Genomic DNA, 144,179 nt, shown 5'->3' with positions numbered 1-144,179 from the left:
GCTATACAGAGCCTGGTACGGCTCTGGTAAATGTGAGTGGTAGTCCATCTTCATATTATTTACATATTTGTATTACACAGTATACACTATGTGATGTTTCTTATTTATATTTTATAGATAAGACTCTGCCACTCGCCTATGTTCAGGTCGTATCTTATGGTTATTGTTTACCACTACACCTGTTTTGGGGATTTTCCCTCCCTATGTGGTTTTGATACACACTTTTTACTTAAACTCAAGATGCAGAACCTGATGATGACAAAATGTGGAGGAAAGGTAAAAGACTTTGTTTGCCACGAGTATTGTACCCCATGATGGCCCAGATTGCCCATGGACCTACACATCTATCCAAGATGCACATGAACAGCTTAGTAAACACCCATTGGGTAGCACCCGGATTTACTGTTGTAGCAGCTAAACACACCCAAGCTTGCATGATTTGTGCTAGAAACAATCCAGGACAGGCTGTCAAAACACTGAGTAAGCACACACCAAGGCCACTTTACCCGTTTCAAAGACTGCAGATAGACTATATTCAACTACCTAAGGTAGGAGTGTATGAATATGTGTTGGTGTGCATTGATCTCTTTTCAGGTTGGCCAGAGGCCTACCCAGTGTCGAAAGCCACAACAAAGATAACAGCGAGTAAGCTTCTGAAGGAACTGGTATGTAGATATGGAGTACCTGAAGTGATTGAAAGTGACAGAGGTAGTGACAGAGGTAGCCATTTCACTGGGGAAATAATGCAAGAAATTATGAAAGCCTTAGGGATCAGTCAGGCCTTCCACACCCCTTATCACCCCCAGAGCAGTGGGAAAGTAGAAAGGGCAAATGGCACCTTAAAGAACAAGATTGCAAAAGCCATGCAAGACACAGGGAAGCCCTGGACTGAATGCCTTCCCCTAGCACTCTTTTCTATGAGATTCACCCCCAATTCCAGACATGGCCTATCCCCTTTTGAGATCCTGTTTGGATGTTCCCCAAAGACAGGCCTCTATTTTCCCCAAACCCTCCAGATGCAGCATGGTAGTATGACTGCCTATGTTCAGGCCCTACACCAAAGATTAGACAAGGTGCATAAACAAGTCTTTGATTCTATTCCAAATTGCAGCCTGGTGATTGGGTGGTGATAAAGAGGCATGTGAGGAAAGGACTTGAACCACGCTTTGACGGTCCATTCCAAGTGCTCTTGACTACGGCTACCTCGGTAAAACTAGAAGGAAAAGACACGTGGATACACGCCAGTCACTGTAAACAAGTCACTCTGACTGATCCACCAACATGAAGCTGTTCATATCCTTTACCATATTATGCTCTGTTCAGATATGCTACTCTGACTTGAGACCAGAAAATAATAATGCATGGCAGGAAAATATATGGTTGCAGATAGCAAAGGCTTTCAATTTAACCTCCTTTTGCCTCAACCCTCTCCTTAGTACTGAAAACGCCATAGAATCTTGTCTTATAGCTGTCCCCACACCAATCTCACTGTTGAGGAAGTACCTACATACCCATAGACCCCATAAATCTCTACAACTATATTCTTATGCCTTCAAACCACTGGTAGGCATGACCCCCTATCCCTGAAGACAATTAATGTGACAGGCGCTGAACTATGTTGGTCTTTTTCATGTAATTGTTCAAGAGACCCTAATACTGAATCCCTGTTTTGCCCCACATGGTGGAAAAATACCACGAATTGTAGAGCCCTGAGCACCACTATGAATTGTACCAAAACTCACCAAGTTATGAGTTACCACTACAATGTCTATCTTCCTAAAGGATGGACGTTCTCCTGTGGAAATATTACTTATGCTTATGTCCCAGGTAACATTACAGGAGGTCCCTGTGCAATTTCTCGACTAACCATGACCATGTTTTCCAAATCTGACCTGATCACTAAAACCACCCAACTACACAAACTGCTGAGAGACAGGAGAGATGTTAAAAACACCCTTACTTCTGACTGTAACTCTGAAATCACTCTCTTATCCAAAGCCGAATACTCTGCCCTAGCGTACACCTTGGTAGGAGTCCCAGGCTTAGCACTGTATAATACCCGAGTAGTTAATGCTGTAGCCTGTTCCGTTGCAAAAGGTTTAAATGCCACTTCACAGGCCCTAGAAGAGCTACTTATGGACAACCAGGCAAATAAGAAGGCAATCCTTGAGAATAGAGCAGCCATTGACTACTTACTAATGAAACATGACTTAGGATGTGAAGCTATTGAAGGTATGTGCTGTTTTAACCTATCTGACCATGGCACTATGATCCATAAACATATAAAAGATTTACACGACTTAGTACAGGATATCAAACAAGATAACGGCTTCTTTGAGGATTGGGATTGGACATTTTGGGCTGTTGCGTACGGCACTTTCCTTTTGCATCCGCCGGTGGCATTATGGTCTTAGTCGCCATCTTTGAATGTCCACACATCGGGCAACACTAAGTTTTGTTCACTCATTCATATTGCAAAAAAAGTCCCGAAATATGAGAATACTTAATCAATAGTCATTATTGCACCACATTTACAGTGACATGATAAATTCATCCTGTATATCCCAATACTATAACATATATATCCCATCAAAAAAAAAATATATATAATTCACTATATACAAATATTGTTATTAAAACATATATCTCAAATATATATAAAATATATGTAAAATGGGGGGGCGGGGCCGGGCGGCCATGCTAGAAGGCTGCAAGTTTCTTCGGCTCCAGGGGAACTCAACTAAAAATGGGAGAATACCCACCATATCCAGCTTGGAACCCCCTGGAGGTGCGTGACACATAGCCCTGGAGTGTCCCGGTGCAGCTGGGACACCTGATATCGGGTGGACCGGGTCCTGGAGAGATGCTCCGGGGCTAGGGAGACTGAGGCCTACCCTGGAGGGGAGTGGGGCGGACGGCCGCTGCCTCGCTTTCCGTCCCAGCAAACACTGGAAAACCACAAGAATCCGGAGTCCCCGGCCCCGTTTACCCCCCCCCCCCTATGGGCCGGCGGGGGTTATCCCGGCCCCCACCGGGCAAGCGACTTCATTTGGCAGTGTTTCTGGATGAACCACCGCAGACAGCTTCCATGCGGCCCCCAGACAATGGCCGACAGCGACGCACCAAACTCAGAAACCGCTGGAGAAGGCGTGATGCGGCAGAGCTCTCACAACACTCGGCCAGAGCTATGACCACCCATGGAATATATTCAACCTGCTGCAGGTCCCCAGGACTCAACGGACTCTGGAGTGCCCTGCAAGGACTAACTTTAAGCCAGAAAATAGGAGGCTGGCCATCATCATTCCGGATGCCAAAGCTGACAGGTACCCCAGCTCCTTATGTCAGATGGCACCTAAAGCACAGACCGCTGGACCTATCACCGACAGCCTCAACAGCAGACACCCTAGCTGAGGTCACCAAATGGACATGTCTGCTACTGGGACCACAAATGAGGTTACAGCATGAGAAGGTCATGGTGCCCTGCTTAGTCCAGATAATAACCCAGCATGCCACAACCCAGCCCGGTGGCACATCACTTACCTACTTGAGTAATCACTTTGAGATAAGCTGTTGTTTCATAAAAGCATGAGTCTTTGCATAATCTTAATATTGATTGCATGTACCCATCTATTAGCCCTTCTTAAACATATTTCCAATCTACTCTTGAATCCGAATGCTTAAGCCAGATCAAAACATAAAATTGTGCTTGTTAATCTTGTGCCCCGCATGTTACGCGTGGGAAAAGCTAGAGGACTGCCTTTGGGGCACCTCTTGCCTGCTTGTGTTATATCTCTGCACTGCAAAAATAAAAAATTAAAAAAAAAAAAAAATATATATATGTAAAATATATATTCTCATTTCAATCAGAAAAGAAGGGGGGGAGGGAAAAAGGAGAAAAGAAGAGGAAAATGTTATTATCATAATCATATTTTTTTGCAATATGAATGAGTGAACAAAACTTAGTGTTGCCCGATGTGTGGACATTCAAAGATGGCGACTAAGACCATAATGCCATAATGCCATAATGCCACCGGCGGATGCAAAAGGAAAGCGCCGTACGCAACAGGAAACGGAAAGACGTCATCACTGAGAGCCGGAAATGAAGGCGACATAGAGAAGTGAATGTGAAACGATTGGCGGGAAAATCGATTTGGCGCCAAAGGTGATGATCTGGACAGGATATTTAAAGGACGTCCGGACAGTTGGACAATACACTTTGAAAAAGACCATCGGGTCGAAACGCGTTAGTGTTTTTGCTGTATACAATATATATTTTTTATTGTGTATTTTAAAATACCTTTGATTAAATAGCTATTTTTAGCATTTTGAATACTCCGGACCTACCGACTATTTTTCTTTGCTGACTCCTGGGATCAGTCGAGTTCTGGGCATTGAGAGCGGAGGTGTATTTCCTGAGATATCAGAGCATGCGATTATAGTCAGAGCCTACTATACGTGGCTCTGCAGATTGTGAGTTGGCAATTGATACACTGTTTTAATCAGTTTTCCACCATGCAGTATTATGCTATGTGCTATTATCTTTGATATTTAGGTGGTGTACATATGAACTGAAGAACCAGTCTGTATAAGTATTTTTTGCCTTGATTCACTATTTGGAGCGCCCCCTATCTGTTTTTGTTTTACATAGACTAGAATACTACATCCTACTCTACTCCCCAAGCTCCATCCCAAAACCAGACCGATACCTGATTTTTCACATAATCATAGTAGCTCTTAATATGATAGCACAAAATTGGGCCTCACAAAAGATACCTACTGCAGCGATGTGCATTCAGAAGGTGAATCAATCACACCACTATGAATCCACCATCAGAAAGTATAATACCCCTCCCAATAAAAAGCACCCGCAGTATCGACAATATTGGGAAATAGCATGGGACAAATGGGCAACGTTCTGTAATAGCGCCCCCATTAACAATGTAATGACCCAATGAAGAATATTACTTAACTGCACCCGATAGTACACATTAGTCTAAAACTGCGATAGACAACAAGAAACGGATAAACCAGACACAGAAAACTTATATCTACCTAGACTAAAAATCCCAAATTAGACCTGAGGGAAACTGGATCGCCCGCCATAAATACTGCCCGCTTATATATTTCAAAAAAGTATACACTAGGTATGATCCAGCAACCTCAGGTACAACTTAAATTAGGACACAGAAGCGACCCAAGGTATCGCATAGCAACCCTAATATAATAACTGTGACTAAAACCAGAATCTCGCACCACAGCACGACGCTGTACAAAGCCCATAAAAATGTATAAAAAGCAACGCGACATGAATATTATAACAAACTGTGAAATGTCCAATGGAATACTGCAAATGTATGCCTGTACTATGCGAAAATGTACGTGTAACATGTGTGTATTATTTTAAGTCTGAACTGGCAATTACAAGCTGCCCCCCCCCCTTCCCTTCTGTACCCCCCCTTTTATCTCTTTGTTTTACATAATGACAAAATAAAAATTGTCAAATTCAAAACATACATTTATAAAAACATTAGCAGGTGTACAAAAGGCCCTGTCTCTGACATCACTTGCTGCTGCAGCCTGGCACAGGTCAGAGTATTTTGGCGGTTGCCATCTTCAAACAGTCGTATTTTAAAAACTATACATCCTACCATGAAGAGCTTTATATTGTGAGAATCACAAGACCCAGACCTACATGCATAGTATGTCTCTGAAGTATTAAAAATAAAGGCACAGTCACAGTTTAGAAATTGCCCTTCAAGTTTGAGCTGGCTAGAGTGAAGTTTCAATGAATGTCAATGTACGGCGCGAGTTGCAAACAAATGGTAATATTGTGAAAACTATCAGGACTGTGGCTTAGCCATAGACAATTCTAGCGGCAGCAGGGATAGCTAAACATTTTGATATAAGATTTGTGTAGGTGGGCTTGAAAATGAGGGAGTGGTGGCAGTTTAGAAATCATGTCAGCTTTTGCCAGCTCCCACTCTAGCTTTGAACATTTTGCCGTTCATTCCTAAGGGACCAATTTCGCCACAAGAACGACGATATTTCGAGAACCATTAGGCGAAACGTTCCACAAACGAATAGCACACCAATCGGGAACAATCTGCATGTGTTGGTATAATTTTGTCTATGTAGTGTAAAAACTGTGGGAGGAGTTAGGGTGGTAAATTTGGCTATAATAATAATAATAATATATATGTGAGATAACAGTAAGTGGTCTTGCTATGCAAGAACACTTAAATATATATGTGAGATAACATTAAGCGGTCTTGCTATGCAAGAACACTTAATAAGGGTATCACTATAACTAGTCATGTAAATTACTCAGTTTTCACCATTGCCCCAAAAGATTTTGGTGTGAAACTTTTTAGATGGTCAACATCATAAAATAAATGTAATTTCTAGTTTTTTAAATCATCAGTGCAAAGATAACAGATCCAATTAGTTTAGTATTTATTTTTTACCATGTCTAAAACTGTTGAATTTCTCAGCATACAACCTATTTATAATTACTATTTTATTTATACACCATTAGAGATGTCCCGAATAGTTCACCGGCAAATAGTTCCTGGCGAACATAGCTTGTTCGCGTTCGCCACGGTGGGCGAACATATGCGATGTTCGGTCCGCCCCCTATTCGTCATCATTGAGTAAACTTTGACCCTGTACCTCACAGTCAGCAGACACATTCCAGCCAATCAACAGCAGACCCTCCCTCCCAGACCCTACCACCTCCTGGACAGCATCCATTTTAGATTAATTCGGAAACTGCGTTCTATTTTTTTGTGTTATATTTGAGCATGCTAGGCTGAGCGTGCGTATATCATGGCTAGTTGCACTGAGGGTATGAGTATATAGCAGTACATTGTTGTGAAAGATGTCTGTCATGTTTAGGGTGTAGCTTGCACGTTATCAACTGTGTATTTATATCAGCAGCTCCACCACTAGTTATAAATCAAGTGTGAGTCACCCCATGAGATGAGACTAGTGAATAACATAATACATGAACGGTTTAGGTAAAGGCATGTAAGGAACTACGACAATAAACTCTTTAGGAGGTGAAATAATAACATGTTTAAATGCTTGCTACTTTACGATTAGTTAATGTGCAGAGAGCAGTTCATGTGATCAAAGGCATGGTGTGGAGGATCGGCTATAGTGGAACATGCTTGGCAGGCTGCTGTTTACTGCTTGTGCTCATCCGATCCCTTCTGGGCACCAGGTGCAGACCCTGGGAGTCCCTGATACCTGGAACAACAAAGGCAAGTCTCTGGCTGAGTGCCGGGTTCGAGGTGGTGGAAGCTTGTTTTCTCGGGTGGTCGGATCTGTCCCGGTGGTGCTTCACGTCCGGTGCAGGATTGTGGTGGCTTAAGGTGGAGGCGAGTGCTTGACGTGGGGCAGGCTCTGCATTTCTTTGCCTCCGTTCCCGTCTTCAACGCCTTTTACGTTGGTGGATTTTAATGGGGACTGCTTCACTTAGCTGTGGTGGAGCTTGTTGGGGCGGTGGTGGAGCTTGTTGGGGCTTCCTGCTTGTTATTTGCTTCCAAAATTGATTAAAGTCTGTCCAGCTTAGACTCAATATCCTGCCATGCTTTGCTGGTACCAGGAGGACACGCGGCTGCCGCCATATTGGGAGAGTTGCAGATGAGTATGTCAGCCTGGGTGGCTGTGCTCTGTGCGTCCATTAGCTCCAGACAGCCTCTCAGGGGTGGACCGGGATAACCCCCACCGGTCCGAGGGGGGGTAACGGAGCTCCTGCCGGGAAGTAGCTGCTCCTGGGAGGCTGCCTCTCCCGCCCGGTGAGCACCAGGCCACACGGAGGTAAGTAAGACTCTGTCGAGTTGCTGACCGCTATTAAGCATGTCGGGTCGGTCAGGTAGGAGCAACATTGCTGGGTCATCCCCTTCTGGGGTGAAATTCGCTTGTTGATAGCTGCTTAAAGTGAGATATTGAGGGAGCTCACATGAAGTGCGTCTTTCCTCCATGACAGCAAAGCCCCGCCCCCCAAAAGCTGCATTCTTAGTGAGATGAGAGATAGTGTAGCTGCTGCTGATTTAATAGGGAAATAGATAGCTAGGCTAGTGTATTCAGTGTCCTGAAGGACTCATCTGATCTCTGCTGTAAGGACAGCACCCCAAAAAGCCCCTTTTAGGGCTAGAACATAAGTCTGCTTTTTTTTTTTTGACTGTGAAATTATAGCAGTCAGTTTCCTTCACACGTGTGCGTTTCAGGGCCTGCCAGGGACAGTGTCACACCAGTGCAACTCATATCTGGTGTAACAGTAGTGTACATTTAAAAAATAAAATACAATTTTGACTGTAATAGATTGAATAGCAGTTAGTTGTCTGCAAGCGTGTGTGTCAGGCCTACAGCGTCTACTCTGCCAACTTCTGCCAGTGCACAGTGCCACTCATATCTGTTGTCACAGTAGCTTGCACGCATAGTACCACTAAATCGAAAAAAAAATGACAGGCAAAGGCAGGCCACCCTGCAGGGGCCGTCGTGGTAGTGGTGCTGTGATTCCCTTTGGCCCTAGAATAATGCCCAGTGTTCAGAGGCCACGTACCCTGAACTCGAAAAGTTCTGAGGACATAGTTGACTGGCTAACACAGGACACCCAATCTTCTACAGCTTCCGCTCAGAACCTTGACGCACCATCCTCCTCCAGCTTAGCTTCGGGCACCTCTCAAGTTACCACTCGCCCGCCTGCCGCCACCACCAACACTAGCACCACAGCCGCTTCACTTGATCTGTCAGAGGAGTTATTTACACATCAGTTGGAAGAAATGAGTGATGCACAACCATTATTGCCAGAGGATGTAGATAACAGGGATATGTCTCAGTCAGGCAGCATTACACACATGGACGTACGGTGTGATGATGATGATGTTGTACCCGCTGCTGCTTCCTTTGCTGAGTTGTGAAATACAAGTGAAGCAGTTGATGATGACGATGTGTCCGTGGATGTCACGTGGGTGCCCGCTAGAAGAGAAGAAGAACAGGGGGAAAGTTCAGATGGGGAGACAGAGAGGAGGAGGAGACGAGTTGGAAGCAGGGGGAGGTCGTCGCAAGGAGCTAGTGGCACAGTCAGACAGCATGCATTGGCACCCGGGGTCAACCAGACAGCACGCCAATCAATGCATGCTGTTTCCACCACCAGAATGCCGTCATTGCAGAGCTCAGCAGTGTGGCATTTTTTTTGTGTGTCTGCCTCTGACAACAGCGATGCCATTTGCAACCTGTGCCAAAAGAAACTGAGTCGTGGGAAGTCCAACACCCACCTAGGTACAACTGCTTTGCGAAGGCACATGATCGCACATCACAAACACCTATGGGATCAACACACGAGTACAAGCAGCACACAAACTCGAAGCTAAGGGAGGGGGGGGGGGGGGTTAAGGACCACTAAGGGAGAGGGGGGGGGTTTAAGGACCACTAAAGGGGGGGGGGGGTGGTGGTGGTATAAGGACCACTAAGGGAGGGAGGGGGTATAAGGACCACTAAGGGAGGGAGGGGTATAAGGACCACTAAGGGAGGGGGGGTATAAGGACCACTAAGGGAGGGGGGGTATAAGGACCACTAAGGGAGGGGGGTATAAGGACCACTAAGGGAGGGGGGTATAAGGACCACTAAGGGAGGGGGGGGTATAAGGACCACTAAGGGAGGGGGGTATAAGGACCACTAAGGGAGGGGGGTATAATGACCACTAAGGGAGGGGGGGGTATAAGGACCACTAAGGGAGGGGGGGGTATAAGGACCACTAAGGGAGGGAGGGTATAAGGACGACTAAGGGAGGGGGGGGTATAAGGACCACTAAGGGAGGGGGGTATAAGGACCACTAAGGGAGGGGGGTATAAGGACCACTAAGGGAGGGGGGGTATAAGGACCACTAGGGGGGGGGGTATAAGGACCACTAAGGGAGGGGGGGTATAAGGACCACTAAGGGAGGGGGGGCTATAAGGACCACTAAGGGAGGGGGGGGTATAAGGACCACTAAGGATGGGGGGGTATAAGGACCACTAAGGGAGGGGAGGTTATAAGGACCACTAAGGGGGGGTATAAGGACCACTAAGGGAGGGGGGGTATAAGGACCACTATGGGAGGGAGGGGGGGGATAAGGACCACTATGGGAGGGAGGGGGGGATAAGGACCACTATGGGAGGGAGGGGGGGATAAGGACCACTATTGGAGGGAGGGGGGATAAGGACCACTATGGGAGGGAGGGGGGATAAGGAGCACTATGGGAGGGGGATAAGGAGCACTATGGGAGGGAGGGGGGGGATAAGGACCACTATGGGAGGGAGGGGGGGTAAGGACCACTAGGGGAGGGGGGATAAGGACCACTAGGGGAGGGGGGATAAGGACCACTAGGGGAGGGGGGATAAGGACCACTAGGGGAGGGGGGATAAGGACCACTAGGGGAGGGGGATAAGGACCACTAGGGGAGGGGGGATAAGAACCACTATGGGAGGTTGGGGGGGATAAGGACCACTAGGGGAGGGGGGATAAGGACCACTAAGGGGGGAAGGACCACCAAAGGGGGGTAAGGAGGGAGGACTACTAAGGAGAGGGGAGGAGGGTGATTACCACTAAGGGGGTGGGGGGAGTAGGGGAATGTCTACTAAGGGGTTTGGGAGAGGGAGGACCACTAAGGGGTTTGGGAGAGGGAGGACCACTAAGGGGGGAGGGGGAGTGAGAAGACCACCAAGGGGGACTGCAGAGGAACAGGGGGCCAAGGGAGAGCACTAAGTGACAGAAGGAGAGAACACGGAGGGACAGAAGGGAAGGGGAAATCAATAATTGAGGGGAGAGCACTATGAATTTTTAAAAAAAAAAAGAAAGCTGTTCCCATCTCAGTCCCTATCCTACCCCACAAACCCTCTCTTTTACACTACACACATACACAATGCATCCCCCCCACACACACACAGAAACATACAATGCATTCCTACTCACACACAGACACACCCGAAACACACAATTCATCCCTTACGTTCTCTTACATAATTAATGCACCCCTTACAGACACACACTGCATTCAATTACATACACAGAAACAAACCTTGTACCCCTTACACACACACACACACACACACACAGAAACATACAATGCATTCCTTACACGCAAACACACACTACATCCCCTATAAACACACTACATCCCTTACACAAATTGCACACATAAAACATCCCCAACTCATGGATGGGCCATGTAGGTGGATTTATGGGTGGGCATTGTAGGCGTATGCCCCCTGGGGGCCCAGACCTTGAGCTGTGTAAGGGGCCTTAAAAAATGGAGCTGCTTCCTGTCCGTTAATTGTTGTGAGCACTGTTAAAAACAGTCTCCAGAGAGCCTCTTCTACACCAGACTTGTGGAGCCAGACTGAGCCCATCATCAGCCTCTTGTCCTCATCTGGTGGTAAGTAGGAAATCCAATATATTATTAGTGGCACTAATCTCTAATTTACCTCACATTAAATGGATACTATAGTCACCAGAAGCACTACAGCATAATGTAGTGGTTCTGGCAGAGGCGGCTCTAGACTTTATGAGGCCTTAGGCGAAACGCAAACATGAGGCCCCACTTACAAAAAGTGTCACATATACACATTGACGCACTGTCTACCTGTGTATGTGCCTGAGAGTGTGTCTGACAGAGAGTATCCTTGTGTGTGCGAATGTATGTCTCTGTGAGCATGTTTGTGTTTTTGTCTGAGACCCTATGTGTATGGGGTAGCTGATGGTAAGAGGGAGCGGGGGGTGTGATGGTGAGAGGGAGTGGAGGGTGATGGTGAAAGGGAGCGGGGGGTTGATGGTAATGTGAGAGGGAGCAGGGGGTGATTGTAATGTGAGAGTGAGAGGGGGTAATGTGAGAGTGAGGGGGTTAATGTGAGAGTGAGGGGGTTAATGTGAGAGTGAGGGGGGTAATGTGAGAGTGAGGGGGGTAATGTGAGAGTGAGGGGGTAATGTGAGAGTGAGGGGGGTAATGTGAGAGTGAGGGGGGTTAATGTGAGAGTGAGAGGGGGTAATGTGAGAGTGAGAGGGGGGTAATGTGAGAGTGAGGGGGTAATGTGAGAGTGAGGGGGGTTAATGTGAGAGTGAGAGGGGGTAATGTGAGAGTGAGAGGGGGTAATGTGAGAGTGAGGGGGGGTAATGTGGGAGTGAGGGGGGTAATGTGGGAGTGAGGGGGGTTAATGTGAGAGTGAGAGGGGGGTAATGTGAGAGTGAGGGGGGTAATGTGAGAGTGAGGGGGGTAATGTGAGAGTGAGGGGGGTTAATGTGAGAGGGGGTAATGTGAGAGTGAGAGGGGGGTAATGTGAGAGTGAGGGGGGGGTAATGTGAGAGTGGGTAATGTGAGAGTGAGAGGGGGTAATGTGAGAGTGAGAGGGGGTAATGTGAGAGTGGGGGGGTAATGTGAGAGTGGGGGGGTAATGTGAGAGTGGGGGGGCGTAATGTGAGAGTGGGGGGGTAATGTGAGAGTGGGGGGGTAATGTGAGAGTGGGGGGGTAATGTGAGAGTGAGAGGGGGTAATGTGAGAGTGGGGGGGTAATGTGAGAGTGGGGGGCGTAATGTGAGAGTGGGGGGCGTAATGTGAGAGTGGGGGGTAATGTGAGAGTGGGGGGGTAATGTGAGAGTGAGAGGGGGTAATGTGAGAGTGAGAGGGGGTAATGTGAGAGTGAGAAGGGGGTGATGTGAGAAGGAGGGGGTGATGGTGAGTGGGGGGAAGCTGAGGGTGGTGACGGAGGGTTATGCTGAGGGTGGTGATGCTGAGGGTGGTGGGGGGTAATGCTGAGGGTGGTGATGCTGAGGGTGGTGATGCTGAGGGGGGTGAAGGGGGTGAGGCTGAAGGTGGTGGGGGAGTGATGCTGAGGGGTGGTGAAGCTGAGGGTGGGGTGAGGCTGAGGGTGGTGGGGGGTTATGGGGGATAGTGAGGCTGAGGGTGGTGGGGGGTGAGGCTGAGGGTGAAGGGGTAATGGTGAGGGTGGTGGGGGTGAGGCTGAGGGTGGTGGGGGGTGAAGCTGAGGGTGGTGGGGGGTGGTGGTGGGGGGTGATGGTGACGGTGGTGGTGGTGGTGGGTGTAGCTGAAGGTGGTGGGGGTGAGGCTGAGGGTGGTGGGGGTGATGGTGGTGAGGGGTGATGGTGAGGGTGGTGAGGGGTGATGGTGGTGGGGGGTGATGGTGGTGGGGGTGAAGCTGATGGTGGTGGGGGGTGATGGTGGTGGGGGTGAAGCTGAGGGTGGTGGGGGGTGAGGCTGAGGGTGGTGATGGTGGGTGATGGTGGTGGGGAATGAGGCTGAGGTTGGTGGGGGGTGATGGTGACGGTGGTGGGGGGTGAAGCTGATGGTGGTGGTGGGTGTAGCTGAGGGTGGTGGGGGTGATGGTGGGGAGGAGTGATGGTGAGGGTGGTGGGGGGTGGATGGTGAGGCTGAGGGTGGTGAGATGGTGGTGGGGGTGAGGCTGAGGGTGGTGGGGGTGATGGTGGTGGGGGGTGAAGCTAAGGGTGGTGCGGGGTGATGGTGGTGGGGAGGGGTGAGGCTGAGGGTGGTGGGGGTGATGGTGGTGGGGTGTGAGGCTGAGGGTGGTGGGGGGTGATGGTGAGGGTGGGGGTGAGGCTGAGGGTGGTGGGGCTGAGGGTGGTGGGGTTGATGGTGGTGGGGGGTGAAGCTGAGGGTGGTGGGGGTGAGGCTGAGGGCTGACATTGCCCAAGTGCCAGCCCTGCATTGTGCCTGCAGACCGGGGAGGGAGATCAGTGATCAGTGATCTCCCTCCCCGGTCTGCAGGCACATTACTTACAGCCGACCGGCAGGGGAGGGAGAGAGGACCCGGGAGCTGTTACCAGCAGCTCCTCCGGGTCCTCCTCTCGCGAGATTTGGAGCGTTGCCGCGGTTACCACGGCAACGCTCCAAATATCGCGAGAGTGAACTCTAGCCCTGGAGCGCGGGCTAGAGTTCAGTCCTACCACTGGGACCACCAGGGAATCCCCACTGGGACCACCAGGGAACGAAATATGTCCCCCCTCCTCCCAGTAAAGGTAAGAAGGGAGGGGGGACATAAATTATATATTCATTTTAATTAAATGTTTAAAAAAAAAACACACACACATTAAAAAAAAAAGCCCCCCCCCTATCCTTCTTCTACACACACATTGCCCCTGCCCCCCATACACACACACACACACACATACACACACATTGCCCCTGCCCCCCATACACACACACACACATTGCCCCTGCCCCCCATACACACACACACACATTGCCCCTGCCCCCCATACACACACACACACATTGCCCCTGCCCCCCATACACACACACACACATTGCCCCTGCCCCCATACACACACACACACACATTGCCCCTGCCCCCCATACACACACACACATTGCCCCTGCCCCCATACACACACACATTGCCCCTGCCCCCCACACACACATTACCCCTGCCCCCCATACACACACACACACATTGCCCCTGCCCCCCATACACACACACATTGTCCCTGCCCCCCATACACACACACATTGCCCCTGCCCCCGATATACACACACATTGCCCCTGCCCCCCATACACACACATTGCCCCTGCCCCCATACACACACAGTGCCCCTGCCCCCATACACACACAGTGCCCCTGCCCCCCATACACACACACACACACATTGCCCCTGCCCCCCATATACACACACATTGCCCCTGCCCCCCATACACACACATACACACACATTGCCCCTGCCCCCCATACACACACATACACACACATACACACATTGCCCCTGCCCCCCATACACACACACACACACACACACATTGCCCCTGCCCCCCATAAACACACACACACACATTGCCTCTGCCCCCCATACACACACACACACATTGCCCCTGCCCCCATACACACACACACATTGCCCCTGCCCCCATACACACACACATTGCCCCAGCCCCCATACACACACATTGCCCCTGCCCCCATACACACACACACATTGCCCCTGCCCCCCATAAACACACACACACACATTGCCTCTGCCCCCCATACACACACACACACATTGCCCCTGCCCCCATACACACACACACATTGCCCCTGCCCCCATACACACACACATTGCCCCAGCCCCCATACACACACATTGCCCCTGCCCCCATACACACACACACATTGCCCCTGCCCCCCCATACACACACACATTACCCCTGCCCCCCATACACACACAAACATAGCCCCTGCCCCCCATACACACACACACATTGCCCCTGCCCCCCATACACACACACATTGCCCCTGCCCCCCATACACACACACATTGCCCCTGCCCCCCATATACACACATTGCCCCTGCCCCCCCACACACACACACATTGCCCCTGCCCCCGATATACACACACATTGCCCCTGCCCCCCATACACACACATTGCCCCTGCCCCCATACACACACAGTGCCCCTGCCCCCATACACACACAGTGCCCCTGCCCCCCATACACACACACACACACATTGCCCCTGCCCCCCATATACACACACATTGCCCCTGCCCCCCATACACACACATACACACACATTGCCCCTGCCCCCCATACACACACATACACACACATACACACATTGCCCCTGCCCCCCATACACACACACACACACACACACATTGCCCCTGCCCCCCATAAACACACACACACACATTGCCTCTGCCCCCCATACACACACACACACATTGCCCCTGCCCCCATACACACACACACATTGCCCCTGCCCCCATACACACACACATTGCCCCAGCCCCCATACACACACATTGCCCCTGCCCCCATACACACACACACATTGCCCCTGCCCCCCCATACACACACACATTACCCCTGCCCCCCATACACACACAAACATAGCCCCTGCCCCCCATACACACACACACATTGCCCCTGCCCCCCATACACACACACATTGCCCCTGCCCCCCATACACACACACATTGCCCCTGCCCCCCATATACACACATTGCCCCTGCCCCCCCACACACACACACATTGCCCCTGCCCCCCATATACACACACATTGCCCCTGCCCCCATACACACACACATTGCCCCTGCCCCATACACACACACACATTGCCCCTGCCCCATACACACACACACACACATTGCCCCTGCCCCCATACACACACACACACATTGCCCCTGCCCCCCATACACACACACACATTGCCCCTGCCCCCCATACACACACACACATTGCCTCTGCCCCCCATACACACACACACACATTGCCCCTGCCCCCATACACACACACACATTGCCCCTGCCCCCATACACACACACATTGCCCCAGCCCCCATACACACACATTGCCCCTGCCCCCATACACACACACACATTGCCCCTGCCCCCCCATACACACACACATTACCCCTGCCCCCCATACACACACAAACATAGCCCCTGCCCCCCATACACACACACACATTGCCCCTGCCCCCCATACACACACACATTGCCCCTGCCCCCCATACACACACACATTGCCCCTGCCCCCCATATACACACATTGCCCCTGCCCCCCCACACACACACACATTGCCCCTGCCCCCCATATACACACACATTGCCCCTGCCCCCATACACACACACATTGCCCCTGCCCCATACACACACACACATTGCCCCTGCCCCATACACACACACACACACATTGCCCCTGCCCCCATACACACACACACACATTGCCCCTGCCCCCCATACACACACACACATTGCCCCTGCCCCCCATACACACACACACATTGCCCCTGCCCCTCATACACACACATACATTGCCCCTGCCCCCCATATACACACACATTGCCCCTGCCCCCCATATACACACATTGCCCCTGCCCCCCATACACACACATTGCCCCTGCCCCCATACACACACATTGCCCCTGCCCCCCATAAACACATTGCCCCCACATACACACACTGCCCCACATACACACACTGCCCCCACACACATACATTGCCCCACACACACACTGTAACTGTCACACACACATACTGACCCACACACACACTGCACCCCTGACATATACTGCCGCCCTCACGTACACACTGCAACCTTCACACAGACACACACTGCTAATACACTGTCCCCCTCACACACACACACACACTGCACCCCTCACACATTGCACCACTCACACATACCACTGCTCCTCTGCCCTACTACAGCCCCATTCCCCAGAGGACCTCAGGTAAGTTGTCAAACAGTTCTTAAACAGTTTGACTACTTACTCTGGGAGGGAGTCTTGGCATTATTGGCACTATAACCACTACACTGAGCTGTAGTGGTTATTGTGTCTGGATTATTTATTTAAATAATCTACAAGTGCCCCTCCCGAGATCAGGCTCTGGATCCGCCACTGCATGGCACATGTGTGTAATCTGATCGTACAACGCTTTGTGCATAAGTACCCAGGCTTACAGGACATCCTGAAGCAGGCCAGGAAGGTGTGTGGCCATTTCAGGCATTCCTACATGGCCATGGCGCACTTTTCAGATATCCAGCGGCGAAACAACATGCCAGTGAGGCGCTTTATTTGCGACAGCCCGACACGTTGGAATTCAACACTCCTAATGTTCGACCGCCTGCTCCAACAATAAAAAGCCGTTAACGAGTATTTGTATGACCGGGGTGCTAGGACAGCCTCTGCGGAGCTGGGAATTTTTCTGCCACGTTACTGGACGCTCATGCGCAATGCCTGTAGGCTCATGCGTCCTTTTGAGGAGGTGACAAACCTAGTCAGTCGCACCGAAGGCACCATCAGCGACATCATACCATTTGTTTTCTTCTTGGAGCGTGCCCTGCGAAGAGTGCTGGATCACGCCGTAGATGAGCGTGAAGAGGAAGAGTTGTGGTCACCATCACCACCATAAACAGCCTTATCAACATGTCTTGCTGGACCTGCGGCAATGCTGGAAGAGGATTGTGAGGAAGAGGAGTCAGAGGAGGAATGTGGCTTTGAGGAGGAGGAGGAAGACCAACGACAACAGGCATCCCAGGGTGCTCGTTGTCACCTATCTGGTACCCGTTGTGTTGTATGTGGCTGGGGGGAAGAACATACCTTCAGTGAGATCACTGAGGATGAGAAACAGGACATGAGTAGCTCGGCATCCAACCTTGTGCAAATGGGGTCTTTCATGCTGTCGTGCCTGTTGAGGGACCCTCGTATAAACCCCCCCCCCCCCCGGTATAAGCAGAAAGTGCCTGAAATGTTACCGAATTACCGCAAGTCAGAAAGGATGCAGCAGTTCCAAAATAAATTCAAAAGTATGCTTTACACAGCGTATAAGGGTGATGTCACAGCACAACGGGAATCTAACAGTGGAAGAGGTGAAAGTAATCCTCCTCCTCCAACGATCACGCCGGCAAGGACAGGACGCTTTACAGACGTGTTGTTGATGGAGGACATGCAGAGATTTTTAAGTCCTACGTATCGCCACAGCCCTTCGGGGTCCACCCTCAGAGAACGACTCAACCAACAGGTAGCAGACTACCTCGCCTTAACTGCAGATATCGACACTCTGAGGAGCGATGAACCCCTTGACTACTGGGTGTGCAGGCTTGACCTGTGGCCTGAGCTATCCCAATTTGTGATAGAACTTCTGGCCTGCCCCGCTTCAAGTGTCCTGTCAGAAAGGACCTTCAGTGCAGCAGTAGGTATTGTCAGTGAGAAGAGAAGTCGCCTAGGTCAAAAAAGTCTAGGTTACCTTACCTTTATTAAGATGAATGAGGGATGGATCCCAAAGGGACTGACAGTGGGTGATACATTCGACTAAAAAAGGCCTGATAGGGGACGTAACAGGGATTAAACTGATAGGAATAGTACTACTTAACACACCTGATAATAACGCAGAGAGAGGCAATGCAGAGAGAGGAGTCTGAAGAAGAGGAGTCAGAGGAGGTGGCTTTGAGGAGATGGAAGACCAAACACAGCAGGCGTCCCAGGGGGCTTGTTGTCACCTTTCGGGGACCCTTGGTGTTGTACGTGGCTGGGTGGAGGAAGAGACCTTCAATGACATCAGTGAGGACAAGGAACGGGACATGGCTAGCTTGGTATCCAACCTTGTGCAAATGGGGAGTTTGCAGTTGTGCAAATAGACTGTTTGCGGTTGTTTGCGGTGCGTTAAATGGGGATTTTGGTCTGTCACTGTGAAGCGGGCATAACCCTTACACTACCTGATCGATACAACATCATACCTGATGTTTTAAAGCACGTTATTCCCAACAATTTAGGAATGTTAGGTGATTTATGTCCTTTATGGATTAAAACCAGACTCTGCATCAACTATGTAATTTCCCATGGGAGTTTTGCCATGGATCCCCCTCCGGCATGCCACAGTCCAGGTGTTAGTCCCCTTGAAACAACTTTTCCATCACTATTGTGGCCAGAAAGAGTCCCTGCGGGTTTTAAAATTTGCCTGCCTATTGAAGTCTATGATGGTTCGCCCGGTTCGTCCGTTCGCGAACATTTGCGGAAATTCGCATTCGCCATTCGCGAACAGAACATTTTATGTTCGCGACATCTCTATACACCATTAACACACTCAACCACAAGGCAATATGGGTAAACAAAATGTATAAGCAAATGATGACAAACAAATTTGGCATGTAGGAACAAGAACTGGCGACTTCCTCCAAAATCCTCCAAATTGCCATGTTAGATTTCATTCAAGTATAATTTTAAGTTCTTTAGCATTCACAATTGCATGGTTGTGTGACTCAAAGAAGTGAACATAATGCATTACTGATTATTAACTTTAACTGGAACAAACATCTAACATGAAACACATTACATGTGGTGAACACTTTATTATAACATAGCCATACACACATTTATCTACTCTTCAAATAGAAATAAGCAATTTATATGTCTGAATGAGACTAATGCTTTATTCATTATGATTTATTTTGTACAATTTCTATAAAAGCGTTACTGAGGCATTTAGTGCTTAATTTAATACATTAAAAACCTATTATATTGTGGCACAGTAAAAGGGTAATAATTGCTGTGTTATTAGGGTAGACTTTTGTGTGTCGACGGCACTTACTGTCTTTTGTAAAATCACAAAGACACAGAAACAGACAGAAGGAAAAGGAAAGTTTATATCAAAAACCTTAATACCTTATAATGTATTTTAGTACTTTATGACTTTTTTTTCCAATTGCAAATTTATGAATATTTTAAAGGCTTACATATGATATGGTGAACACAGACTTTAACATAAACGTAGGCAAAGATAAAAAGGAAAACAAAGCAAATATTTCCAAAAGTTTGTTTTCAGGACTCAACATCATCCAGGACCTATTGGTGGTGATTTTACACAAGTAACAATTTCATATACAGAGACATTGTACACATTATACAGATAAATTGTACACAAATGTCTTAGAACAATAGAACATAGTATGTGTTATTATCAGGGTTATTCACTAAAGTAGTGGATACACAGCCGATGGCAGAATGCATACCAATAATACTGCAGTCATTATGAGATAGTTTTGGAACTACAAAAGAGGGTCGACTGTATATTCCATCTTGCAAGCCAATCATTAGACAAATTCCACATAAAGCAAGGGGCCTAAGGTAGCATTCCACAAGCATCATATTTGTGAAATAAATGTGAAAGTGAATTGCAGAGATGACAAAACAGGGAGATATTTTTTTACTGTTATTATTTCTCATAAAGTCTTCATGATTCAGACTCACAAGACGATAAATAATATAATTTGTCCTTAAGAGGTTAAATGTTACAACTATATATAAGTCCCCAGGTGCTTATAATCACTCATCGTGCAATGTAAGTCATTTGCATAAATTTCAATTATTTTCTAAACATATAGACATGTTCTGGACCACTTTTTGAGATAAATAAAGGCTTATCTTCCTCTGTCAATGAAGCTTTAATGGTTATGCAACTTTAAGAAATAAGGTGCCCTATGACTAAAATGAACACATACCTTTAGCCTTTCTCCTCCATGCCACACTGATTATAATGCTGAGTGTATATAATAGACCAGAATTTACAGGATTATGATACTGAGCTGTAACCCCATCCCTTGCAACAACATGCACACATGAGCTAATATTTGTTTTGCAAACTTAAATTTAGCGTTTAAATGTCCCTTCATTCCTCTTTGTTCTAGTGTTGGTTTTAAAACTGCTTGATCTGCCAGAAAAAAAATAAGTAATTGTTCAATTACTCATTTAAGCACTTTAAAATTTTGACCACACATTATTTGCAGTTGAAATTATGCCAAAAAATGCAATCACAAACAGCACAAAAAAATAAACATTTTAAATAATTTCATTCCCTGTAACAAGGCTTTGTTATGTATCATAAAATGTAATGAGTGAAACAGCTGACTGACTGACTTATTATTTATATGTAGTTGTTAATTCTCTTGATTGACCTGATAGTTTTGAGAACATTTACTTGAAGAGCCTGCAAAGCCCCATAAGCAAGTGATTGTGTTTTTTTTTTTTGTTCTTTTGCTGGCTGTGAAGTTGATGGATTCCATTGTTAAAACAGAAGCTTAATGGGGATCCCATCTCTGCCATAAAACAAGCATCTGTCCTTGATCCAGGTTCTTAAAATATAGCTCATTAGTCTCCTGCAAAAACCAGCATAAAATATTATGATTTTGTTTATGTTCAAGCAGAGCTCGACAACACTTTCTATGAATTGTAATTCAATGTCTGAATATCTGCAAATCCTCCATCTGGTCTTCAGAATTATGATATGCCTATATGAACAGAATATTTTAAGAGCAAACTCTCTATTTCATACTGTAACTCTTTGTTATATCTAAAGTAACATATTTATGTTAGCATTAATTACGTTCTGGGATTATAGTTAGAGAGGGGTACATCACAGTTTAGCATTAGAGGTTTAATGTTGTTTGTAGCCAATAAAATGACTTTTACAGTGTTATTGTTCTATATTTTAAATATGAAACATATAGTGAGTTAGATTTACATCTACTCGGCAGTTATCTTAGAAATGGTAAACTTAGAATGTGTTTTAGTGTCTTTAAACCCTAAGGTTTTTAACAAAGAAATTGTGCAGTTTCTCATGATGAATTCTGCTGAAATTAATTTGTATACAACTTGTATTTTATTTGAAATACATAGGATAAATACAGCAACTTACCTAATCTTACTAATAACACATGCCCCCAAACTGCCTTGTTTCATTTAAATGCATACTTAATGAGCATTCCATGGAAGATTTAACCATTCCATTTGTGTATAGTAATAATGCATAAAATTCCTCAATCTAATAAAAAAAGTAATTGTGCAAAAATTTATCTCATTTAGGTACTTTCTGGATTCCGATCCTTCTCCAATAAATCCTGCAGGTTTCAGCAAGTTGTTGGAACATCTCAGCCAATTCTATTCAAATTCATTTCTAGAATTGTATGCAGGTGACACATGAGAGGGCCACTCATGTCTGTCATTGTTGGGGCTTAGAAAAACTTAAGAGGTTTTACATCTGGTATATGTATAAGGGAAATTGTAACTAAGTATTCCCTTATTTTCTGAACAACACTCTTGCCCTGGTATAAAAACAAGCATTTACCAATGCTGATTAATGGCATGGAGTTGATATCTTTAAAAAAAAAAAAAATCCTAGTTTTCCCAGTCTTCAAAGATAAATCTGACAGAAAGATTATACACCAACATCATCACTGAAATAGCCAAGGTGAATAACAAACATGTGTGTGTGTCTATATATATATATATATATATATATATATATATATATATATATATATATATATATATATATATATATATATATATATATATACACATATACACTATATATGTAAATAGTACATTGAATGGAACATTATTGAAAGGGTAATCAATCAGCTTTGTGTGAGTCTACCATTACGCATTTTATCCCTCAACTTATCAAATAATCCTGATAGCACTATTGATGCGGTTTATTTGCTCCTTAGCTGCGACAGCCAATCAGAATCTAGGTAGATATTATAGTTCATCCATTAGTCAGTTTGAAAGTCATGTATTATTTTATGAATCATTTGCAGATGTTGGAACATCTGTCTTGTCATGTCCATCACCAGAACTACCTACCATGGCCTTATAGTTCTATCCAGACCATGTGACACCCTTCAAGTACTTGAGACCATACAAAAGAGAAATTTAAGAAAATGCCCAATGTTTATTAAACAAAACAAAGGTCTTAATGCAAAGCATTATTGGGTAGTCTCGGGACAGTTTTATTAATTAGCAATAAAGTATTGACAACTTTTAACTAACAGGATAGACAGATCATGCATACAGCATGGTGAAAGCATATAACAAAGCATTTCTCTAAAACTTATCTATGGGGCATTACTAGCTGAGGGTTTCTTAGAATAGGAGGGTATATGGATAGGTTCTTCTTAGAAGAGGGGAGAACATAGATGGCCATGTGTCAAGACTACATATGTGACGTCCTTGCATGGTCATGTGCTAAACTATGTATTATTATTATTATTATTATTATTAATAATAATAATAATGGTATTTATATAGTGCCCGCTTATTCCGCAGTGCTTTACAATAAAAGGTGAATTTACCAAATGAGACAATAACAAAATGTAAAAGAAACGTAGAAACATAGAATGTGGTGGCAGATAAGAGCCATTCGGCCCATCTAGTCTGCCCAGTTCTCTAAATACTTCCATTAGTCCCTGGCCTTATCTTATAGCTAGGATAGCTTTATTCCTATTCCATGCATGTTTAAACTCCTTTACTGTGTTAACCTCTACCACTTCAGCTGGAAGGCTATTCCATGCATCCACTACCCTCTCAGTAAAGTAATACTTCCTGATATTGTTTTTAAACCTTTGCCCCTCTTATTTAAGACTATGTCCTCTTGTGGTAGTTTTTCTTCTTTTTCTCCATTTGAAAGTTTACAAGGTTTTACAAAATAAGATAATTGGGGAAGGGGGGTTTAGAAGAAAGAAGAAGAGGAGAGAAGGAGGGGGGGGCACAATTCAGTTTTGTACATGAATATCGTTCACATCACAATGCAGTATCAGATAGTGATTATGCGTACAATCATTTATGAGTTAACGTACTGTATTCATTAACATTTAACTGCAAGCAGGGAAATCCAGCTTTTTGGTGCCTGTACAGAGACCTTTCAAGCATAGGTCGAGTTTCATTTGGTTTATACACAGTGGGGTCATTTACTCAATCTCCATGTGTCCCATAGTTGCCATGAATCAAGGTGAATAAAGGGCTAAGGCTCTGTTCAAACAAGCGTTGTGTATTAACTTTGGACACTACCTCTTTAACAGAGGGAGTGGCATTTGATTTCCAGGTTCTTGCTATTATTCATTGTGCTGTCAGCGCTATATGCATGATCAATTTCATCGTGCACTTTGGTATGGTGGCCGGCAAATCCAGGAGGAGGTATGTTTGAGGTGAAAAAGGGAGTGTGCACTTCACTAACTGTGCGATTTTGGTGGGTATGGCATTCCAAAAGGGTAGGAGGACTCTACACTCCAGTAAAAGTGGGGAGTGAGCATCTCCAGTAAAGTGGGGAGGAATTGGGGTATAATTTGTGTATGTGGCAATGGGCAATGAGTTTCTCCCTGGTTTCTCTTTAAATACCATGTTCAATTAGGTAGGTAACCGAGCCCCCAAAATGTTCTTGTTCGAACACCTTGGCGGGCCGTGGTCATGACGTCGGCCCTCTTTAGACGCGTCATAAAAGGAGGCGGGGTTAACGCGGCTGGCGTGAGAATCGCTAGGGACAAGCTGAGTGTTGGTAGGAGTGTGCCCAATACCCTGCAATGTGACTGAACACAAGGTAACCTGACATAAGAGCGGGGAGAGGGGGCAACCATGCCTTGTACCGTTTGTGATTTGAAAAGGGGGTGAGAGGAACCCTGCTTGCAGTACTTGTGCCCTAGGCTTAGCAAATAGTGCAAATATTTGTTTAACCCCTTAAAGACCAAACATCTGGAATAAAAGGGAATCATGACATGTCACACATGTCATGTGTCCTTAAGGGGTTAATAAGTGGTATGGGAAAACCATAAGCTTCAAGAGCGTGTCTCAAAAAAGGCCAGCCGAGGTGGTCAAACGCTTTTCAGCATCAAATGCCAGCAACAGACCACCCCAAATGGCACTCCTAAGCTTGCCAAGCACTACTACAAGCTTCCTAGTATTATCTAATCCCTGCAATCTTGTCACAAACCCCGTCTGGTCGTCACATATAAGATAAGGGAAGAGGGGCATCAATCTGTTGGCAAGCATCTTAGTGTAAATTTTGGCATCAGTATTAAGGAAATAAATAGGTCTTAAATTCTTGCAGGAGTCTGTGGGTTTGTCTGGTTTTGGTATGGTGACTACCGTGGCCATCAGCATATCCTTGGGAAGGGTGCCAGCCTCTGTTCCTAGATTTTAAGGAGTTTCGGGGCCAGAGCGTCAACAAAGGTTTTATAGTATAAATTAGTTGGGCTATCTTTGCTTGGGCATTTGCCAGATGGTAAATGTTTTATGGTTTCTTTAATTTCTTCTAATGAGACTGGTCTAAGTAAGGATGGGGATTGGTTGGGCGTGAGTCGGGTCAGTGGAATACCGTCCAAGTAGGATTGTATTTCTTGAGGGGGGTAGGGTGTGGGTATTGTGGTCTGTTTGCAAGTTATACAGTTTGGCATAGAATTGTGCAAACTCTTTGCTGATGGTCTGGGGACCCAGTTGTTTGTTGCCATTTTCGTCTATCAAATCTGATATTCTGGAGGCCGCTAGCTTATCTCTAAGCCAGTTTGCTAAATATTTGTTTGCTTTCCCACTCATGTGGTATGACGTGGCTTTCAACCTTTGCAGGAAATAGGTTGTCTTGAGAGCATTTAAGGCGTTGGTATAGGAGTAGTAATTGTTCAGCTAAATCCGGGGAAGGACAGGTCTTGTTTTGCTGGTTAAGTGTTGCTAATTGTTTATGGCAGTCACATGGCTGTTTGTATCAACGTCCTTCCAGATTTAGAGATGTGTCTAAACTAGGGGATTAAATGAAATTAAAGTCTCTGCATACTATCAGCCCCCCTGTCTGTTAAGGAGATATTGAAGAAAATTTCTAGAGTCAGCATTAGGAAAAAAAGGCTGTGACCAGAGTATATTAGATCTCATTGAACAGCCCTAGTAAAATTATATATCACCATGTGGGTCAATATATGGCTTTTGTAATGTGAAGGTGACATCTTTATGCATAAGGATCGAGACACCTGTAGTTTTGTTCGTGGATAGTGCATGGAATTGTGTGGGGTAGGATTTGGAGTACAACCCTGGTGGCTGAGGTTTTTTAAAATGTGTTTCCTGGATACATGCAATGTCCACCCTCTGTTTCTTAAGGTCTTGGTATAACAATCTCCGTTTACCAGGAAAGTTTAGCCCTTTCACATTAAAAGTGACTATTTTCATGGTGGGTTAGAGATGTGATTTGCAATGATACAATAGCAATACACCCTTGAGCCCTGCTGTACTAAGAGAGCAAAATCTCTGAATGAGGCGTTCGGATACAGGTTTCAGGGTAAATTCCAAACGTGTGATGAGCTGTACGAAAAATGCGTGTAGCAACCCAAGTATGGGATATGGAAAAAATAGATGGGAGGGGGAAAGTATATGCCCTGCTAGGGTGGCACGGGTGGTGGGGTTAGTGGCCGAGACTCTCTCAGGCAAAAAGTCTCTCTAGTGGAGGGACAACGGGCAATGTCAAGGTGTCAAACATCTTGTTCTCGAGCAGCATGGGAATAAGTGTCTCCATGTAAGGGCGTTATCGATAAGTCATGTGCAGTTACAGTAAACCAAAAACAAAACAGGTTTTTTTTTTTAATTTTTTTTTTTGCTGTTTGTGTGTGTGTTTGGCTGTGAGACAATATGTAACATACTCGTGGTGGGAAGAGTCAGGCATAGAGCTAAAACAGGAGCTTTTTGGCAGAGTTGGAATCTAGCCTCAGGCTCTAAATGTGTGATATTCAGTAAATTAATTTTACACTCTTGGTGTCCTGACAGTACTTCTTAACATGACAGGTAGCAAATATATATACATAACAAGGTTGGCAATTATACGATACCCATGCCTCTGTGACATGGTGCTTGCAGGCTGCCACACGTCGTCGGTTTTGCCGTCGGGTAAGTGGCTTTTATTGTGCCCCTCGTGACTCACACCGCCGGAGCTCTAGCAAGATGTGTCCATGCGGTTTCCCTGCATAGCCATGCCCCCAGTTTTTCTTCTTTTAAATATAGTCTCCTCTTTTACTGTGTTGATTCACTGTTTTTAAATGTTTCTATCATATCCCCCCGTCTTGTCTTTCCTCCAACTTATACATGTTAAGTTCCTTTAACCTTTCCTTATAAGTTTTATCCTGCAATCCATGAACCAGTTTAGTAGCCCTTCTCTGAACTTTCTCTACAGTATTAATATCCTTCTGGTGATACGGTCTCCAGTACTGCGTACAATACTCCAAGTGAGGTCTCACCAGTGTTCTGTACAATGGCATGAACACTTCCCCCTGCTAATACCTCTCCCTATACAACCAAGCAATCTGCTAGCATTTACTGCTGCTCTATTACATTGTCTGCCTACCTTTATGTCATCTAAAATTATTACCCCTATATCCCTTTCCTCAGATGTTGAAGTTAGGACTCTATCAAATATGCTGTACTCTGCCCTTGGGTTTTTACATTCAAGATGCATTATCTTGCACTTATCCACATTAGATGTCAGTTGCCATTTGGCTTATCCCTCCTGGAACATCAACCACATTACATATCTTACATCAACCACATTACATTACCATCAAGACCTTCTGCAATATCACTAATAAAAATATTAAAGAGGATGGGTCCAAGTACAGATCCCTGAGGTACCCCACTGGTGAAAAGACCATGCTTAGAATATACTCCATTGACTACAACCCTCTGTTGCTTGTCACTCAGCCACTACCTTACCCATTCAACAATATTGGAATCCAAACTTAAAGATAACAGTTTATTGATAAGCCTTCTATGTGCAACAGTGTCAAAAGCCTTACTGAAATCTAGGTAAGCAATGTCTACTGCACCACCCTGATCTATTATTTTAGTTACTCAATCAAAAAAATCAGTAAGATTAGTTTGACATGATATCCCTGAAGTAAACCCATGTGGTCTCTGATCTTGAAATCCATGTGATTTTAGATGTTCAACAATCCTATCCTTTAACATGGTTTCCATGACTTTCCCCACTACTGAAGTAAGGCTTACTGGCCTATAGTTTCCCGACTCCTCCCTACTACCTATCTTGTGACTGGGTACTACATTCACTAACTTTCAATCTCATGGGACTACTCCTGTTAACAATGATTGGTTAAATAAATCTTTTAATGATTTTGCAAGTACACCACTAAGCTCTTTTAATAACTTTAGGTGTATTCCACCAGGCCCCATTGACTTATTTGTCTTTTATTTGTATTTGTCTTTTGACTGTTGAAAAATAACCTCTTCCTCTGTATCTCACATGTAGCAATTGGCTCATTTGTTGTTTTTCCTAACTAAGGCTTTTCTTTAATTTTCATCTGTAAATACTGAACAGTCAGCTAGACCTTTATCCTCTTTTACATACCTTACTTATTTTTTTTGATCTAACTAATCCTTGTTTTACTTTCCTTTTCTCATTTATGTATCTAAAAAATGTTTTGTCCTTTTTTCTTACTGACTGTGCTATTTTCTCTTCTGTGTGTGATTTGGAAGTTTTTATAACTTCCTTAGCCTCTTTCTGCCTAATCTTATAGATCTGTCTATCTTCCTCACTCTCGTTTTTTTTATAATTACTAAATGCTAACTTTTTTTTTTTACTATTTTGGCCACATCTGTGGAGTACCACGGTGGTTTCTTATTTTTTTTTACTTTTACTGACAAGCCTAATGCAATTTTCTGTTGACTTTAGCAGTGCAACTTTTAAATAATCCCATTTATCTTGGACTCCATTTAAACTGCTCTAGTCTGATAATGAATCCTTTACACATATTCTAATTTTAGAAAACTCTGTTTTTCCAAAGTCTAAAACTTTTGTTTTTGTGTGGTGTGACTCTTATATTAAACCACACTGACTGATGATCACTGGATCCTAAACTTTCACCTACAGTTATATCTGATACCAAATCTCCATTTGTTAACACTCAATCTATGGCCTCTTTATGAGTTGGCTTCTCAACGACTTGTTTTAGAGACAATCCAAGTAGTTTAGAGTTTAGAATATGTGTGTTCCTGACACAAGTAGCTATTTTGGTTTTCCAGTTCACATCAGGAAGATCAAAGTCACCCTTGATGATAACTTCCCCCTTCAATGTCATTTTAGTTATTTCGTCAACAAGTAGGTTATCTAACTCTTCTATTTGTCCTGGGGGTAGGTGTGAATTTGCATTAAGGGTGTGAGCAGCAGAAACCAGTAGAGCGGAGAGACTAAGAGGGGGCATACCTATGAATCAGCAAAGAAATGTAAGAGGGGCTAGAGTTGGTTAGAGCTTTATAGAACGTATGTAACGTCCTTGCAATGTACAAGGCTGTGAGTCTTATAATTCAGCCAAGCAGAAATTAACCCTTTTAATATGGAATACTACATTTCTTTAAAGATAAATTTAATCCAGTGGAATTGTCACCAGTTGGAAACTTCTGTTAAAACAAAACAGTTGACTCAAGGAGTCCAAAATATGCAGGTTAGAAAACAAATATCCAGCTTAGCTGGTTCAGTTGTGAATTTACAATCACTGTACACTAACAAGCTGAAAGTAATGGCTGCTAGGCCGAAATGTTTTACTCTTCATTTTTTGAATAAACTTTGTTTAGATTTCATATTGTGCAGCCTGTACATTTCTCCTTTTAATCCCTTTCCAGCTTCAGTAACTGGCAATTATATTTGGCAATTGTTATCTATCTATCGATCAATCGATCTATCCATCTCAGCTGAAGACACTAGAACCATTTGAAATTACCTGTAAAGTAATAATAACATCTATAACTCATATTTTAAACCATTGTTGTTGTCTGCTGAAGATTTACAACCTTAATAGTGGCAGAAAGTATATCTTATTTTATTTGTGCTTTTATTTAATTTTTTTTTACTGCAAAGCTGCACAGTAGGCCTTATCATTCCAAATAAGCAGATAAAATACCAGAGTGTTGTTAAATGTAAAGTATTGGATAAGGTAAATGGAGACTGTTGTCTTTTGATAAACAGCAAGAACAGATGTTGTAGTAAACAGTTATTACGTCCTGTTTGTGTTCGAGCAGCGCAAATACACTAACACCTGCTGAGGAATTGCATTGTAATGATATTTACCGAAGTCATTTTTAGACTTGGTAGTGCAGAAATAAAATAAAATATAAGCAATTTCAGCTGATATACAGTCTGGATGTTGGTACAAACTGTGAGCCGATTAGCGAGCTGTAAACCGTTCAAATACTATGGTAAAATTACAATTTCCACCACTCTAAGTACACCTTCAGGACAGAAACTATATGTTTTTATAAACTCTAATATGTTCAGTTATCAGAACAATTACTTTGCTTAAGGGTAAGCAGAAGCCTCAGACAGATGATCTGAGGGAAAAGTTTTGAATTTAAGAATTTCAGTGCTGCAAGGCTTTGTAATACATTACAAAGTAATGTACTAAGTCCCAGTTTAATATCATCCAAAATATGCACTTTATTTTTCCATGCAGAAAGCTAACATAAAATCATTGCATTTCCTATTTGCTTTCATGAGCATTCCAGCCAAAGCAATACTGCTGAGATTAAAGAGGTAACTGAATTTATGCTGACAAATGTAAGTCTGTGCCTCTTTGGCAACTAATATTTGTATTGTAAATAACAAATTAGGTTTCAATTTCCGGTCAGACCCATCTACTCTAATTCTAATTGTATTTACCTCCCCTCTTTAAAGAAAATAATTATATATTGGCAGGGTATACAGTGTCTCAATATGACCCATTCAATAGACAAAATATAAAACAAAGAAAAAATGACAATAAAAAAAGAGCTAGCAAAAATGCCTTGCTCTTCGACTGGTTTCTGCTTATGTCTTAAGCAAGTTAGAGTGACGTTATACATATAGTTATACATATAGTAATGCATATAAAATGGATCCCACCAAAAAAGGAAGTCCGGGATCAAGGTGCAAGCAAGTCCCTTAAATATAGTTTCTGTATTCTTTGGACATTGGGTAGAACATTGGCTTAAGGATAGAGTACAACGAGTTATCATTAATGGTAAATTTTCAGGCTGGACAAAAGAAGTAAGTGGTGTCCCTCAGGGTTCTGTTTTGGGACTACTTCTATTTAACATATTTATAAATGATCTTGAAATAGGCATTGAAAGCCATGTATCAGTGTTTGCAGATGACACAAAACTTTGTAAAGTAATAAAATGTGAGCAGGATATTGCTTTGCTGCAGAGGGATTTGGATAGATTGGGGAACTGGGCACTAAAATGGCAGATGAAATTTAACGTAGACAAATGCAAAGTTATGTTATAGACAACAAATTAGGCAACAATATGCAATGTCAATCTGCAGTTGCTAAGGCCGGTAAGGTTTTGTCATGTATAAATAGGGGCATAAATTCTCGGGATGAAAATATAATTGCCTCTTTATAAATAGCTGGTAAGACCACACCTTGAATATGCTGTGCAAATGTGGGTGCCTGTTCTAAAGAAATATATCATGGCACTAGAAAAAGTGCAGAGACGAGCTACGAAATTGATAAAAGGAATGGAGCATTTTAGTTACGAAGAAAGGTAAAAAAAATTACATCTGTTTAGTTTGGAAAAACGGCCACTGAGAGGGGATATGATAACATCAAACAAATATATACGGGGTCAGTACAAACCTTTATCTGGAAATCTATTCATAAACAGGGCTATACATAGGACACGAGGTCACACATTTAGGCTGGAAGAAAGGAGATTTCATCTAAGGCAAATAAAAGGTTTTTTTTTACAGTAAGAGCAATAAGGATATGGAATTCTCTGTCTGAAGAAGTGGTTTTGTCAGAGTCATTACAGATGTTTAAACTGCAATTGGATAAATACTTGCAAAAACATAACATACAGGGATTTAATTTCTAATTAGTGGGGTAATAGCTGCTTGATCCAAGGAGACATCTGACTGCTATTTTGGGGTCAAGAATGAATTTTTTTCCTAGTTTGTTGCAAAATTGGAAGCGCTTCAGACTAGGTTTTTTGCCTTCTTTTGGATCAACAGCAAAAACATATCTGAGGAAGGCTGAACTTCATGGACGCAAGTCTCTTTTCATCTATGTAACTATGTAACTATGACATTATCAGTGAACGGTAGCTGATATCATTCTATATTCAGTAAGCAAGGTGATTACCTTTTTGACCTAAGGTTCCACAAGAAAATAAAAACAGAGAGGAATTCTGCACTTGTAAAATACAGATACAGTTTTAAAAAGGCAGCTTAATCACCAGATCAGGGGTCTCACTTGTCCAGTAGAAAATGTGGAAAAACTGAAGGGTTGGTGTGGCACCTAGGATGTCCTTGAAACTATATGTAACAAAAAAAGTGGAGAATGAATAGTATATTATATAAAATATAGTTGATAAAAATTATTTTAAAAAATTCTATCCACTATATTTTATATAATAGTATTAGTTCTCATCTTTTGACATTACATATATTTTTAAGGTCACCCTAGATGCCACACCAACCCTTCTGTTTACCCCAAGAAAATGCATATTAGTCAAAACAGAATATATGACAACAGAGTTAGCCTTGCCTATGATTGTAACCGCAGCTGGTTCCCTTATTTACCACTATAACATCTTAAAACATATAACTTAGCAGGGCTAACCATTCTATATAGTTAGTAAGAGATCCTCTATCTAAAATACATATAAAATAAAGATTGTCTTGGAAGCAATAACCTTTTGTCTTTTAGATATTTTATTAAAGGGACACTTTAGTCACCTGAACAACTTTAGCTTAATGAAGCAGTTTTGGTGTATAGATCATGCCCATGCAACCTCACTGCTCAATCCTCTGCCATTTAGGAGTTAAATCCCTTTGTTTATGAACCCTAGTCACACCTCCCTGCATGTGACTTGCACAGCCTTCCATAAACACTTCCTGTAAAGAGAGCCCTATTTAGGCTTTCTTTATTGCAAGTTTAATTGAGATTTTTTTATCCCCTGCTCTGTTAATAGCTTCCTAGACCGTGCAAGAGCCTCCTATATGTGATTAAAGTTTAATTTAGAGATTGAGATACAATTATTTAAGGTAAATTGCATCTGTTTGAAAGTGAAACCAGTTTATTTTTTTCATGCAGGCTCTCTCAATCATAGCCAGGGGAGGCGTGGCTAGGGCTGCATAAACAGAAACAAAGGGATTTAACTCCTAAATGACCGTGAATTGAGCAGTGAAATTGCAGGGGAATGATCTATACACTAAAACTGCTTTATTTAGCTAAAGTAATTTAGGTGACTTTCAATAAAATATAAATATAGACATAAAATCCATTACAATAATTTATAGCAGAGTTTATATGATTAAACTATATGCTTGCAATATCATTTTAAATCGAATAACATACCCTCTTGAACATGTCAACATCTCTTAGCCATTATAATATGGAGCTTCATTGTCTCTGTCTCCAAATTTCTCCTCTGTCCGTTAACATTGAAAAGGTACACATATTTATACCTTTTTTCATTTTAGGGTTACTGTAGTTCATATATGAAAAAGTCAAACTTCTTTTACTTTTATTCATTTTAGAAACTCCTTTAACTTGGCAAAGATACAAGGCCATAACTAAAACGTAAGGGTGTACTTATCATGGGAAATTCCTTGACTTAGGACAAGATGGTGTCTTAAAGGCTGATGGCATAGCATAGCTTGAAGATGTTCTGCATTGCTTGTTTTTGTATTAAGCTAAGACAAATTGGCGTAAACATATTATGCACTGAAATTAGGTAAGAGGATATTTCTTAAACATGTATGAAAAACAGTATGTTCCGTTCCTAACACCTTGCCAGTTTGCAATATCTCTTAAAGACAAAGTACACAATTTAAAACTTGTAATTTGCCAAAAACATGATTAAGCCTAGCTCAGATCTCAAATTTGTTTGATTTGGTTACAGCAATGAAATCACTTGTTGTCAACCTGTTTGTCTCTCAAATAGGCAAACATTGTGAATTATCAAGGTAAGTCTTCTTGCCTGATTATTACTACAGAGTGGACATGCTGTTTTCCTTATTGTCCCTCGCCTAAAAAACAGGGTAAGTGGGAAAGATATGGAAGTGTTTTGTTTAAATGTTAAAATATGCATACATTTAAAAAACGTAATGATTTAGCATTTTATAACATAAAAATGATGTTTTGCATTTTAAATGAACACTCCAAGCACAATAATTACAACAGAATGCTGTAAGAGCTATGCTTTTTGGAGTACCCTGGTGCCCACCATTATCAGTTGTCAAACCATTTGCAATGGTTTGGCTTCTTACCTAAGATCCACTGGGCACCACTTCCCACCTTTATGAGCCATAGTCCCTGAAGTTCCTACTTATATAAGTTCTCCTGAGCTAAGCCTGCAGTGGAAGCTTATGTCTCTCAGACAATTAATAAGGCACTGTACCACTGAGCTTAGCTCAGACATAGAGCTTTTAGAGGTGGGGAAGTCTGCTTGGCAGACTCCAGTTAAGAAGAAAGAGTTTATGGTGCATGAAGCGGTTATAGTGGTTACGGTGTGTGGATTGTACCTTTTGAAAATTTAATGTCAGTTTTCCTTGAGTCTTTTCTGTACTCTAATGACAATCCATAACTTGGAGTAACTGCAAATGAAAGATCAAGGTAAATAATTGAGAAAGAATCCAACAGGAGATTACCCTGCAAAGAAAGTTATATCAGAAACAAATGACATATAAGCACTAGGGTCGTATAAATCCTATGCTTTTTCATGTCTTTTTTTAATGCAATATAAAGATATAAGAATTTTATCTTTATATTAGGTTGCCCAAATGACCTACCATAAATGTCTATCTAATGTTTCAGATGAAAAAAAATGAATATTTTATTTCCATGCAAGCCAAATCCTGGACAGATTAAAAAAAAACAAAGTTTATAAACACTGGGCTTTAGAGAAACCACACAAAACAACAAAACTCAATTTCAATACCAGCTGATAACATATAATCTAATAGCAACATTGCATGCCTTTCACAAATATATCCCTCATGAGTACTGTGCTTGTTTCCTGAATATATGTTCCCAGGTCCTCCCAACAGTTCTGATTTTAGTGGGAAGTCCAGAATTCAAGGTCCTGTCCCACTATCACAACGTTGATCCTTGGTGTTCCTGGGCTGCACAGTGTGAGTGCATCATTAGACACGCTTGCACTGTGAACAATCAGTAGGATCCTGCAGCGATTCAGCGCTTCAGCAGTACTCTCTTTAATGTTGGGGGTTGGCAAGACAAGCCACTTTATTGGGTGTGCCCACTCTTTTTCCCACTATTGACATGAGCAGTCTCTGCCCCACTCATCTGGTTCTCACACCTTCCAATACTAGGAGGTATGTGTCCCATATACCACAGCACTATTTGCCTTCCAGAAATGTTTCCCCAGATCAGATGCATGCTGCCAGACTATTCCAGATTTGTATTGTTAAAAACCAGCGAGTAAGGTTCGGCACTTATTCAGATACTGGAGTTGGGAGTAGTTCCTTGATAAAATCTCAGATTGTATATGCAAGAGGAAGACAGGAGGACAAGAAAAAACAAATATAGTGTAGTATGTAATACAGCTTTTCAGTGAGAAAAGTGCAAGAGGTGGAGCTGAAAATCTCCTCTTGATTCACTCGATTCCTTTCCTGAGGATTTAGCAATACTTCTCTTGATATTGGTAGGTTGTCCAAAGTTATGAAACAGAACATAGTTGTTGTACACTACATGGTGTAGTATTTTATCATAATCAAATTTCACAAAATATGCAATAGGAGATACACTCAAATTTTTGGAGCCTAAAATTATGGATCCTTTTTTGTCAGTGTGGAGTGGTATGATTTAAATTCTTTGGACATAGGTGATGTGGTATCATCTCCATAGTATATGTAAAAGCTGAAAAACAGCAATATAGTGTACACTATGCAATTAAGTGATGAAATAAATGAAAATACACTTACAGCTCAAGAGCAAAAAAAGGGTTTTGCTCATCCCATAAAGAGATTTAAGAGCAAGAAAGGATTAAAAACAGTTCCATTATTGTCTTGCTCTGTATTCTCCAGTCTTTTTTAAATTCATGTCAATTGTAATAAATTTATTTTGTAGTATAATACATTGTGTCAGAGCAGGAATACTGTAATTCATTAACCTAAGCAGTTTACTGCACACAGAATAATACACAGTTATATGTATTTAAACCTTTCAGAGTTAGAGGTGTGTCATTCACATTGTATTGCAATGTGCTAATCATATCTCTGGCACTCAAAGGGTCACATGAGTCTTGCTTGACTGCCATGTTGAGTAGCCTAATAGAGCACAAACTTTGCAAATATCCAACCTTGCCTCCTGCAATCGCTATATCCCGATTTGAGTTGTGCTGATGCCTGGAGGTGTCAATGTGTTGCTGGGCACTCCAGTGAAGCATCTTGAAGCTTGTTTCAGTGGTGCTCTGGCTTGCTTTACTTGTTGCCTAGTTTGGGATAGGCTGAGAGTTAAAGCTGACCACTTTGGCAGGACCCTGCAAGCTGATCTGTGAGCGGCCTCTTTTGACTGGTGGGGGTCTCCCAAGCTTCAAAAAGATCTCATATTGTTATTTCAATAAAACTGTAGCACAAGTGATACTGAGTGCCTAGACTATATTGTTCTTTTTGTATTAAATATCTGTCAGGGGGGGCGGAGCTGGACCGCAGAGCTGAGCGGCAGCAACCCTTAACAGCTCCTGCGACCAACACCTGCAAAAGCGACATAAAGCTACTAAAAAGACACCAAAAAGCCAAACTAGAGCCACCAAGCGGCGAGGGAAGTCGGGGCACGCAGAATGATGCCCCACAAGCGACAACTGACCCGATCTACAACCGCCGCACCGATGAGGCCTACTAGCGTGGCAGGCGCGGAAGAGGCGTCCGCTCTCCTGCCACGAGAGCAAAGAGAAAGCATACACAGAGCCCTCGTTCCCCCCCCCTCTGGACTGGCGGGGGACATCCCGGTCCTCCCTCACACAATCAGCCAGACAAGCCATACCCAAGCAACAGTACCACAGAGTCCAGAGGCCTCTAGCAGAGTACACAATATGGCGGTCGGCCCACACACCATCACCATGTGCGAGATCAGGAGGGAAACGGAGCTCCGATACAACCGCTTATTCAGGGCAATCTGGGAGAAGCTGGAGGCCCTACTGCAGCCCTCAAGACCGGAACGCTCACCCGGCGGTATGCTACAAGGCCGGATGTGCAAAGGCAAAGAGAGAGATGGGTCAAATCCCACTCTCACAACGAGTACACACCAAAACAGGTGCGGCCCAACAGCACTGAAACAGAGCTGCACTGTGACCAGACACAGCCTGCACAAAACTGATCAAGCTAAGGAGACTCGTGGGACACAGCCACACAGACAGTCCAGCTGAAAGGCAGCGACCCAGTGCAGACACAAGAGGGGCAATACACACCCAGGCAGCCCAAGCAGAAGGCGGAAAGTAAAGCCTAACCCGTCCGAGATCGCTACACCACCACCACGAACCGGCAGCAGCCAGCGTCTACTCTGACCCACACAAATCTCAACCAGGAAGCCACGCAGCCCACCAGGCGAACCTGCACCCAGCACTGAAACCTCCCTGCTGCACGAGATGCCGCAAAGACCCCTCAAGGCATTGGCTGAGGACCTCAGCGGCGGGACAGACATGCAGATATTGGGACAGTAACCCCCTTAGGGGAGATGTACCACATGCAAAATGTCTGACCCATCACAAACACTCCTATTGCCCTGCAGCTATAGCGAGCCTCACCCACTCACACCTAACAAACCAACAACCGGACATAGATACACACCAGCAAATCATATACATACAGTGGGTGGAATGTTGTGGTTCAAGATTAGATACAGTGATATTGAGGTCGATGAAGTAACTGATGGGGAGTCCAGCACGCAGAGTTATACGCTCACCCTTGCAAAGTAGACACAGAACAGGGTGACCAGGTAAGACACCACCTGACCTGTGAGTGTGTGCACAGGGGCTTTCCAGGAAAAGTGCTCCAAGTCTCAGTACAGCAGGGATTAGCAGAAGCGTAGTCAAGGAAAGCCAAAATCAGGGAAGTCAGAGATCAGAGTAGGCCAGGAGGAAAGCCAAGGTCAGAAGCCAGAATCAGTTAGGAAAAACTGGAACGCTGATACGGAGAGACAGGAACCAAACAAGGGAACCAGAGTCAATGAACTGACTCAGTTCATTGACTCTGGTTCCCTTGTTTGGTTCCTGTCTCTCCGTATCAGCGTTCCAGTATTTCCTAACTGATTCTGGCTTCTGACCTTGGCTTTCCTCCTGGCCTACTCTGATCTCTGACTTCCCTGATTTTGGCTTTCCTTGACTACGCTTCTGCTAATCCCTGCTGTACTGAGACTTGGAGCACTTTTCCTGGAAAGCCCCTGTGCACACACTCACAGGTCAGGTGGTGTCTTACCTGGTCACCCTGTTCTGTGTCTACTTTGCAAGGGTGAGCGTATAACTCTGCGTGCTGGACTCCCCATCAGTTACTTCATCGACCTCAATATCACTGTATCTAATCTTGAACCACAACATTCCACCCACTGTATGTATATGATTTGCTGTGATTTTTAGTGTGGATAGAGAGGTTACCACACGGGTGTTTTGAGCGTTGTTGGTTTATATTTGGGTAACACGCTGTGACTCTGTACTTTTATTTGTATAGATACACACCAGTCAGGGAAATCTTGAGGGACACATACATAGACACAGTTGACCACACATTCAAGCGCGACCACACACACTCACATACCAAAAACTGAGAACGAATAGCCAGATCACGGAGTAACTCAGCTATATATTGTTTGAATTCATCCCTATGATTGTGTCTAACTCAAATGCCAGCTAACTTAGCATGCTTACACTTGCACTTAATGTTGTAGTTACTTATGATATGTACCTCTCGTTCTATTATTTTATCACTGTCTACCCTAGCTAGACTCATCTGGGTGTATACAGCCCTTAAAATGCTTGTCTCAAAGTTTACCTTACTCAGTGCTTCAATTTAAAAATTTTACTATTCTTTTAAAAATGTGCTGATGTATCTAGATGCTTAGTTTGCCCTGGCATGTACCTCGCTGTAATGGTTCAGTAACATATTCTGAGTAAAGTTACTGGTGGTCTCATTAGTTAGCAGAGCAACACTAATCTCTACCAGTTTAATATCTTATATTTTGCAATGTGCTAGATGTTAAGCAACCATCACTTGCTCCTTCTATTGTTAGCAGGCCAGGGCCCTAGGCATATATAGACCAAACATGTTTCTATGATGTATACTCACAGAACCAAGCTATGCCTATCATTTATAATATATAAAATTGTGCAGACATTCTACTTGCCGTGTTTGAAAATGTACGATTCTGCGTGTGACTGCTGTTGTGGCAACACAGGCTCGTTGTTAAAACATGCACAACAAAAATAAAGAATTAAATATATATATATATATATCTGTCAGGGATGTCTGCAAAGCCTTATGTGGTGGTGTTCACCCTAGTCTTCCAACCTCATCGATATATTGCTATCTCTCATTTTTAACTAAATGTTCTCATGCATCTGCATTAATATTACTTAGCCTGTGACATCTAATGCCCTTTGTTCTGAAGCTCCTACTAAGTGAAGTATTTAGACATGACTACTTCATTCCTGACGTTATAAATAGAGTTTAATGGACACCTGGATGTTCGGGTTCGGCCGAACTTCGGCAAAAAATTTCGAGTTCAGACTCGAACTTGACCCAAACTTGACCCCTAACCCGAACCCCATTGAAGTCAGTGGGGACCTGAACTTTTGGGCACTAAAATTGCTCTAAAAAAGTCCTGGAAAGGGCTAGAGGGCTGCAAAAGGAAGTAAAATGGGGGTACGTGTAGGACAAGTGCCCTGCAAACAAATATGGATAGGGAAATAACTTAAAATAATATAAAATACATAGAAATTAAAAATAATAATCTTGAACTAGGAGGAAGAGGTGGATGTGGAGTAGGAGGTTGAGGAGGCGGTGACCGCGGCGGTGTAGATGGAAGCGGCAGTTGAGGCGGATGAGGTAGCCAACACTGTGTTTATTTATTTTTCTTTTTTTTAATTGGGGTAGCCCCCAAAATATTGGGACATATAAAAAAAGAAAACAAAGAATAAGTGCATTTGAGTATAACAATGGCTGGGTGAGGCAGGTATAAATGTCTATTCTGCACAAGGTACAGACAAGTCTGGTGGGATCCATGCCTGGTTCATTTTAATAAACGTGAGCTTGTATGTGATAACGCCCCCTGCCGTGCTAAACATACGTTCAGACAATACACTGGCTGCAGTGCAGGCCAGCACCTCCAAGGCATAAAGGGCAAGCTCAGGCCATGTGCCCAATTTGGAGACCCAGAAGGTGAATGGGGCAGACCTATCAGTCAGTACATGTAGGCGTGTGCACACGTGCTGTTCCACCATGTTGCTGTAATGCTGCCTCCTGCATACGTTTCATATCAGCTGGTGGTGCTGGTTGTTGTGGCGTGCTGACAAAGCTTTTCCACATTTCGGCCATGCTAACCCTGCCTTCTGAGGTGCTGGGGATCCAGCAGGGTGGCCACCCAGTAATCAGCACAAGTAAGAATGTGGGCAAATCGGCAGTAATTGCGCAGGCACTGCATCATGTAGTCGCTCATGTGTGCCAGACTGCCCAGAGGCAAGGAAAGCTGTCCTCTGTGGGAGGTGTATCGTCTGTGTCCTCCATATCCCCCCAGCCATGCTCCAGTGATGCCCATGAGCTGCGTTGGGTGCCACCCTGCTGTGAACACTGTTCCTCCTCCTCCTCCTCATCCTCCAGAACTGTGCCCCGGCTGGACAATTGTGTACCTGGCCTACGCTGGTGCAGGAACCCACCCTCCGAGTCACTTGTGAATGACTGGCCTGATAACCGTGGAAATGACCCATCTTCCTCCTCCTCTTCCTCCTGTGCCACATCCTCTTCCATCATCGCCCAAAGCATTTTTCAAGGAGACATAGAAGCGGGATAGTAAGGCTGAGAATGGCATCAGCGGCACTGGCCATGTTGGTGGAGTACTCAAAACAGTGCAACATGGCACACAGGTCTCGCATGGAGGCCCAATCATTGGTGGCGAAGTGGTGCTGTTCCGCAAAGCGACTGACCTGTGCGTGCTGCAGCTGAACGTCCACTATCGCCTGCTGCTGCTCGCACAGTCTCTCCAGCATGTGCAAGGTGGAGCTCCACCTTGTGGGCACGTCGCAGATGAGGCGATGAGTGGGAAGGCTGAAGTTACGCTGCAGCGCAGACAGGCTAGCAGCAGCAGGGTGAGAACGCCGAAAGCGGGCACAGACGGCCCGCACTTTCTGCAGCAGCTCTGATATATCTGGGTAGTTTTTCAGGAATTTCTGCACCACCAATTCAGCACATGCACCAGGCAAGGGATGTGCGCCAAACCGACTAGGCCCAGAGCTGCTACGAGATTTTGCCTATTATCGCACACCACCAGGCCAGGCTTGAGGCTCAGTGGCAACAACCACTCATCGGTCTGTTGTCCCATGCCCGTCCACAGCTCCTGCACGGTGTGGGGTTTTTCCCCCAAACATATGAGTTTTAAAACAGCCTGCTGTCGTTTCCCCCTGGCTGTGCTGAAGTTGGTGGTGAAGGTGTTACACTGACCGGATGAGGAGGTGGTAGAGAAGGAAGCAGAGTAGGAGGAGGAGGCAACAGGAGGCAAAGAGAAATGCCCTGCAATCCTCGGTGGCGGAAGGACATGTGCCAAACTGCTATCCGCCTCAGGCCCAGCCGCCACTACCCATTTGCCCAGTATGCGGTAAGGGACATATAGCGTCCCTGCCCATGCTTACTGGTCCACGTATTATGTGGACCTTGCCACAGATGGTGTTGCGCAGTGCACACCTAATTTTGTCCACCAATTGGTTGTGCAGGGAAGGGATGGCTCGCCTGGAAAAGTAGTGGCGGCTGGGAACCACGTACTGTGAGACAGCCACCGCCATCAGGTTTTTAAAACTGTCCGTCTCCACCAGACGGAATGACAGCATTTCAAAGGACATGAATTTTGAAATGCTGTCATTCAGGGCCAGGGATCACAGGTGGGTAGGGGGGTACTTCCTCTTTCTCTCCAGTGTTTGGGAGATGGACAGCTGAACGCTTCCATGGGACAGTGTGGAGATGCTTGGGGACGGTGGCGGACGTGGTGGCATTGCTGCTACATCCTCTGTTTGCAGGGTGGCAGGTGCCACTGTCACTCCAGAGGTGGAGAAAGAGGCCGAGACAGCAGCAGAAGAGGAAGCAGGAGGAGCCTGAGACCTTTCTTGGTTCTTGAGGTGCTTACTCCACTGCAGCTCGTGCTTTGCATGTAGGTGCCTGATCATGCAGGTTGTGCTCAGGTTTACAATGTTTATGCCTCGATTCAGGCTCTGATTGCACAGCGTGCAAACCACTTGTGTCTTGTCATCAGCACATTGTCTGAAGAACTGCCATGCCAGGGAACTCCTTGGAGCTGGCTTTGGTGTGCTAGGTCCCTGGGTGTGGTGGGCAGTAGCAGGCGTACTGTCTAGGGGACGGTCGCTCTACTTTTGCACCCTTCTCCCTCTTATGCTGTGCTGGTGCCTCTGTGCAACCACCGCCTCTTCCTCCAAACTGGGCACGTCACTCGCATGACCTTGATTCCATGTAGGGTCCAGGACCTCATACTCCTCCACATCATCTTCCACCCACTCCTCAACCCTGCCCTCCTTGCTGGTCTGCACACTACAGAAAGCCACAGCAGTTGGCACCTGTGTTTCATTCTTGCATGTCCACATCCTGACACATAAGTGGTTGTGCATCAGTGCACTCAATCTCTTCCACTTCTGGGGCAGGGCTAGGTGGATGGCCCACGGAAACCCCGCCAGCAGAGTCATCAAAAAGCATAAGAGACTGCTGCATGACTTGTGGCTCAGACTGCTTGGCTGATTTGCAAGGGGCTGAGGTGAAAGACAGATGGCCATGGGCTGCAGGTGCCAACTCTGAGCTTTTAGCAGGGGACTGGGTGGGAGACAATGTGAAGGAACTGGAGACACTGTCAGCCATCCAAACTACTATCGCCTGTACTTGTTCTGGCCTCACCATTCATAGAGCGGCATTCGGGCCTACCAAATAACACTGAAGGTTCTGTCACCTACTCGCACCTGAGTAAGGTTTTTCACTTGTGCGTGTAGCTGGCAGAGATCGACCACATCCTCTCCCTGCAACAGGAGCTCCGCCAACACCAGCAGCACCCCGACCAGGGCCACGTCCCTTATTTGATGCTCTCCTCATTCTTTGCGTTCACCCACCAAACTAAAAGATGGTTTAAATTTGAATTTTTCAAAGTGCGATGTAACCACAGTATTTGACGGTTCTATCTGACTCTCAGATATGAAGTGCACGCCACAAATGTACTATTTAGCACCAAAAAAATAGAATTTTTCAAACTGTGAAGTAACCACAGTATTTGACAGTTCTATTTGACTCTCAGATATGAAGTGCATGCCACAAATGTACTTTTTAGCACCAAAGAAATGTGAATTTTTCAAACTGCGATGTAACCACAGTATTTGACGGTTCTATTTGACTCTCAAATATGAAGTGCATGCCACAAATGTACGATTTAGCACCCAAAAAAATTGAATTTTTAAAAGTGCGATGTAACCACATTATTTGACTATCAGATATGAAGTGCAACGTAGGAAGCAAATTTACTTTTTAGCACCAAAAATTGTGAATTTTTAAAAGTGCGATGTAACCACAGTATTTGACGGTTCTATTTGACTCTCAGATATGAAGTGCACCGCAGGCAGCAAATGTACTATTTAGCACCCAAAAAATTAGAATTTTTCAAAGTGCGATGTAACCACAGTATTTGACGGTCCTATTTGACTCTCAGATATGAAGTGCACGTCACAAATGTACTTTTTAGCACCAAAAAAATGTGAATTTTTAAAAGTGCGATGTAACCACAGTATTTGATGATTCTATTTGACTCTCAGATAAGAAGTGCACCGCAGGCAGCAAATGTACTATTTAGCACCCAAAAAATTTGAATTTTTCAAACTGCGATGTAACCACAGTATTTGACAGTTCTATTTAAAAATGCCTAGATGTTGCCCACTGAGCTACCAGAACAGGATTAAAGTAATGTGCCTGGCACACATGCACTTGCAAGTGCCCACCTAACAAACAGACTGATTGCTTATGTCTCTGTGGCACTGGGCTCAGGGCAGGGTACAAAAATGTAGTATAGCATCCACAAAAATAATTGCTGTAGTTTGCAGATTCATCACCAGAATTCTTTCCTAATCTGTTCCTCACAGCTGCAGCATCCTCTCCCTACAATAATAAGAGCTCATGTAACTCCAGCTTATATAGAGGCTGGGCCACATGCTGCACTGGCCAATCACAGTCATGTCATTAGTAGGCATGGCTGTGATGGCTTCTAAGGGCACACGAGTCAAATGCTTGTTGATTGGCTGCCCTGCAGCTTTTCAAAACGCGCCATTAAATCGCCGAACTCGAACCCGAACTGTTACTGAAATGTCCGTGTTCGGGTTCGGGGTCCAAAAATCGTAATGTTCGGTACGAACCAGAATTTTAAAGTTCGGGTTTGCTCATCTCTAGTTATAAAAAAAAAGTGCAAATCTCTGGACACGTCCTGTCACACATATGCAAATTTACTTGTCGCATTTAATATTGTTGATATGTCAAGATACGCTTGTTTGTCTATCGATGCACAATCAAAATAATTTTTTTTATAGAATTTAGACATTTGTCTTACTGAGAAATTTAAGATTGATTTACTGATTCTTAAAAGTCAACACAATCTTCCAGAGAAATACTATAATACATACATTACACCATCAAATGATAATTTACTTAATAACATTGGAATACACATTGAAAAGAATTGCATCAAATCAAATTGTCTGACAATCTATTCATGTATCCATCTCGACAGATGGATCATAGCTTCTCTTTGAATTATTTTCAATAGATATGGCTTAAAACACATGCAAATCAAAAGAGATGAAAGGAGCACTCTGTCTTTCAAAATTAAAACTAATTTAGAGAAATGTACTTCACTTGCTATTAAAGTTTCTACCTTGTTCACTTTTCACTATTGTTGGTCCTTGATTTTGTTAACCACATTCATTTTTGGACTATGACCTTTGAGAATTTCAAAGGCTTGACTGTCCTCTTTTAAACATTTGTTGAGTTGCTAAGACATGAAAGGCATATAAGAATACATTTAATTTCCTTGCTCTTATTTTATGAATATTCAAATTTCCTATAAAAAGAATCTATGTTTTCTGCATAAAAGTAAATTGGCGTTCTCTTAGAAATATAAACAATTTCTTGATTCAACAACAAAGAAAATTAATTTTACTTCATTAAAGTACATTTCATATGTGTATAAATAAAGATAGTATATTATATAATAAATTAAATAGTATATATGATGTGTGACTACTAGAAAAACCTTAAAGACTAGTCTCATGCAAATATAACAAAACAACTTAAAGATGGTTACTATGCTAAAACAGCTGGAAATTGCATAATATGTTTGTTATTTACTGTAGTTTGCTCTATAATGTATGCTAAAAGAAATTGTTGAGGGCCTGTTTCGTTTTCCTTGTTTAGGTCCCATTTAGATTGCCAATACCTCTACAGGGCAGAGCAGGATTAATCATATGGTGACCTTAGGTGTCTGCCTAGGGTCCTGGAATTCGATAGGTACCCTAGCACTAAATATTTAATACCCCTATGTTTGTCATTTTATGTCTATTTGCATATTATTTACAGTAAGTATTATTAAACAAAATAAAGCAATTTATTTAAAACAGAATTTATGTGACCCTATTTCATTATATTGCTATTTATTCATAATTTACTGAGTAAACTATAAAGCAGAGTTGAATAAACTTGACTTGTCTGCACTTATATGATCAGGTTGAATTATACACTTTGATGTACACTTTGATGTTCTCCAATATATTTGTTTTGCTTGCAAATTTGTGATGCCCTACAGGATTTTGTATTCTCAAACTGGTTGCAGAAGTCTTATCCAGAATGGTGGTGAAATAATACATGAGGGTCTCAGATGTCTTTGGTTTGTGCTAGGTGGTTTGAATGGACATTAAATGCCTTCATTTTTTGAAAGTGATAGAAAAGTTTATTTTGGAATGATGTGATCGACTTTAATTTGCCTTGTTAAATAGCCATTCCCCCAGGTAGAGAAAGTATAATTTCAAGAAATATCCAGTAATTTCAAGTAATATGAGGAAATGAGGAAAATAGGAAATCAAGAACATTCCTTTGCTTGGCTTTATTGATTAATTACCACAGGAGCACCACATGGAAGGCTTTAGAGTAATTTAAGTGTACATATGGATTTGGGATAGCACACAGGTAAGCTTGCAAGTGAGATTGCCTCATACTAAGCTAAATGTGTTTAGTGATCTGCAGTTCTTAATTTTCATTAAATATCAACCAGCATACATGAAATCAGTGTCAGAGAAGGAAAAATCAGGTGCAGGATTTTCTAAAAAAATGCAATTTTATTACCTGTGAAATATTTCCATTATTTTGCATCTAACTTCTATTTCTTTTGTGCAATAATAAGGAAAATGTATCCATACTTATCGTAATTTTATTTTCCTGGCTATTATTCATGGCAGCATTTAACAAATAGGCTAGCTCCTGCCACTAATAGGACAGGAAAAAACGTAATTAAACTATTAAGTGTGCAGGTATATTAGGGTGCCCATTAGCCCCAGTTCCTCAGTCAAGTAAGAAGCATGTCCTCAAAACATGGGAAGGAACATCAAATGCTGCCATGAATAATAGCCAGAAAAAGGAAATTACAGTAGGTATGGATAGATTTTTCTTATTCCTGGCTAATCATGGCAACATTTAACCAATGGGAATACCCAAGTAGTAAAAACTACAGAGTGGGTAATCATGCCAACTATTTATTAAACAAATTCAAGATAGAAAGACCAAATTGAGATTCGGCCACTGAAGCAACATCCACTCTATAGTGCTGGACAAATGTCTTGAGTGAACACCAATTTGCTGCCTTACAAATGCCCTCTGCTTGAACACCAGCTACTGCAGCCCAAGAGGTAGAAATGAACCTTGTCAAATGAGCCCTGATCTCCTTCGGTACTGGAACCTCGTGTGATTTATATGCTCTAGTGATGACTGTGACAATCAAAGAACAAAGAGTAGCAGTTGAAGTGGCTTCTCCTTTATGTGAACCCTAAGGAATGATGAACATTTGCTTGTATTTCCTCCATGCAGCAGTACGCTGAATGTAGGCTGATAAGAATCCATTAAATCCAGTTTATGGCATCTTTCTTCTTCAGGAGAAGATGGACCAAGAAAATATCTGGTAGCACAATTTCCTGGTTTAAATGAAAGGAAGAAACCATCTGTGACAAACTCCCGTTTTTCTGTGAATTTGCCACAAGTTTTGGAGGAGCCTGTTTTGCCAGCCTCCTACCCTGTGACTATGGCCCCTGTAATAGGACTGACTAATAGTGTTGTCGCGAACCCGAAATTTTCGGTTCGCGAACGGCGAACGCGAACTTCCGCAAATGTTCGCGAACCGGCGAACCGCGCGAACCGCCATTGACTTCAATGGGCAGGCGAATTTTAAAACCAACAGGGACTCTTTCTGGCCACAATAGTGATGGAAAAGTTGTTTCAAGGGGACTAACACCTGGACTGTGGCATGCCAGAGGGGGATCCATGGCAAAACTCCCATGGAAAATTGCACAGTTGATGCAGAGTCTGCTTTTAATCCATAAAGGGCAGAAATCACCTAACATTGACACCTGTCCTCAAAGCCCAGCCCTGATACACACTGACACAGAGCAGAATAGAGACTGTTCCCCATACATAGGGTCACTTGGCAGATATGGATTGATACCTGTCCTCAAAACCCCTGATACACACTGACACAGAGCAGAATAGGGACTGTTCCCCCTACATAGGGTCACTTGGCAGATATGGATTGACACCTGTCCTCAAAACCCCTGATACACACTGACACAGAGCAGAATAGGGACTGTTCCCCCTACATAGGGTCACTTGGCAGATATGGATTGACACCTATCCTAATGATCCCTGATACACACTGACACAGAGCAGAATAGAGACTGTTCCCTGTCCACAGAGACCATGATACACACTGACACAGAGCAGAATAGAGACTGTTCACCGTCCACAGAGACCATGATACACACTGACACAGAGCAGAATAGAGACTGTTCCTCCTACATATGGTCACTTGGCAGATATGGATTGACACCTGTCCTCAAAACCCCTGATACACACTGACACAGAGCAGAATAGGGACTGTTCCCCCTACATAGGGTCACTTGGCAGATATGGATTGACACCTGTCCTCAAAACCCCTGATACACACTGACACAGAGCAGAATAGGGACTGTTCCCCCTACATAGGGTCACTTGGCAGATATGGATTGACACCTATCCTAAAGATCCCTGATACACACTGACACAGAGCAGAATAGAGACTGTTCCCTGTCCACAGAGACCATGATACACACTGACACAGAGCAGAATAGAGACTGTTCACCGTCCACAGAGACCATGATACACACTGACACAGAGCAGAATAGGGACTGTTCCCCCTACATAGGGTCACTTGGCAGATATGGATTGACACCTGTCCTCAAAACCCCTGATACACACTGACACAGAGCAGAATAGAGACTGTTCACCGTCCACAGAGACCATGATACACACTGACACAGAGCAGAATAGAGACTGTTCCCTGTCCACAGACACCATGATACACACTGACACAGAGTGTCCGCGTGAAATAGGGCCGTGAGTAATGACGTCACGGGTAGCCTGCCCATAGTATCGCATAGGGTGGAAGAGCTGATAGGACATCTGAAACGTATTGGGATGGAGATGCTTAATTGTTCTCCAAAATGCTTGACACCACCCCATAGTGAATCTCTGCAAACTTTAATACCATCAGAGGAGGAAGAATGTGGCAGCCCACTGGGATTATTCGAAAAATTTCAAATTGATGATTTTACAGACCCTGGGGTTGACATTAGTCCAGATTTACATCTTGTGACCCATGAGGATGTTCCAGGCACTACTTGTGAAATAAAGACAGATAATAAAGTGAATGATCCTTCTCCTTGGGACTTGCACCCTGTCGTTGAAGGTGGAGTAGGCAATGGCAAGAGCATACTGTGGGTAGTCAGTGCAAACACTCTCTTCCCGGTGAATAATGAGGAGACTAACTATGATGACGTTATTTGCGTTGAAAGTAATGATGCCAGAGATCTTTTGAAACCATATGGAAGGAACGAATTGGTTAAAAGAAAGGCAAGAGACCACCTGCATATAGACAAGAATACGCATAAGAGAAAGAAGAGAACAGGTGAAAAAGAGAAGCTGCAGACTGCCTATCTGCAAATAGTTGAGTTATGTCCTGAAGATGTCCGTGTTACCACAGTGCAGACTCTGTTTGATACACTACTGAGGAGAGTCAGAGAAACCCCAGATCTTCACGTATTGGATGAGTCGGTGCGTGGAGTTGCAGAGAACGTAGAACAAGAAATATTTAAACTTTTCCTGTGTACTGACAGCAGATATACATAGGGTCACTTGGCAGATATGGATTGACACCTGTCCTCAAAACCCCTGATACACACTGACACAGAGCAGAATAGAAACTGTTCACCGTCCACAGAGACCATGATACACACTGACACAGAGCAGAATAGAGACTGTTACCCCTACATAGGGTCACTTGGCAGATATGGATTGACAAATCCCTGACAAACAGCTACCACATGCAAGGAAGGCAGCAGGGGCACAAATGACCCACTCCCGACGCGGGAAGGTAGTGACGACAAATAACAATACAGGACTCTTTAGAGGCCCTGTAATTGTAATCAGTCCACTTGAAATCCTTTAACTTTGATCAATTGGAGGGAAGTCTGGTGCAGAGCCACTGACCCATGCGCAGGGCCAGCCTTAGGCCTTTGGGCGCCCTGTGCAAGAAATCTTCACCCTGTCACACCCATGTGCAAGAAATCTTCACCATGTCACACACACACACACACAGGCAGACAGCCATACACACGCACACACACAACTGCGACTGACTAGGTTTGTCACCTCCTCAAAAGGACGCATGAGCCTACAGGCATTGCGCATGAGCGTCCAGTAACGTGGCAAAAAAATTCCCAGCTCCCCAGAGGCTGTCCTAGCACCCCGGTCATACAAATATTCATTAACAGCTTTTTCTTGTTGGAGCATGCGGTCGAACATTAGGAGTGTTGAATTCCAACGTGTAGGGCTTTCGCAAATCAAGCGCCTCACTGGCATGTTGTTTCGCCGCTGGATATCGGCAAAGTGAGCCATGGCCGTGTAGGAATGCCTGAAATGGCCACACACCTTCCTGGCCTGCTTCAGGACGTCCTGTAAGCCTGTGTACTTATGCACAAAGCGTTGTACGATCAGATTACACACATGTGCCATGCACGGCACATGTGACAACTTGCCCAACTTCAATGCCGCTATCAAATTTTTTCCGTTGTCACACACCACTTTGCCGATATCCAGTTGCTGCGGAGTCAGCCACTTTTCCACCTGTGCGTTCAGGGCGGACAGGAGTGCTTGTCCGGTGTGACTCTCTGCTTTCAAGCAAGTCAAACCCAAGACGGCGTGACACTGCCGTATCCGGGATGTGGAATAGTACCTGGGGAGCTGGGGGGGTGCCGTTGATGTGGAGCAAGAAGCAGCGGCACAAGAGGACTCAGCCGAGGAGGTTATGGAAGAGGATGGAGTAGGAGGAGTAGAGGAGGTGGCAGCAGGACTGCCTGCAATTCATGGCGGTGTCACCAACTCCTCTGCAATGCCACGCATTCCTTGCTTGTCAGCCGTCAGCAGGTTTACCCAATGCGCAGTGTAGGTGATATACCTGCCCTGACCATGCTTTGCAGACCAGGTATCAGTGGTCAGATGGACCCTTGACCCAACACTGTGTGCCAGACATGCCATGACTTCCTTTTGCACAATCAAGTACAAGTTGGGGATTGCCTTTTGTGAAAAGAAATTCCGGCCGGGTACCTTCCACTGCGGTGTCCCAATAGCTACAAATTTTTTGAACGCCTCAGACTCAACCAGATTGTATGGTAAAAGCTGGCGGGCTAATAGTTCGGACAAGCCAGCTGTCAGACGCTGGGCAAGGGGGTGACTTGGTGACATTGGCTTCTTACGCTCAAACATGTCCTTGACAGAAACACATGACTGTGGGCAGATGAGCGGGAACTGCTCAAGGCGGGAGACGGAGTGGCGGATGGTTGAGAGGGGGCAAGAAGGACAGCAGTGGTTGACGTGGCTGAAGATGCTGGACCAGGAGGAGGATGGCGGCTTAGAGTAGGCGTGCTGCTTGTACTCATGTGTTGATCCCATAGGCGTTTGTGATGTGAGATCATGTGCCTACGCAAAGCAGTTGTACCTAGGTGGGTGTTGGACCTCCCACGACTCAGTTTCCTTTGGCACAGGTTGCAAATGGCATCGCTGTTGTCAGAGGCAGACACAAAAAAAAATGCCACACTGCTGAGCTCTGCAATGACGGCATTCTGGTGGTGGACACAGCATGCGTTGATTGGCGTGCTGTCGGGCTGACCCCGGGTGCCGATGCATGCTGTCTGACTGTGCCACTAGCTCCTTGCGACGACCCCCCCCCCCTGCTTCCAGCTCGTCTCCTCCTCCTCCTCTCTGTCTCCCCATCTGAACTTTCGCCCTGTTCTTCTTCTTGCCGAGCGGGCACCCACGTGACATCCATGGACGCATCGTCATCATCAACCGCTTCGCTTGTATCTGACAACTCAGAAAAGGAAGCAGCAGCGGGTACAACATCATCATCATCACACCGTACCTCCATATGTTTAATGCTGCCTGCCTGAGACATATCCCTGTTATCTACATCCTCTAGCAATAATGGTTGCGCATCACTCATTTCTTCAAACGGGTGTGTGAATAACTCCTCTGACATACCAAGTAAAGCGGCTGTGGTGCTAGTTTTGGTGGTGGCGGCAGGCGGGTGAGTGCTATCTTGAGAGGTGCCTGAAGCTAAGCTGGAGGAGGATGGTGCGTCAAGGTTCCGAGCGGAGGCTGTACAAGATTGGGTGTCCTGTGTTAGCCAGTCAACTAAGTCCTCAGAACTTTTCAAGTTCAGGGTACGTGGCTACTGAAAACATTATTGCATTATTCTAGGGCAAAAGGGAATCACAGCACCACGACCACGACGGCCCCTGCGGGGTGGCCTGCCTCTGCCTGTCATTTTTTTGGGGATTAGTGGTACTATGCGTGCAAGCTACTGTGAGACCAGATATGATTGGCAATGTGCACTGGAACAGTTCTGCAGAGCACACGCTGAAGGAAGGACTGACAGAGCCGCTTGAAGACAAGTAACTGCTATTCAATCTATAACAGTGAAAAACACATTTTGGTTTTAAAAGCACGCTATAGAGACACCAGATATGATTGGCAATGTGCACTGGAACAGTTCTGCAGAGCACACACTGTAGGCCTGAGACACCCGCTTGAAGACAAGTAACTGCTATTCAATCTATAACAGTGAAAAACAAATTTTGGTTTTAAAAGCACGCTATAGAGACACCAAATATGATTGGCAACTGTCAAAGCACGCTGGAACAGGTCTACAGAGCACACGCTGAAGTAGGCCTGAAACACAGACGCTTGCAGACAACTAACTGCTCTTCTATTACAGTGAAAAAAAAAATATTTATTTTAAATGTAAAGCTTAACCAATTGTTAAAACAGATATGAGTGGTAGCACTGGGCAAGTAGGCACAGTATCCAATGTGAACCTCACACAGAAGCTGGCAGGCAGGCAACTGCTCTTCTATTACAGTGGAAACAACATTTTGGTTGTAAAAGCACGCTATAGAGACACAAGATATGAGTGGCAACTGTCAAAGCACGCTGGCAGGGTTGTGCAGGGCACACGCTGAAGGAAGGCCTGACAGAGCCGCTTGAAGGACACTGACTGTCTGCTATTAGCTTACACTGGAAACCTTTTTTCTTTGTAAAAGCACGCTAAAGAGACACCAGATATGATTGGCAACTGTCAAAGCACGCTGGCACAGGTCTGCAGAGCACACGCTGAAGTAGGCCTGACACCCAGACGCTTGCAGACAACTAACTGATCTTCTATTACAGTGAAAAAAAATGATTTCTTTAAAATCTAAAGCTTAAGCTATTGTTAAAACAGATATGAGTGGTGGCACTGACTGTGCAAATGGGCAAGGCATCCAACCTGACACAGAAGCTGGCAGGCAGGCAACTGCTCTTCTATTACAGTGAAAAAAATTTATTTATTTTAAATCTAAAGCTTAACCAATTGTTAAAACAGATATGAGTGGTGGCACTGGGCTAGTGGGCACAGTATCCAATGTGAACCTCACACAGAAGCTGGCAGGCAGGCAACTGCTCTTCTATTACAGTGAAAACAATGATTTATTTAAAATCTAAAGCTTAACCAATTGTTAAAACAGATATGAGTGGTGGCACTGACTGTGCAAATGGGCAAGGCATCCCACCTGACACAGAAGCTGGCAGGCAGGCAACTGCTCTTCTATTACAGTGAAAAAAATTATGTATTTTAAATCTAAAGCTTAACCAATTGTTAAAACAGTTATGAGTGGTGGCACTGACTGTGCAAATGGGCAAGGCATCCAACCTCACACAGAAGCTGGCAGGCAGGCAACTGCTCTTCTATTACAGTGAAAAAAAAATATTTATTTTAAATGTAAAGCTTAATTGTTAAAACAGATATGAGTGGTGGCACTGGGCAAATAGGCACAGTATCCAATGTGAACCTCACACAGAAGCTGGCAGGCAGGCACCTGCAATTACATTACACAGGGAAAAAAAAAAGCAGCCTGATGTTATAGCCCTAAAAAGGGCTTTTTGGGGTGCTGTCCTTACAGCAGAGATCAGATGAGTCCTTCAGGATTGTAGTGGACACTGAATACCCTAGCCTAGCTATCAATTTCCCTATCTAATCAGCAGCAGCTAAACTTTCCCTCCTCTCACTAAGCATGCATCTTCCAAATGAATCGAAAATGGATGCTGGGAGGGAGGTTGGAGGGTGTGGAAGGGAGGGAGTGCTGCTGATTGGCTGGAATGTGTCTGCTGACCGAGAGGCACAGGGTCAAAGTTTGCCCAATGGGGGCGGATCGAACTGCGCATGTGTCCGCCCGCCGCGGCGAACGCGAACACACTAAGTTCGCCGGGAACTGTTCGCCGGCGGACAGTTCGGTACATCACTACTGACTAATATACTTCAAACAGGCTCTGTTTGTGCAATTGGGACTATATGGTTAGTTTACCGAACAACCACACAAACAGAGACCACCCTGGAGCTTGTTAACACCTATTAACAACTTGGAATGTTTCTCACCACAGTGTTCTAATTGTTCGTATGGGTGGCCGCGATTCCTTGGAACAACCACAATGGTGGTGACCATCTTGTTTGCATGAACGCAGGCAGCGGTGTTTGGCCATCTCATGGAACTGAAATCAGATACAGAAACTCCCGAACACATCTGAACTTCCATTATCACCTGCATTTGTTTCTATTCAGCTTAGAAGGTCACTGTTCGGTGAGATCATTCATCTAGATGAAGCTAATAAGCTCCAGGGCAATACTATTGACTCAGTTCAGTAGGTTGGTCGTTTGCAAACTACCGAACTAGACCGGCCGCAAACCCTGATTCTCTGGAACTGTTTTGGGCATGAAACCATGCTTGCGGCCGGTCAAAAAGAGACTTCAATTAAACTTTTGAACCCCTGCTCTGATCTGGGTGATTTTTGGATATGTTGTTCACCGAGATCAGGGCTATCTGGGGATGTTTTGGGGGTATGTTATGTTTTGGGGTACTTTCTGAAAAATGTGTTTTTTCTGCCTGTAGATAATTGAGTTACTCACAGGACTTTACTCAATTATCTCTCAAGCAGAGGGCAGGGATTGTGTGCTGTACATGGGAGTGTCACAGACGGTATGTTTGTTCTGATTGGTTTGTGTCCTTTGTGTTCCTCTGCCCCATGAGGTCCAGGGTGTGTTTTCTGGCCTGAAAAATTGTATAAAAGCCAACCTGAACCATTAAAAGATCAGCTCATCTTGCTCCTTCATGAAGTTTCGGCTCATGTTTGGGGGATTGGATAACTAAATACACTCTGGGGGATTGCTATAACTACTATAATCCCCTGAGTATAATCACTAGCTCTTCTAAGAGCTGTTCCTGCTACGCTCTCTGGACTAAGAGGTCTACCCACTGAAAGCTGGATCCTGGTTGTAGGTTCAGGGTGAGTAGGAGACGGCGAGACCCCAACCAACCTGCAGCGGTTTGTGGGGTTTGCAGTGGTTATGGTGTTCCAGCAAAGTGCTTATGGTACTCGTCAGTACTAGGAAGCAGCGATTGACGGAGGTACCCGGGCGGGGTACCCGGCGGTCCGTCACACCATCTTAAGTAGGAAAGATTATTTGATCATGAAAGAAGGACATGTAAGGTTCTTCCACTGAAAGGGCTTTAATATCAGCTATTCTCCTGGCTGATACTAATGCTAGAAGAAGTAATGATTTCTGAGAAAGCATTGTGATAGAAATCTCTTCCAGTGGTTCAAAAGGAGAGTCTGTGAGAGTGTGTAAACCCAAAGGAAGATCCCAAGGAGCCGTAAAGGTATGGATTGGAGGTCTGAGTCTGATGACAGTCTTAAAGAATCGAATCACCACTGGATCTTCCACCCATCTTATTCCTGATATAGCTGATAATTCCGAACAATGTTCATGGTATTGAGGCTGAGGCCTTTGTCAAGCCTGGATTGTAAAAATCCCAATACTTGAGTAGTCAAAACATCTCCTAAGGATTGAACCTCCACCTTTTGCCAGTCTGCAAATGTCTGCCATATCTTGTGATATGTATTACAAGTAGAAATTGTTTGAGTGGGGCACAGGAGCTTTGGTGGGGGCACAGGGTCTGAGAGAGGGAACAGGGACTGTGGTTGGGGCCACAGGTGCTGAGGCAGGAACTGTGGTGGGGGCACAGGGGCTGAGAGAGGAACAGGGGCGGTGGTAGGGGCACAGAGGCTATTGGAGGGGGCAGGGGCTGTGGAGACAGGGGCTGTGGTTGGGAGCACAGGGGCAAAGTAAGGAACTGTTGTGGGGGCACAGATGCTGAGAGAGGGACAGGGGCTGCTGTGGAGGGCACAGAAGCTTTGGTGGGGGGCACAGGGACTGTGAGAGGGGCAAGGGGCTGTGGTGGGGAGACAGGGGCTGCAGTGGGGGAGACAGGAGCTGTAAGAGGGGGCACAGGGGCTGTGGGGGGCACAGGAGATTTAGTGGGGGTGGAGATGCAGGGAATTTGAGAGGGGCATGGGATGTGGTGGGGAAATAGGTGCCGAGAGGGGGCGCAGGAACTTTGGTGGGAGCACAGGAGCTGTGAGAAGGGGCAGGGGTTGTGGTGGGGCACAGGACCTTTGGTGGGGGACACAGTAGCCTTGATGGGGGGCACAGGGGCTGTGAGAAGGGGCAGGGGCTGTGGTGGGGCACAGGAGCTTTGGTGGGGGGGCAGGGGCTGTGGTGAGGAGACAGGGGTTAAGAGAGGGCACATGGGCTGAGAGCGGGGCAAAGGTTGAGAGAGAACTGTGGTGGGGCAGAGGCTGTGGTGGGGAAAAGGGGCTGTGAGGGAGCACAGGAGCTTTGGTGGGGGAACAGGGGCTGTGGTGGGGTACAGGGGCTTAGAAGGGGCACAGGGTTTTAGAGAGGGGGAGAGGGGCTGGGAAGTAGTACAAGGCTGAGAGAGGGCTGTGGCACAGGGGCTGTGTTGGGGAGCACAGGGGCTGAGAGAGGGGACAGGGGCTAAGAGAGGGGCACATGGGCATTGGAGGGGGCACAGGGGATGTGGTGTGAAGGCAGACAGGGGCTGAGTGAGGGGGGACAGATAATGAGGTGGGAGGCAGGAACTGTCGTGGGGCACATGGGCTGCGAGAGGGGACAGGGGCTCTCTCAGGGCACAGGGTCACATGGATAACGGACTCTTTGTTGTTTCTGTAGGATAACGGACTCTTTGTTGTTTCTGTATTATTTTATACATTTTATTGTTTCTATGCTTGTTACATCTATACAAGTTGGAATCCGGTTTTTACTCATCAAGCTGAGGTCCACTTGGAGTGGAGATATGCCTACTACACTTCTTTGTCTGTAAGTGCAATCAATAAATACATTTTGTTACTTTTTTACGTATTTCACTATGTATGGCTCTTTTTATCCATTTCTTTGAGGATATTAACACATTTGAATCTACTATCAAGTTTCATATCATCATACATACCCCAGGGGTGTGAGAAGCCTGATTTTCACTTTTGTTTGTGAAGGTAATACTAACTCCATTTTCTCACTATATATTTCAAACAGTATTATGCTATGATTTGTATTTTCTTATCATCCTAGATTTCTCAATATTCTTATACAGAATATTACCACTCTGGTTACTTTGTCCAGGTTGTATTTAATATTGTACGCTAATTGAAGGTGTTTTCCACTTTTTGTTTCACATTGTATTACTTGGTGTTAGTGAGGTACACCTGGGATCCTTTCAATTTAGCTTATGTTTATTCATGGTTAGTGTGTATACTATCTCTTTTTCACAGGGGCACGTGGGCTGTGGTGGGAGGCACAGGGGCTTAAGCAGGGTGCTGGGGCTGATAGAGGGGACAGGGGCTGTGGTGGGGGCACAAGAGATTTGTTGAGTGGCACATGGGCTATGAGAGGGGACAGGGGCTGTAGTGGGGGCACATAAGCTTTGGTGGGGGGCAGGGGCTGTGGTGTGGGGGAGAGTGGCTGAGAGAAGGGGCACAGGGGCTGTGGTGGGGAGCACAGGGGCTGTGGTGGGGGGCACATGGACAGTGGTGAGGGGCACAGGAGCTTTGGGGGGGAACAGGGTCTGTGAGAGGGGGCAGAGGCTGTGTTTGGGAGGAAAGGGACTAACAGGTAGCACAGGGGCACAGGGGCTTAGAGGGGGCACAGGGGCTGAGAGAGGGGGCAGGGGCTGAGAGGGGGCACAGGGGCTTTTGTGGGGGCAAAGGGGCTGAATGAGGGAGGGAAGTGGTTGGGGGGAGGCAGTAACTGAGAGGGGACACAGAAGCTTTGGTGGGGGCACAGGGGCTGTGGTGGAGGGCAGGGTCTGTGGTCGGGGGCAGGGGCTGAGAGAGGGGGCACAGGGGCTGAGAAAGGGGACAGGTGCTGTGGTGGGGGCACAGGGGCTGTGGTATGGTGGACAGGAGCTGTGGTAGGACAGGGGCTGAGAGAAGGGCCAGAGGCTGTGGTGGGGGAAAGGGGCTGAGAGGGATTGTTTACTGTATGTGGTCTTTCATTGTTACATTGCTTTTATTGGTCTGTGCATTTTGTAATTCGGTGCCCCATCAGGTCCAGGGGGTGTTCCCCTGGCCTGAAGAATTGTATATAAATCCAACCTGTACCAATAAACCTTCAGACCTCCTCACCCTCAATACTAAGTTCTGTCTCTTACTGTAGGGAGCTGCTATATCACTACCACTAACATTGCTATACTCGTCATACTCCCTTGGATAATCACTAGCTTTTGTAAGAGCTGTTCCAGTTACGCTCTCCTGGAGGAGAGATCTTTCCCACATGGTCCTGGATGTCAGCAGTTGGTCCAGGGTGGGAGGAAGACGGCGATACTCCAGTTAAGCTATGGCGGTTGCGCAGTCTGCGGTGCTGATGGTGTACGGTGCGGTGCTTATAGTCCTCGGCATCCACTAGGAAGCATCCATTGACGGAGGTGCCCAGTCGGGGCGCCAGGTGGTCCGTTACAGATGGTCTGTAAGGTATTGTTCAATGTTGTATGTATTGGGTGGGGTTTGTCTGAAGTTATAGAGTGAGGAGTAGAATTCATGGAATGCTGTGAGTATGTCTGGAAGGTTGTGGGAGATTCATCTTAATTCTGGAAATGAATGTAGTTTGTCTGGCATTCTGTAACATTTTAGCTAACAGTCTGTCACATTTGCCTCCCTGAGAGTATTATTTATGTTTTGTCAGTAATAACTTATTTTTTGTTTGTGTATCGAGGAGTTGTTGCAGTGTGAATCTCTGGGAAACCAGTTGTTTATAAATATTCAGTGACTGATTTTTTTTCTGCTGTTCTTCCTTATGGGTTTGGGTTAGGTCGGTAATCTGGGCATTTCTTTGTTTTTTATTTTTGGAGACTAGGGCAATGATGTGGCCTCCCACGTAGCGGTAGGGAAGATAGAGGGGAGTGTATTTTCAATGAAGTAGTGTTTTAATGTATCATCTACTTGGGAGGTGATGTTTGTGTCCTTGAGCAATAGGTCATTGAGCTTCCATTGGAATGTTTTGAGTGGGAGTGAGGGGATGAGAATGGTCAAGGTCAAGGGCGCATGATCCGACCAGGTGATAGGACCGTAATTGCATGTTTTTATTAAGTGAAGGAATCTGTGAGATATGAAAAGCATGTCAAGCCTGGAGTATGATCCTGTGACATGTGAGTAATATGAGTATTCCCTGGAAGATGGGTGAGTCTAGTAAGGAATTGATTTGTTTCCTAGCTGATGATTGGCACATTGTAGCCTGCGAGGTGGTGTCAAGTGTTGGGTCTAGTGAGATTTTGAGGTCACCCCCCATTAAAAAAAGAGGACCCTCTTGGAAGGATTCAATGGCTCTCAAGCTTTTTCTCAGCGCTTTACCTTGTTTCCTTTTTGGGAGGTATAGGTTGGCAAATGTGACTATGTTTTACCCTATCTGACCTTTCACCATAATGAGTCTACCATTGCCATCTGTAAAATGTGAGATGTAGGTAAAGGACATGTGAGCTGCTATGAGAATGGTTACCCCATGTGATTTGGTACCTGTGAAGTTACTAAAATAACCAACTGGGTATTTTATGTTATGGAATGTGGGTGCGGCATCTTCTCTAAAGTGTGGCTAATGAACGTTTTTTGGGTGTATTAAACAGGATGATGGACGGTAATCGACTGTCCAAGATTGCCTGTAATGCCGTCGGGTGCTGAGTCCAAAGTCCCGGTTAAGAGAGGGAGGGAGGAATCAGATTAGTTATTTGGGCTTTTTGAACCTCACATTGTCCCATAAGATAGCATGGAGGGTGGTCTGTAGGAGTCCAATCTGGTGACGGGAGTCTGCTCGTTGTAATCTGTAGGGTTTAAGTAGAGGATGGAGTGCTTCTTGACAATCTCTGATGTGGTGCACCACTTTGGTCGCTCCTCAGTCTCTTGTAAGGTGTTTGCCATCGAGGGCATTGTTGGAGACAAGGCTAGGGTGGTTGCATGGTTGGGCCATACCAGTTCGGTATGTGCGTGACCGGTAAGTCCAGAACTTGGGCAAAGGTGGGTACATCCTGGAAAGAGGCTAGAGAGTGTGAAGTGCTCTTATGAGTTTTAATTAGGGCAAAAAGAAATCCTCACCTATATCTGAGATTTCTCAATTTTAGTTGGTCGGTGATATGCCTCAATGCCCGCCGCACTTGTAGCATAGCCCAGGAAAGATCTACATAGATTTGGATGGGGGCGTTATGGAACAATAATGGTTGTGAGGGCTGCTTTAGTGCCCGGGGGATTTCCTCCTTCAAGGAGAGGTCGTGGATTCAGCAGATTACATCCCTAACTGAGGCTGTTCCCCTAGACTTTAGGGCTCTGTTGCCCTGTCTAACAGCACCTGCGTATTTGGAGCTCTGCCCAGAATCAGGTTAAATAGTTCAGTGCGTGTGCCTGTTAGATTCTCTTGTTCTTGTTCAGGGAGGCCTTTAATGCACAGGTTGTTATGCCTGCCCCTGTTATCTACGTTGTCTAGGTATCTATGCAAGTGTGACAAGTAGGTATTTTGGGCATCAATCGAGCTCTGCATTTGCTGTAGCTGTGTGTGGATGAGATCTCTGTCATCTTCCAATGTACTCACTCTGTCTCCACTAGGGCAGATGTCCGCCCCTTTAGTTTCCAGTTTTGTCTGAAATGACAACTCAAGCTTCCTCAACATCGCTGCTAGATCATGCTTCGAAGGTAAATTGCGAAGGGCTTCTCTAATCCCCAGGTCAGTAGTATAGTTAGAACTTTCTGAGCCTTCTGAGCCTTCTGGGCTCGATGGTGCTGATCCATCCTGGGAGGATTCTGACAACATATTGGGGCCTGTCGTGCCAGGAACGGAGTCTGCATTATTGCCGAAACATTTAGTCAGGGCCCTCAATTTTCCAGGTGGATGTTTGCCGGGGTGGGTTGGGCTTGTGTCGCCCAATTAAGTCGGATCGTCTGCAGGGTATCTCCGAGCGCCATTAAAATTTGCCCATTCAGCTCCAAGGTTGGCTCCACCCTCCAGGCTTAATGTTTGTGTTAATTTAAAAACTATAAGAAACAATATGAGGCAATTATAAATTATATTATAAAATATATCCATAAAATATTATGGTACAGTTGCTTCTAGGGATGTGCATGGGCAAAAATGTGGTTCGGTACCTACAAAATACGGGAATTCGGCACTTTGGTTCGGCACTTCTGAAATTCAAGAATTCGGCACTTCGGTTCGGCACTTCCGAAATTCGGGACATTGGGACTCGGGATTTAGGGACTTTGGCACTTTGGCATTTTGGATAAGTGCAGGGTTAGGGGTAGGGTTAGTTGTAGGGTTAGGGTTGGGTTAGGATTGGGGTAGGGTTAGGGTTAAGAGTAGGGTTAGGGTTAGGAGTAGGGTTAGGGTTGGGTTAGAGTTAAGAGTAGGGTTAGGGTTAGGAATAGGATTAGGGTTGGGTTAGGAGTAGGGTTAGGGTAAGGAGTAGGGTTAGGGGTAGGGTTGTATTAGGGTTACGGTAAGGAATAGGAGTAGCGTTAGGGTTAGGGTTAGAAGTAGGGTTAGGGTTGGATTAGGTTTAGGATTTGGTTAGGATTAGGGTTAGGATTAGTGTTGGGTAAGAGTAGGGTTAGGGTTAAGGTTAGGGTTAGGAGTAGGGTAGGGTAGGGTTAGGGATAGGAATAGGATTAGGGTTGGGTTAGGAGGAGGGTAAGGGGTAGGGTTGGGTTAGGAATAGGAGTAGCGTTAGGGTTAAGGTTAGGAGTAAAGTTAGGGTTAAGATTAGGGTTTGAAGTAGGGTTAAGAGTAGGGTTAGGGTTGGGTTAGGAGTAGGGTTAGTGTTAAGGGTAGGGTTAGGGTTGGGTTATGAATAGGGTTAGGAATAGGAGTAAGGTTCGGGTTAGGGTAAGATTAGGGATAGGTTTCGGAATAGGAGTAGTGTTAAGAGTAGGGTTAGGAGTAGGGTTAGGGGTTGGGTTAGGAGTAGTGTTAGGGCTAGGAGTAGGGTAGGGTTGGTTTAGGTTTAGGAGTAGGGTTGGGTTAGGAGTAGGGTTAAGGTTAATATTAGGGTTATGTTAATATTAGGGTTGGGTTAATATTAGGGTTATGGTTAGGAGTAGGGTTAGGAGTAGGGTTAGGAGTAGGGTTATGAGTAAGGTTAGGGTAGGGTTAGGGCAGGAGTAGGGTTAGGTTTAGTGTTAGGGTTTGGAGTAGGGTTAGGAGTAGGTTTAGGGTTTGGTTATGGTAGGGTAGAGTTAGGTTTGGGAATAGAGGTACCCTAACCCTACTCTTAACCCTAACCAAACCCTAACCCTACTCCTTACCCAGCCCTAACCCAAACCATACTCCTAACCCTACCCTAACCCTACCCTTAACCGAACCCTAACCCTACTCTTAACCTAACTGTACTCCTAACCCAACTCTAACCCTACTCCTAACCTAACCCTAAGCCCTATCCCTAACCCTACCCCAACTCCAATCCTACCCCTACCCGTTTTGCCCCTTTTCAGAAGTCGAAGCACTTCGGCACCTCTGAAATTTGGCACTTCAGCAATTCGGTTCCGTTCGGCAATTCTGCACTTCGGCAATTTGGTTTGGCACTTCCAAAATTCGGCACTTCAGACATTCAGACATTCAGACATTCGGAAGTGTCCAAATGTCCAAATGTGCGAAATTCATCCATATTTCCATTCGGACCGAACTGAATTGCAGATGTCTAGTTGCATTCTTAGCAATCAAAGTACTGATTTGAGAACTGGATGAGATAAACATTACACTTTTGCATGGCGATAAAATTTGTACTAGATGAATTAAAAGGTAGAGAAAAATGGGTGTACTGCATAATATCTACTATATACATATTGTAGTAAAATATATATATATATATATATATATATATATATATATATTAATTAAATATATAAAAAATATATAAATATTGCTTTCTTTACTGCCCTACTTTTTCCTCTGCCATTCTTCACTCAGTTGATCTGTGAAATACAACTCTCCAGGTGTAACAAGCATTTCTTACCTTCCGTTTTTACCTGGAATACGAAAACACTTTAGAGTTAGCAAATACTTCTTTGATAAAGAAAAATAGTTTAAGATGCATGCTTTAATTTATGCAAGATACTGGAATGCACTAACAAATGAAACGGTGTAAAAACAAACACTATCTTCATTAGTGTTAATTATACATTTCTAAAGTTGAACATTTCAAGCATAACTATGTGGCAAACATGTAATTATATCAAAGAGGAGTCTCTTTCCAGCCTACAACTAATTAATTAATAATGAACAAATAGATGTCCAACAATTCTCTGATGCATATACAAAGATTAAAAGCCACACTTGAAAGAAACAAGAATAATTCTACAGAGAGAAGCTAATGCCCCAAAGATCACTTTATCAATAAAGTATGAGAGCTATAGATATGAGCAGAAAGTCCTATTTATGTAGAAGAAGAGTGCACTACAAAATTAAATTAATTAGTTTAACATTGTCATGAGTGGAAAATTATTGTCCCACTGGTGCCAAGATTTTCTAGCAGAATATGTATTTAAATAACTTTTATATATTGGTAGATTTTATTAAATAATATTTTTGGAAAACACACACCATTAGTTGCGATGCATTTTATTGACAATGGTAAAAAGAAAGTCAATCTTTTGACCCCACATTTTTGTAATGTTTAATAATCTTCCTTCTTCCTTCCAATTACCTCTTGTATGTTATAAGTTCTGGTAGACTTGAGCCCGGCAAAAACATTTGGTTCTGCAACCATTTTTACAGTAAAAAAAAAAAATGAAGGACGGCTGAATTTTGCCCATATGTCAGTTTGAAAAATGTATTCAGGCATTTTGACAAACCAAAAAGGAGCAAAAATTAAGTATTATGTATTGATTTTGCAGTATACATTGCATTTGCAAGTGAGAAAAAGCAACAAATCATGGGAAAACAGAAGAAGCAGTTAAACAATATCTATATTTATTTATTTATTTATTTATACATTATATATTTTTTAAATGCATTAATATAGATTCATTTTTTTTTACTGCTCCTTTTCCAACTATTGGTTACTTTTCACTTGATCTGTGAATAAAATCAATATTAACTGACTGCCCTCTAGCCATCAAATATATTTTTTCTCACCACTCATCTCTTTATTTGGCAATATGGGTGGAATTCCAAATCAGAAACCAAAATTAACTTGCCAACTATTGCGTGTTTAGTTTTGGTTTTTGATTTTGGCTTGTAGTTTAGGAATTCCACTGATGACTCAGTTGGCCAAAATTCAAGCAAATTGCAGTTTGGAATAAAACAAATGTCTAAGTCTAGGTTCTGGAATAGTAACATTGGGCAGGATTTTCACTATGGAAGAAACATACTCTTAAAGAGTGCTAGAAATAATTACAGGTGAATCCTGACTCTAAAAAACACTCTTTCTTCCTCAGTTTATTGGGCTTCACATAACAGATATAAGGCTTTCTTTAAATCCTCTAGGACTAGGGGATGTCAATCCCATACTTTATACATACAATAGGACCGAAGCCACCGTATCCACAATTGAAGATTATGCTAGCTTTAGTGTACTAATAATCTTAATTTTAATAAAGACAGGAGGCGAGTATTTTGCATATCTCTCTTTACTAAAACTCCATAGCAGTAAAGAAAGTGATAATAAGAACCAATCAAAAAACAGTAGGAGGTATAGTATTCCCAGTGAACAGGCTCCACCCCCTCTTTCAACTAGCGACATCGCAGACGGCAAAGTTCAAATAAAGTTGAGTCAAAACCAGTCTTGGGTCTGTAACAGAAGAATAAATCCGAATGTCTTAGGACCATCCATGTGGAGTGTAGGGGAAACCCTGGGGGAATCAATCCAAACCAGTTAGGATAAACTTGGGATAATCCACATAGCGATAGTTGGAGGTCCACGTTGAGTTACGCTGAAACGAGAGTGTGGAATAGGTTAGGTACTAGTCGAGAGACTTTGAAAGCATGGGAGACATTCGTACAGTATTTTTATGTAAGATTATATAATTAAGTAGTAATATACAGGTAATACATACATTTCTTACTAAAGAAACCACAGGGCATAATAGTCATGATCTAAGATATCTACAGAATATGTAGAACAGTCGAATATGCAGGGAGAGCAGAGACTAGTTCCCTGTAGAAGATAGGAGAATCGGAGAAGGACAGTATAGAAAAATTTGAAACCGAAAGGGTGGGTATGGGTGGGAAAATACTCGCCTCCTGTCTTTATTAAAATTAAGATTATTAGTACACTAAAGCTAGCATAATCTTCAATTTTATTACATGACAGGAGGCTTCGTATTTTGCATTTTTAACGCTGATGTAATAAGGAAAAAGCCGCGCAGGAGTTCGGTCTAAAGTAGAAGGTCCGGAAAGTGGATTCGCGGGACCAGTCAGCTGTGCGTAGGACATCTGATAGTGAAGCTCCGGCTGTGAAGGCCGAAGAAGCAGCCGCGCCTCTCACCGAATGAGCCCCGAAAGAGGCATCCACGCCTGCCAGTGACAAGATCCAGCGTACCCATCTAGCGAGAGTGGTAGAGGAAACTGGATTGTGAGGTTTGACATAGGAGATCAGAAGTTGACCGGAAGGAGTCGGGCGGAGAGAGGCGGTAGTCGTCATGTAGCTGCGTAAGGTTGCGACCACGCACAATTGAGGTTCCGTGAGGAAAAAGGGATAAAAAATAGTGGTAGAGTTAGATTTGGTGTGTCGGGAGACATGGAATGTCACCCCTTCAGGATCCATTGAAAAGGCATTGGCTTCGAAGGCTCTAACGTCGGATACCCGACGAAAGGAAACTAGGCAGAGCAATACCGTCATTTTGGCTGACAGTTGGCGGAGTGAGAGTCTGTCGTTAGGCGGCCATTCTCTTAAGAAGTTGAGGACGAGGTCCACATCCCATAGATGATTGTATTTGGGGGCCGGAGGGCGTTTGAGTCTCATGGCCCTCAGTAGTCTACATACCATATAATCCTTGCCCACCAGAATTCCTTGGATGGGGATATGGGCCGCTGAGATCGCTGATCGGACTACGTTAATAGTCCTATAAGATTTTCCTGTTGTAAAAAGTGACGTCAGGAAGTTCAGGACGGTGGGAATAGGTGCCGTAAGTGGATTGAGGTCCCGTTCCAAGCACCAAGAGGACCAGGAGGTCCAAGCAGAGAGGTAGCATAGTCTCGTCCCCGGTGCCCACGACTCCCATAAGAGGTCCCTAGCAGTCTGCGATAGTTCGCTGACTCGCCAGGTGCCCCGGAAAGAGTCCAAGCCACCAGGGAGAGTCTCTCTTCCATTATTAGCGGATGGGGGTTCCCCTTCGGATCCCTGAGGAGGGTCGGATGGGACGGCAGTATGAGCGGATCTGCGTATGATAGTGCTAGAAGGTCCGGGAACCACGGTTGACTCTGCCATAGGGGGGTAATCAGGAGCAGAGAGATCTGGTGTGTCTTCAGATAGTGGAGAGTCCTCGCTATCATGGCGAATGGGGGAAATGCGTAGGCGCCGAAGGGGGGCCAGGTCTGGAGGAAAGCGTCCACTGCTTTGCATTCTGGGTCCGGGAGCCAGCTGAAGAAGTCTGGCGTTTGTCTGTTGTTGCGGGATGCGAAGAGGTCTAGATGTAAGGGTCCTCTCCTTCTCGAGAGGGCATTGAATATATCTGGATCCAGCATCCAATCGCTGCCGTCTCTCCAATGGCGAGAGAACCAGTCGGCTGTTAAATTCGTCTCCCCTGGGAGATATTCCGCCTTGAGGGAAATGTTGCGTGGGAGACAGAAGTTGAACACCTCTTTCGTGAGTTTGGATAGGAGTCGTGAGCGGGCTCCGCCTAAGCGGTTGATGTAGCGGACGGCTGAGATGTTGTCCATCCTGAGGAGAATGCAACAATTTGATTTGTCCTTTGCCAGACTGCGTATGGCGAAGGAGCCTGCCAGGAGTTCGAGGCAGTTGATGTGTAGGTTGAGTTCCTGTGGAGTCCAGGTTCCCCCTGTCGATACATCCTCGCTCGTGGCGCCCCAACCCCAAAGGCTGGCGTCCGATTCCAGCACGAAATCTGGGGTTTCACCGAAGATAGCTCGGCCGTTCCAGGCCTGCATGCTGTCCAGCCACCATTGAAGTTCCTCCCAGACTTCTGCCGTCACTGGTACAGGTTGATCGTAAGTGGGGTTCTGGCGGAGGAAGGATGCCTTGAGGCGTTGCATCGCCCTGTAGTGGAGCGGGCCCGGGAAGATGGCCTGGATGGATGCCGAGAGGAGGCCTACGATTCGAGCTAGATTGCATAGGGGAACTGATTGGCATCGGATCGTCTTTCGGATTTCCTTCCGAATCGCTGCGATCTTGGTCGTCGGTAGACGCAGCGTGCTGGAGACCGAGTCGATTTCGAAGCCCAGGAACTGTATGGTTTGGGACGGAGTTGTAGCGGATTTCTGATGGTTTATCGTAAACCCTAGGGATTCTAGGAGTTCCATGGCAAAACGTGTGTGTAGTCTGAGTCTTGATTTGACGGAGCAGAAGATTAGGAGGTCGTCCAGGTATATAATGCAGCGAATTCCTCTTGCGCGCAGATGAGTAACTACCGGCTTCAACAGTTTGGTGAAACACCATGGGGCCGAACTGAGGCCGAAAGGGAGGCAAGTGAATTGCCATGGTTGGTCGTTCCACAGGAAGCGGAGGAAGCATCTGCTGTCGATATGAAACGGTACTGAAAGGTAGGCATCCTTGAGGTCCAATCTTGTGAACCAATCGCCGTCTTGTAGGAGGTCCCGTAAAAGGTGGATTCCCTCCATTTTGAAGTGGCGGTAGACCACGTGAGCATTGAGTGTACGTAGGTTTATGACCGGTCGGAGGTCTCCTGTCTTCTTTTTCACTAAGAAAATGTTGCTGAAGAATCCTCCGGCGTCTGTGGCGGGTTCTATCGCCCCCTTGTTGTAGAGTTCCTGAAGTTCGGCTTGGATGAGCTTGGAGTCCTCTGTCGAACAGTTGATCGGTCGTGGTGGGGACTCTTGGTAGGGTGTGCTGACGAAATCTATGATGTATCCCTGTACCGTCTGGAGTATCCAAGCGTCTGACGAAATGGTCGTCCAGTTCTGAAAGAAAAGAGAGAGACGGCCTGCATGCAAGGTGGTCATAGGTAGATGATAGCTTACCTGGAGTGAAGCGGGATCTGCCACGTCCTCGGGTACTGCGTCACCTGTCTGAGCCTCTTGAGAAGGTGAAAGGTTGGCAGTATCCCGTTTCTGGGTAGAAGGGTTGCGGTCTTGAGGATCGGGGGCCTGATGGCCAGAAACGGCTGGCAGATGAGAGGGCCACATTTGCGTTTCCGAGGAAACAAAAACTGCGTTGAGCCCATTCGCGGATATCATGAGCCCATTCCCTGACCATATCAGCATCAAATTGGTCTGCCCGTTGGAAAGCATCGTCTGCCAGGTACATAATGCGTGATAGGGGTCCGGAGGTATCTAGGAGCTTGTCTTGGACTCCTTTGAATCCCCTCTCCACCCCGCGGCGGGGGTTGTGACCGCCTCTACTCATGAAAGTAGTGATTACTTGGTCGAATTCAGGTGTCATGGCTACTTGATCTGGCAGGGAAGGGCGGGGACATTGCGATCTCAGTCGGTTGCGAACTACCTTGTCCATGGGTTTACGCATCCATAAGTGCATAAACTTAGCCAGGTGTTCCGGGGGTGTCCAGTCTGTCGAGCGGGGGTGTCAGATGTTACGTGGATCAAAGAGTGTCTGGCCCATGGGGTCCAGAATAGCTTCGTCCTGAGGCAGGGTGTTGTCCCCTGTCCATTGCCATTCTGCAGCGAGAGAGTCTGAATCCCCTGTATGAAAGGGTTTAGATCTTGAGTCCCAGGCATCGTCGTCAGAATGGGATGCGTTAGCTTGCCATTCGTCCAAGATGGCCATAGTGCCATCGATATCTTCTTCCTCCTCTGAGGATAGTACTTGGGTAGGAGCAGGGGCGACAGATGTAGTCGTTTTGCTCCGCTTGGTGGGTCTTTTGCCTTTGTTCAGTTTGGGGTCTGTTTCCCCTTTCCAATGGCGTTTACTAGCCCGGGTGTCGTCTTTAGACTGGGTTTCAGAGTCTTCAGACTCAGTGTCTTGGCGTGAGTGGCGTGGCTTGGAGCGTTCTGGTTGAGCGGCCATCATGTGTGATAGGGCCTTTTCCATAGACGCGGCCACTGCTGCATTAACCATGGATTGAAAATCCACTGGGGTACTTTGTGAGTCTTCCATAATGTTTGGTAATGACTTGGCACTGGTAAGAGGGCAGTAAGGCAGGGGTCAACGGTAGGAGAGTATCCTACGATAGTTATGGTACCAGCAGTACCAGGTATAACCCCAGCAGGGTAGTATTGGGTTTTATAGTCTGGGCAGCACCCAGTATACAGAGGTTGCAATAGCAGAGCTCTGATAGACAGTCTGGGCAGCACCCAGTATACAGAGATTACAACAGTAGAGCTCTGATAGGCAGCCTGGGCAGCACCCAGTATACAGAGGTTACAACAGTAGAGCTCTGATAGGCATTCACCTTTATGGGGTTTGACCCCAGGGAGCACAGGGTATTGAGCCCTATAGTGCACATATACCACAGGAGTAACAGAGACTGTCTGTGGGGACCCCTGCCTGGATGAGAGCAATGTGAGTTGATAGCAATCTGAAACAGTAAGGGAGTATGAATGAATAACTAGATGTGACAACAGGCGGATTAACATAAACCTGAGCAGAAAAGGATATAAATATATATGCTTACCTTGGAGGTTCCGAGTAGATGCAGATCTCAGCAACCGAGTGTGTATGAGGCTCCAAGATGGCGGCCGCGGGTCTCGCGATTCGCGAGATCCAAGATGGCCGCCGTCACACTGAAAGTGTGGGAAAGTAGATACGGCCGCCGGCCGGAGCGTTAAAACGCGCGGTTAGGCGGCCGGGAGTGGAAAGGGCTGTGTAGCCAAGGATTCCTTAGAGAAAGGGGAATAAAAAACGGCGAAAATGCCCGGAATAAAACGGAAACCGGGAGAGATAAGCAGGGTGCCCAGAGTACAAAAGGACAAAGGTAAATAAAGGAGCCCCAAGCAAATAGAAAATATCAGAAAATGAGGCAATAAGGTATAAGCAAAGAATAAAGAATAAGAGTGTAAACAGTAAATAACAGGGTTATAACAAAGTCAAATAAAACAAATAATGAATAAATGTGAGGAGCTCAATATTCTGACCTGTCTGCTGATGGAGCAGTAAAGAAAGAGGGGGTGGAGCCTGTTCACTGGGAATACTATACCTCCTACTGTTTTTTGATTGGTTCTTATTATCACTTTCTTTACTGCTATGGAGTTTTAGTAAAGAGAGATATGCAAAATACGAAGCCTCCTGTCATGTAATAAAATTATAACCTTATACATGTACAGGATTATAGCACAACAGCAATTACTGCTTATTTATTGGTCCAATCTCTAAATATGCCACATTTTTGTTTGTTGATCATTTTCTAAAGTCTTTAACTAAATGCTAAACTTTATTTTGTCCTGAATTACTTGAAAGCTAATATGATTGACGTTGCTTTTCACCAGATGATACAGTGTGCAAAATATCACATCCGTCTGTAAGGTGCTTTTCTTTTTAATGAGGTATTTTGAGTATAGACCTCTTTTTGAGTCTCAGTTTATATGAACCATAGTCCTTAATTGATATACCAGTGTGTGTATATTTACATGTATATACTTACATGTTTAGAATTATAGGCTCATGTGATTAATTATTATTATTATTATTATTATTATTATTATTTTAAAAAGCACCAAGAAATTCTGTAGCGCTGTACAATGGGAGCACTAACAGACTTTTTTTTTTTTAACAAGACAAGTTGGAAGCACAGGAACAGAGAAGTTGAGTGCACTGCTCATAATGTTTATATGCTAGAGGGAGTGGGGTATAGTGACACAAAAGCTAAGGGAATGGTGGAAAAGTAGGTTGCTAGAATAGTATTAATTGAGGGCTTACACTCCAAACCCCTAAAGTACTTTTTCTTACTGAAAGGTTTTATGCATGAAGAGTGTCTGCTTTTTTTCATTTTACAAAAAGAAAAATAGAAATTGACACTTTTAATTAATTAACGGGGTTACCCCTCTGGTTTTCAAGCAGACAAAAGGTTGTGTCAATTCTTGGTCAAATCGAAGCGTCTAATAATGTGCTTTCTGCACACTTGTAAACATTCTAATTGTTTTGCTGCTAATCTGCTGCTTACATTGGAGTTTTAAAAAGTACATTTTTATTTTTGGCGGTAAATTGTATATTTGGAGTGTTCACTTCATATCTGAGAGTCAAATTGAAGAGTAGCTTTGATTCAAATTTACTACATCGGTCACTTGTAATATTGTTTCACACCTACAACACTTGTTACACAGATCTAAGTGATGGAAAACAGATTGATATTTTCTACACTAGAAACTACCAGATAACAAGCTGCTATATTTAAACCAGTGATCAATAGCTAAGAATTACTTCAACAATATTGTAATTCTGGAGCAATACCCTTACAAGTCAAACTGAGAGGTCAGTTTATAGGGAAAACTGTTGCCTGGAGGAAATTCGAAAACAATTTCCATATGTCCTTTGCAGACTTAACATGCTGGAAAAACACAGGTGCCAACTGCTGTGGCTTTCTGCAGTGTGCATACCGGCAAGGAGGGCAGGGTTGAGGAGTGGGTGGAAGATGATGTGGAGGATGGTGAGGTCCTAGACCCCACATGGAATCAAGGTCATACGAGAGACGTGGGCAGTTTGGAGGAAGAGGCGCTGGTCGCACAAAGGCACCAGCACAGCATAAGAGGGAGCAAGGTGCAAAAGCGGAGTGGCCGTCCCCTAGCGCTCATCAGCATGTATTAGCTTGAGAATTACCAGTTATCCAAGTAATACATGTAGCGATCGAAGGATCCATAATAGACTTGAGCAAACCCGAACTGCAAAGTTTGGGTTCGTACCAGATTTAACGATCCATTCGTAGTTTCACAGTGAGGTGGGCAGTCCGGTAACCAGGACCCAGAAACTGTCAGGATGTGACATTCACTGTAGTGGCTGTGCGCGCTTTTGGTGTTGTCACCCTGCTGCTCCTCGCCTGTCTGCACTGCAGCGTAACTTCAGCCTTCCTGCTCACTGCCTCATGAGACTTTGCGAGCAGCAGCAAGTGATAGAGGAGTTTAAGCTGCAGCACGCACGGGTCAGTTGCTCTGCACCAGACTTCCCTCCAATTGATCAAAGTTAAAGGATTTCAAGTGGACTTTATTGTTATTTGTCGTCACTACCTTCCCGCGTCGGGAGTTGGTCATTGGCGCGCCTACTGCCTTCATTGCATGAGGTAGCCGTTTCTCAGGGTCCCTGTACGGAATGGAATCCTGATTCCCCGTTACCCGTGGTCACAATGCTAGGTGCAGAAACTGGCATTGAAAGTTGATATGGATTACATCCGCATGCAAAGTCGCCGCCATGGGGATGTGCGATTTGCCCGAGGTTCTTTAACAGAGTCAACAAAGTTCCTGCGCAACTATAATGTCAACAGCTACTCTGCGGAACAGAGTTGTCTTTTTTTATATGTCCCAATATTTTGGGGGCTACCCCAATTAAAATATATATATATATATATATATATATATATATATATATATATAAAAACAGTGTTGGCTACCTCCTCCTCCTCCTCCACCGCCACGGTCACCGCCTCCTCAACCTATGGGTCACTTAATATAAACGAGGTACACATTAGCAGAGGCTTGTGAAGGCCTTTTCTCCATGCATCAGGAGTTGAGCATTTCTCCATGCATCAGGACTGCAAGAAATATACCGCAGGCCACAAATGTTTCTTTATTTGTATGTCCCAATATTTTGTGGGCTACCACAATTAAAAACAAAAACAAAAAATAAAATACAGTGTTGGCTACCTCATCCTCCTCCTCCACCGCTGCTTCCACCTACATCGCCACAGTCACCGCCTCCTCAACCTATGGGTCACTTAGTATAAACTAGGTACACATTAGCAGAGGCTTGTGAAGGCCTTTTCTCCATGCATCAGGAGTTGAGCATTTCTCCATGCATCAGGACTGCAAGAAATGCACCACAGGCCACAAATGTTTCTTTTTTTTATATGTCCCAATATTTTGGGGGCTACCCCAATTAAAAAAAAAAAAATATATATATATATATATATATATAAAAAACTGTGTTGGCTACCTCCTCCTCGTCCTCCACCGCTGCTTCCACCTACACCACCACGGTCACCGCCTCCTCATCCTATGGGTCACTTCGTATAAACTATGTACACAATAGCAGAGGCTTGTGAAGGCCTTTTCTCCATGCATCAGGAGTTGAGCTCAGTTTGAACAATGAAAGAAAATACCCTGCACTCAAATCCTCTCTCAAATGGATAATACTGGGGATACTCCTGACAGCCATGCTTTAGATTTTGATTGATGTTCTTCCAAAGCTAAAATCAAAGATTCCATCTAGTGCTATTTTATGGCTCAGCTGTATTTTTAATTTTTATGTTATTTTAAGTGATTTCCCTATCCACATTTTTTTGCACGGCACTTGTCCTACTCTTCCCCCCATGTTACTTCCTTTTGCAGCTCTCTAGCCCTTTCCAGTAGTTTTTTAGAGGCATTTTTGTGGCCACAAATTCGGGTCGCCATTGACTGCAATGGTGTTCGGGGTCAAGTTCGAGCCCGAACCCGGACTTTTTTTCAAAGTTCGGCCGAACCTGCCGGACCCAAACATCCAGGTGTCCGCTCAACTCTAGATAGCACTATAAATATATATACAGGGTAAATACAAACTGCTATGTGCTAACCTGTTCACTAGCATGAATATTCAACAGACAAGAGGTCACCAGAGGACTAGAAGAAAGGCCTTTTCGCTCACAGGATAGGGAAGGATTCTTTACAGTAAGAACAATACACCCTGTTCCAAACTATTATGCAAATTCTATTTAAGTGTCACAAAGATTAAATATTTTGTTTTTCAGTTTAACTCATGGATGGCATTGTGTCTCAGGGCTTTTTTTTTATCACTGAAAACAATCTCTGACATCTGTGATAATTAGATTGCCAGGTGAGCCCAATTTAAGGAAAAACTACTAAAGGAGGGTGTTCATCATTATTAAGCAGAGTACCATTTTCATGCAATATGGGGAAGAGAAAGGATCTCTCTGCTGCCGAAAAGAGTGAAATAGTTCAATGCCTTGGATGAGGTATGAAAACATTAGATATTTCACGAAAACTTAAGTGTGATCATCACACTATTAAGAGATTTGTGGCTGATTCAGAGCACAGACAGGTTTGTGCAGATAAAGGCATGTTGAGGAAGATTTCTGCCAGATCCATGCATCGGATCAAGAGAGAAGCTGCTAAAATACCATTACATAGCAGCAAACAGATATTTGAAGCTGCTGGTGCCTCTGGAGTACCATTGACATCAAGGTGTAGAGTCCTCCAGAGTCTTGCAACTGTGCATAAACCTTCTATTCGGCCACCACTAGCCAATGCTCACAAGCAGAAATGGCTGCATTGGGCAGAAAAATACATGAAGACTAATTTTCAAACAGTAGATATTGGTGCGGTGTAAGTGACAAGGACCTACACCTATAAGTGGAGCGCTCAAACACAGATAAATCTTACCAAAACGTAGTCTCATTCAATGGTAAAATATGGGGTACATGTCAAAGTAAAATACAGAAAATACAATATAGCGTAGATGGTACTGAAAAATGGCTTCACAGTGATTATAATGATATCGTCCTGAATATTACACTCACATTTCAAGGAGCCTGTGTGTAGAAAACACTGGCTCCGTATAAAGGCTTGTGTGCTGTTATGGTAGCTCCTACTTCAGCTTGAAGAATTTCTCGGGAACACGAAAAAGAAGGAACACTTATTTAACACATATCTGTGTCATTTATCACCATAAGTCTACACATTGGTCTGCTTTCTTCCCTTCTTTTTCGTGTTCCCGGGAAATTCTTCAAGTCGAAGTAGGAGGGTGGTGCTACCATAACAGCACACAAGCCTTTATACGGAGCCAGTGTTTTCTACATACAGGCTCCTTGAAATGTGATTGTAATATTCAGCACGATATCATTATAATCACTGTGAAGCCATTTTTCAGTACCATCTACACTATATTGTATTTTCTGTATTTTACTTTGACATGTACCCCATATTTTACCATTGAATGAGACTACGTTTTGGTAAGATTTATCTGTGTTTGAGCGCTCCACTTATAGGTGTAGGTCCTTGTCACTTACACCGCACCAATATCTACTAAATTTATTCAGTGGAATAGAGGATATTTCCACACTAGTGTATTGAGCTGCCTGTAAATCACTTTTTGACTCTTTTGAGCACTTTTGTTATACACACTCCTCTGTAAAAAGAGGCAACCTTTGATTGGTATTCATAATTTTCAAACAGTCCTGTTCACTGATGAGTGCAACCCTGGATGGTCCAGATGGATGGAGTAGTGGATAGTTGGTGGACAGCCACCCTGTTCCAACAAGGATGTGACTTCAGCAAGGCGGTGGTGGAGTAATGTTTTGGGCCGAATCATGGGAAGAGAGTTGGTCGGCCCCTTTAGGGTTCCCAAAGGTGTAAAGATGACCTCTGCAAAGTATGTGGAGTTTCTGACTGACCACTTTTTTCCCTGGTACAGAAGGAAGAACTATGCTTTCCGTAATAAAATCATCTTCATGCATGACAATGTACCATCTCATGCTGCAAAGAATACCTCTGCATCAATGGCTGCTATGGGGATAAAAGGAGAGAAAGTCATGGCGTGGCCTCCATCCTCCCCTGACCTCAATCATATTGAGAACCTTTGGAGCATCCTCAAGCAAAAGATCTATGAGGGTGGGAGGCAGTTTACATCCAAACAGCAGCTCTGGGAGGCTGTTATGACATCTTGCATACAAATTCAATTAGAAACTGTCCAAAAACTCACAGGTTCAATGGATGCAAGACTTGTGAAGCTGCTATCAAATAAGGGGTCCTATGTTAAAATGTAACGTGACGTGTTAAAATGTTTAAAAAGTGAAAATGTTGTTATAAGTTTGATTGAAATAGCTTTTGATTTCAGTAAATATGCTGCAAACACAACAAATGACAATGTTTAGTTCTTTACAACCTATAAGGTGTTTTGCAACTTACTGTGCGTAATAATTTGGAACAGTGCATTGTAAGTTTTTTATGTTAAAAAAAACAAAACACTGTTATAATTAGGAGGTTTGTTCAATACAATTTGAATTGTACTCTTAATAGTTGATAACATGAGAATTATGCCTACTGTTATTTACATCAATTATTTAGGTAAATGAGAAAAATGTAATTTGCATAATAATTTGGAACAGGGTGTAAAGATGTGGAATTCTCTGTCTGTAAAATGTTGTAATATTAAATTTTATAGATAATTAAAAAAAAATACTTTTTTTTCTGCATAAACAGAATATCCAAGGAGCTATGTATGCAGGATATTACAGTGAGAAATCTGATTGCCATTATGAAGTCAAGAAGGAGCTGGGATTTTTTATTTTTGCCTTCTTCATAAAAGAATGGGCTTTAGAGATGATTTTGATGAACTTTTATCTCTTGAACTTTTATCACTCCCTACACAACCGGCACCACGCCCCTCTGGATGGGGACACCATTAGGGATATCTAGACAGAAACTTAGAACGTGACACAATCAGATTGCTAAGTGCTACATGCCCCATTCACAAAAGGGGAACATCAGTCCGCTATTCACACAACTCCTCACAATAAAGCCCCATGTGGCTTTTCATCGGCCCACTACAAGGCCTACATTGCCGAACTCTCTCCACACCTCCTGGAATCCCTAAACTCCCTAAAACCAGGCACCACCCTCCCTCTTTCTAGCCTAGAGGCTACTATTACAGTGATACCCAAAACCTGGGAAAAACCTTAAAGCATGTGGCAGCTTTCGTCCCATATCCTTAATCAATGTAGATATCAAACTTTTCACTAAGATGATGGCATTGCGGTTGAGACAGGTTGGATTGGCCCTTCCTCATGCTAACACTGGAAGCTCTAGGCTTTGGCCCCAGATGGCTGAATTGGCTAAATGCCCAGCGGCCTGTATTAAAATAAATGGGACACTATCTATCACGAATGGCACCCAGCAAGGATGCCCCCTGCCCCCCCTGCTCTTTATCCTAGTTTTGGAACCATAGCTCCAAGCGGTGCACAAAAATAACAACATTGAGGGAATTTTTGTAGGTTCACACAGTTTCAAAGCGTCAGCATTTTGCAGGAGCTGAGCACAGCACATATGCCAATTTCAAGATTAACGTTGAAAATTTTGAAATTCTCAACCTTACTGTAGGGACAAAAAGAGGTTGAAAGACTCAAGAAAGACTTTCAATTTCATTGGGCTCCGAAATCTATAAAATATCTAGGAATCAAAATCCCCAAACAGTTACAGAGTTATACCATTCAAATTTCCCCCAACTAATAGATGCAATACACACTGATTTACAAAATGGGACAAGCCCCACTTCCGATGGCTGCTGTACGCTGTTATACTTATAGCTGGTCTATAGCTCTAGCAAATGTGAGTGTGATCCCACATATCCTTGTTGTGTGTCCTACACTAAGTATCAGGCTATCTGCCCTATTACTGGTTATTTTCTATTTTATTACATATACAGTACTTACCACCAACTGAAACCTGGACAAATCCAAGCCAGGATCTTCCAAAGAATTGGACTTACAGTACAGTATTCAGCACAACCTGTTTTTTGTGTTTTATGTAACAACTTGTAAATGGTAGAGAATTGAATAGTGAGATTGCAGCAGCATGATTTATAAACCCAAACTGCTTCATTAAGCTAAAGTTGTTTTGATGCCTATAGTATCCCTTCAAGTGCCCATAAACTTAACCGATATACATTTAGCTATATATAAATATATTTTTTTATTTTTTTTATTTACTGCAGCATTTAACCTCCATCTTATTGTATTTTGTAGTGTTTAACACTCATCTATTAAAATAGCTCCTTCCTGGATTCTCCTTTGGAAAGGCCAATTACAGTTACCCCTTTCTGTTGTTGTTTTTTTTTTGTAATATTTTCTATATTCTTTAGTCGTGATAAATATGTTTTCTGCACATTTTCTTATTTATTTGGGTTACATTCCTTCAATTTTATTTTTTCTCATATATTTTATTTGTCTGAAAAAATTCTAGAAAGAGAGTATAGATTTTAATAAGACTTTCATAATGTCTATAATTTAGTAAATTATCCTGAAACTTAATCAGCCAGTACAGCTTACAGTGCAAACATGGCTCTGAAAGAACGTTTATGAAGTTGTAAAAGAACATAGTTATTAGCATAATTGCATACATAAAGGTTGTGAAGATGCCATTTAATGTAGTTTGAGGGAATCATTACTTATTGCATGTGTTTATAAATATATCAATTTGTTTAAAAATTGTCGACTTAAGTTTTAAAAGCAAAGATAAACCTCTAATATATACTATTAAAAACACTGAACTACATTAAATACTTTGTTTAAATTTAAAATTTACATTCCTTTCCAAAATTAAGAAAAGACTCATTAAAAAACACACTCTTGTATAATCTTTGGATTGTAAACATGTATATATAAAACATTACTATCAAATCTCCCTAACTTCAGTTTACAAACATTATAATTTTTTTAACCTAATATGTCTTAATTTTTTTTTTTTAAACTGCTCCTTATTTGAAAATTGCCCACAAAGAATTGTAAAATTATTTGGCTGAGATATTATTTTATAATATTACCACATAGATGAAGAATTATGAATAACTTGTATTTCTGCAATTTAAACTGTTATACATCTATTTCTTACAAAATAGTGTTTAACATACTCAAATTAAAGAGCACATGTTCCTAATACTTCTCTTATTATGTTGACACCTTAGTTATGTGACATCTGCTTAATAGAAGATCCTTTTAATTTCCTATAGTCATGAATATTAGTGATGTTTGGCAATTTGAATCTTGCAAGAAACAAGCTAATATTAATAAAAGTGCATTCTGAAAAGACAAGCTTGAGTAAAAGAATGGATTATAACCAAATTTTAAAGAAAATTAACAAATTCCCTCCATCATGGATCCTTTGAACCATAGCCCTAAATTGATCTCTCAATAAAATCCATCCATCTTCATCTGAAATTTAAAGTGATATATTAGTTCTTGTATATTAGGCTTTATCGTCTGTTTCCATTTCCTGTCTATTAAAGGGACACTACAGTCACCCAGACCACTTCAGCTCAATTAAGTTGTCTGGGTGTCAGGTCCCTCTAGGGTTAACTCTGCCTGATGTAAACATAGCAGTTTCTGAGAAACTGCTTTGTCTACATCTGGGGTTAAGCCAGCTTCTAGTGGCTGTCTTCCGGACAGCCACTAGAGACGCATCGGCAATGATTGGGGCATATAATGCCTCAATCATGCAGAGCGTCCATAGGAAAGCATTGAAAAATGCTTTCCTACGGACACTTTGAATGCGTGTGCGGCAGTGCCGGGCATGTGCATTCGGCACCGGTGACGTCAGACAAGGATGCTGATGTTGGCGGGGGAGGAGAGGTAAGAGAGCCCGGCGGGGGAAAAGGGTGAGTAGCTGAAGGGGTTTTAACCCCTTCAGCGCCGCGGGAGGGGGACCCTGAGGGTGGGGGCACCCTCAGGGTACTATAGTGTCAGGAAAACCAAGCGGTTTTCCTGACACTATAGTGTCCCTTTAATATCTTTGTGGCCGTCAAGACATGAATTATTAAGACTAGATGTTTCTCGGGTAAATTTCTGTCTATTGCATGTAGCAGTGCAGTTTCTGGATAAATGTTCACCTGTGTTTCTCCCATATCTGTCATAAATTTAAATGAAATGTTCCCACCCTTCCTGAGCAGAATGCTCTCTGGCTGTTCCCACCTCCTATAACCTCTGATCCAGTATCAGCACTTTATTTAGTCTACCTCAATACAAAAAGAAAGCAGCTCGATCCTCCTTTTCCTAGAGAGCACCGCAATTAGGGAACAACCTCCCGTACACTTTCAAATCTTCCCCAGGCCTAAAATACTTTAAGAGATCCCTCTCTATATATCTCAAAACAGTATGGCCTCTCTGGGACACATGGAGGAATTTGAACTGGCTAATCCAGCCTCATGGGACTCATATGCTGACTGGTTAGTGTTTTTCCTGGAAGCTAATAAGGTGGTTAATGCTATTCAGAAGAGATGTGTTACTGAGTGTTATTGGATCCAAGACTTTTGACACTGTCCGCTCACTGATATCTCCTGCTAAACCACAAGACTACTCATTTGAAGAAATACTGGCACTGTTAAAAAAAATCATTTAGCACCCACCCCATCTGAAACGTGAAAGTGAGGCGTTTCCATTTTAATAGACGAAATCAGAAACCAGGTGAAAGCATTGCAGAATATATTGCAGAACTGGGCAGGCTGTCTGAGAATTGCAATTTTGGTGCCAGTTTAGAATTCTTGTTAAGGGATAGGCTTGTGCACTGCAGAGGAGACTTCTTTCAAGACAGAATTTAACTTTTATTATTGCACAAGAGGAAGCGCTCGCAAATGAAGCTGCATATGTCCATTCAAAAGAATTCACCTGAAATAAATCTAGTGAAGAAGACTGATGTTAAATCAAAGGACTTTTCAACACGCACTGATGTCACAGCTCCATTTAAAGGAACTTGTTATAGTTGCAGTGGAAAACACAGGCGTAATACATGTCGTTTTCGAAATGCAGTTTGTCACACATGTAAACGTGCAGGTCACATACAGACAGTTTTCCAAAGACAAGGCAGTGGAAATCAAACCCAATATAATAATGCAAATACACTACAAACTGCAGCACACTCTGTTAATACTCCACATACCGTTTCAGATAGTGAAATGACTACTGGTGTTTACTCAAATGACTATGTGAATAATGTGGAAAATTTGCCATCAGGATTGAAGGTTTACACTGAAATTATGCTGCAAGATGTTCCGTGCAAAATGGAAGTAGATTCCAGGTGCACATATTCTTTGATTTCAGAAGAGACATTTACATTGTTATGGCCTCATAATTATCCTTCAATAGTACCTTGTGATATTCATCTGATGGACTACAACAAACAGGCTGTGGATGTGGGCTTATTTTATACCAGTAAAATATGGTAAATTCAGAGGACACTTACGTTTAATAATTACTAACAGACAAAGACCAAGATTGCTAGGTAGAGAGTGGTTTGAACCCTTAGGAATTTCATTAACTGGAGTTAATAATGTATCCACAGATATTCTACAGAATGTGAATGATAAATTTAGTGCAGTTTTTGAAGAAGGTCTTGGCATGTTTAAAGGCCCTCCTGTTTCTTTTGTATTAGATTCAACAGTACCCCCAATTCGTATGAAGCCTTGCAAAATTGCATTAGCTCTCAGACGAAAAATAGATGCTGAGATTACACGTCTTGAGGAACAAGGTATCCTTGAACCCATAACACACCCAAAGTGGTTACACCCATAGTTCTGGTGGTGAAACCAAATGGGAATGTCAGAATCTGTGCTGCCTACAAATGTACAATCAACAAAGCATTGCAAGAGCATCCCTATCAAATTCCAGCTGTTAATCAAATTCTTACTACTTTGGCAAAAGGAAAAGTATTTGCCAAGTTGGATATGGCTCAAGTCTACCAGCAGTTACCTGTGGATGCTGAGGCTGCTGATGCAAAAACAAAAGGAAACACACAAAGGAGCTTTCTGAGCAGTTTGGAGTTTCCATTGCTCCTGGCATATTTAATTGCTCCTCCAGTTTTTGGTGCAAATGGAGTGCCTCTTATCTGGACTTCTAGGTGCAGTGCCTTATTTTGATGACGTTCTTATTGGAGCAGATTCTATACAGTCATTGGCTGCACAGCTACAACATTTTCTTGATGCTGGTCTAAAACTTGTGTGTTTTTAGTGTAAGCAGCGTTGATTTCCTTGGTTACCGAGTTGACGCACAGGGCATTCATCCAACTGATTCTAAGGTCGAAGCTATCCATAGAGCTCCGGTTCCAACAAACAAGAACTGCAAGTTTTCCTAGGGTTGCTTAATTTTTACCATTCTTTCCTGCCTGATAAAGCCACTGTTGCTGAACCTCTGCATCGTCTACTAGATAAAGATGCTCCATGGAAGTGGACTGACGTTCATACTACCGCTATCAGCGCTGCAAAAAAACAGTTGTCTTCTGACAGTGTACTTGTACACTATGATTTGGAGAAACCGCTTAACCTCACCTGCGATTCTTCTCCGTATGGCATAGGGGCTGTATTGAGCCACACTTTGAGAAATGGGGTTGAGGCTCCTATTGCATTTTATTCACTGACTTTATCTACTACAGAGAGGAATTACGCACAAATTGACAAGGAGACTTTAGCTATTGTGTCCGGTGTAAAAATGTTTCATGACTATTTGTATGGGCGGAGGTTTACTATTATAACAGATCATAAACCTTTACTGAGTCTGTTCACCAGCAATACTCCCACTCCTCAAATTATTTTCCCACTCCTCAAATTATTTCACCACGCATGCTCAGGTGGTCCCTTATCCTGAATCCATTCCAAACCCTCCATTACATGCAAGAGACATTGCTTGTATGTCTGCCAAGGATCCTTTGTTGTCTCGTGTGCTCAACTGGGTTTGGAGGGGGTGGCCAAAATCAAAAGTGGAAGACAAGTTCAAACCATTTGTAGTGCGCCAACATGAATTATTTGCCTATAAAGAGTGCCAATTATGGGGAAACAGAGTGGTAATTCCAAATGCAGGACAAGTTTGAGTATTGCATGCTCTCCATGAAGGACATCCTGGAATAGTTTGCATGAAAACTTTAGCCAGAAGTTATGTTTGGTGGTCTAAAATGGAAATTAAGGCATTTCACATTAAGGGAAACAATCTTAGATGCCACATGTCTGCGTACAAATAGTGCAGCAGATGGACTGCAAAGGTCCTTCAGGCACCAGTAAGGGTGGTCGGCACTAGAGATTATGAAATGCTATGTGCAGCGGCACAAAGAAAAGGAATGGAGGAAATGAGACTTAAGTAAGAAGACAAAAAACAAATATAACCAAAGTATGTACAATGACTAAAGCCTGGAAAAGTTTAGGGTGACCAGTACTCCAGGGCTTAATGCAGCCATGGGAACAAAATGGTAGCGTTCCCGACTTAGACATTAAAAAAATTGCAAAACCCTCAATGGGCAAGAATGAGTTGCATAAGCAAATGACAAAAAGTGAGAGATCCAATGTCATACTAGGTATATGTTAGGTAGCATTCCGCCACCAAATCTCCCTCCCAATAAGGAAGCTGCAAGATTTATATCCCTCACTACCCCCTCCCTTATTAACTGAGTTGCACCCTGAACCACTGTCACCCAGTTCCTTCCTCCCCCCCCCCCAGTTACAATACCTAGAAATATATTTCATGTTATTTGAATTTAGAATAAACTGTCTATAAGAAAACATATCAAGCAATATAACTTTATCCCCTCCCAATCCCACCCCCCATGGCCATCATCAGTCACCCTATCCTAGTTTTGGACATTTGGAGGATATTCAACAAGAGAATGCTCTGCATGTGTCAATAGAAAAGTCCTGTGAAGATAGCAAATTTCAAGATCAAATTTTGCAGACCTTTAAATTAGTTATTTTATATGACAATCCTCGTTTAAGGAGTAAAAGTAAAGTCCGAAATAGACAAAGATGTGTTCGGGTACGAGTCAGACCAATGTGAAAATGCTGTAGATGGTTCAATGTAATCCTTATATTCAAGTAAAAAGAAATTTAGAGGATCCATCCAGATTTAAAGTTTGCTAGTGCTTCCTGGCTATTGAGACTACTTGTAAATTTACAATCAAGAGCTGTGGGACCAAGAAAAAAATCAGTGTTCGGTATAATAAATTCAGGAACTCACTTCCATAAACCAGTTCTCGGATAACCAGGAGGTCAAGCAATAATAAAGAACAAATTGACAGTCATTCAGGACTTACCAGCCACCAACCATTCTCTTGGCAGTGGAATAGATAGATTGCTGCTCTTGGATAAGGCCATCACCTTGTCTGGGGTGTCTAGGCCAAGAGAGTGGAAAAACTTATTTGGATCCCCTGAGGAATGGGTGTGGCCATTGTGGAAAGCCAGTAATTTGAATGGGCGGCCCCAGATGCATTTAATGCTCTGTGTCAGGAAGATGTCAGTTATTGCCCTCTATAATTTCCTCTTAGAAGGAAATTATAGAACGGTGATGGCAAAACATCTTAAAATATCTGGATAGGCCAGGTTATCCCTAGTATTCTGACACTTACGAACAGTGGCGGCTTTGGTGCAATAAAAGTGAAACTGGTTGGCCTCCTTTCTTGCGAGGTGCTCCCAAGGCACAATGTGCCCTGTCCAGCTTCCATCTGTTGTTGTGGATATTAGGCAACAGGAGTTTGCGTATTCGGAGTATTTTGTCAGCCACTCGATCTTCTCCAGGGAGGACTCAATACTGTCAGGACGAAAGTCGTAGTTTGACTGACAGGTAAGTAGCTCGTTATGTGCTTTAGTAACTGCTTCCACTCTAACTTTGAGGTATTTTAGGTAGACGAAGAGTCGGAGGCCGTGTCATCATGATTGTAACGGACCCTTCCGTACTCAGACCGAGTACCTTCCATTGATGGAGGCTTCCTATCTTGCGCCGAGGACCACAAGTATGTCCCCAGATGGTTCTTAAAGGGCCAGCAGTAGCATAATAAAATACAATATGCCCAAATCAGCTCCTTAAAGGGCAATACATCCCAGGGCCATAGTCGTAGGGCAGGAGGCTGGCAAACAGGCCCCTCCAAAAACCAGTGGCGAGGTCACTGTCGCCACAATGATCTTTGTCACCTTCTTCGCACCTCCCAAGGCGCAATCTTCACTTTCCACCTGTTTTTGGCTGGCTGAGAAAAAGGTGGTCATTGTATCTACTTTCACCTGTTCCTTGTGAGATGGCTTCATGTTGCCCCAGAAGTTCGCACTGATGGAGAAAGCCCCCAAAGAAAGAATGTTGTACTATTTGTAAGTGCTGTAGAAGAATGTCTGTCCAGAGCTGGCGTCCATCTTCAACTGCGGCCAAGCCACACATCTTTTTTATTTTTATTAAATAACTTCCATATCATGGTTTATGAGAGCTATGGACTGATAACTAGCATATTGTAATGGATTTTTGCATTTAGGTTTAGGAATCAATGAAATAGAGGACTCCACACTGATAGGAGAAATAGAGGCTATATGCTGTATGGTATAGTGCCAAAAGGACATGTCAATTGGGAAAGAAACATTTTATAACAGAGTAACCATCAAGGCTTTATAACTTGTTCTTAGTAGAATGGCTCATCTAAAGCAGTATTTGCTAGAGCAAAGTGGAGATGCTTACGGAGGTATTACTTAATTGAGGTTAAATCAATTGTGTATGATATGTCTTTGATATGGTAAAGGTTTTGATAGTTTTGTGACAGACATTATGTTCTAGTGTCATCTCTAATTTTGGGGATAAAAGCTTTCTGAAGGTGTTGGCATAACGATCTACATCAGCAGACGGTCACAATACATTTTGTGACAGTAATAGAAATATTTAATTGAAAGGAGAACATTGTCATACAAGAGGTTTTAAAAATCAGTTCATAACAAATGTTATTTTTTATAATAAGTATCAGTGTCTCAATTTTTTTAAACAAGTGTTTCAATATTTGAGGCATAATTCTTAATAAATCATAATGCAATACTATTTTTGCAAATTTACCATATTTTATTTGTACATTTCTTTTTTTTTTTTTGTCATAAAGTTGTCTTATTTAACTATATTTCTTAAGGAGCACAGATGGTTTACCTCACAACCGATAGGAATCCCATAAGGACTAGATGTCAACACAAGAATGTATTTTAAAAGTTAAGTAATTATTAAGGTATCTTCAATATTTATAGTGTAAGTTGACCTTTGATTTTAACACGTTTAAATAGATTCATGAAGAAATGTGCACATATTCATTGAAGTAAAAATATACATAAATAAATCATGTATTACCCATGTAAAGACTAAGAGAAGGAGGAGGTGTGGGGAATGTGTGAGGTCAAGAATAAAAGAGTCTGACTGAACCTTCATTATGGATCTGTGAATGAGTAAGAACAATAAAAATGTGGTTGCAGGTGTCAAAGTGAGAGATCATTGTGGCAAGTGTGCACACAAGCAGGAGTGGAAGTAAAAGGATTTAGTGGTAGAGATGATAATGGTGAAGTTGGAATTAAAGAGAATACCAAAAGTGTGGAGTAGAGTTGATTGTAGCACTAAATACCAAAAAGGAGACCAACATGAGGATAGTAATGTTTAAGAGATGAAAGATAAGAGGTCCTTTTTAGAGAGCCAGATACTATTGGGTGGAATCATATTGATAGATCAGAGTTTCCTATGCATAAACGTGATACTGTAAACCTATGGAACTGATTAGTTTACCAATAGAGATAGTATATATTATGAATAGAAGGGGAGAGAGAACATTAGGGATTATGGAGAGCACAGTGTAGTGGAGCTCCAATATCAAGCACAGGTATCTCCGCTATTCCTTATTTGTAGCTGAAAAATGCACTGCAATAATCCAAGACCCTTTTGCCCCAGCAACTAGACGACACATAGTTGTGGGAGTCAACTGAGTTGTTTTTGGCCACACACAGCTTTTATGCACTGACCCCTAGAATGGGGTCTCCATATCAACATTACAAGGGTTTTCCTCTCAGGATTCTCTGTTTCTAAAAGATAATTGAGTGTGAAAACTATAGCACAGTTATCTCTCAAATACAGGAAACATAAACAATTTTAAAATTTTCATAATTTTTTTTTTAATAATATAGGATTGCCACGAAAGTCATATCACCGAAGAGATCTGAGCGCTATTTCGACAAAGTGGACACTCAGACCCCTTCTGTAGTTCAGGAACGCCATTCAAATGAAGGCAACGACTAGTCATCTTTCGGGGGTTCTCATACGAACACTAACGAATACTCCCCCTGGCTGTTAGGGAGTGAATGCTCCCCGTGATCGGTAGTTCATGCCTCTCGAACGTTGATTTTAAAACTGTTTGTGAAGTTGCATGGACAGCGGTACAAGTTTCCCGGGTGTTCGTGGGTCTGAATATCCGAGAATAGTTCCTGGCCGTCGACGAGCAGTAATCAGACTGAACTGGGTCTGATTCAATGAGTATAGAGTTTGATTCAATTAAAATAATTTGTATGATTGATACACTTCTCTTAATAATGCAAAATTAGTGGGGGGAAAAAAACCTTCTCAAGCCCAGAATGGCAGTCAGATTTCCCATTGCATCAAGAAGCTGTTACCCCACATATTAAATAGTATGCAGGGCCGGACTGGCCCACCGGGATACCGGGAAATTTCCCGGTGGGCCGCAGCACCTGGGGGGCTGGAGAGAGAGAGGGAGTCCTGCTCCCTATATTTTAATAAAATCGGGTCCGCCGGTCCGGCGGCACACTCAGAGGTGATTACTCACCCTGCGGCCGGCGGCCCCATCCCCTGTGCTGACAGCTGTCAGTATCAGTGAGTGTGCCGGGCGGCCACCTAACCGGTCCGGCGGCACACTCACTGATACTGACAGCAGCATAGCTGTCAGCACAGGAGGACTGAGGGAGGGGGTGGAGCTAACTACCAAGCTCCCTCGCGGTTCCCATAATTCCCAGCATCTACACATCATAGAGTAGGGATTACTCTGTGATGTGTAAATGCTGGGAATTATGGGAACCGCGAAGGAGCATGGTAGTTAGCTCCGCCCCCTCCCTCAGTCCTCCTGTAAAAAGGTCTGAAGGGATGGGGAAGGGGAAGGGGGGTCAAATAATAGAGGGGAAGGGGGGACAAATAGAGGGGAGGGGGGGCAAAAAATAGAGGGGAAGGGGGAGACAAATAGAGGGGAAGGGGGGACAAATAGAGGGGAAGGGGGGAGAGAAATAGAGGGGAAGGGGGGAGACAAATAGAGGGGAAGGGGGGAAAGTAGAGAGGAATGGGGGGACAAATAGAGGGGAAGGGGGAGGCAAATAGAGGTGAAGGGGGAGACAAATAGAGGGGATGGGGGAGACAAATAGAGGGGAAGGGGGGAGAGACAAATAGAGGGGAAGGGGGGCAAATAGAGGGGAAGGGGGGAGACAAATAGAGGGTAAGGGGGGGATAGAGGGGAGGGGGGGAGACAAATAGAGGGGAAGGGGGGAGACAAATAGAGGGGAAGGGGGGGCAAATAGAGTGAAAGTATCAGTGTCTCATTTTTTTTAAACAAGTGTTTCAATATTTGAGGCATAATTCTTAATAAATCATAATGCAATACTATTTTTGCAAATTTGCCATATTTTATTTGCACATATCTTTTTTTTGTTCCCCCCCCCCAAATAGAGGGGAAGGGGGGGAATAATAGAGGGGGAGGGGGAAGAAAGATAGAGGGGAAGGGGGGGACAAATAGAGGGGAAAGGGGAGAGAAATAGAGGGGAAGGGGGGGTAGATAGAGGGGAAGGGGAGAGACAAATAGAGGGGAAGGGGGAGAGACAAATAGAGGGGTAATAGAAACACAGGGGAAAGGGGGACACAGAGACTGAGGGGTAATAGAAAGACACCAGGCTGGGGACGACGACAAAGAGACAGAGGGGTATAGAGAGACAGGGGATGGGGGACAAAGAGGGGTAATAGAGACAGATGGGTAATAGAGAGACATAGGGTTTGGGGGGACAAAGAGAGGGGTATTAGAGAGACACAGGAGAAGGGGGGACACAGAGACAGATGGGGTAATAGAAAGACACAGGGGATGGGGGTACAAAGAGACAGATGGGTAAGAGAGAGACACAGGGAGGAGATGGGGAAGAGAGACACAGGGAGGAGATGGGGAAGAGAGGCACACTGAAGGTTTGTTGGGGGGACAAAGAGACATACAGTAGGGAAGGGGAACAAAGTGACACAAGATTTGTGGGAGGCAACGCTGGGCTGGGGAAAAAGAGACAGAGAGTGGCTGGGAGAAGAGAAAGAGGCACACAGAGTCTGGTGTTAGAAAGAGACACACAGATGAGATTTGGAAGGGGAGAAAGAGACAAAGTGGCTGGGGCTAAGAACAACACAAAAGGGGCTGGGGGAAAGAGAAATACAGAGGCTGGAGAAGGGTAAAAATAAACACACAGGGACTGGGATGAAGTAAAAGATGCACAAGGGTTGCTGTAAGAGGAAAAAAAAGAGACAATTGGAGACAAGATACACTAAACAAGGTAAAGGTAATAGACGTAAATTGATGTGATCCTGACAGTAATACACACACACACACACATATATATATATATATATATATATATATATATATATATATGCATGTATATTGATGTGTGTATTAGTAACATATAATTATGCCTATAATATTTACACATATAGTAATATACATTTATATATGCATAATACACACATAAATGTCATATATATATATATATATATACATATATATATATATATATATGTGTGTGTGTGTGTGTGTGTGTGTGTGTGTAATGAGCACATATTGGCCCTGTCTTGTTGCTAGTTGCATACTCATGCACAATAACATATTCAAAGTGAAGAGCGCACCCATAGAACTTCAAAATTAACCAGATCCTTTCATTTTTTTTTTTAGTTGTGCAACTGCAGACATTCAGCATTTCAGTGCCATTACTAAAATATCCTTAATAGGCCAAAGTAGTTGTACTGAAACATTGATTACATGCAAATGTGCGTCTACTTAAAATAAAGGCGCTCTTTTGTTTATTTTGAAGCCCTATATGGTTCCTTCGTTGGAGTAAGAGTTTTCAATTTTAAGTTATTTTTTCACCCTCTATATCAGCACACTATGCTGGCGCGACGCATTATTGGGCTGGTATAGAATTTTTTTCCAGGGCTGATTTTAGTTCCCAGTCCGGGCCTGATAGTATGTCCTTGAAGATAATGCTTTCGCAAAAATGCATCCAGTTGCTGTTTAAAATGATGTACTGACTCTGATGAAACCATCTCTTCAGGCAGAGAACTCCACATCTTTGTTGTTCTTACTGTAAAGAACCCATTTTATTTGATTACACTAACTGAAGTATTCACTAAAGTGAGAATTCAAAGTGAATATAACATGTAAAGTAAATCAGCTATGCTTTCAGTTTTGCTAGTCTGGCCTTAAATTTGAAATTCACTTTGAATTCTCGCTTAAGTGAATAACCATGATAATCTCCTTTCTTCTAGTCTAGTCTGATGATAAATCCAATATATGAATAGATTTCCAAACAATAGCTGCTTAACGGTGCCAACATTGCACAGCATATGCAATATGTGGTCAGAACATATATTTATAAGAAGGCAAAATGATTTCTGCCTGAGAATTATTGGCTCTTTTTTTACAAACAGCAATGCCTTATTGGTCTTAGCATTTAGTGCTCAGGTCTAGTATTACCAGGCTGACATTTTGAACATTCTGAACATCAGTTTTGTATCTTAAATCAAAGAGGACGAATGTGTTCCTTGAAGATAGACGAGAAGATTGGACTGAGGGTAGTGTTAGTCCCCACTTACACTTACTTTAGCCAATTGCCTCCTCTATCTTAATTTAACTCATACATACCACACACAAATATGTCTCTGAGAGTGTTTAGATTTATTGCCTGATTATAGCAATCAGCTGAAGTGAGTTGCAATGTTTGGAGCAGAATATGATGATAAGAACATTTAAGTCATTTCATTTGAGAAACACAGAGCCCCAATATTTATAATGTACAAAGCCAATTGTAAAATGAGCATTTGTCCAACAGCAGTCATGTTTTGAGCTTATTTGGAGGCAGACGTGATAAACTAGTAAACAAATGTCATATTTTCTATTGCCAAAAAAAAGGGGGGGGACACTTTTTTTTTGTTTTTGCTTTTTATCCCCTTCCTCAACCCCTGCCCCCTACCCTAGCCCCTATACCCCTTCCCCAGCCCTTATCCTCCTTTCCCAGCCCCTATCCCTCTTCCTTAGCCCCTGTCCCCTTCTTCAGTACCTGCCCCCCTTCCTCATCCCCTGTCCCCCTTCCTCATCCCCTGCCCCCCTTTCTCATCCCCTATACCCCTTCCTCGGCCCCAGCCCCCCTTTCTTAACCCCTGCCCCTCCCTTCCTCAGCTCCTGCCCCCCTTCCTCAGCCCCTCTCCCTCCTCCTCAGCCCCCCTCTCAGTCCTTGTCCCCTCTCTTCAGCCCCTGCCCACCCTCTCAGCCCCAGTATGTCTGTATGTGTCAGTATGTCTGTGTTTGTGTGTCAGTATGTCTGTGTGTGTCAGTATACCTGTGTGTGTGCGTCAGTATGTCTGTTTCTATGTGTGTGTGCAATTATGTCTGTGTGTATGTGTCAGCCAGTATGTGTGTGTGTGTGTCTGCATGTACCTGTCAGCGAGTGTCAGCGAGCCCCTGTCTCCCCTTTCTTAACCCCTGCCCCTTCCTTCCTCAGCTCCTGCCCCCCCTTCCTCAGCCCCTCTCCCTCCTCCTCAGCCCCCCTCTCAGTCCTTGTCCCCTCTCTTCAGCCCATGCCCACCCTCTCAGCCCCTGTATGTCTGTTTGTGTCAGTATGTCTGTCACGTCCTGCTCTGTTCTGTGAAGATGTCTGGCAATGGCTTCTGGTATCCAGTACTCTTGTTACAATTCTTGTTTAGTTTTTCATGGTTTTTCGTTTTCTATTCTATCTGGTTTTCTTTATGCTGGGATTTCTGGGTATATTCCTGTAATCCATCCCTGGGATTCCCAGTCTCCAGGTTTCATTTAAATGTTTGTTTTATGTTGCCACACCCGTTTGTTTTCCACCATTCACTCTGTTTCAGTGTTCCTGCAGACAGCTCCTTAAGGCTTCTGCCCTTTCTTGCAGGTAAGTGCTATATATGTCTTTTGGTTGTTTTAGCATACATTAGGCAGTGTAGGACCTGCCAGATATGGGGTACATTGGCGTTGTTGGCAGGCTTATGCAATGTATGATCATATAATGTGACTAAATCCCCATGATTTTCATATGTAGTACTTAGTTATTTCTCCTCTTGTTTTGCCTATGTTATCCTGTCTTGTTTTAGTTTGTATCCCAGTCCATGTATAGTCCTGTCTAGTCATGCCCATGTTATGTTCATGTTTTCCTCATGTCTTGTGTATATGTTCTGGGTTTAGAGAGAAGACACAACATCCAGTGGAAGAAAATAAATAAATAAATAAATAAATAAGATCCTACACTAGAGTTGGTAAGGTTGCAGGGTATAAGGGCATAACCCACGGAGTGTAATATAGAAAAGAAAAAGACTGAACAAAGGGATTACAGACGGGTCCTCCTAATCATCAGTCTCAATACCCCTGAATAAAGTTGTTCATAATCATGGCTAGAAATTGCCAATATAGAACATACATAAAATACATGAAAAATAATACATTTTTATTAGTCCCTTCTAGAGAAGATAAAGAACGACAACATTTAAAAATAAAAGTGTATATACAGTGAAAAAGTGTGAAAGAATAGGAATCCTCTGTCAAATGCTGGCCTCACAATATACCTTGTTGTCAAAAATAGTTGCAACAATGTTTCAAACGCTAAAAGTAGCTATTGATGTGTATCTTAAGAGAAACAGTAATGTCCCCCTAATTGAGTTGCTAAATAGCAGAGTTGCTGGGGAGGGGAGGGAGAGAACCCCCACTCACAAGGTATGCTAAAGCGATGGAGTATATGTTAAAAAATAAAGAATAATAACGGCACACTCAGACTAGCCCCAGATCGTAAGGCTGATGTAGCATAAACTCCCCTTTGTAAATCACATACAGTAGACCCCTAATATTGATAGCCCACTGGCTGTAAATAGAGAGCAGGGCTCAACACCCCATGTAACGGGACTGGAGTGACGAGAGCCTGCAAAATCGTTGGCTCCTAATTTTCCGTCACTCAGAATATGCTGCTCATATGCAAAAAATAGACCTAAGTCCTGATATGGAGTTTTAAAAGCTGACACAGCGAGATAGATAACTGCCAATCAAATTGCCAATCAAATTGCTCAAATAACTTAATCTATTCTCGAACCAATGACAGCTCTACAGGAAAAAAACGCTGCTAATGTAGATCTAAACTCTGGTATGTAGTCTGGGTGCTAAGTTAGCGAGGTGAGGCAAATACTGACTGAACTCAAAGTTCTACATTATAGCGAGGTGAGGCAAATACTGACTGAACTCAAAGTTCTACATTATAGAACTTTGAGTTCAGTCAGTATTTGCCTCACCTCGCTAACTTAGCACCCAGACTACCTACCAGAGTTTAGATCTACATTAGCAGCATTTTTTTCCTGTAGAGCTGTCATTGGTTCGAGAATAGATTAAGTTATTTGAGCAATTTGATTGGCAATTTGATTGGCAGTTATCTATCTCGCTGTGTCAGCTTTTAAAACTCCATATCAGGACTTAGGTCTATTTTTTGCATATGAGCAGCATATTCTGAGTGACGGAAAATTAGGAGCCAACGATTTTGCAGGCTCTCGTCACTCCAGTCCCGTTACATGGGGTGTTGAGCCCTGCTCTCTATTTACAGCCAGTGGGCTATCAGTATTAGGGGTCTACTGTATGTGATTTACAAAGGGGAGTTTATGCTACATCAGCCTTACGATCTGGGGCTAGTCTGAGTGTGCCGTTATTATTCTTTATTTTTTTAACATATACTCCATCGCTTTAGCATACCTTGTGAGTGGGGGTTCTCTCCCTACCCTCCCTAGCAACTCTGCTATTTAGCAACTCAATTAGGGGGACACTACTGTTTCTCTTAAGATACACATCAATAGCTACTTTTAGCGTTTGAAACATTGTTGCAACTATTTTTGACAACAAGGTATATTGTGAGGCCAGCATTTGACAGAGGATTCCTATTCTTTCACACTTTTTCACTGTATATACACTTTTATTTTTACATTTTGTCGTTCTTTATCTTCCCTAGAAGGGACTAATAAAAATTTCTTATTTTTCATATATTTCATGTATGTTCTATATTGGCAATTTCTAGCCATGATTATGAACAACTTTATTCAGGGGTATTGAGACTGATGATTGGGAGGACCCGTCTGTAATCCCTTTTTTCAGTCTTTTTCTTTTCTATGTTCTGGGTTTAGCTTACTATCCTTCTGTGGTTCTGGGTTCTACTAGTTATGTCTTGTTTTCATGTTTGGTGCCTATCTCTAGTCTTGCCTTGTTTCTAGTACTGGATACAATCTTGCTGCAGAGCCTCCCTATTCAGCTCCTGGGAGGTCTGCTAATTTCCTTGCTCCTAGTTCCTGGTATCCGCTTAAGCTGATTCATTATCAGTCCTCTATATAAACCCTACCTTACCAATCATGTTTTTTTTACCTCCACTTGAGAAAACCTCTATAGGTGAAACGCGTTGAGGATATTTTAATATTGTGTTTAATAAAGATACTATGGCTACTTTTAACTACATTGATTGTGCCATTTTACTTTTTTATCACTATTTGCTACTATTTTCATTTTTTTACTATTGCTGCTTGGTATCTGGATTTTATTATTCCAGTTGAGTATCGCTCCAAAGAAATCCTAGATGAGGAATTTACCACTCACTCCTGATTCATTGAGCAGTCCGCCTGCTCAATCAAATGTGAGTACACACTTTGATATTTATACTCCTATTATATATTTTTATACAGTGAGCACTACAGGTTATCTCCTCTTTTTACCCTTTTATGGTCTACGTATTTCTGCAAATTTGCATCTCATCACATATCCTATTAGTGGGGATTGTACCGTTGTATGCCATTCATTATAGAGCTAGTTTATAGCTCTATTAAAAGTGAGTAGGACTACATTAGACCCTGTTGTCTTAAGATTACTTTTGTATTGGACTAATTGCACTATCACCCTTTCTCTGTTTCCCCATACGGATCCCTCAAGTTGTTTCCATCTGACTTCTACAGAGAACAATACCCCCATAAGACAGCTGGCTATCCCCCTGGCAAGACTTGCTCTAGAAATCTTTTTGGTATTATTTGTGTTTTGAACTTGACATCAATATTGGACTCTTTTCAAGATATATTTCTAAGTACCTACTTTTGTCTTTGGCACAACCTCTTTTTTTTATCTTCTGCAATGTCAATATTTTGCCTAAAAATCCTAGCTAGCTAAGTAATTACTTTACTAGGATTCTCAATATATAATGCAGGAATAATATACTGAACAAAATGAACCCATACATGAAAAAAACCTAGAGAAATAAAATGTTGCTTGAAAAAAAAAAAAGAGCATAAAAAAAGATTGCATTCAAGAAAATGAAAATAACAGTAATGGCATGAGTGATAAAACTGATTATTGCAAAGATTGTGTCACATAAACTATTACAAAGGTCACATCAAAATAAAAATTATCAACATGATTGTATTACAGAAAATAAATGTTGAAAAAGTTTACTTGTTATCTATTTCTAACCACTCTACTCGATCTGCACATTATTATAGACGTAACAACACAACACATTGATGTCAGAAACACAAATTTCTCTCTGTCATAATTGCACCACCCAATTGGCATCAGTATTGCCGTTTGCCCTGTTATTACAATGCAATGATTGTGTCACATAAAATGTTCATATTTGACTCAAAATCATGAACAATATTACCTTTCATCTTTACTACTGCTTCAATTTTAATACACACATCAAATTTGCAACTTAAAGAGCTCAACTTTAATGTGTTTTATGTTGTGTCATTCCTGCGTTAGGCTTGCACATTTTTCGAAGTAAAATTTTGTTTAGTGAATCTTGAAACAATATTGCAAGAGAATTCTAACAGGGAACATTTATTTGCTTCTGTAATTGTTGCATGCGAATATGGCCTTTTAACACTGCCAATGAATTTAAGCCATACAACTACTCCTATCTTGATTTACCAAACATCAGTTACATTTATTAGCATTTCGCTATTGGTATCTACATTTTGTAATTCATTTTTTAATTCACTGTTTAATGGATGAACCCTACATGTGTTTTAACTTGATTTAAAAAGGTGTTCAGAGGTGATTTATATTAGTTATTTGTGCGTTTGTAAAGACTGAAGATTCTTCACCTAATGAAGGTCTGACATATGCTATGGAAATGATTTAGTGGATATTGCAGGCATACGATTTATGGCATAATTGTTTCATTTTTCCATGCATATGTGACTTAGTCCATCTGTTAAACATGAACAAGCATCAGGAGTTCACTTCATATCTACAGGAGAGTCGGTACTTATTCATATTTTTTTTTACTGGTGTAGTGTATAAGATATGCACATTGCTAAATATAATATTAGGATCTCTTTTCTACGATTGTGGTATTGTAACTCTGCAGCCTCCAATAAATAGAGTTGATGATTTTTCTTTTACAATCACTAAAATAAAAAATACAAATCAATGCTGCATTCATTGTAGAATAAAAAGAAAATGTCCAAGCCTGCGCTGAGGTTCAAAAAGTACAGATTATTTTAAATGAAGGATCTACCGTATTTATCGGCGTATAACACGCACTTTTTTCCCCTGAAAATAGGGGGAAAATCGTGGGTGCGTGTTATACGCCGATATCCCATAATTACTTACCTGTCCTGAAGCGTGGGCCGGCTTCACAGCGCGCACCGCGGTACAGGAACTTTAATTTAAGGTTCCGGTTTCCGGCGGGACTGAAAGGAAGTGTGCACACTATTGTGCACACTTCCTTTCAGTCCCGCCGGAAACCGGAACCTTAAATTAAAGTTCCTGTACCGCGGTGCGCGCTGTGAAGCCGGCCCACGCTTCAGGGCAGGTAAGTAATTATGGGAGGGGAGGAAAGTACACTATGGGAGGGGAGGGGAGGGGGAGGAAAGTACACTATGGGAGGGGAGGGGGAGGAAAGTACACTATGGGAGGGGAGGGGGAGGAAAGTACACTATGGGAGGGGAGGGGGAGGAAAGTACACTATGGGAGGGTAATGGGGGAAGTACACTATGGGAGGGGGAGGAAAGTACACTATGGGAGGGGAGGGGGGGGAAAGTACACTATGGGAGGGGAGGGGGGGGAAGTACACTATGGGAGGGGAGGAGGGGGAAATACTATGGGAGGGGAGGGGGGAGAATACTATGGGAGGGGAGGGGGGGAGAATACTATGGGAGGGGAGGGGGGGAGAATACTATGGGAGGGGAGGGGGGAGAATACTATGGGAGGGGGGGAGAATACTATGGGAGGGGGGGAGAATACTATGGGAGGGGGGAGAATACTATGGGAGGAGGGGGGAGAATACTATGGGAGGAGGGGGGAGAATACTATGGGAGGAGGGGGGAGAATACTATGGGAGGAGGGGGGGAATACTATGGGAGGAGGGGGGGAATACTATGGGAGGAGGGGGGGAATACTATGGGAGGAGGGGGGAATACTATGGGAGGGGGGGGAGAATACTATGGAAAGGGGGGGGACACTATGGGATGAGGGGGGAATACTATGGCATGAGGGGGGGGAATACTATGGCATGAGGGGGGAAATTTCCTGGAATTTCTTTCTAAAAATGAGGTGCGTGTTATACGCCTGTGCGTGTTATACGCCGATAAATACGGTATTTATTGATTACATTCATTACTACAAAGTCATTTTACAATATTCAATTTATAAAGATTTAAAAATTATGATTAATTATCTGCATCCCTATAATATATATTTAAATATATAAACCTACCTTTCAATGCATGTGATTCATTACCTCCCCTCTAGCACTTCATGGTTAACATATGTATGTCACTAAAGATCCTTTGTTATACATTTGTTTTCACTTGCTTGTATATTTATCTAAATTAAGAATGGTATTATGCATTATATATTTAGCATAGTTGTTTTTAAAAAAATAGGGATGTTATACATTTGTGAGAAGCCTATATATTATTGCTTGAATTCTAATAGAACGTAAAAGGAAAAACATACTAAACAGCAAATTGTCATACTTCGATAACCCTTATTTATAGGTGTGTGTAATTTAAAAAATAAATGGTGTTACACGTGAATAATATTATGTACATATAGTTTCATCACATTGTTTTATTTTAAACTTGTGTATTGTCCTTTTTGTTTACGAGGATTGTCACTAAATTGTCCCATTACACCATATAATATCAATATCTGCATTTGATTTGATGTTGATGTGAAGGCTTTGCTGAGCCAAAATGTTGCTAATGTTTGGCATAGAATAAACATCTTCTATTCATTGGAAGTGGTGTTTTGGAGAATATGGCACTGGTTGGTAATTTCCAGTGTTCATAAGTGCAAGTAATTAAAAGGGACACTCCAGGCACCCAGGCTACTTCTGCCCATTGGAGTGGTCTGGGTGCCAACTCCCACTACCCTTAACCCTGCAACTGTAAATATTGCAGTTTCACACACTGCAATATTTACATTGCAGGGTAACTCCTCCTCTAGTGGCTGTCTACTAGACAGCCACTAGAGGGCACTTCCTGGTTCATAGCACAGTCCGCTATGTGAGGACCTCCAGTGTCGCTGAAATCCCCATAGGAAAGCATTGAAAGCATTTTTCAATGCTTTCCTATGAGGAGGTCTAATGCGCGTGCATGACACGCGTGCGCATGCGCAATCATTCTCCCCTGCAGACGTCGGCGGGGGAAGAGCGTGGGCGGATCCTGGACCAGCGCCGAGGGACATCGTCGCTGGACTCCGGTAAGTCACTGAAGGGGTTTTAACCTCTTTCAACTCTTGACCAGGCTAGTAATTAAGACAGACTAGGACCTACTAAACTAAAAATACATTATACATAGCAGAGCACCAATGGAATATCCATATAGCAGGAACATCAATAGATAAATAATGTTTGAAAAAAAATACAAATTAATTTGTACATTGTTTCTTTGTTCCTGAACAGCAATCTATACACCCGGGACTGACAGCATTCTGGGCCCTGGGAAACTAATCCCAGAGTCCCCATGAAATTCACTATAGATAATTATACATACATAGTTTTGGAAAAATTATCATTCAATAAGACGTGTAAAATTTTCAACCCATGTTTTTATGAGGTGAATAAAAACACAAGATTTTCACTGCATTTGTCCTAATCTGTGCAGCAAAAGCAAACATTTTTGCTGGTTTGGTATTGGCGGTATTGTGCATTGTATTTTTCAAACCTCACCTTCTTTGCACCCCATGTTATTACATTTGGAAAACAAATATACCATTAGTTTGTGCTGCACTTGTACCGATTTCTGCTGTAAAATAAATATGTGTGCTAATTTATTTTTGGAGATTTTGCTCATTGTATTTTTTATATTTCCCAATTACTATGCCCCTTGTGATTAAATCTTGAATACAAATATACCATTTGTTTGTGCTAATAATTGCTGGTTTGGTTTTGGAGATATTGGGTATTATGTGTTATCGATCCTCATTGCTTTCACCAAATGTTATTACATCTTACATACAACTATATTATGTATTTGTGCTCTGTTTGTGAAGCAAAATTGTGCCAGTTTGTTGGATATTGAATGTGATATCTTAGGTCTTAAGCAACTAATAAAGATGTGACTTGCTGGAATGCTGGTTTGCTTGGTTAATACCAGGTTTAACTTGTGTTAACCAATTTGTTAACTCTGAGCAAACAGTGGTTAATATTGGGCTAGTAGGGGTTAACCTTGCATATTGGGATTTACATGACATTACTGGCAATTAACATGGAAACAAAATAGTTATTATGGCTAAAGAAGGTTTGTTGGTTGTAATGAACTGAAAACTTCATTTTTTTTAATGAAAATGGTGCTGTCACTGTCTGGGGTTCATGCATATTTTGCAAAAACCCAGATGTGACTGCTCCATTGTGTCTCCAATTGCCACAGAGTGCAGGGGGAGGTTTTATTGTCCCTTGCTGCCACCACCATTGTCTTCCTGGACTCTTCAGCTCTTGACACTTTATCTGATAGGTGATCACATTAGTCTTTTACTCTAGAGCATGCAAGAACATGGAACCTTTGGAAGACAATGGCCTTTTCCCCTAGTAGTGGTGGCTAGAGTGTCAGGGTACCTGAGGCCTCTACCTCTAAGGGAGGTAGAGACTTGGTGGTGTATCCGTCCAGGCGAGCTGTTTCCTCCGTTCCTCGCGGTTCATCCAGTCACTTAAACACCGGCCGCGAGGAATCCTCGTCCTTTTCTAGCAGGACGCTCAATACGTGACGTCATGACGCTAGCACGAGCAATCTGTCACTCAAGTGTCCGATATCCAATCGGTACTTGTCAGAGGCGTGATTTCCATCCAAAGCCAGGGTATTTAAGCTTACTCCTTACTTCAGCTCATTGCCCTGTCGTGGTTCTAGCTTGTCTAGTCACTCAGTGCTCTGGTATTCTAGTTTGCTCTATTGGTTTTGACTCGGCTCGTTGTACTACCCTGTTTCTCTGTTATCCCTTGACCCGGCTTGTCTCTCGCTTATCTGTCTTCTCGTTCCCTCGACCTCGGCTTGCCTCTGACTATTCTTTACTCTCGGTACGTTAGTCCGGCCATTCTAAGGCCCGGTATACGTACCTTTCCACTCTTTGTACTCTGCGTGTTGGATCCCTGTCCCGATCCTGACATTACGACAGGGCCAATGGATCCTGCAGGTACAAACAGTCAGCTTGGTTCTTCGGATCCCAGGTTTGACGCCATGGAACATAGGATGGATCAGATGGCTTTGGCACTACAGGCACTTTTGTCTCGTGCTAATAATCCACCTGAGGAGACACGTACTCCTTCTATCTCTCCTGCAGTCTCAGGTCTAGAGGTAGCCACTGTAGGTGCTTCTTCCCGTATTACCCCACCAGTACGTTATGGCGGGTCACCGGAGAAGTGTCGTGGCTTTCTAAACCAAATTAGCATCCATTTCGAACTACAACCCCACTCTTATCCTACAGATAGAGCAAAGGTTGGATTTATTATTACTCTGCTCATTGAAAAAGCGTTGAGATGGGCCAATCCTTTATGGGAGAATGATAATCCACTCGTCTATAATTATAATGCCTTTGTAGCTGCGTTTAGAAGAACTTTTGACCCTCCTGGCAGAAAGGTCAATGCAGCTAGATTAATGTTGCGCCTTAAACAGGATAATCGAACACTTGTGGATTATGCACTAGAGTTCAGATCCTTGGCGGCAGAAGTTAAGTGGAACGAACAGGCTTATATAGATGTGTTTCTGAATGGGTTATCAGATGTAATTCTTGACGAGGTCGCTACTAGAGAACTCCCTGAAAATTTGGAGGATTTAATTTCTTTTATATCTCGTATTGATGAACGCTTAAGAGAGAGGCAGAACACTCGAGATAGGACCCGTAGACCCTCCTTTAAACTAGCGCCTACCTTTCAAATCTCTGAGTTCGAAGACTTACGTATTCCTGAACCTATGCAGATAGGCAGTACTCATCTCACTGAAAGGGAGAGACAGTACAGGAGAAGGGAGGGTTTATGTATGTATTGTGGAGTCAGGGGTCATTTACGCCTAAATTGTCCCAATCGTTCGGGAAACGCTCGCACCTAAGTTCCTCTAGAGGACAGGCCTTGGGTGTTTCTACTTTGTCCTCTATTCACAACTACAAGGAGCTCAGGCTTGTGTTACCCGTTTCTTTAAAGTGGGAGAAGGGAGTAGTTAAGACTATGGCACTAATCGATTCTGGAGCTGCTGAGAGCTTTATAGATCAGGGTTTTGCTGCCAAGCATGCTATTCCATCCCAGTTAAAAGAGACACCTCTGGCTGTTGAGGCCATCGATGGTAGACCGTTACTTGAGCCTGTTATTTTTCATGAGACCATACCGATTAACTTGACTGTTGGCATCCTGCATAAAGAGGATATATCCTTGATGCTCATTTCTTCTCCGTCTATTCCCATAGTTCTGGGGTACTCCTGGCTGAGGAGACACAACCCTATTATTAATTGGGAATCAGGGGAGATAGTTTCATGGGGAGAGAATTGTCAAGAAAAATGCTTGCGGAAGGTCTTACCTCTTGGATTAACTAATACATCGAATACCTCTGACAATCCTACAGAGACACAAATCCCGCCTCAGTATCTAGATTTAAAGGCAGTATTTGACAAAAAGAAAGCCGATACCTTACCCCCACACAGGTCCTTTGATTGCAAAATTAACCTACTCCCTGGTACCATGCCTCCCAGAGGTCATGTATACCCATTATCTATAAAGGAGAACTCAGTCCTAGAGGAATATATTCACGAGAATTTAGACAAGGGATTCATCAGGAGGTCCTCCTCCCCTGCCGGGGCTGGATTTTTTTTTGTTAAAAAGAAAGATGGTTCTTTGAGACCTTGTATTGATTATCGAGGCTTGAATAAGATAACCATTAAAAATGCCTACCCGATTCCCTTGATCACCGAACTCTTCGATCGTTTGAAGGGCTCTACTATTTTCACCAAGTTAGACCTCAGAGGGGCATATAACTTGGTGAGAATCCAGCAGGGACATGAGTGGATGACGGCATTCAATACTCGATATGGCCACTATGAATATACTGTCATGCCTTTTGGGTTATGCAATGCGCCAGCAGTATTCCAAGATCTGATTAATGAGGTTCTTAGGGAATTTCAGCAAGAGTGCGTCATTGTATACCTAGATGATATACTCATTCATTCTAGTGACATTGAGATTCATCACAAACAAGTCAGGAGGGTTTTGCACAAGCTTCTCCAGCATGGCTTGTACTGCAAGTTGGAGAAATGTAGCTTTGATCAAACCCAGGTAACCTTTCTCGGCTATGTGATCTCTGGGGAGGGATTTAAGATGGATCCGGTTAAGCTCCAATCCATTCTAGAGTGGCCTTTACCCACAGGTCTTAAAGCCATACAGAGATTTATTGGTTTTTCCAATTATTATAGGCGCTTTATTAAGGGCTATTCTTCCATTATTGCACCCATCACTAACATGACCAAACAGGGGGCTGACACTAAGAATTGGACTACTGAAGCTCTCCTTGCGTTCAAGACTCTCAAGGAGCTTTTCGCTTCCGCTCCAATTTTAGTTCACCCTGACACTTCTCTGCCATTTTTGCTCGAGGTAGACGCATCAGAGACTGGTTTAGGTGCTGTTCTATCTCAAAGGTTGGGTGTTGATAAGCCATTACATCCATGTGGATTTTTCTCTAAAAAATTGACCGGTACTGAAAGCAGGTATGACATTGGTGACAGAGAATTACTAGCGGTTATCAAGGCTTTGAAAGAATGGAGACATTTATTGGAAGGTACATTACATCCTGTTACCATCCTGACAGACCACAAAAACTTGTCCTATATCGGAGAGGCCAAGCGTCTGTCCTCCAGGCAGGCTCGTTGGTCGTTGTTTCTTACCCATTTCAATTACGTTCTGACTTACAGACCTGGGTCAAAGAATTCTAAAGCCGATGCGCTATCTCGCCAATATGAACCCTCTGCTTCAGTTGAACCACTTTTGTCTTCCATTGTACCCAAATGCAATATTATTGCTAATACCAGTCTCAAAATTCATTCCCCGCTACTTGACCAGATCTTGAAGTCACAACATCTAGCTCCCGGAAACACTCCTGAGGGAAGAAACTTTGTTCCTCCTGAACTTCAACTGGAGCTCTTACAGTGTTTTCATGAAAGTAAAATAGCTGGTCATCCTGGTATTCGCAAGACGTACTCTCTGATATCCAAGGATTTCTGGTGGCCTTCACTTCGTAAGGATATTGAGGAGTTCGTCGCAGCTTGTGAGACTTGTGCCAAGACTAAACTATCTCATGCATCCCCATGTGGCCTGTTACATCCCTTGGACATTCCTGAGAAACCTTGGTCCTGTTTGTCCATTGACTTTATCGTTGATTTACCTGCTTCCAAAAGACAGACTGTTATACTCACGGTGGTGGATAGATTTACTAAGATGGCCCATTTCGTGCCTTTACCTAAACTTCCGACTTCTCCTGAATTGGCGGAGATTTTTGCGAGAGAAGTTTTTCGCCTACATGGGATTCCTTCAGAGATTGTTTCTGATAGAGGTTCTCAATTTGTCTCACGTTTCTGGAGATCCTTTTGTTCTCAATTGGGTATCAAATTGAACTTTTCCTCTGCCTATCACCCTCAGTCTAACGGAGCTGCTGAACGTACTAATCAAAAGATCGAACAGTATCTGCGTTGCTTTGTTTCCGAACACCAGGACGATTGGGTCGGTCTGATTCCTTGGGCGGAGTTCGCACACAATAACCTTGTTTGCGATTCAACTCGCTCTAGCCCTTTCTTCATGAACTATGGCTTTCATCCTTCGATTTTTCCTTCGGTTTCCTCTTCTCAGGGGATACCGTCGGTTGATGATCATGTCGCCAACCTGAAGAAACTATGGGATCAGACTCGACAAATTCTATTACATAGTTCCTCGCTGTTCAAGAAACACGCTGACAAACATAGAAGAGCGGCTCCTGTTTTTGTTCCTGGGGATAGGGTATGGTTGAGTACTAAGAATATTCGCCTGAAAGTTCCGTCCATGAAATTTGCTCCTCGCTACATAGGCCCTTACAGGGTTCTCACTCGTATCAATCCGGTTGCGTATCGCCTTGCTCTGCCTCCTGCCTTACGCATTCCTAACTCTTTTCATGTCTCCTTGTTGAAACCCCTCATTTGCAACAAATTCTCCTCTAAGGTCTCCTCGCCTCGTCCTGTTCAGGTGGAGGGTCGGGAGGAGTACGAGGTCAGCTCCATCATTGACTCCAGAATTTCAAGGGGAAAATTGCAATATCTGGTCAACTGGAGGGGATATGGTCCTGAGGAGAGGAGTTGGGTACCTCAGGAGGACGTCCATGCTTCTCGCCTTCGCAGAGCATTTCACCTTCGCTTCCCATCTCGCCCCGGTTCATTCCGCCCGGTGGGCGTATCTGAGAGGGGGGGTACTGTCAGGGTACCTGAGGCCTCTACCTCTAAGGGAGGTAGAGACTTGGTGGTGTATCCGTCCAGGCGAGCTGTTTCCTCCGTTCCTCGCGGTTCATCCAGTCACTTAAACACCGGCCGCGAGGAATCCTCGTCCTTTTCTAGCAGGACGCTCAATACGTGACGTCATGACGCTAGCACGAGCAATCTGTCACTCAAGTGTCCGATATCCAATCGGTACTTGTCAGAGGCGTGATTTCCATCCAAAGCCAGGGTATTTAAGCTTACTCCTTACTTCAGCTCATTGCCCTGTCGTGGTTCTAGCTTGTCTAGTCACTCAGTGCTCTGGTATTCTAGTTTGCTCTATTGGTTTTGACTCGGCTCGTTGTACTACCCTGTTTCTCTGTTATCCCTTGACCCGGCTTGTCTCTCGCTTATCTGTCTTCTCGTTCCCTCGACCTCGGCTTGCCTCTGACTATTCTTTACTCTCGGTACGTTAGTCCGGCCATTCTAAGGCCCGGTATACGTACCTTTCCACTCTTTGTACTCTGCGTGTTGGATCCCTGTCCCGATCCTGACATAGAGAAAGAGTCTAAACTTGAAGGTAGTAGCTTCATCTTTTGTCAAGCATAGGAAATATACAAATAAAAAGTAGTCCCTGTCTTGGTATATATATTTGGCTGCTTTGGAATCTCAGTGAAATTCCAATACTGTCAATATATTTCATAAAGATGTCATCTTTATGAAATACTCATTTTGGATGGGCGAGAGAGTTTACAGAATCACTTTAACTGTCTACTTATTCACTTTGCAGTTACATTTATTACGCTATTGTGTGGGCACCATTAAACCACTTACAAAGTTACTTTTATCATCATAATTCCAGGTAATGTTTTTAAACCATTGCCAAACAGTTTATCTGTGCCCAGTCTGGCTCCGAGGCTCCACTGTTTGTGTGGTAATATGCTTCAAGCTAAAATTTTAACTTAGCCATTTTTGTCTAAATTACGCAGCTTATACGAACTATGAGAAAAACATTTAACTACAAAATATAAATGAACAGTGCTTTAAATCATAACAATATTAATGTAATATAAAACAATCATAGTAGTATCAGATATAAAAATATATGTCATGCTGAAGAACAGCATGTAATATTACTTATTTCTAAAATAATGTTTTAGAGATAGGAAGGTTAAGTTTGAATTGTCTATGGATGATATTTCCGTTAATAAAATTTAGAAAGTAATTCCATTGAGGTCGTAAACTTAATATGTTTCCAATTTAAGGTAAAGTGTAAATGTTATATTGTATCTGCCACTAGATGTCAGAAGAGAGACAAAATAAAATAGAAAAAAATTAAGAAATAACACACGAGGACAAATTGCACTTTATCAATAATTAATATAACTAGTAAAAATTAAGGCAAAATCAATATGCACAAATTATTGATAACCACAAAAATCTGTCATTCTTTCCAGAATGCATAAAAAAAAAATCTATACATTAGTACTTAAGTCAAAGTAACATTTATCCATATATGACAATTCATAAATTTGAGGGACAGGCGGTAATTCATTTGGGAGAGAGATTAAATTTAAATCACTTTTTTCTTAATATTTAAAAATAATATTTTGTCAGCACAGGAAAATATATACAAAATTACCTTTTAAACTAGTATCCAGAATACATACAGACATGCATCAACCGATTAATTATTTTGGCTTCAAGAGGTTACACTTGTGTGTACAAAATATATATTTCCATGGAGATCACTAGTAAGGTAATGCACATTTTTTGAACAAATAATAAAAAAAAATGTGCATGGGTATAGAATATGAACAAATTCATACCATAAAAGTAAAAATGTTGCTGGCTAGAAATGAAAGCATGTCTGATAATAATATTGAGATATTGAGAACAATACAGGCCAGTGAAGAATTAAATTGCATAACCCCCGATTCTGCAGTTTAGAATAATTCAAATAAAAACGAAACCTTGGTGAAACATGTTTATAAAAAGCTACTTTTACTTGTGTCCAAAGTTTGGGTGATCCGCAGATTGTCTGAACTCTGTAATTTAGAAGCGCTATATGCTGTGTGAGCGAACAAAACATACAATGGACTAAAAGTTCTGTTTGATTTATGATTTAGAGTTCTGGAAGTGGCACAAAAAAAAGAGATAGCTGACAAAAAGAAAAATAACTGATGATTAAAAGGACAGCCACTATAATGTTTTTAATAGCAAATCAAGTGAGAAGTGGCCAATAGAGTCAGTGGTAGTCCTGTATTCACTCTGCATTTATTTGTGTATACAGTTCACGCTATGTAGTGCTTTATTTTTGTATTTTAGGTACCAATCATTTTACATCCTCATATGGTGGTATTATTTATTTTATATTTCTCACTGGGATTTGTGTGTACACAGATATATTTGTATTCTTGGTATTTTATGTTTTGAGTGTTTTTTGTGGAAGCACTATTATATCAGTCACACTGTTTGTTGATTTTTTTGGCCACATGTTTTAGTTTGTTTTATCCAAATTGTGAAGCGCCTACACTCTATATTCTTTACATTTTTAAATAAATTGCAAGAAATATGCAAATGTATGTGATTGGATGACTCTAGATAAGGTACTGTGGCAACTAAATAAAGTAATGTAAACAAAGCCCCAGGGTTTGATGGTATTCACTGACGAGTACTTAAGAGGCTGTGTGTCGAAATAAGCAAACCTCTGTTTTCATTATTACAGGATTCTTTTCTTTCAGGAATTGGAGAAAGGTTGGTTCCTAATTAAAAAAAAATCTAAATCATTGCCTGGAAATTATAAACTCGTGCTCTTAATTTAGTGAATGGGAAAGTATTTGAAGGGTTATTAAGCAATCATTTTCAGGAATTCATTTGGAACAACATTGTTATTAGCAAACATCTGTATGGTTTTATGAAATATAGGTCATGTCAAACTAACTTTAGTAACTTAAGTAAATTGAAGTGTAGATAGGGTGTTGCAGTGGGTGTGATCTTCTTGGATTTTGCAAAGGCATTCAATACTGTTAGGGACAGAGATGCAGGAAGCAAAGCCAAATGACTGCTTGATTGACCGTCAGGGGGTGTTTCTCATAGAAATCAGCACTTTTATAAAAGACCTTTTAAATAGGATACACCTCACTCAGAAAATCACTTCTTCAAGCAGAATTGGTGTGGAGTGACCCTGTATTACTATTTTAGTTTTTTAGTTACCATTGTTTTTGAAAGTCTTTTTCTAGTTCTTCTGTGCTTAATGATTTCATCAGATGAAAAAATAATGCACAATGATGAAATCTATCACTAAAAAGCATTACAAACGTTGTAAATATATGACACTAATCTACTGGGAAGAAAAATATTGTACATTACTTGATAATGATTAAAGGGTGACCAAAAAGGGAAACATTGGTGGATATATTTTTTAAGAATAGATTACTGTATATTTATGTGCTCTTATGGACCTGCATTTGTCTGACTAAAATTATAAAGTCAATAATCAAAATTGAGTTAAATGGACACTATAGTCATTAACACAACTTAAACATAATGAAGCAGTTTTTGTGTATTGATCATGTTGATGATTTTTCTTTTCTCAATTATCTGCTATTTAGGAGTTAAATCACTTTTGTTTCTATTTATGCAGCTCTTCCCCCCACCCCCTGCCCCTCCCTCCCCCTGACTGTGACTCACACAGTCTACATGAAAACAAAATTGTTTAATTTTCAGTCAGATGTCACTTACTTAAAAAGTTTTTTTGTTTTGTTTTTTTTACATACTGCTCTGTACATTTAACTTTAATTACAAATAGGAAGCTACTGCAGGGTCTAGAAAGCTATTGACAGAGTACAATATAAGAAGTTCTATGTTAAACAGAATTGGAACAAAAGGAAGTGTAAACATTTGATGACTCTTTACAGGAAGTATTTAGGACTGCTGTGTAAGTCACATGCAAGAAGGTGTGACTAGGGCTGCATAAACAAAGTGATTTAACTCCTAACTCCTGAGACTGCAGGAACATGATCTATACCCCAAAAGTGCTTTGTTAAGCCAAAGTTGTTTTGGTTACTACAGTGTCCCTTTAAACAAACCGCCTAGAGGTCAAGATAATAGGTTGTTACTTCTGTTTGATTTAAATAATACAGATTAACAATTTAAGTTCCCATGTCTCTTCCTCACTCTACTATTTCTACCTGCACTTTAAACTAGTATTAAACATTAGAATCAGGTTTTTTTTATTGAACTAACATTAATGTCTATATGAACAACAGCTCAAAAAACCTGTATTTCCACACAACATACAGACTCCTTAGACAAGATGCAATCAGCTTTTGCCATCAATTTCTTGCCTTTGGGAAACAGAGTATTTTTAGGCTTCTTTGGATTAGCTCACTAAGAAATGTTATTATTTCTGGATATAAAAGGTCATAACATTTTAGTACATTTTGAACTATTAATTTAATTCACCAGAGCTCTATGCCATTCTTAATATTTTAGTGTTTTTTATATTTTGTTTTCGCTCACATTCATCATCTGTCACAATTGTTTGAAGATGACCTACAAAGACCTCAATATCAGTCAACAAGACAGACCTCCTGACTTCCATGTCCCGAAGTTGCTGTTAAAAGAAATCTTTGAACAATTTGAAAATTTAACCCTATTGGTGGACCAGAATTTCTTAGTACAGCGTGTTAAACCTAAATCAACTGATCCATTTTACAGAAAATGTCTGTACTAAACATGAAACTTGCAAGCAAGAAACCATATTCATTTTTTATGGTTAATAAAGTATTGCTTTGTGAATAATATTGTTTACAACCATGACATTATAAAACTTTTATTTCATTGCTGATGTTAGATATTTTTTTTTATATATTGTATCACAGTTATCATGTGCAAAGATCTTCTGTCATTTTGATGCCACTGAAATGGAATATAAGTACTTGTAAAAGTTAGATTAGTAGAATTTAATTGTTCAATTTTCCTGCAAGGTTTAGTTACTAAACTTTGGATTTAGTGATTTAAAGGGACACAAAAGGCATTAAAACAACGTAAGTTTAATAAAGCAGTTTTGGTGTATAGATCATGCACCTGCAGCCTCACTGCTCAATTCTCTTCTATTCAATAATGTATCTGTCCATGCAGTCATATCCATACCTCCCTTGTCTTTGAATCAATGAAAATGGTTTTATTTTCAATCAGATGTTTACTCACATTAGAAGTTTGTATATCCTGCTCTCTAAATTGAACTTTAATCACACACATGACGCTGCTGCAGTATCCAGAAAACTGTTAACAGAGCAGGCGATAAGAAAGTCTAGATTAAACAGAATATGCTATAAATTAAGTTTAAACATTAGATCTCTTTACAGGAAGTGTTTGGAAGTCTGTGTGAGTCACATGCAGTTACATCACAAAATGATTTAACTCCTAAATGGCAGAGAATTGAGCAGTGAAACTGCAGGACATGATCTGTCCACCGTGATATATTCTTTAAGCTAAAGTTGTTTTGGTGCCTAGAGTATCCTTTTAAGACAAATTTGCTAAATTTAGGCTACAATAGTCAAGCTGTGATTACAAATAATTTATGGAGAATATTCCTCAATAATCTATTTTAACATTGCTTTTTTCCATCTAGGGTTTTTTTTATTTTTTTCTAAATTCAGAGTTTATTAAATTTTAGTGAAGGCATAGATCAGTTTGCTCATATGACATATGCACCACTCCTGACCACTCAGCACCTGCATCAATATTGTGTATTTGGATTTATTGTGAGGTTTTGCCACACAGATTTTAAAAGGGTTTGCTTTCAATTTTCAAACAATGCATATATATTTAAAAAAATCATTTTATTGCTAACATTTGTTTTCAAGCAATTCTATGTCAACAGAGCAAAATAATGCACTGACCTTTTTTCTGCTGCTTGAAAAGTCAAGAAAGCAATACAATATTTCATATATTTTATAATGTGACTTAGAATTGCTCTGCTGTTTACCGGATAATGCCCTGAAGAAATATGTTATGTTTAGACTGATGCTGTTTCTCAACCTCACGTCTAAATTGGCTCTGACATATATTTACTTTCAAAGAAGCAAGATTGAGAACAGAAGACTGCAAAAAGCATTCAAACAAAATATACACTGTATGTAAAGTCTATCATTCTGAAGGGTTTTTTCAATAATAAAAAAAATGTCACCCCCAAATATTATAGAATTACAGAACTCTGAGTTTGTTTACTTTTTAAAGGCACAACAAAGGAACCCAGACGGATTTTATGCAAGGCTCTTACAATCTAAATAAGTTAAACCTTAAAGAGCAATTATAACATATACTTTCATAACAACATGGTCTTTAAGCGAGAATTTCAAGTACCATAAACACAACAGCCTGATGTAGTAGTGTTGGTCTTGGGAGTGCCCTGTATAACTGTCAAACCATTTTAGAATGGTTTCCGTATATCAGGGCTGTTGAATAGGGGCATGCTATGAATGTGGGCAATGCATGCTATAGATGTATACCACCATAATCACTACAATGAGCTGTACTGGTTATATTGCTCAATGTACACCCTAATATTAACCTCTATTCTTCTGCATTAGTATTTAATCCTGCTGAAGATCACTATTTTGGTAATATGTAATATGTTTTTACATATTCTCAGAATTGTGAACAGTTGCTTGTTTACATTTATATAACAGATATACCAGAATAACCAAAATAAAGATGTGCCCATGATCTGATGAGACATTTCATGCACACAGTTTATTGAGCCTGCTGCTACAGGCACTCAGACCACAGGAAGTAATTTGGTAAATACAGCCACAGTGCAATGATCTATTTCATATAGAATATCCTTGATGTGGTATTCCTGGCATAACATAAATAATATAAATCATACAAATTTTATGCAGACGTATCTGCCTTTACATACTCTATAATTTTATTATAATATTTTTTTTTTATATTTACTAAACTCACAGTAGTGGGATGCAGGCAATTCAAATCAATGTTAGCAAAATTTCATACAACAATTTTTTTTTACAAATATTGCATGAATTATAGAAAAGTATTGGATGTGTTTTTATAATGCATTTATTGTTTGTGTGTGGTTTGTATAGGGCAGAGCATCACATGTGCTCTGTGCTTTCCATTTAATAATATGTGCTATGATTACTGACATTAAACTCACCGGCTTTAAATGACAAGCCTCCCACCCCACCCGCCTTACAAAACAATATTTAACAAGGAGAGCTGAAGTTAATGGGAATTGATATTTGGTTGTCAAACTGATGAAGTGTAGCAAGTACAGTTGCTATTTGACCATGTCTGTAAACCAAATCAAAAGAGCTTTGTGGTTAACCAACCATCGTTTGCACAAACTAGGTATACATATCCAATTCACAAAATCCCCATAGGAACAGAAAATATGATCTAGTACAAAGCACTGCCTCTAATTGCATCACTGTTGACATTTATAATCTCAGGTGTCGAAAGAAAAGCCTCACTTTTAGAGAGCATAGTTTAAATTGCAAAGGAAAATCAATAGAGCATTGAATTGAAACCTTTTAAGTTCATATTGTACAATATGCTCTCACACTGGAGGGGGTTATGATGTATTGCAAAGACTGACCTATACAAATTAAGGTCACTTGCATTATGAACATTCCAACCGCAATCTATTATCATCTGCATCTATTTGCACATTCATTCAAATAAGTTTTAAGTATAGAATTAGTTATTTATGTTTTTTTTTAATCATTCAGTAATCATTTATTTTCATAATTTTTGTGATTGTACATAAACTACTCCGCTTCAAAATGAGGCAGTAATAGATGTTTTGGAAGAAATATCCTCAGCTATAGTGCCTGCTTGGTAACGTTATCCTGAATTTTTCAAATACATCTTCAGTTCACTTCTATGTGATGTTTAGTGAATAAACCATTTGCCTTTCTTTCTCCTCTGCATCTCTTTCACAATATCATAAAGGGTAGAGGGATATAATAAATGAAACTATTACAAAATAGAATGCCAGTTGCTGCCCAAAAATGTATTCAGTTATGAGTTTGATTGAATTTGTGTGTGTCTGTGTGTGTCAAAGTGTGTGCATATGTACTTGTGTGGTAGGGAACAATATTTTCAGTAGAATTGAGTTCTCTACAAATATCAAAATAAATAATCATGTACATTACAAGATACATAATGGTGAAGCACATAATGGTGGATTGCATGTTGGGGTGCAAAATTCCACCTTGTACTTTTTGATTTTCCATAAGGTCTCGAAGGGGTTATAAATTGGAGAAATACACATGTGAAAGTGAACCTGCTGTCCACAAACCATGTGGATAACAAACTAGCATTCAGGTAAATATAGACATAATCTATATATTGGTAGAGGTAAAAACTTAAGTGAATAAGTTCACTTACAATACACAAAGTATGACTTTCTCTCTTCACTCAATTTCCACTAGTGTGAAAGTGCAAAGTAGCAGGCTTTTATAACAAGACACGGAAGCTAATATTGCATATCCCTTTCTTGACTGTCCTCTAATAGCAGCAAAGAATACAAAAAGTAAGAAAAATATGGTATACATAGTAACATAAGCCACTCCCAGACCAAGTCCCAGAATAATAGTCAGCACTTCCCCTAGCTCTTTCTCTTTCTTTGCTGTTCCACAGTCAGTTAAGTACCTACATTTTGTCTCTAGAGATTTTAGTTGTAATTGTTATGTTAGACTTATATTTTGTGCCTTTAGAAAGGATTGTACTGTTATATTACTGGGTTTTGTTCCTTTTTGCTGTATATTTGTTTCTCCTGTACTCGGGGTCCCAGGTCAACTAAGGGTTTTTCCTTCCCTTCCCTTGGGGGTCCCCCTCCACTTGTTTCTTTCACCTTACTTTGGTTTTTCCTTCCTCTTCTGTAGAACCTGTGCTCTCCCCTATTTCTCTGTCTTTCCTACCTTGGTGTGTCTATCTCTCATTCTTTCCCGTATCCATTTTGGCACCCTTTTGGCAGTATTTCGCGCCACTGTTCGGCCCAATTTGTACCATTTTGGGACCCGTGTTTGGCAGTTCGCAGTTATTCTCATACATATTGAATTTTTTGTCCCTTTCTGGTCGCGAATCGTTTGCTGAATTGTACCCGACAGTTCGGTTGTTTTCAATGCTGCATTTGCAGGCTTGTCTTACTAGGTGCATTCAGGAACACGAATGCACGTTGTTCATGAAACAAATTCACCCATTCTGTAGTTTTTTCATGCAATTTCACATTTTCCTCCACCCGTGATCTCGCAATTTTTAGACTCGCATTTTTTCCTTATGGTTTCTGCCTGTCCCTGCCTCTTCCTTCCTCATGTATCTAGCTGCTGATCTGGGCCCTGGTGAGCTCCCATCTTCTTGGTTGTTAGTTTATGTTATTAACCCTCACTACTTGCACTGCATTTTTCCTGACAGCATCCACATTAGACAATTTCAGTTTTAGTTGCACTGTGGGTCTTATTTATTTTCCAGCTATGCCTAAGCCTGAGGTGCCTGTATGCCCCCCAACCACTGGGGAGATGGATACCCCTCTACTATTGGGAGATGCCATCTCTACTGCTGGATCCCCTCCCTTGGCGGAGGACCCTGCTCCCCGCAGGGAGGACGCACAGTCCTTGGCACTCCAACAGTCTGTGACTGACACCATTATGGCCGCAATGGGTTTGATGTCTTCGTCTTTGTCACAGACTGTATTGCAGGTATTGCTAGCTTGCTCCTCAGGTGCAGTGGCCACAGATCCCTTGACACACGGTCTACGTCCCTTGGAGACGCACCAAGAAAGGCTAGCCTTAAGTCTAGGCATGTCTCCCACTCTGCCTCCAGAAACACTATGACTGGTGTACCACAGGTTGCCCTAAAAGAGTATCCATTCCACGCAAAAGAGCCTTTCCGCGCCAGGCAGAATGGGCGTTAGGGTGGAAATGTGCGAGAGCACAGACTGGAAGTGACTGACTCCGAATTCGGATCTTGCAAGAAGGCTGGTATTGAGTCTGGTAGTGACTCCGAATACGTCAGAGACATGGATCTTGACCTCTTTACCTCCGCCCCAGCAGGGATGACAGGAGATGATTCTAGGGCTGTGTGATGGCCACCCCGAGAGAAGAGAAGCTTCCGCCGCCAGAGATGTCCTTTCCCCTAGTCTGAGTAATGCTGAATTATTTCCCAAGCAGTAATCCAAGCGGTAACAAAGCAGGTATAGCGGTTCCCTACAATCACGAGACAAGGCTCTGTGTTGAGGGTAAGCAGGAACTGGTTTTAATGGGACACACACAGCCTTTTATATGCAAGGGGTTTCCTTTTACATATTTCAGGGGCAATCCCTACTGGACCTGAAAGTAGACTGTACACAACATAATTACATTACTTCTCATGTCCAGGACATAATATCAAATACACCCCAAAATATGCCTTTAACAATTGGGTACCCCCTCAAGTCCAATATCTACGGTTAGCCTGGATCTGAGCGCACAACATATCGGAAAAGTGCTCAGATCCTACCAACATAACCAAAATGCCACCGAGGTATAGTTTAGACCGACCGCAGACGAGGTGCCTGCCCAAAAAAGTTCCATAGATTCAGACTGTGCGGTTGGTCTCTTTCAGAAGTACAAAACATAATAAAATACCAAAAGTATCTGTTCGTATAAGAGTTGGTCGTGTGCCCCTCGTTCAGGAGTTTGTTTCTACCTAACACTGCTCTAGTGAGTTGAACAAAACTGAACACACTTGTCCCAACGGTGTTCGCGCTGTCGAGTGACCAATTTTAGTTCCATATCCTCGACGACCAAACACCGCTGTATGCGTTTGCGAAACCAAGATGGTCGCAACCTCATATTTATCCATACGAAAGACGAACACCCAGTTGACCACTTAGAATGTTGGTAGTTTTTCCAAAGTGTGAAAAGAGTTCAGGCAGGTTAATGAGCGGCACACATTGTGTGGTCAATCCATTTGGTATATAGTTCTGTATACAAACCAAATAGTTCCAACTGTTCCATGGTGTTTGTATACCAGACCAGTCAAAGTAAAATAATAATTCAAGGACAGGGGATCTGTCACAGGCTGATCCTCCCGCGGTTGCAGAGACTGCTCTCATGGACACTATAGAGATGACCCCGCTGCACCCCTTGGGAGTAATCAGCAATATCTTCCTGGTAGAGAAAAAGGGTGGCCAGATGCACCCTGTCATTGCGCCCACTCAATTCTAGGATACTCTACCGACAATTCAAGATGGAGGGCATTCACCTCCTCAGAGATTTGCTCCTGCACAGAGATTGGTTAGTGAAGCTTGATTTGAAGAATGCGTACCTGCCGGTGTCGAACAGGGTTTCAAGGGATCTCTCTCGGTTCCATTGGAGCAATCGCATATGGTGCTTCACCTGCCTTCTATTTGGTCTCTCTTTGGTGCCTTGGTGCTTCACCAAGCTGCTACGTCTAGCGATGGCCTGTGTGAGGAACTGACTCTGCTGGGTTTCGAACCCTGGTTTACACATTGCTAAACCTCTTCCTTACCAGTACACCAGCCTGCCTTTTAGCAAATGTACCTGAGATCTGGTAACCTTGACTCTACAAGCATTGGTATCAGTGACAAGTCTCTTCAGCTGTGTCTGGTTATGTGTCTGGTTCTTGGCCTATAAAAGCCACTTCCTGTCTCTGTACCTTTGCCAGATTATTGTGGTTCCTGTACTCTCTAATCAAGCTTGTTCCTGTTTCTCCTAACTGTTGCTGAATTTGGACCGTTTTGACTTTGCTGCTTCTCCTTCCCACTGACCTCGGCTTGCCTCACGACAATTATCATCTCTCTGTTCCAGTCTCCCATCTCTGCTTAAGACCAGAAGGCCACTCAAGGCTCAGGGGCTCAACCACCTGGGTAACGAGTGGCTACCTCTGGCAGAAAACATTGCTGATCTGGCTACTGGACTCCAAAACTTTCTAACATCAATATCATTACAGCCTGGCTGCACAGTCGGGCATGTGCATGCACCTGAAATACTGCTCATGGCTCAAGATTGCTCCATTCTCCTACCACACCTGCGATGGACAGTGGATCTCCTGACCCGGCTGGGTTTCCTCATGAATTTTGAAAAATCCTGTTTGACACCATCCAGACGTATGGAGTAGTTAGGTTTCCTCATGGACTCAGAAGAGGATTCACTGAGCCTACCTTCGTCCAAGATTCAGACGATACACAAGGAACTTTGCCAGGCGCTAATCCGACCACATATCACCCTGCAGCACTTGGCGAGGCTTATCAGACTGTTGGCATCTTCGATACAAGCAGTGTTTCCAGCCCCCCCTTCACTATCAACCTTTCCAATGGTTGAAGATCACTGAGCTCCTTGGACATGGAAACAAAGGGTAAGTTACCTTGGTGGATCCACAACTAATGTGCGTGGAACAGCAGGGCCATATTCGGTTCTCAGCCGGACTTTACCATAGGCTCGGATGTGAGTCTCCATGGCAGGGGCACCCAATGCGAGGGTGTGATGGCAGGAGGCAGCTCGTCAGAGAGCAAATCCAGAATGCACATCAATGCCCTGGAACTTCTTGCAGGATCATTTGCGATTCAAAGTTTTGTGAAGGGGACTGCCAATGCCTGCATTCGCCTGCATATGGACAACATATCAGTGGTGGAACTCAATCAGCACTTCTGGCTCATCTGGCAATGGATTTCTGTACATTTTGTCTGACACGGAACATGGTGGTCCAGACAGAGTATCTACCAGACCTGCACAATGTTCAGGCAGACTGGAGTTCTCGATATTTCTCCGACAGCAGTGATGGGAGATTGGATGTAGAGGTGTTTTACGCGCTCTCATCCTTTTGGGGTCCTTTTGCCATGTGGCTCAATGCCCTACTATTTTGCCGCGGAGGCAGTGGACGCTTTCCTGCAAGACTGGCACGGGTACTCCTGCAGGTTCGCTGCCAAGAGGCCCATCTGGTCCTTTTATCCCCGTCTTGGGGGACTCAACTTCTGGAAATGGCAGTGGATGTTCTCAGGTCGTTTCCAGCCCATCCAAAACTGCTTTGAGACCCGTCCAAACGTTGGCATCCTCTCCTCCTATAAGGACCCCTGCTTCTCATGACTTGGTGGATTTTGGGGGACCCTGGAAGGTCCTTGGAGTTTCAGACACACCCCGATGCCTCCTGGTGGATGCATGGGCTCTCTGAACTCAGCGATCATATGGGTTAGCTTGGAGAATTTAAGCTGGCTGGAGCCTGGCTAGACCCCGATGCCTCCTGGCGGACGCATGGGCTCCCGGAACTCAACAATCATATGGGTTAGCTTGGAGAATTTAGGCTGGCTGGTGCCTGGATAGGGACAGCAGTTCTCCAATTCCTCACATCTCTCTTTGAAGCTGGCTGGGCATACCGGACTATCAATGTATAAAGATCAGCCATTTCTTTGGCCCATCAAGGCTTTGAGGGTTGTCCAGTGGGACAATCAAACTATCTGACCCCTGATCAATAGGATTTTTGCCCAAATAACTCCACTACAACTGCCCTCTTAAAAGTTTGAAATGACATCCAAACTGGTATGGAACAAGGAGACCTAACTGGAGCTATTTTCCTTGTTTTTACAAAGGCATTTGATACTATAGACCATGACATTCTAATGCACAAACTTAAAAGCTCAGGTATTGGTGATTGTCCGCTAACCTGGCTTTAATCGTATGTATCGGATCACTCGTAATATGTGTCCATTTCTGACAGTGACTCCGTCCCTCTCCCAGTCAGGTGTGGTTTTACCCAAGGTTCCATTCTCGGCCCCCTACTATTTACATTATTTATAAATGATCTACCTAATGTCTGCAAATCCTCAAATGTACACATGTACGCAGACAACACAGTGATCTATGCGGGCAAATCCGATCGACCTGCAGCTTGGATCGCAGTGGATCGCAAAAAAACAACTCTTCCTAAACAATGACAAAACTGTCACAATGATCTTTGGAACAGTACCTAAATTACACAATTCCCACCTATCCATCAAAACTAATTCAAATAGCACACTGAGCGCAGTCCACTCTTTCAAATAGTTGGGTATGTTGTTAGACCCCAATCTATCTTTGTTGTCCTTCACATAGAAAAACTTGCATCTAAACTTTATCCAAAACTAGGTGCCCTGTACAGAAACAAATTCTGCCTAAGCACTACAGTAAAGGAAAAGATTGTACAGCAAATGCTGATGACAATCATGGATTATAAGGGATGTAGTATATGCACCTGCACCGCAAGCCTACATTAATAAACTCAATGCATTGTATAACTCGTTCTGCCGATTTGCGCTACAATGTAATTACAGGACTCACCATTGTGACATGCTAAAAGAACTAAACTGGCTGCCGCTGGAATCCAGACACACCCTTCATCTTTCCAGCCTTGTGTTTAAGAGCTTTTCTGGGAAGCTACCACCCTTCCTGAGCAGAATGCTCTCCTCGGCTGTTCACACCTCCTATAACCTCTGATCCAGTACCAGCACTTTATTTAGTCTACCTCAATACAAAAAGAAAGCATCTCGATCCTCCTTTTCCTACAGAGCGCCGCAATTATGGAACAACCTCCCACGCACTTTAAAATCTTCCCCAAGACTAAAGTCTTTTAAGAGATCTATTAATATTGTTTTTGTATTTTATTGTACCCTAATGTATCAATGCAATGTTTTGTGGACTCAGGAAATACGTGAAAACAAGAGAAATCTCAATGTATCTTTCCTGGTAAAATATTTTATAAATAAATAGAAAAATAAAAAATATTACGTGGCTCCCGTCTTTTTCATCCACCCAGGCCACGGTATTTCTTCACCTGGGATGTTTCAATAGTAATATTGCCATTTGACTCGTGGCCCTCTAATCTTGTGCTCATTGGTTGAAATAGGTGTTACGACAGACAGGTGTAGACACTTTGGGCTTTTTCAGCCCATTCTGTTCGGGGTGCTTCGGCTTAGTTGAAGATTACCTCAGGGGCAAGGCTTGAGGATCTGATGAGGATGGTGGACTGGTCGCGAGAATCTACTTTCCAAGAATTTTATTTTCAACTGGTGACTCATGTTTTTTCTGCGGATGTCAGTCAGCTTTGAACTTGAAATACTCACCTCCGTGTCTTGATATAAAATTACATGATTTTGCTATTACATCACAAAAAATCATTATTTTATTAAAGACACAGAGGTGAGTATTGTCCCACCCTGTGTATTTTTCTACCATATGTTCCTAAATTTGCTTGCACCTCCCCCCCCCCCCCCCCCTATTATGTTTGTTGTTTGATAAGGCTTGGTATTATGGTAGTGTGGACATTCTACACTAATGGTTTGATCAGCTATATGATTTAGTCATAGATTGTACACTGTTTTTCAGTATTGGTCTTTGACAACAATGGACTGACCCCCACTTTCACCAGGGGAGGCATCCTAAGGTGATAACAACTCTCTCCATTCTGTGAGTGAAACCCAATAGTGTTGCACAATTATATGTTATTATGTTTTGTAGATTAACAGCTGTATCCTCTATACTTTTATATATAAAAGTATAGAATGGGGTACTTTGATGCAGTTGGCAGGCTTATGCAATGTATGATCATATAATGTAACCAATCCCCCATTATTTTTTACCTAGGTGAGGTGTTTTTACATAGTACTATTTAGGATTTGAAATCACTATTTAGTTAATAAGCGAGTGCACTGGTTTGTGTATTTTATATATATGTGTGTATATATATATATATATATATATATATATATATATATATATATAGATAGATAGATAGATCTGTGCAATTTAGGATTTGAAATCACTATTTAGTTAATAAGCGAGTGCACTGGTTTGTGTATTTTGTATTTTGGTCCCAGTAGCACCCTATAATATATGCATGTTTAGGGGAGTGCAGCCCTCTTGACTTTGTTTATAATTGTGGGGGTCTAGGCCAACCCCTGGGTTTGCACCCCTCCCTGTCACAGGTGTCTCATTCCAGGATCCTATTTAGCCTTGACTTGCAGAGAGTCCCAGTAAGGAAGCATTTCCCAAGTAAGTGGATTAATCTCGTAAGAGCAAGCATTAGGCTGCTAGAGTAGGACCTGCCAAGAATGGGGTACTTTGATGCAGTTGGCAGGCTTATGCAATGTATGATCATATAATGTAACCAAACCCCCATTATTATTTACCTAGGTGAGGTGTTTTTACATAGTACTATTTAGGATTTGAAATCACTATTTAGTTAATAAGCGAGTGCACTGGTTTGTGTATTTTATATATATGTGTGTATATATATATATATATATATAGATAGATAGATAGATAGATCTGTGCAATAATCCCCTAGCACAGGATATTCCCTTCTACTCAATCATGTGGGAAAGATAAGGTTTAATAGCTTACCTATTATTGGTATTTATATAGCGCCAACTAATTCCGCAGCGCATTCCAATATTATGAATGGGGGAAATTTACAATAAATTAGACAATTACACAGTGACACATACACAATAGGTATATGAGGACCCTGCTCAAACGAGCTTACAGTCTAGATGAGGTGGGGTACAAATACACAACAGTGCAGCAAGGGTGACAGCCACCAAACAAGGTGAAACAGCAGAGCTAGAGGTGAGAGCGGTGTATGGCTCTTTAGGAGAGCAAGAGACAGATTTAGATAAGATACTCTGGGAGTCCGTAAGCATTTCTGAACAGATGTGTTTTGAAGGACTTCTTAAACAATTGAAGACTAGGGGAGAGTCTGAAAGGAGTAGGCAGGCTGTTCCAAAAGAAGGGAGTCGCTCGCGAGAAGTGATGCAAGTTAGCAGTAAGGGTGCGAGCAGCAGACAGGAGAAGGTCACTGGCAGAGCGGAGGGAAGAAATGTAAGAGGGGCTAGAGTTGGTTAGCGCTTTATAGGTAAGGGTTAGTATTTTTAATTTACACCTATAGGATACAGGAAGCCAGTGTAAGAATCGACAGAGGGGCAAGGTATGGGAGGGACAACGGGTGAGAAAGATAAACCTGCGGTAGCATTCATTGCCAATTGTAGAGGGGCAGTTCGGATTTTGAGAAGACCAACAAGGAAAGAATTACAGTAATCCGTGAGAGAGATTACCAGAGTATGAACAAGCTCCTATTAAAGTCATACTAATAATTCTGGAAAAGAGTGGAATCTTCCTCCTGATCGTTTACACTTGTCATTTTTTCCTAGCCTTATTGATTACATACAATTCTCTAAGTAAAATTTTTTTGTTATCAAAATAGAACAGTACCTTCAGAGACCTTTTATTCCAATCATGATTCAATGATTATTGTAGTGGAGTAATAGTGTACTCTAAACATTAACTTTACTTTTAGTAAATGGTTTAGAAGGGGCAAGGTAATTATATAAAAATAACAGTGTGTTGAGATCATCAGTCTTAGAAACAAAACAACTGTGCATTATTAATGGATCAATATCCATTTATCTTATGCTGTCAGCAACCTCACTGATAGGATCATTTATAAACATACTCTGCAAACAATAAATTGATCATTATATTTTACAAAGTGGATTTAAATAGAATTTCCACATACAGTGACACATATAGCAAAATGCCAACTTGCTCAACGAGGAAGGAAGAACGGAATAAGGACACTCAGTGAGAAAACAGAGGTCTTTTAAATATGCATCATCATAATGGAAGCAATGTGATTGGATGTTTTTTGGCATGGAGTTTAACGAAGAAACAAATGTATATGTTCTCATTATCTCCAGACAGGAAATAAAGCCTGGATGTTACCTGGATGCAATTGTCACTCAATCAATTTCCCTGACACCCATACTTGTTGCACAGACAGACACACTCTAAGGCCATTATACATATAATTTCTGTTGGTAAGATTAATTATTATTTTTCTTTCTGTAACATCTGTTCAATACGCATATATTTTATATTTATTTTTTGTCATTGTTCATTATTATACCATATTAATACAGTGTTCTTTGGGCACTTGGTTATTTTAGTAATAAGTCAAGTTACTATCTTGAATAATTATAATAAATCAGTTTCTAAAGATATACTCGCAACAGCATCTCTGATTCCCATAAAGCTATAAAGCACAATAAGCTAGGAATGATGGGGAAGCAGACTTTTGTCAGTAAAGTCAAAATCATACCTGACGAAAGCCATAGTGACAAATATTGAAGGGTCAAATGAAACCGACAGGTATAACTTCTAAAACGGGGTAGTTTCTCTTAAAATGGAACTATAAAGTGGTAAATTTTACAAAATTGTTCTAGTTGGCAATAATGAAACCTATGTAAAATAGTTGAGTCCTCATGACCTAGTTGATCTAATAGTGGGACAAATGAGGCTTTGTAAAAAATGGAGCATATGGGCATATGACGTTATGAGAAGGAGTGAACAAAAGACAATTCAATTAAAGAAGATATATGGAATTATGATTGATGGGATAAAAGGGAGAAGGGATGGATAACGGGTAGGTAAATAGAATATTTTCTTCCAAACATGCATGGTAAAACAGATCATACGATGGGTCTCCATGTCATGATCTAATGAGGTGGCTAATAACCATAGTAAGGATTGCAGTGGAATTCTGGTATGGGTTTGTTCTATTGTTATCCATAACTTATGAGGTGGGCATTTAGACCAATCATATTTTCGCCCCGATTTTATGGCATAATAGTTTTCTAATATATTAGGTAAGCTCACACTCCCAAGGCTCTTTAGACTTTATAAAATGGAGTAGGCTAAGTTAGGTTTTTGTTTCCTGCCCAAACAAAAGTGGAGAAAAGGGATTGTACAGATGCAAAAAAATAAAAATAAAAATAAAGAGTTAGGAATAATGATGGGCAAAGTATCAAGTAAAAGGATACGAGGGAGTGCATTCAGAATTATATTTATTTATCCTAGCCACCCAATAAAACAGAAAAGTTCAGTTTATATGAGTGCTTATACGAGGGTGCAATCTGAATTTCTAGATATTTTATAAACTGGGAAGCGCATTATGAAATGGAATGAAAATGTTGCTGTAAAAGTCGGACATCTATCTATGGAACTGAAAGGCTAAGAATTTCTCTTCTGTCAAATTAACTTTGAAATTTGACAAGGAACTATTTTGAGTAAGATTATTAGAGAGTAGAGAGGTGGATGGATTAGAATTAGTAAACAGGAGACCAACCTTTAAAAGAGGAGACTCAAAATGCAAAGGGCACAGCATGAATAGAGGAATTATTTCTTATCATTCCTAAAAATGGTTCTAATTAGACTTGGAGATATGCTTCAGCCCAAAATGCAATTTGTCAGAATTTGGGCTGATTAGGTGATCGGTCAAATTCCAAAATTTCAAGCAAAAATATACCCAAATCATGAACTAACAAAAATGCTCATTTTGGTTTCTGGATTCTACACATGGTGCCAAAAATAGATGATGATCATGATGATGGTAAAAAAGATGATTGATGGCTAGAGAACTAACACTAAATGTTGATGTAATTCACAGATCAAGTGAAAAGTGAGCAACAGAGGGAAAAATAGAAGGAGCAGTAAAACAATCTATGTTTCTATATTCATACGTTAGATATTTAATAATCATATAATATATAAATTTCTGGTCAGGGACAATAAGTCAAGTTATGTTAGTGGTGCACAAGTCGGTTGTGGTGTGCCGAAACCGACATTCGGGTAGGCCTGTAAAAAGAGGGCCCACCAATTTAAATGGCTTGATAAAGGGAGTGGTGGGTGAGGTGAACCAGACAGTTTCAGTCCAGAGGGAGGGATGACCTGTGTATTTATAGCAATATCCCCTCCCACAACTACAGGCTCCGCCCACAGGCTCCGCCTTTTCATTTGTGGTCAGGGACAATAAGCCGAGTTATGTTAGTGGTGGACAAGTTAGTTGTGGTGTGCCGAAACCGACATTCGGGTAGGCCTGTAAAAAGAGGGCAAAAAGTTAATAGTTTAACACTTTAATACGTGTCTACATTACACCATCAATACATTTTATCAGCATTTATAACCATACCTGAACGAGAAAATTGGTTAGTGGGAGATACTCTATAACACAAAGATCTGGCTGACCTATGTTATGCCAAGTGGTTAAACAATTAAGCTAAATTGATGACTTGGGAACCTAACTAGTTGCCAAGTGGCGATGAGAGGCTCTACCTATGATTTGGCCCGTTGGGTATGTTTGCCACTGAGCGTTGTGGCGGGGTGTTGGCCTCTCGGTGAGGATTAAAGAGATTCAAAATAAGTTGTCTGTGACAGGGGAGGCCCTAACTGCTTTGCCAAGTGGGGCGGAGATGCGAGGCAGTAACTATGATTTGGCTCGAGGGGCGAATACCTCCGTAGTTGAGGATGGGAGTTGGCCTCGCAGGACAGCTATATAATGGCACAAGAAGCCGAAAACTACTTATGGCCACTTAGGGTACCCTAACAGCCAGTCCAAGCTAAAGATAAGTTTTGTAGAGCGAGTGGTTATTGTAAGAATGGAGGTAGTATCGTAAAGCGAGTCACTTACGTGGTGACTTAAAAACGTAAATGCAAAAGAATAAATGTGGCATGATAAGATATACACCTGGCAGATAAATGAAAGCTATGCTAGAAATTGATGGTAAGAATAGGTGAATGGAAAGTGAAGGGCAAAAGAAAAAGGTTTACCGAGATCCAAAACGGAAATCCAACCAGAGAGAGAGACCCAAGAACTTAGTGTTCATAATTCAGAACTACGACACCAACACCAATGAAAATGCAACAGTTTGCCGGTAAGGGATATAAAGTAAGAGCAAGAACCCCAGAACCCCAAATACTCTATTAATATATGTTACCAAACTAACACAGGAAATTGAACAGTGTGATAAATGGCTCAGTTGACTATACCCCCAGATATGCAATGGTCGGCATAAAGCATACCTGGTGAGACTTTACTTAATGATATAGGTCATGAAAAAGTTGGCCAGAATAATTGAACAACAAGACCCCAGTGAAGTATACATCAGGAGGTGAGGGTGCGATTCCCAAATTATCAAGTTGAGGATAACCAGCCGCAAGTGGCATAGTGACAGAAAGGCATATTATAAAACCTTACAGTGCAGACATGAGGAGTAACTGAAAATTAACAGTTTTCATCAAAAGCCCCAACCCGATACTTGTTTGTGCCAAATTTAGGCATGAGTTCCCTCTGCACATCCTACCACTAGAAGGACCTGAAGTGTGTATGAGAAAGAACACCCTGAAAAGCCCCGACCATCACATTAATCAAATCCCATAGCGTACTGCAGGAAGTGAAATACCAGAACTAGCAAGTGCCTTAAGGTGGAGGTACTATACAGTTAAAATAGTGACAGACCAAAGAAGCCTGGATATGTTAAATGCATAGTGATAGGTACCAGGTTCTCGGGTGTGTGCCGAGAGAGGGAAAATACTTGCGTGGACCATGTTTAATATTGGAATGTAGTATGCAAGGTTGTATTCTTTGACCCTCGTATATTAGAAAATTGACGTATGTAATTGCCCAAATGTGGGGCCCAAATTGACGTATGTAACTGCCCAAATGAGGGGCTGGAATTGCCACAGTGCCCAAAGAGGGCCATGTGTAAACGTACGGAGTGAAGGTTTAGTGAGGGCCATGTGTAGAAGTATTGTAGTGAAAGGCAGATTGCTTAATATCAGTCCTGAGCTGCTGGATGGAGAAATAGGGCTGTATGAGGGGTATGGATGTATGGAACGAACAAAGAAGGATAAGCATACCAAGGTGTAGGTGTTGTGAAATGGCCAATGGCATGCAGTGGAGGCTGACTATAAAGCCCATGCCAAAGGATGACAAGTATACAACCAACACAATTGATTATATGGTATCTCAATGTAGTTGACTTGAGACATAACATTGCTAATACTGCGCAAGAACAAAGTGACAGTATGTGAAGTAAGGATACAATGTATAGAATAAGGGATTAACATACCATGGGATTTTGCAGGCAGAATAAGGGCTGTATAGGCCTGGTGAGTATAAGTGGTGTAATGAAATGTTGTAAGAAAGAGTGGTGTATACATATAACCCCCATGCAGCGAAAGGTACTTATGCATTTCGGTCATATTGGGCTGCCCACATATGGGAATGAAATGAAGGTCCACTACGGTCGCGTGTGAAGGCTTTGGAGCTGTAACAAGACCAATATAGCATTTACTCACAACCTTGCTATCTGTAAGCAGTTTCAATATGAGGTCTATGAAGGATATAAAAAACTTGTCTAAATAGATATAAGTGAACCGAAGTGTTTAATGTGAGATCAAAATAGTGTACATAATGGAGGGATTACCACTACCCCATGAGAATGACCAAATGAGGGTCTAAGGATAGATATGTTGCCGATAACATGTAGAATAATGGGGTAGTATGTAAACCCTGTAAAACCGATGTAATGCAAATGAAATGCCTAAATGAGGTTTTGAATTAGGACATGGCATGTAGCCCATTTGGGGCATGTGACCACACATTGTAAAGGCCTAGTGAAGGCCATGAGTAAGAAATTGCGTAGAATACCAGAAGGTGTCCCAATTTGTGTCCTGAGTTACAGGATGATTGTTCCGCTGTGTTGGGATTAATGCAGGTGAATGTAGGATGTGAATCAGAGAATTGTTGTGAAGAAGTTGTATGTAGCCAAGACATGTTGGTGATGAGATGGTAGAGAACCTGATAGAGTTACTAATAATCATCTAGTTTATGATATGGTGAAACTGAATAGAACTTGTATGTAAACACTTATCAAGCATCATATAATACATATAAATAAAACAGGGTGTTGGCAGACAGAATTAAACAGGAACAGAGGCCTCTAGAATGCCACAGTGGCTGAACAGGTTAACGGCTGTGACAGCTGCACTTAATCGATAGGAAGAGACAGGAGCTATAAGATATTCATTAAAAAAAAACTACATGTGGAATGCTTAGGACGATGAAAAATACTTATGCATACACAACAGGCATGGAAGATTAGGGTTAAAAGCAACAGCAAATGCTAGAACAATGGTAGAATATATCAGTAATATTAACATCAGCTAAAACTTGCTTAAATTGAACATGACTGAATGAGGTTTACATAATGTGTGTAGACCCTACAAATAAGACAGTAAAAGTAATCACAATACCTAAGCCGGCCTGATATGGCCAAATATGATTGACATGTGTTAGTGCAACCAGTAAACGAGCGACCTACGTGGGCAGTGGGGAAATGTTGACAGTGTCTAACAAGTGGATGAGGTTGTACGGTATAAGGAAACCAGCGCGGTCAAATGCGGACTGAATTTATGGAAGGTGGAAAATCGATGTGCTTGAGTGGTAGAATGAGGCCAAAACAGACAAATCATAAAATGCAGTAATCGAATTGAAAGACCCTACTAGGCAGAGTAGGGCTTAACTGTAGGGCATGTTAAAACACTCGTAAAGTAGGGCTTAAGACTTACTTGTAAATTGCTTATGACTGGAGAAAACTAACTCAAAGGGGCACTCCTGACCCCCAAAGCACTTAGTGTGCAATTGGACAGCCACAGAAATACTGGGCAGGGTTAGAAGGGGAGAGAAGGCAGAAGCAGCAGACAAGAGAAGTGCAGATTTTGCAAGCGGTTTTAGATTATATTGTGTGAAAAAAATTACATAAATAAATGCATGCATGTTGTCATTTAGGGCACATCCACTAAACAGTGATTTCCACTTAGTTGTATTTGGGCAGCGTCACGTCCCTTCAAGTGCATGCAGCATTAATAGAGATCATACAGAGATGTAAGCAGTAGGTAATACAAAATGACCCTGGAATAACCTAAAATAGTAAACTATTAATAACATTTTATTTGCAGAAAAATGTGAAAGTAACTTCGGGCAAACATGTGAGAAAACAGGACAACATTGGCGAGCCACAGATAGTTAAGGTTTAACCCCTTAAGGACTTTGCCAAACGTACACGTTGTGAACAAAACAAAACGTAAACAAAACCTGGCATTTGCGCTACATGTCTGTCCAACCGTAATTCACCTCTTTCATATTAAATGCACCCACACTTATTATATATAATTTTATTCAGGAGAAACAGGGCTTCTATTTAACATCAAATATTTAGCAGTGACACATAATTAAATATGAAAAAAATGGGGGAAAATAAGAAATATTGTTATTTTTTTAGTTCTACATGACATTTTAACTGTCAATGTCATAATACTGTTTGCTTTTACTGCAATAAAATACACATATTTGGATTCAGCAAAGTCTCATGTGTAAAACAGTACCCCCTATGTACAGGTGTTATGGTGTTTTGGGAAGTTACAGGGTCAAATATAGCATGTTACATTTGAAATTGAAATTTGCTAGATTGGTTACGTTGCCTTTGAGACTGTATAGTAGCCCAGGAATGAAATTTACACCCATAATGGCATACATTTGCAATAGTAGACAACCCAAGGTATTGCAAATGGGGTATATGTCCAGCCTTTTTTAGTAGCCATTTGGTCACAAACACTGGCCAAAGTTAGCGTTAATATTTGTTTGTGTGTGAAAAATTCAAAAAACGCCAATTTTGGCCAGTGTTTGTGACTAAGTGGCTACTAAGAAAGACTAAACATACATTTGCAAGACCTTGGGTTGTCTACTATTGCAAATGGTATGCCATCATAGGGGTAATTTTCATTCTTGGGCTACCATAGGGTCTCAAAGGCAATGTAACCAATCTGGCGAATTTTAATGTAAAAAAAATAAACAAAAGCCTTATATTTGACACTGTAACTTTTGGAATCACCATAAAACCTGTACATGAGGGGTACTGTTGTACTCGGGAGACTTCGCTGAACACAATTAAAATACTTAATTATGTAAAAATATTACATAAATATATATGTAGAATTAATATATGTGTGTGTATATATATATATATATATATATATATATATGTATGTGCATTTATATATATATATATATATATATAATTTTTTTAATATTTTTATTTATAAATAGGTGTGTATATATATATATATATATATATATATATATATATTAATATCACAATACTGTTAGAACGAAGTAACACACATCTATATATTTTTTAATTATTTATTTTTAATTATTTTTTAAATTTTATTTTTTAATGTATTTACATATTTTTTTATATTTAAATATATATATATATATATATATATATATATATATATATTCAGTATCAGTCTACATATAATATCACAATACTGTTAGAACGAAGTAACACACATCTATATATTTTTTAATTATTTATTTTTAATTATTTTTTAAATTTTATTTTTTAATGTATTTACATATTTTTTTATATTTAAATATATATATATATATATATATATATATATATTCAGTATCAGTCTACATATAATTTGATATTAATATATATACTTATATATATATATATATTAATAGTTAAATACACATTGACAGTGTATATGTGTGTATGTATATGTGTGTGTGTATATATATATATATATATATATATATATATAATAAGTAATAAATGTAGGCTCGCACTCACGGTCTGTAGATAGATAAAATTTCTTGTTTATTTCAATTCATTAAAATATAGTCGCTGCCATCATCATCAACGTTTCAGCCACTCCTGTGGCTTTCATCAGGACCAATTCAGCATAAAAACATTTCATTTACAAATTACTGCTTATATACAGCTAACTTGATTTAAAAACAATGCTTACCACCTGTGTTCTCGAGTACCCGGCGTCTATCCCGATCCTGTGCGCATGTGCGAGCACGTCAAACCGGAAGTGGCGTGCTCGCGTCACCGGTCCGTCGCCATGGCAACCAGAAACATAAACTGATACCACGGCAACGATGTCCTGCTGCACAGCGCCCGGGTATTCACATGGTGGAAGAATATCAACATAAAATCACACAATCACTACACATTTCATCTCTACATGGGGCAACATAACTATACATAGCTCATTAGTTCTCAGACATTGTGAGTTATATAATATAATAGGGAGGGCTTATCGATCATAATGATCTGCTGTTCTTGAAAATCACAATACATCCCATTCTTCATATAGGTTATAGTATGAACTCTACTTTTTCTATGTGGCCAATGCTTTATATATAGTATCTACTAACTTAGTGGAGATATCTATCACATAACCTGATTCCTACATGTATAAGCAGTACCATTAACTTATTCTTATTTGTTCCAATTTAAACACCAAAATTATATCAAAAAAATATATAAAAAAAATATATGCATCAATAACTATATTATACTAGAAAGTGCTTCCTAGAGATAACTCAATATTATATCATACCCTAAAGAGTCTTCCGGTGTCATATATCAACGTGCTCACATCATATCCCGACTCTATCATTTCCACTACTCATCTATATTATTTAAAGTGATACTTATTGCATTTATATACATCAAAGTGGAACCGATTGCATTTATATACATTAAAGTGATGCTAATTGCCTTTATATACATTAAAGTGATACTAATTGCCTTTATATACATTAAAGTGCTCACCAACATTAATAAAGTGAAACTGTGTGCTATTTGTGAGCAATCATATGCTATCTGCCAATCTCTTATTAAAGTGATACTTCTTGCTTTTATATACATGAAAGTGTTGCTTATTGCATTTATATACATTAAAGTGCTCTTTCTCATCTATAAAGTGAAAATCCGTGTTATTATATACAATAAAGTGCTTACTGCCAACATATCGTGGGTATCCCCCAATATCTATCTATCCACATCTCACATTAAAGTGATACTTATTGCTTTTATATACATTAAAGTGATACTCATTGCGTTTATATACACCAAAGTGTCATATGTAATCGATAAAGTGAGACTACGTGTTTATATGCGCCCAACCATACTTCTATACTATGTTGCCATCAAAGATAAACATATATATATTAAAACATAGCTTTACTCAAGAAGATAGTAAGCCAATTCGGCCTTATTTAGATAAAGGGGGCATATGATAATTGCTCATTTAAGCCCCTTGGTGCAACCGTATCCAGTTCATAGATCCAGAAGGCTTCCTTGCGTACCAACATATTGCCCCTGTTGCCGCCTCTTGTTGGTAAGGGAACGTGGTCTATGGCCACGAATTTTAAGGTGGTTAAGGCATGTCCATTGTCCAAAAAATGTTTGGCAACCGGCTTGTCTGTGGTTCCATCTCTGAAGGCCGTTCTGATGTTGGACCTATGTCCCCTGATTCGTTCACAAAGTTGGGTTTCCGTCTTCCCAATATAGCACAATCCGCAGGGGCATGATAGTTTATATATAATAAACGTGGATCTGCAGGTAATTGTGTACCTTATCTTGTACGTCTTATTACTGTGTGGATGCGTGAATGTGCGTGCCGGTACCATATGGCCACACGTCACGCATCCAAGACAACGCACACTCCCTCGTATCTGCACCTTCTGGGGTATAGTATAGCTTAGTACCGGGTCTGTTCGTATCAACATATCTCTCAGGTTTTTATTCCTACGGAAACAAATTCTTGGAGGTTGCCTAAATTCACTGGGTAAGGACTCCTCAAGCGCCAACATATTCCAATTCTTTTTGACAATATTGGATATTTTCTGAGCTTTATTATGGAATGTGATAGGAAAGACCAATCTCGGTCCTTCTGTTGGGTCCTGTGGCTTGGTCGCTTTCTCTCGTGCTTTTTCCAATGCCGAATCTAGGACTCTCTTGTCATATCCTCGTTCCAAAAATTTTTCTCTCATTTGTTCCAGTTGTCTTTGTCTGGCTTCATCTGTCGAGTTATATAAGCAGTAATTTGTAAATGAAATGTTTTTATGCTGAATTGGTCCTGATGAAAGCCACAGGAGTGGCTGAAACGTTGATGATGATGGCAGCGACTATATTTTAATGAATTGAAATAAACAAGAAATTTTATCTATCTACAGACCGTGAGTGCGAGCCTACATTTATTACTTATTATAATTTTGTGGCTATGGCTTTGTAAGCACCCGGCATTTTTCAAGTTTTTGAGTGTGTGTGCTGGGTAACATTGAATATAATATAACAAGGAACTCTATTGATAGCCAATTCCTAACCCAAGCACCAACAAAGGATATATCACCTAAACTGCTAAATTTTGAGCAGAGCTAACAGGTTGATTTAAAACCAAGAAGGAACTTTTTTGTTCACCATGGATCATACAGATGATTTTATGCTACAAGCAGGGGGTTATGCTGAGCAAGCGGAAACCCTGCACTTTACCCAAGAAGAAGCTGAGGCCATACTCTGGGTGCAATCTAGTAATGAGTTTCCTTGCAATATAACAACTAAAGATGTATATTTTCAACTATTGAGATTGCAACGTAAACGTATTGATTTGGATTTACATGGACTATTTCTGTCTGACTATTATAAAGTGAAAAGAATACCTAGGGGCTTTCGTATTATGAATGTACCGACTATAGGGAGATTAAAGGCAAAGGTATGTCGAGACTGGATTGGAGTGCTTAATAAGGCGTCATTAGATTTGATGCTCATTATAATTCAGGATGTGAGGGCAGAAATGGAAGTGGTTACACGCAAAATTATGGAGATTGAGACCGAACATGCTGTCCTATTGGCCACCCCTGAAGGCATTAAGATGTTGGATAAATTGAGAGAGGAAATGCTCAAGTATAAAAACGACCTGATCAGATTCAAGAAACAAAAGTTTGATTATGTGCAACAAGATTATATGGAGCATCGGGTGTATAAATGGCTGAGTGGGTCGCACCAACAGAAACCAAGGAGATTCCGTAAGAGGATTGTACGACCAAAAGTATATACCATGGATGTCACTTCTGGAGAGTCTGCTTCAGACACAGATACACATGTTGAAAGTGAAAATTTTTTAGAGACAACACCTTCTGGTACGACAACGAGAAGCAGGGGCAGAGGCGCAAACGGCGCAGAACAAGGAGAGGCAACAAGGGGAAAATTCATTGTCCGTGGAAGACCTCCACTGAGACGATAGTACCTGTATTCAACCTATCCCAGAGAACACTTTTGAAGGAAGAAATTGAAATCCTTCAATTAGGCTTAACTTTTGTTCCTGGGACAACCCCCAACCTGTTTTCCTGGAATGTGGAGCTCTTTAAGTTTGGAAGAACGATGCGGTTGAAAGACCACTTTAACAAACCATCTATACAACAGGCCAATCCAGAATATATGACAATGAAATTTAGACCAAAATCCAACTTTGATCCACAGTGTAACCAAGCCAATATTAAGACATTTTTATCGACAGTACAGGCGGAATCTGTGAAACTCTTGCAACAACCACAGCTGCCATATAGCAATTTCAGTAAGAAGCAGCACACACTTACAAGAAATCTTGCACGGGACTCATCCATAGTTATACGTCCCGCCGACAAAGGCGGTGGTATAGTCATAATGGACTATGACAAGTATGCCAATGAAATCAAAAGACAACTGAGAGACAGGAATACATACAAAGAACTTGATGGGGATCCTACTGCTATGGTACAAGCCAGAATAGAGGAGATATTGAATATGGGACTAAGAGCCAATTATATAGACCTAAAGCTATATGCTTATCTCATACAAAAATCACCAAGAACTCCGGTCATGTATACAATACCCAAAATTCACAAGGACCAAACCTCACCACCGGGAAGACCGATAGTATCGGCGGTCGGGGGAGTACTTGAACCTCTAGGCAAGTGGCTGGATGCACAGTTTAAGGAGACAGTAGTTAATCTACATACGTGTGTAAAGGATACCCCTTCACTCTTGGAAGTTTTGCGACATCTGCAGATTGATGTATCTGATCCTGTCTTGATTACTATGGATGTTAGCAGCCTCTATACCATCATCCCTCATGATGATGGTATAGAGGCTATGAGACAAGTCCTATGCACTTCAACAGTTTACAGAGGCCCACCGGTTGAGTACACATTGGAGATATTGGAAACGGTACTGAAGAACAATTACTTCAGGTTTGAACAACAGTGGTTTATGCAGGTCTCAGGGACCTCGATGGGTGCGCCTATGGCGCCCATGTATGCTAACACATACATGTATAGATTTGAAGAGGAGCACATATTGAAGCCATACCAACACCATATCATCAAATATTTCCGTTTTATCGATGATGTGCTAATCCTATGGAGGGGGACAGTCCAACAAGCTCAACAGATGGTTGAATCAATTAACATGCTACCTACACCTGTAAGGATGACGGCGGATATCAGCAAGGAGAAAGTCCATTTTCTGGATATAGAACTCTCTGTTGTAAATCAGCAAGTTGAATTTAGTTTATACTCCAAACCTACGGATCGTAATACGATCCTACATTACACCAGCGCACACCCCAGAAACCTGAAGAATTCTATCCCTCAAGCACAATTTCTTAGGGTTATAAGAAATAACTCGACAGATGAAGCCAGACAAAGACAACTGGAACAAATGAGAGAAAAATTTTTGGAACGAGGATATGACAAGAGAGTCCTAGATTCGGCATTGGAAAAAGCACGAGAGAAAGCGACCAAGCCACAGGACCCAACAGAAGGACCGAGATTGGTCTTTCCTATCACATTCCATAATAAAGCTCAGAAAATATCCAATATTGTCAAAAAGAATTGGAATATGTTGGCGCTTGAGGAGTCCTTACCCAGTGAATTTAGGCAACCTCCAAGAATTTGTTTCCGTAGGAATAAAAACCTGAGAGATATGTTGATACGAACAGACCCGGTACTAAGCTATACTATACCCCAGAAGGTGCAGATACGAGGGAGTGTGCGTTGTCTTGGATGCGTGACGTGTGGCCATATGGTACCGGCACGCACATTCACGCATCCACACAGTAATAAGACGTACAAGATAAGGTACACAATTACCTGCGCATCCACGTTTATTATATATAAACTATCATGCCCCTGCGGATTGTGCTATATTGGGAAGACGGAAACCCAACTTTGTGAACGAATCAGGGGACATAGGTCCAACATCAGAACGGCCTTCAGAGATGGAACCACAGACAAGCCGGTTGCCAAACATTTTTTGGACAATGGACATGCCTTAACCACCTTAAAATTCGTGGCCATAGACCACGTTCCCTTACCAACAAGAGGCGGCAACAGGGGCAATATGTTGGTACGCAAGGAAGCCTTCTGGATCTATGAACTGGATACGGTTGCACCAAGGGGCTTAAATGAGCAATTATCATATGCCCCCTTTATCTAAATAAGGCCGAATTGGCTTACTATCTTCTTGAGTAAAGCTATGTTTTAATATATATATGTTTATCTTTGATGGCAACATAGTATAGAAGTATGGTTGGGCGCATATAAACACGTAGTCTCACTTTATCGATTACATATGACACTTTGGTGTATATAAACGCAATGAGTATCACTTTAATGTATATAAAAGCAATAAGTATCACTTTAATGTGAGATGTGGATAGATAGATATTGGGGGATACCCACGATATGTTGGCAGTAAGCACTTTATTGTATATAATAACACGGATTTTCACTTTATAGATGAGAAAGAGCACTTTAATGTATATAAATGCAATAAGCAACACTTTCATGTATATAAAAGCAAGAAGTATCACTTTAATAAGAGATTGGCAGATAGCATATGATTGCTCACAAATAGCACACAGTTTCACTTTATTAATGTTGGTGAGCACTTTAATGTATATAAAGGCAATTAGTATCACTTTAATGTATATAAAGGCAATTAGCATCACTTTAATGTATATAAATGCAATCGGTTCCACTTTGATGTATATAAATGCAATAAGTATCACTTTAAATAATATAGATGAGTAGTGGAAATGATAGAGTCGGGATATGATGTGAGCACGTTGATATATGACACCGGAAGACTCTTTAGGGTATGATATAATATTGAGTTATCTCTAGGAAGCACTTTCTAGTATAATATAGTTATTGATGCATATATTTTTTTTATATATTTTTTTGATATAATTTTGGTGTTTAAATTGGAACAAATAAGAATAAGTTAATGGTACTGCTTATACATGTAGGAATCAGGTTATGTGATAGATATCTCCACTAAGTTAGTAGATACTATATATAAAGCATTGGCCACATAGAAAAAGTAGAGTTCATACTATAACCTATATGAAGAATGGGATGTATTGTGATTTTCAAGAACAGCAGATCATTATGATCGATAAGCCCTCCCTATTATATTATATAACTCACAATGTCTGAGAACTAATGAGCTATGTATAGTTATGTTGCCCCATGTAGAGATGAAATGTGTAGTGATTGTGTGATTTTATGTTGATATTCTTCCACCATGTGAATACCCGGGCGCTGTGCAGCAGGACATCGTTGCCGTGGTATCAGTTTATGTTTCTGGTTGCCATGGCGACGGACCGGTGACGCGAGCACGCCACTTCCGGTTTGACGTGCTCGCACATGCGCACAGGATCGGGATAGACGCCGGGTACTCGAGAACACAGGTGGTAAGCATTGTTTTTAAATCAAGTTAGCTGTATATAAGCAGTAATTTGTAAATGAAATGTTTTTATGCTGAATTGGTCCTGATGAAAGCCACAGGAGTGGCTGAAACGTTGATGATGATGGCAGCGACTATATTTTAATGAATTGAAATAAACAAGAAATTTTATCTATCTACAGACCGTGAGTGCGAGCCTACATTTATTACTTATTATAATTTTGTGGCTATGGCTTTGTAAGCACCCGGCATTTTTCAAGTTTTTGAGTGTGTGTGCTGGGTAACATTGAATATATATATATATATATATATATATATATATATGATCTAAGTATATATATATATATATATATATATATATATATTTATTTATTTATTTATTTATTTTTTTACACTGATTAACATTATTTTATTTCATTTCCAGCCAGCAGGGGGACTAACTGTCATTACAGGCAGTCCACTTGCTGGCAATGCAGCAGCCAGCTAACCCGGTCATGTGATTGTGTGGCCGGGGGGGCTGGAGGAGGCAGGATCCGCCAGGTGAGTCTCCCTAACCGCGATCCCACGCCGGCGACCGGGTAAGTAAAAAAAAAAACGGGGGGGCGTACTATTACGCCCTGCGGCGTTTAGAGACGCTTAGAATAGGGCGGAATAGTACGCCCTCCAGTTTTAAGGAGTTAAATATGCAGGGATGGCTTAGTACTTAGTAAGTATGCATTAAACAAATCCCAATGACCAAACACATATCAAACAGGCTGTTACAGTGAAACAAATCCAGTATTTTTTTTTTTCTAAATAACCACATGTATAGGCCCGAGTTTGGGCCTGACTATTACACCCCGCAGCGTTTAGAGCCGCTTAGAATAGGGCGTAATAGTACGCCCTCCAGTTTTAAGGGGTTAAATATGCAGGGATGGCTTAGTACTTAGTAAGCATGCAATAAACAAATCCCAATGACCAAACACATATCAAACAGGCTGTTACTGTGAAACAAATCCAGTAAAAAAAAATTCTAAATAACCACATGTATAGGCCCGAGTTTGGGCCTGATATAAATTTAGGCAGTCAGTTGCAACACCTAGCCACATAATAATATAGGTTCAATGAGTGCCTGAATACTCAGAGGGCAGGCAAATAAAACATTAAAAACAGGGTGGCAACTGAAATGCATATGTTACATTTTAAGAGTTTGAGTTTGTTTAGTTAGAAGATTTTTTTTTTTTAGACTTTTAGAAGATATTCCCCTTGAAACAGGATAAGGTATTTTTTTTTTTTTGGTATACAGAGAATGCATATAAAAAGTCTATATATTTCTTCCCTCAACAACATGTATAGGCCCGAGTTTGGACAGTTGCAACACCTTGGCACATAAATACTAAATAATGTAGGCCAAATGAGTGCATGAATACCCGGAAGGCAGACAAAGAACACATAAAAAGATGGGTGACAACCGAATTACATGATAAAAGTAGATATTGCCAAATACAGTAGGTAAAAGCATGAACCTAATTGAGGCATCAATGTAATGCTATGTACGATTAAAATAGGCTGAATTTGCATTAGTAGTGAAATTTGCCATATCCGAATGAACAAACTTAAAGGGACACTATAGTCACCTAAACAACTTTAGCTTAATGAAGCAGTTTTGGTGTATAGAAAATGCCCCTGCAGCCTCACTGCTCAATCCTTTGCCCTTTGTTTATGAACCCTAGTCACATCTCCCTGCATGTGACTTGCACAGCCTTCCGTAAACACTTCCTGTAAAGAGAGCCCTATTTAGGCTTTCTTTATTGCAAGTTCTGTTTAATTAAGATTTTCTCATCCCCTGCTATGTTAATAGTGTGCTAGACCCTGCAAGAGCCTCCTGTATGTGATTAAAGTTCAATTTAGAGATTGAGATACAATTATTTAAGGTAAATTACATCTGTTTGAAAGTGAAACCAGTTTTTTTTTTTTCATGCAGGCTCTGTCAATCATAGCCAGGGGAGGTGTGGCTAGGGCTGCATACACAGAAACTGTAAAGGATCCTGCTATCCGTGCAGCGCTGATCCTTGTAGCGTCTCCCGAAATCCAAGCTGAAAAGAGTGAAGTAGTGATTATAGCTCCCAATTCCCCAAACATGAGTCGAGACTTCATGAAGGGGTAAAACGAATGTGTTTATTGATGGCCAAACTCAGCCCTTTTATGGGACCTTGTGGAAGACTGTAACAAAATATGCAGAACCAATCAGTATACCGTACAATTCTTATACACACCCACAGGGAGAGTGTAACCCCTCCTCTGTATCCTGGAGATAATTAACTTACCCCTCCTCTCTATCCTGGAGATAATTAACTTAAGTGGTTGCAGAGAACCTAATTATCTCCGGGCAGAGAGAAACATGTGCTTTTTACCTTTTAACAAAACTGTATTAAAATCAATAACTCATGTTTCGCTGAACGAAGTCCCCATGTTCCACACACCCCCAGATAGCTTGGATCTGAGCGCATATTATAGGCGAATAGCGCTCAGATCCCACGAACACAGTTCTCAATAACGTTGAGTAAAGTTTAAGTTCACCAGCTGTAATGGAAGTTAAACTGCACGAACCCACATACGAGTGTAACAGGGGAAATGTACAATCCAAGCAAGTAAGGTGAATGATGTGATCCAGAGACAGAGGGCTCTGTCCCAAGTGCCTTAAGACCCCATGACTTAACGGGCCAGCATCCCAGGGTAAGAGGCTAGCAATCCGGCTCCTCCAAGAGATAGGGGGGCAGGGCAGTTTGTCACATACAGACCCAGTGACAAAAGCCATTTTGTCACAGAAACAAAGTGATTTAACTCCTAAATGACAGTGAATTGAGCAGTGAAATTGCAGGGGAATGATCTATACACTAAAACAGCTTTATTTAGCTAAAGTAATGTAGGTGTCTATAGTGTTCCTTTAAAGTTTGTAGAGAAAAAATAAAATAAAAAATTAAAAATGTGTGAACAGGAACAGCCACAGCTGGGCAAGGCACAGCGGTGCCCCATGAGCTTCTAAGGTGGAGGCTGTTGTTTACTAGAGTGAGGTAAAATGAATACTTGCGTAGGCCGCACTAGGCCAATACCAGCTTGTCTGGAGGCAGTTTGTGTTGATGACTGTTGAACTGGAAGTAGATGCTTCTTTATGAACCAGACAGTCTCAGCCCAGAGGGAGGGGTGACTTGTGTATTTATAGCAATATCCCCTCCCACAAATAAAGGACTCCGCCCACTGGCTCAGCCTTTCCATATAGAAACATAGATATTTTTTTTCTGCTATATATTTTACACTATGCTGATTTGCCCATTTTCACATCATTTTTGGTTTGTTTGATTTGGTTCCCAAATCAGTTTTTTTTTTTTTTGTACCAACATATGACCAACATTCGGGTGTCCTGGAAACTTTTCTATTTTCAGAAAAATGGTTCGGCTCTGACAAACATAGATTAGAAAGATTTAAACACAATCACAATCTTAAGATTTTGCCAATTATAAATTCATTATATTCATAGTTTGTTTTGTATAGAAATAAAAGTAACCACATTTTTTATTGGAAAACTAATTTAAAGTGTCAAGTCATCAGCTGATCACAGCTTGGTAATGTGCATAATATGAATTGAAAAATAATCAGATCATTTCAGAATGAAATGCAGAAAATAGGTCACAGTCATAAAAAGAAAATTGCCCTGTTAGTAGAACATCATTCATATCTCTATGTTTCAATAAAGCACAGGAATTCTGAATACTTTCAAAGTGTTATTTAATTATTAATTATAGTACAAGTTTGATTGCAGTTGGAAAATCTCTTTTGAAAGAACTATTGAAAAAATCGATGAACCGCTACTACTTTTACAGACAGTTACAGGATCCATGTTATTCCCTTTAAAATGAGTTATTCTGACTTAAAGAACAAATAAGTTAGGATGCTTTAACCATTAAAAATCGAAACTGGTATAAAGAAGTTAAGATTCTTAACTTAAAAAGCCAAACAGGTGTAGGGAACACTACGAGCTCCATAAACACTACAGTGATAAAGAACACCTTTGGGAGAACTATTGAATAAGGTGATGGACCTTACCACTACTACTCTTACTGACATTTACAATGTCAATGTTATTGTCTTTCAAATTAAATGTTCAGGCTTAAATAATGAAGGAGTTAAGTTACTTTAATCACTCAAAAAGCCAAACTGGCATAGGGTTCCCAGAAGAATGCCTTTTATAGAATGGAAAAACAAGCACAAAAAACCTGCTAGCTAATTTAATTAAAATGAAGTAACTTAATCCAAAAATAATCCTCCACTGCTGACTTGGTACCGTAGTGTTTTGACAAATTGTATGACATTGGGAACATTGGAAACCAGAAATGAATATGCTCTGCTCAGTTAATTTAACTAAACTCACTGAGAGGGAGAATTGATTCTGTCGCATTAACCCACAGTAGATACTGAACACTTTAAGAACTCTCCCTCACACACCATGATGAATAATTGTAGGCATTGGCATCAATGTGAGGAAAGGGGGTGAAACAGGCTAGAGCCCAAAGTGGGCCCCTTTAGAGCCCCTTGTCTAAATTGTGGCATTTATTACTGTTAGCCCTGAGTCCCATGTACTATGCTTGTCAGAACTTGGGACTCAGAATTAACAGTAATAAATGGCAAAATGCTGCCATGCTCTATTTGTCTCTCCTACCAGGTAACATGGTCAAGCAGTAGCACTACAGCACCCAGGCCTGGACCAGCATGGCTCCTCTGAGCTCTGGAGTTTAGAGCAATGCCATGGCGTACTATGGCAAACACTGGAGCTTGCAAGAGTAGATACGCTGGATTCAATGGATGACTAGGGGCAGTATATAGATGCTGGGAGGTATAAACTGCTTTTTTTTAAATTTACTTGCATGTGGAACAGTTTGTGTGTGTGTGTTACAATATTTGTTTGTATATGTGTATTTGTGATTATCTGTGAGTGTTTTTATATGTAACAGTTTGTGTGTATATGTGAGTGTTTTATTATGTATATGGTTATATGTGTAATAGTATATGTGTTTATGTGTAATAGTTGTGCATCTTACTTACAACTCATGGCAAATATTTAGAGTTTATATCTATCAATAACAAAGACAAAGAAATTCAAACAGAAGACAGATAGTATATGTAATACATTACATTTTCTCCTGAGGAAGTTGAGATGTGTATTTACAATATGCATTGCGCTTGTTTTTATTTTATTTCATTATGGTTTATTGTATTTTATTTAATACTTTTAGTTTTAACTTTTTTACTGCTTTCTTGGTTGAGATCCTCAACAACTCATGGAGATACAGTTGGTGAGATAGAAAGCACTGCCTGATATTAATATGCTGTTTTAACATATACTTTTGTGACTGCATTACTTTTATAATAAATAGTATATATATATATAAATATGTAAAAGTCGTAACACTATCTGATTTTCTTTTCCATTGCTGGTACAACATTGGAGAAAGAAAGAATCATATATGCTAATACAGACAAATCGGATATTATATTTTATGAGTACAATATTTTGCAAGAGTTTCCCAGTACATTTAGCTATATATTGCCCTATGAATTTATTTTGTGCTTGTTTAATTTTAGAATTTGTCTCTTCCTTGTATGATGGCAAGGTAGTTAATAGGACACTTCAACCTTAGCATATGTAACACAAGCCTGAACAAAATCCCTAGCACCCTTGATAATAGTAGGCTACCAAAATGCTGAATATATGAGAGAAACTGTTATGGAGGAGTGGATATATTAGAGAATGTCTTTGTGAAAATCCATTTGGACAATCCAGTATTGACACAGATACAAAATCCTTTTTAAAACATATAGGACTTGCACACCAAATATTTGTTGAACTAGTTTGTTTAAGTTTTGGCAATAACAGGAATCAAAATGATAGTGGTAGTG

This window comes from Pelobates fuscus, chromosome 7 (assembly GCF_036172605.1).
Source record: "Pelobates fuscus isolate aPelFus1 chromosome 7, aPelFus1.pri, whole genome shotgun sequence".
NCBI classification, from domain to species: Eukaryota; Metazoa; Chordata; class Amphibia; order Anura; family Pelobatidae; genus Pelobates; species Pelobates fuscus.
Note: the sequence above shows the minus strand (reverse complement) of the source record.